This window comes from Atractosteus spatula, chromosome 5 (assembly GCF_055471065.1).
Source record: "Atractosteus spatula isolate fAtrSpa1 chromosome 5, fAtrSpa1.hap1, whole genome shotgun sequence".
NCBI classification, from domain to species: domain Eukaryota; kingdom Metazoa; phylum Chordata; class Actinopteri; order Semionotiformes; family Lepisosteidae; genus Atractosteus; species Atractosteus spatula.
The window spans coordinates 42,987,962-43,097,682 of NC_142710.1; the positions used below are offsets into that span (position 1 = coordinate 42,987,962).

At 45.8% G+C, this 109,721-nt stretch overlaps 1 protein-coding gene across 12 annotated transcripts; it reads right to left on the bottom strand.

Moving 5' to 3' along the window:
* Positions 1 to 384: 384 nt before the first annotated feature.
* On the bottom strand, positions 385 to 108,186 carry LOC148835130 (calcium/calmodulin-dependent protein kinase type II subunit gamma). 12 transcript variants are annotated; one of them, XM_088917046.1, is made up of 23 exons: positions 107,973 to 108,185; positions 106,677 to 106,771; positions 60,134 to 60,193; positions 54,688 to 54,742; positions 52,812 to 52,877; positions 47,437 to 47,509; positions 44,569 to 44,671; positions 40,493 to 40,576; positions 40,308 to 40,402; positions 36,486 to 36,608; positions 36,023 to 36,106; positions 35,077 to 35,119; positions 33,380 to 33,445; positions 26,842 to 26,882; positions 17,970 to 18,044; positions 15,694 to 15,738; positions 14,102 to 14,147; positions 10,771 to 10,875; positions 6,689 to 6,808; positions 4,539 to 4,614; positions 3,655 to 3,749; positions 2,595 to 2,842; positions 386 to 742 (listed from the first exon to the last, which is right to left on the bottom strand). In XM_088917046.1, exons 1-22 carry the CDS (start codon positions 108,035 to 108,037, stop codon positions 2,610 to 2,612), a joined length of 1,848 nt encoding a protein of 615 aa, XP_088773172.1. In that variant the 5' UTR covers positions 108,038 to 108,185; the 3' UTR covers positions 386 to 742; positions 2,595 to 2,609. The 12 variants fall into 12 exon arrangements, with proteins under 12 accessions (XP_088773181.1, XP_088773172.1, XP_088773173.1 ...); XM_088917047.1 differs by lacking the exon at positions 33,380 to 33,445 and having other exon boundaries at positions 107,973 to 108,186; XM_088917048.1 differs by lacking the exon at positions 10,771 to 10,875.
* Positions 108,187 to 109,721: the final 1,535 nt, after the last annotated feature.

Below are 109,721 nucleotides of genomic sequence, written 5' to 3' on the forward strand. Positions count from 1 at the left end.
CAAAAAATACGTCTCAAATACAAGCATCATTCAGAGATAAAAATCAAAGAGTTCCACAAGAACACAACAGAATACTAAACATCTGACCCGCAGCCCCTCTACCCAAAACCCCAACCCCTAAAATAAAACCAACACTAAAACAGCCTCCTTTCAATGCCTCAAGTCTTCACTTTGGTGCTTTTTAATTCTGATATAGTAACTTGTCTAGATTTCCCTCTTGTTGACGTTAACATCAAAAATCAAACACGTATAGGTTTTAGGTTTTGAAAGAAAAACTGTCTGCAGCACCCGGCTCTAGAACTCCGGGTGTGTCCACTTGGCATTCCTGTTTCTAAAACTTCAATCATTTCACTTCTGTTTCTGTTTCTCTTTCCTCATAGAAAGGTTTTTTTTTTTCTCCCGGTACATCTTTTTTTTTTTCCTTTTTGTAATATATATATAATTTTTTAAACACCTTCTGGACAGCATAAACGGGCAAAAAAGATGGATCCATGAAACACAACAAGAAGACAGCGGCCCCCAGTGGGCGTGAGAAGCATGCACCGTCCCGAGAGCAGAGCCACTGTCGCACGGGCTCCCAGCGGCTGGCTAGGGTTGAACTGGGTTGGTGGTGTTTGTTGGCTTGTACTGAATTTTGTTTTAGTTTTGTTTTAAACTTCGAGAGGTCTCGTCTGGCCGGGCTCCCGGCGCTGATCTGACCACGGAGAAGAAACGCTCCAATCAGCTTGAGAATCCAGGCGAGCTGACAGGAGGGGGGGGGGGGAGAGAGAGAGAGATGGTGAGCCACTGGAATTGACAGAGTGCAGGCGCTGACTGGCATAACCAGTATAACCTAAGGACACATGGTTTTCAAAAAGCCAGTAAGTGCTCAGTGTGTAAATATGGGTGTTAAAACATACGACTATAATAAGAAAAATAAGAGAGACTTATAAGAAAAAGCAGCAGCGAAAACTTTAAAGTCCATTCTATTCTATTCTGTCTACATCCATGGGAGTGGCGTGGAGATGGTGGACTCGTACAAGTACCTGGGAGTGCACATTGACGATAGACTGGAATGGTCCGAGAATATCGAGGCCATTTACAAGAAGACTTTACTTCTTGAGGAGGCTCAGGTCCTTCAATGTGTGTGGTAAGATGCTACATTTGTTCTATCAGTCGGTGGTGGCGAGCGCCATTTTCTACGCAGTGGTATGCTGGGGCTCTGGGATTAGAGCAGGGGATTCTAACAGGCTGAACAAGCTCATCAGGAGAGCAAGCTCTGTCATTGGGTCTGGCCTGGACCCCCTGGAGGTAGTGGCTGAGAGGAGAATGGTGTCCAAACTAGAGGCCATCACGGACAACGTCTCCCATCCCCTCTATGACAGGCTTGTAGAAATGAAGAGCACGTTCAGCAATAGACTGATCCATCCACGGTGCGACAGGGAGCGCTACAGGAGGTCATTCTTGCCTTCTGGCATAAGACTGTACAACGCATCCACCTTGCGTCTGGGCAGAGGCAACATTGACAGTGACCTGTTTCTGGACTGAACAGTAAACTGCTACATCTGTTCTTTTTCTTTTCCCATTTACAACCGTTTTTGTGCAATATATGCCAGGGACCTGTGCAATACTTTTATATTTATATTGTGCAATATGACTTTTTTGTGTACTGTTCTGTTCTGGTTTGTTCTTTGTGTGTTCTGGGCTGAATTAACTCTTCTTAGTGCACTTCTCACTGTACTGATTGTATTGTATGTATTGTATTATTATTATTGTATCATTTGTTACACTGTTGCTGTGTTGTCTGTGTTAAGATGCTGTTGCACTGCAATTTCCCTCATGGGATCAATAAAGTATCTATCTATCATTATGATTGTTCTGAATTAACTCTGAAAAAATCTTACCATACTACCCCCCTCCCCCCCATATAGAGATTAGCACTAATTCTAAGTAACAGTCCTGGGTGTGTTTTTTCAGGAGATTTAACTTCCTGAAAAATACTGTCTGCAAAGATGATCAGATTAAATAATGATAGTCAGATAACAATCACATATTCACATGCTTGATTAAATGTCATTACCCAGCCATAAAAAGGAGCTGGGCGAGATCCTGGGATCAATTAACTGCTAACTACTAGATGGGCTGGATGGGCTGAATGGTCTCTATTCATTTGTGAAGGTTCCTAAATTCTTACTGAGTAACCTCCAAACTTTTTCTCACTGCACTCTGTTGTTGATATACTTATCTTTGTTTAAATATACTATTTTTGTTATGCCTACCCAATGTGAAACTGCCAACTAGATCGCAACTCCAAACCCCAGAACCGCACAAGGGGATAGTGAGGAAGTGTGCGCAGACTCCTCCCACTCACCTCTGAGCCAACTGTCTTTTAACACACCACAGGAAGTACCGCCCTATACTGGAGAAGTGTGTCTCTCACCCACAGCCCCAATTGTCTGAACACCTCTCTGTTTGTGCGCCTCCGCTTGGTGAATCTCGGTCATAGTTGGCTAGTCACATGACCCAGGCCCACACCCGTGACCAGAGCTCAACCTCTGCTAAGGCAAGTGCCTCAAGCTAAGCCAGTAAAAGAACCCTTACGCCTGGCGCCTCACCTGTGCCTTTGGGGTTCACTGTAGCGGAGCGGCAGGCGCGCCTGAGCAGTGGAAATGCACGTTGAGCCACTTGGAGTCGCGGCGGTGCCAAACGCGGGTCTCCTCAGACTGGGAGCTGCGTGGCCGGCCCTGGCTGTCGATGTACTGCGTCAGGCGGATGTAGGCGATGCAGGCGGCGTCCTCCCCAATCAGGTGGACATGGGGGTTCAGGATGGTGGTGTGGACAGGTTTGCTGTTCTTACTCAATACTGCAGAGGGACAGTGCAGGTCAATGCCGGGACTGGCAATACCAAGGCACACACACATGCTCATGTCTCAGTGATCTCACATCCCTAGGCTCTCAGGAGCAGTGAAGAATCCCGCAGGAGGAGACAGGCCTCTTCACTTAGGGGATATGATACTCTCTTGAGGCTGTGTGGCTCTGGTACTCAGGGTACCCCACATGCCACTTCAAATCTAGGGTCTGGCAGTATATGTGCAGCTGCTTGGATCTTGTGATGAGGTAGCTGCACAGCTCCCAGAAGAAAGCATAACTGCGGTCAAACTATAACAAGCCTAGTAGGATGATAACACTCTCTCACAACATCGTTTCATCTTATCTTACTAAATTCAGGAAGCACACAGCTCACAAGGCAGAAACACAACTTTGAAGTGGACTCCTGGGATGTTAATCAGTCCAAGTGAACACACCACTCTGCCACGCAAGGGATCAATAGCAAAAGGTGGAGATACCCCCTAGATTCCTAAATCCTTTTCAAGCACTTTGTCTTTGCAGGACCTCCCCACTTTAAACTGCCAGAAAAGCCAAGTGAAGAACAGCAACAATAAACGTACTTGTGGAAATTAATCAATACGTGCAGTCAATGACATGAGTGCAAAAAACAGAGAGTGATTCGTCTGTCTTGGGGTGACCAGGCATCGGGTGCCGTCAGGGGACATCCAGAGGGCCCCTTACCCCTTTCTGATCAGGAATAGAGCGGCAGTTAAGCCCACTGTATGACAACACTGGTGCTATGTTCCTCTTTTTCCCAAATATAAAAAATTCATTTGACCCACTCACAGTTCTCAAAGTAGAATTTGTGGAAATCCATGCCCTCCACCAGGTTCCCCAGTGCCTCAGGTTCAAAGGAGGTCAGCCCAGGGTCACAGATTCTCCTGTTGGAGGAAAAGCCTGATATACTCTGCAGTCACGTTACATGCATGTTAAAGAAAGCACAACCCCTCCTCCCAGCTAATGCTCAGACCCTCTAATTCACTCTAAGATGCGCCACCGGTTTGAATATTAGCACACGACAGAGAGTCTGTGTGCCTTTTGCGATGCTTGGTGTGGTCTGACATATACAGTAGTACCCATGATCTCTGTGTGATACACCGCACATTCTTACAGCTAGAACTGGACACGTCCAAGGGCTTGTGGGCACTGACAGCTCCCCGATCAGCACCACAAAATCTAAGGCACACGTGTGGCAATGTTCCCTCTGATTTTTTATGGCCTGTGTGCACAAAAATTTCAAGTTGTGCAAATTATTTCCCCAGTGACAAAAACTTGTGCGCACTAAATTATGTGTATGTAAAATTGTAAACCTGAACTTAAGTTTTGTTAATATAGTATTCTCATAGAAGCATAGAGATCAGTCACAGAGCCTGAGTGTCGAGCGAGCATGAGCAGTGAGGTACGAGACTACGAGAGCATAGATATCAGTTATCGAGTAGTAATAATAATGCACACAGCCAAGTTGGGCCTCTCGCAGCCAGTCTCATGTGGTCAATTTAGCATTTTTCAATTGACGACCATGTTTGTTTTATTATTATCATACTTTTTTTGGAATTTAGTTTTTTTGTGCGCAGTTCAATTTCCTATGTGCACTGATTTCATAACCTGTGTGTGTGCGCACACGCACACATCTTAGAGGGAACATTGACGTGTGGTTGTGGGGTACTCACGTGTAAGCTTCAAAATCGCCGTTGTTGATGGCTTCAATCAGCTGTTCGGTGATCTTGATGATCTCCTGCTTGCGGGCTGGAGGGGTGAAAGAGGGGAACAGAAGCAGAGAGAGGTTTCGGTTACACATGGGCGCACATACATACACTCCTCAGCCCTTCCATCAACCAGAGGGAGAGGACGCGCGAACGTGGAGGGAAGGCAGGCAGCAGGGCCTGTTCGTCAGCCGTCTGGAAATTGCCATCTGTTTCCTCCTGCTGTGGCGGGGCTGAGGGTAGAGAGACCCAGGCGAATCCCAACAAGTGTGCTGGGATTCAGCGGAAACAGCCAAGCTGCAGCAAGGAGCTGAACAGCATTAGAAACAAGACAGGCCACCTTTAAAGTCTGTTCTACACAGAATTCCTGAACTGGGTCAGTGACTTGCACAGCACTATGCCCACAGCTCCAAGAAACATAAATCAGAAGTCTGGATGGGTATTATACAGTTTTAGTAGTTAACAGTAGGGTCTTGACATGTGTGAATTTAACATTCTTGAATTATAAGCATACATGATCAGTCTGGTTGATGGGGGGGGTATTGTAAGAAGAAGGGCAAAGCACGATGAAACCCAGCAAAAGGTTGATAACCTCAACTATCAAATTAGCAGCACAACATTTTAGGATTGTGAGACGAATCTAGCTAGTGAGTGAGCCTCTCCCTATCTCCTGCCTGTCCAGCACCCTCACCTTAGCGTATTGTAACGAACACTCCTGGTTCTGTGGCGTTGGAGTGGGGACAGGCTCACTGACAGTTTTATTGGCCGTTTCATTACAGCGGGACATGTTGATCACAGACACAGAGAGTGCAGGCTGGCCACATAAAAGGGCAGCCTGTTGTATATATTAACTGATTAATATAAGTTTGCGATTACTGTTGTTTGTTCTTGTTGATCAATGTTATTTTAAATGACATGAACCCAACGCATTAGTACTTTAGTAATCAAATAAGGAAGGGCTACTTATGTCTTTAAACCATACATGCTATATATTATAGTAGATTATGCCAGACCCTACTGTATTGTAAAAATGTACAGTATAATGAGTTACTGCACATTTAGTATACGGTATTTGTTTCAATTTTAAAAGAGCAGGAAAGGGCTCTGAAAACTAAACTATTTTTGTGCTTTTCATCACAGCTTTCTAATTTTGAGTACAACCCTTTCTGAATTTCTGATTGAAATAATTCAGATAGTAGAGCAGGAATTCCTAAAAATTATTCTGACCCCATCAATAAACCAGCGCGTCTTTGTCAAAGAAAGGTCACCCTGCTGTGTGTGCTGTGTTCACTTCCGATCTGCTAACCTGCTTCTGGAGACACTCTGGCCCTCACGATCCTTCCGTTTTGTTTTGGCGACTCCTCCAAGCTAACCTGTTAAAGTTCCTTTAATTTCCCTCGCATCCCAGTGCAGCCAACTATCCTTTGTCAACATTTGCTGTCTTGCACTGCCACAGGCTCATGGACTGTAGTTCACACTCATTCTGTTATTATGAACCCTGTCTTTGCTAGTTAACACTTGGCTTTATTAAATAACTCACAGAAATCCCATCTAACTGAAATCGCATCTTAGCCATAAGCTATTGCAAAGAGAACTTTGTGGCAGCTTCTATTTAAATATTTTACCGGCACTGCGCTCCTTAAATAACTGTTTTAATTTGATTTCATTCTCAATGTTGGCAGGATGCAGAAGAAAACACCACTATTTGAAGGCACCCACAGTGTCAGAAATGTCAATCGTAGAACACACTGAAAGAGAAGCTTTCTCCAATGACCTGCTCACACCGGTCAACACTAGTCAACACCAGCTCAACACTGTGCCACAGATGAAGAGGTCAACGTTCACACAAACCCCAACACATTCTGACACAGCCTGAAGGACATCCGTACTGTCGAGAAGCATCAGGACCTGTCTGACGTGGTAGTAAACCATGACTGAATTTAAATTGGCCTGATCTCACCCGAGCTTATCTGGGAGACTGCTGGGGAAGGAGGCAGTCCAGGCTGTGGAAGGTGAGGGAATACCAGGTGCTGCGGTGCTAAAAGGTGTGCTTGCCTGGCACTGTAAACCAGGCCTGAGCATCAGGAAAACTCCCACACACCTGGGCCAGCACTTACACTGCTGTGTGCTGCTGCTGCCAAGCGCCCCAGCAGAGGCTACGGACTGAGAGTGATCTAAATCAGAAGCCTGTCCTGAACTGTTCCAAGCAATTCGCTTCACGTCATGCAGTGGGCCAGCTGAAAGACACAACATAAAATAAACACAAAGCCAACATGTGCCCAAAATGCACTTGACACACAGCACTCGCGACATGCAACAGCACAGCAAAATAAGATGTTGGGACCAACCATAAAAGAACAGAAAGTTTTTAACATGAAGAGAAAAAGAAAATGTTAATAATCAAAAAAAAAACACACTAGCATAATGCAAGGAGGCAGCATCCCACAGCAAGCAGAGGGAGATCTAGGGCTCTGTAGAGACATTGGGGGCTTCTGGGACAGGGCTCCCTGTCTGCAGATAATGGCAGGGCAGGAAAAGAGCAGGGCGTTCTCTGTAAGGATATATCCCATAGCCCAGGAGAGGCCAGGAGGGTGCAGGCCTGAGGTCAGCACGAAGCAAGAGAAGGGAAGAGGCGGACAGCTGAGTACAATAAATCAACCCAAAAGCTGGTGCGGTTTTAAGAAGAAGCATGTTCTCGCAGACAACAGGACAAAAAGCCAGAAAAGGTCACTATCAAGTGTCCTTCTCTCAGACAGAAGAGCCTGCAAGCTGCCCTTCAGCCTCAGGCTGTGAAACTAAAGGCCAATGGGCAAAAGAGGAAAGGCCAGGGGTAACCAAGGGCAGTTACCCAGAAATAGAAGTAAGGCTACTGCTGTACAGCTGTTTGATGCACTTGACATTTTATGAGCAACAGGCCACATGGTATTAATAAGGCAGAAACATAAGTATATATGTGTAAAAAATCTATCTTAGATTCACAAGTCTATTGCTTACTAAAAAAACCCAAGTATGAACTATCCAGCATCTGGATGCTAACGTGTGCCTACAGATACTGTGGTACAAGGAAGAAATAAGACAGCCTTCTCCTCCACAAGAGGCACAGTTTCTCTACACTACCCCTCAACAGCAAGGACCAGCACTGCCCGAATCCAAGAGGACCTGGGCAAGCATCTGTGTGACACAGGGACTGGACAGGCTTCCACAGAAAGTGATTCTTTTCAGAGCTACCTTTCGCCAACTGTGATCTGATGAAGGACTACGTAGGGCCTTCAAATACTCATTCATTGCCACTGCTAACAAACTAACTTACATATTTTCCATGTTTTGGTTTCTGGAAAAGGGTGAATTGGTATCATTTAATAACCATGAATGCTGCTACACCTGATAAAGCACCGACAAAACACATAATACCACAATATCCAGCAGACATTTGCAGTTGTCAAAGTGTTATTAGCTCTGTAGAAATATGCAGTTAGCATTAAATAGTTCTTAGCTCTGTAGAAGACTGGTTTGCTTCAGGCCTTGTGTTAAACATCTCAATTGCAACAGACAGGGTGCAACAGTCCTAGTTAAGGGAGACCTACCTTTTCTAAATCTAGGCTGACTGTTCCCTAGAATCCTATTTCCATATACAGCACTGTAGGTGATGCTCTGGTTTAATTCTAATTGTTGTTTCTATAACCTTACAGGTAAAAAAAGTAAGTTCGATCTGAAGTACCTCGTCCAGCTTTATCAACCTTTTTATAGGTGGCAACTATGCTTGCCTCGGTAGACTGCTGGAAGAGCTGTGCTAATGGCCTACGACTCCTGACAAACAGCGCTTTTCCACATTAGTGCCAGACAAGATACTGCTCCCCTGAGGCTGCCTCGAGCACTGATCTGAAGTTTGGATTAAACGTGTGCGCACACCAAATCTGACAATTTCATTACACCTTCAAGCCAACTGACACTACACAGTGTAAACAAGTGTAGAATACAATCAAAAGAATGGAAAACAGAGAGTGTAAACCAACGGATGTTAAAATTAGGCAGTGCTGGTATAATCTTATGGTCTTAACACATTATACTAGTCATGCCATTTGGAACATCACATTTACAGAAGTACAGTGCTGCTCTGGAACCACTACAAAGAAAAGCAACAAGGTTAATTCCTCATTTTATACAAATAAAATGTATAGGCAAGATGGAGGAACTGAGCCTCTAGAGTCCTGAAACTACTGTTTGCATTTATACGAAGTTAATCCAAAGGACTACTTCTGTATTAAAAGTGCCACCAGAACCTGGGGCTCAAGGAGACACTTAGAGGATGTGTATTTGGACAAAATTAAAACAGGAAGCACTTCACATAAAGACTTGTAGGGGTCAGGAACAAGCTAACCAGCCATGTTGTTAAAGTTCTCTGGAATTTTCAAAAAATGGGTGAACAGAAGCTGTGTAACAATAGGATGGCCCAAATGGATGCTATTGTTAGTTGCCTTTCTTATACAGTATATTGTGTAATGTGGATTAAATGTGGAAAATTCCTAAGTATACAATTTTGTAAGGAGGTAGCTTCACCTTTGTGAAAAATGATAGAAATTCATTTAAGAAACAGGCCAGGGCCATGGATGTAGAATAAAAGCCGGGATGATGTCAGTCTTCAGAGAGTGACCCCTTTAAATGGTGTCACTGTGACCTACAGCAGCTGGCTTGCTGCCAGAGGTAGGAGCTTGCAAGGAAGATGATGTCATCAGGTCCCACCCTCGCGGCCACTGGCAAGGGTCTCAGGTTCGTAAAAGTACACCAGAAATCATCCCACAACACAGGAGTGGAGAGGATAACTAACAAACCAGGAAACACAATGTCTAGATTTCTGTGAATTAGGGTCCCCAATATTTAATACTTGAGTATTAAATGAATGCAAGGATTCCTGGATCCTTGAAGAGTCAGCTCTTCTGTACCACTGTGTTCACCCTGAGGGAGAGCAGGGCAGGCCTGGCGCACAGTGACATACATTAATTTCACAACACACCAGATACCCTTTAACTTCAAAACTGTGGCAGAGAAATTTGAAGATAATATCTAAGCACATTCTGAAGGCGTCATACAATTTAGACCTTCTTTACAACCAAACATTGTTTATTTTGGCACAAAAAAATAAACGGAGAGAACAGAATATACAAATATTTCACTGTTAAAGCTTTATTCTGAGGATATAATTTTGTCTGGTGGCAGATCACGACAAATGGCATCATTGAGATGTGCTTAAAAGATAAAACATTGGCTCCACACCTTCAGAAATCCAGAGTGACTCAGGGAAACCGCAGAGACGGGCTTCCCCAGTGATCACACTGCATTTAGGAAGGAGGGATATAAAAAAAACAGGGAGCAGGGAAATCAAAAACAGGAGCAACCCTACAAAATAGCCCAGTCCACTGGGCATCCTCCTGGGATTACCAAAGGCTACCTGGAGAATTAAGGGCATAAGGAAGGGTTTGAATTTTCTGTGAGAGGAAGGAGGGGTGCACTTGTGAAGGGCTGACCTGGGCTGGGCTGGACAGCGCCAAAAGGAACCGGGCACAAGGGTGGACAGGGCAGGCGCCGCTCGGGCAATCAAGAGGAAACCTTGAACCCAGCAAATGGTGCACAGATCACATGCAAAGATCATGGAATAAACAGGTAAGGACCTATTGATTTTGTGGGAGGAACAGAACCCACAGAAGGAGAAAGCATGGAGTCTACAGAAAAGATGAGAGAATCCGTACGTGGACAGCACATGGTCAGATAAAGGAAGGGGAGACAGAATACAGCCAGGCATGTGTGCCAGGATGATCAGGCAGTGACACTGGGGGAACAGGGCAGTGGAGGTGAAGACAGCGGGGCCATTCCTGGCAGATGGTCGGGCGGGGAGACGCAGGCGAACAAACGGGAATAGAGAAGTTTCCGAGTGAGGCTGGCTGGTCTAGAGTGGGGGAGGACACACAGATGAGCAGTGGTGCTTGTGAACCTGAAGAGAGTGGGAGGTATGACTCGGTTAGAGGTTCAGGGAACTACAGAACCAGGGGTGAGAGACGCAGGAGAGGGGCAGCATGGGTAAGGGCTGAGGAGCTGGATCCTCAGCGTGAGCTGTTAAGGAGGTGGGGGGTGTGATCAGAGCGGAGGCACGAGGGACGTGTGCCGGGTGGGGGGTTGTGGGTAAGGAGGCAGGCTGCTCACTTACTGGCTGGCGGACACTGAGCGGATCCCACCTGCACTGTCAGCTCCTCGGTCGCGGCGCTGCACTGGCTCACCACCGCGCTGTCGCAGCTAGCGCCACGGCCGGACACTGCCGCCATTGGCCCAGCCAAAAAGAAACACAAGGGGGGGGGGGTTGAAACACAAGACACCATCACACACTGCCACCCTCCTGTTCACACTCCCTGTAACTCACGCCGGGCTGCCTTCCCACACAGACTGAGGGCGTCACCTCCCCTTCTCCTTGCCTGTGTCTCTGCTGGCTGCACAAGGCCCGGGGCAGGCAGGGAGAGAAGACACCGAGCTGCGCAAACTGACTGGTCAATCTGGGGCCCGGCAGGCTGCAGGCTCCTGTATTAATGGTATCTCACTGTGCCTGTCCTTGCAGACTTTCACCAAATAAGGCACCAAAGACAGACCAACAGCACCTGACGCCGACGTCCACACAAGCCTGGAGCTCCTGCAGTGGCTTCAGCTGCCATGCAAAGACTCATTTCCACGCCTAACTTGTCCTCCACCACAACTGAAACGCATTCAAGGCATTTAAATTAAAAGTAAATGAATCTGCCCCTTTGGGTTGCTGGTATCTAATTGTGTGAAGCTGTCCAAAACTACAGAGGCAGTGTTGGCTGGGGAAAGGTCCTGTTCACAGCACACACTGTCCCTCTCTTGACACTGTCACTGTGTATACAGTATACACTGCACAACACAGTTGGCCATAATCACTGACTCTCAAAGACCCCAGATCAGACAGATCAGCAAAACATCTGAAGGAGAAGTGAGTTCTTTCCCACAAACATGAGACCAAACAGCAGTCACAACGCCAAGAACATCACACATCATAACATCTCACGGGCTGAACTAGGTTACGGAAAAAAGCAAAGTGCTTTTGAGGGCTGTCAGCAGATGTATGTTGGGGCTTTGCTATAGTGTCCTGTGCTTCCCTAGCAGACACACAATCTTTCCAACATCCATACTGAAAACAGCACAGTACAGCTCTCCACCTACAGTACTGCCATCACATGAAAGTTGCCACGCTCGACCAGGACAGCAGAGAGCACCACTCTCTCTTTTAAAATGACTGAGCAGCACTGATGTCAAAAGTGTAGTGAAGTGCAGTGTTTGAGTCTAATTTGCTGTACTGTTCTGTCTGAGAGCCAGCAGATTCATATTTCATGGCAAAAACAGAAGTTATGCAACGATGGCTGTGTCCCAGTATGCACATTTGCGTTCCAGTGCCCTTCACATACAGTCTGCAAGGGCTTCGGGTGTCCCTTTTCTGATTTGTGTTTTACAGGGGTGCCCATGAGTGCCCCCAATGCGCCCTCTATTCACCCTTCTCTGGTCTGCATCGGAGCGGACGTCACTGAAGGGAATTACCCTAAATTACTTGCGAAACGGTGACGTTTCATGTGTTAACCTTTCAAATCAGTTGCTGTAGACAAAATATTCAAGTGCTAGCAAAATGCAAAAACACATTTTTTTAGGCTACTTTAGATTTGACATGTATTCTAGGTACGAAGTGTTGACATAAAGCTATTATTTCATCATCCCATTTCGACTGATGAATATTCATTTTCCTGGGGTGAATTTTTTACATGGAAAGATGAAGTGTTTAATAATACAAAGCTTTGAGGTATTGCCATATTTACTTAATTTAGTTTACTGTGCCCACTTTGAATCAGTCCTGTTTAATGTTAATGAACACATTTAAGTTCCTCAGTCATTTTTGTTCTGGGACAGATAAAACACACTTAATAGTGCAAAGCTTTGAATAAATAGCTGTATTGGCAAGTTTTCCTTTTTTTTTTGTTTACTTTGCCCATTTTGAGTCGAGCCTGCTCAACATGAATGAACACATTATGTCACTACTTTTGTGTGGAGACAGAATAGATGACATTCAATTTAATCAAACTGCAAGCAAAGAGTGAAAAACTCTTTAAAAAAGTATCTGTAGGTATACACTTAGCCACTAGAAAAGAGGCAGAGCAAAAGCAGCAACAACAGAAAGCATTTTGACCATGAGCCATAACCAGCGAACGACACCATGCAAGGGTGTCCCATGACCCTTTGGTAACGACTGCTTGCTCTACATCACAGAAGAGCGGACATGGAGGAAGGACTTAGGGCTTAGTGCAGCATTTAGGACATGGCCAATAACTTATTATGTTTTGTTGCAATGTTAAAAAAACACCACCTTTTGATATTCTAATATAATTACACGGTACAGTATTGATGTGGGCTTTCGACAAAATTGAAGGAGAGGAGACACATGAGAAATTTCATGTTATTTTAACTTTACACATCGGCGAAAGATTTAAAAGCAACAGGCTTGAAATAAATAAGCTTGTATAAAAGACACCCACACATGGGTGAGACTTTTAAGCAATGGGAATTTGACCTTCTCCCTGTAACATTAACACTGTGAACTAAGGTTACTCTGACCAGCTTTAACTCAGAGCAAGCACAATGTCACAACATATAAAAATGTGTCATGCCTGCTTATCACAGGTGAGACTACAGCCTTGCCCAACATTTGAGTCTTTGCCAGATCTTCTGTAAAGTGTGGCCTTACGGTATATGCAATGTCAACCCTGGTCTGTTTAGCACGAAACAGACCCTATAGTGCACAGCAAAAGGCTCCAGCAGAGCCCAGTTCCAGCAGGTCATCAATTTCTAAAGGCCTGGAACGTTTCAATTAAGATCAATCACAAAGGTACAAGAGTAAAGGTGTGTTCCACGCTGCAAAGAAAAGAGGCACAACGTTTCAGCTAAGGAGCCTGATGAAGGCTTGTTCCTGTGCAGCCTATGCATGCTGATGCAACTACCTACTTGAGCCAATTAAAAAGGTGCTGTGCTCAAAGTAATAGAGAGAGCACTTGGAACAAAAATCCGAATATTCTACAGTCCTCAAGGACCAGCGTTCCCTTCAATGAAGCACTGCTTGAATAACTGATCGCTTGTTTCAACAAGCGTCCACAATCTTTAAATGCGGGTGATTTAGTGTGACTGATTAGAATAACTGGACGGGGGCTCTCTGGGAGCAGGAATTACCTCTGCAGTAATCTGCTGCACCAGGGAGGGGCTCTCGGGCCAAGACTGCACACTCCATGCTTAGAACCCAGCTGGCCAGCCCGTCCCTTGGCAGAAATGGAGCAGTCGGTCCCCAGTTTATCAGCTGACACAACTCGAGGTTAACCGCAGCAGTCCTGTGACAAAGCTGCACGCCTGTGCCACTCTGTATCTTTGGAGAACGGGCCTGCTCTGTGCTGGCCCAGTCACCTGGAGCAGAAGACCAGCTGAGGTGAAAACCCTACCTTTCAAGTCCTCCTCCTCTGTTGTATTGCAGCTCTCTGTGGATCCCTACAAGCAGATAAGACAGGAAAGCTCATCAGACTGGCCGACTGTGGCACCGACACACACATGAGCTCACAGGTACCAGCAACGACAGCCCTCTGTGGGAGATACATTGGATAAGGCACCCACATCAGGGCAGTGTCATCATATCAGACACAACTATCATGGGAGTGACCCTGTCAGTCACACCCCCCAGCAGAAGTGACACTTTCAGACACACCCACTGTGGGAATGACCCTGTAACTGGCACGCACACCAAGGGAGCAATAATGTAGCAGACATGCACACAAGTGTTTCTTTCCATCTGCAGTGGTCCACTTATTTTCAGGTAACACACCTGAATGAGGGAATTTCCAAAACTCAGAAATTGATACAGGGTTGATACCCATTATAGATCCCATTCGACATTTAAGAGCTAAAAGTAAATTTGCAAATACGCTTCCAAATACAAAACAATAAATGACCCTGTCATTAAGAAAGCAGCTGGAGCTAAAACCAGAAGAGACCATTTTCCACATCTGGATGGGAATATAGAATTGACAGGGTTAACTTAAAATTTCTTTTTAGCAGACAAGCAGCCTATGGAGCTCAGAAACTAGTTCAACTTCCATTGAAGTCAATCGATAATCGGCCAAGATGAATGTTTCAATCCTTCCTAGCTGCCAATCAGTAATCCAGAGTGAAGGGCTGCTGTTAAGATGCCAGTTAAGCAGAAGCCAGTTGTCCTTATAACACTGCAGCAGGCCTCCTGCTTGATCCTGGAGCTGTGTGCAGGTCACCTCACCCAGGGCCTCAAACACCCCCAACCGCACCAAGAATTGCTCCCACTTTCAGTATTTCATGAAGTGCATTTGGTGTCAAAAAGGGCCATTCAATTCACACTGCAATAAGAGCCTGGGAATTTTAGATGGACTTTATTTGGAGCTGAAATGGTGTAGCAATTGTTACTGGGCTGGAAATAAGCTTGAAAAGTGTCTCTAAATGAACCAACTATAGCTTAGGACCATACAGTACATTATATATTCCTGTAAAATTCCTCATATTTTGGTCTTGGAGGTCCAGATATTGGCCACTCTTGTGTCCACACCGCCTGCTCATATCACACGCCAAAGGGAAGCTGCTCTTTATGGCTTTCCCAAAAGACTTCAAACAGTCAGTCAAGTTGACTTTCTGGGAAGAGTAATTAAACCCCACACTGTGTTCAATGAAAGGCAGTTTCTGTTAGTGTGGAGATGGAGAAAGAGTGGCAGGTTCTACACTGGACAAGAAGGCTTTGACTCTAGATTTCTCAGGAACTGTCTCGTGAGAATAATATAATTATCACCATTTTTCCCCACGGTGATTCCTGCATTGCTGGTCTATGTGACAACCTTCAGCATGACCTCCTCCTGTTAATGCTTGGTGTTGTGTCCCCTGGTCCTTCTGTGGAAGGGATCTGAATATTCTCCTTTGGGCTAAAGAAACTACAAATAAACTGACAATGTGGACATAACCAGCTCATGAGGCCTGTGAATGGGCTTGGTGCTTTTCTGCAATGAAAGCAGCATCTCACCTTGATGCCATCAGCCGGGTTGTGCACGACAGTGGTCTGTGGTTCCTAGAGGAAGCAAGACAGAGTTTTAGAAAGCAGAAGAGAAAGGGAGAAGGGGTGCGCCCAGCAGGTACACACTCTGAGAGCAAACCCCTACAGCCTGGCACAGCTCGCTGTTTCAGAGCCCAGGACCACACACAACATGGACAGGAGGAGGGAGGGATGGACAGCAGGGGGCTCTGGATTAGGGGAGAAGAGGGTTCTAGAACTGGGGCTTGCATACACTAGAACAAAGCCGAAAAGCACAATAATTTAAAAGTGGCAGAGAAGGGAAAGATAAAAGTCCATACGGAAGTGAAGAGCTAAAAGGGGAAGGCTACAAAAATACATCTAAAAAACAACCCTTTGAAAATAAAGGGAGCAGGGGCGGGGGGCTTTACTGTGGGAGAGCAGTGGTCTCAGACTTGTCAGTGCCCACTCCCCCCTTCAACCCTGGCACTGCCAAGGCAGGCCCTCAGCAAAGCCAGGGTGCTGTCACCAGGGCAACAGACTCCCTCCTCACAAGCGCCTGCTTTCAGCACTGCGTCATAGCCAGGCACCCACAATGCACTGTCCTGTCACCCCCTCCTCCCTAGACACCCACACACACACTGCGAAGACCCACGCACAGTAAGCTTGTTTTGAGAAGACAAAAAGATGCAGTCCCCAAGAGTTTAATCTTAGAAAGGAGTCCTTTTTGCCAAAGACGCAAGTAATCCAGATTGGGACTTTCAGACACAGGACCCCCTCACTAAAAGGGATCTACGCAAGCCCTAATACTGATGAAAAGGATGTTTTAAGGATGGAAGGAGGGTGTTGTTGCTTTGCCCCCTTCCTTCTTGTGTGTAAGACTGGCACATCGCAACAGGGAGCTGACGTTACCTCAGCACGCAAAGAGAGAGCGCTCCCTCAGGCAAAGGGCCCTGGGTAACCACTTTCATAATGAGGCACATCGAAGAGCAAGTACACAACACTTGGGCCAAGAAAGTCGCTGTTCCATGCAAATTGGTTTCTATTAATTTCTGTACTGATGCTTTTTCGGAAATTTGGGCGCCAAAGCAGGAGAAATTTCTTCCTGGGGTTTTACTTCCCGGCTGTCTGTTCCAGGAAGCATTCTCCTCCTCTCCAGGCCTAAGCCGTCACCCCTCCTCTTCCACCCTGAGGAGTGCTGCCCGTGACCGGGTTCTTATCCGGCAATCAAGCCTAGATCGCTTTCTACAACAAACTCTTTGAGGGCTGTGTGAATTGAAACATTTCCTAGAAACGGCAAGATTTCTAGTTTGAGATCTTTGAGGTATTCCACACAAATCTGTGTACTTGCCCATTAAAAGCGCCAGTTATTTTTCTAGAGGGACACCCCACACCTTTACAGTGCTTCAGATGCCTTGTCCCTGAGGATTTCTAATGACTATTGAGCTGCGACTGTGCCAATCACATCTTAAAAGGAAACCACCGAGTAGTTTGTACATAGATAAAGGAGGGACTGCATCTTCACTGCAACTGCAAAGCTCCGTTTCCTGACAGCCCTGGCTCCCACTTTGCCACACCAATAAAAGAGGCGCTAGACCAGTACTGTGTTTTTGCGTCGCTTTTTTCCCCACTCTTCACTTGACCAACAAGGATTCCAGTGCTGGTAAAGGAAACTACACATTTTTCGACCAAACAGACGTATTCTCTCTTTCCCAGGTCTGGCCTGAAGTGTCCCTGCATTCTGAGCAACAAAGGAGAGAGCTGCGAGAAAGAGACAGACCCTCCCAGGGTAGGTGACATGGACTTGCAGTTCTTCGACTTCATCCTGAAACTGGGTGCTTGATTTAGGGAGGTCATCTGGAACAGACTGGACACAACTGGGCCAGAGCTCGGAAAACGAGAAGGCGTCTGTCCCATCGAAACCCACGGAATGTCAGGCCTTAATTTCTTTACCAACACTGAAGTTTAAGCGCTGCACTTTACTAATTATGCACTTTACCAATTATGACTCCAAATTATTTCAGCAGGTTTTGGAATGGGGACTCGGTAAAAGGGGAACCAGGTGTGGGTCACAGGATGCAAATCAGTTGCGTCTGTTAAAGAACCAGAACATCGTCCATATCACACATTTTCCAGATGGAGGCGAAGGTGGGGAAGAAGGGAGGGGGGGTGGCGAAACAGAACAAGAGGGTAGTAACTGAAAACAAACAAAAAAAGCAAAAACTAAACGAAAAACAGAACAATGCCAAGTAAAAAACAAGGAAATAAACCAAGTTTAGATGAGATACCATTGGTGCGGAGGATGAAATGCTGCTGTCTTTGCTGCCGCCTACTACACTGTTTTTACTGTTGTTTGTCTGCGGCTGGGCAAAAAAAACAAATACAAAATGATTTTTTTTAGAGAAATGCAAACCAAACGATCCGAGCAGAACACTCAGGCCAATCTGGGGGGCCAGGTCATCAGGTTATCCCCTCCTCTTCCTCTGCCAACTTCCCAGAAAATCACCCCCATCCTCTCCCCCCTCCCCCAATTCCAGAGACACTTGTCACAGGGTCCGATGTCACCATGGTAAAGCAGGAGCACCTGGCTCCCAGAAGTCACTGGAGCTCCAGCCGCCCGCCTCAGCTCCTGGCTCAGACCCAGCAGGACCCGCGGACCAAGAGACAGGCCCCTGACCTGGAACCATAACTCTGTGGCCGGCCAGACTCTCACAGAAAACAGGAACACGTGGCGTGAGTGTGTATGTATGTCTGCACGTCCCTCACAGCAGGAGGCCCCTGAAGCACGTGTCGGTCTCCAAGAGCAATAAGCGCAGGACGTGCATCATTGCGGTCATCTGTGTATGTGTGTGAGCTTGTGTGCGCAGCCAGTGTGACTGGAAGATTGCTGCACCACTGAAAATGTCTCGACTGTCTCTGTGAGACTGGGTTTCTCTTTCAGAAAGTCCGGGATTCTGCGCCTGTCTGAAGTGTTAAGACACTGTATAAAAAACAGCACGCCACTTTATTTCACAGTAAACAAAGAATGTGGCGTAAAAACAGTTTAAGACAACCTTTGGTGTTTCAGTTGAAGGATGTTGTCTCAATGAGTTTGCACACCAGCTGAACAATTTTAACCAATCCTGTAACAATACTCTTAAAGCATGTTCCTTGCATTTATGTTTTTTCTACCGGCTTACAATAATAGATTGTCCAACTATGAGTCACATTTTGTTTCTGAAAACTCATTGAGGCTGGTCTCATCAGGGGACAATACCTGTTTCACACAGCTGACAAGAGTATAGCAGGTGAAGACCCTACATAACTATTTCTTAAATTTTTTTCCCTTACATTTAGATTGCACTTTTCTCGAAAACACCCTTACTCTTTTCGAGAAACGCCCTGGGGTTGTTAAGAACCACAGAGAGTAAGGACCTCGGTTTTACATCTTATCCGTAGGACATTTTAAAGTATAGTGTCCCCGTCACTATACTGGGGCATTAAGACCACACAGACTGCAGGATGAGTGCCCCCTACTGGCCCAAGTAACACCACTTCCAGCAGCAACCTTAGTTTTTCCCAGGAGCTCTCCCATCCAGGTACTGGCCAGACCCACACCTGCTGAGCATCAGTGTGCTGTCAGTTGTGAGTTGTAGGGTTGATAATGACTGCCGGCTAAAAGGAGAAATCAAGAACACTGAGATATTCTGCTATCACGCCATCCTTGAACAAGGCTGTTTCGAGCTGTCCACGTGTCTTAGGCTACTGGCTTTGTAAGACAACCCTGCGAAACTAAACACAACAGCTAATCAACTGAATACAGGAGGTCTGTTATACGTCTGGGTTAGTGACTGAAAGGCATAAAGTGAAACACCATATAGGAGGGAATTTTCCCCTCCTTCCACTCCTCCCTTAGAACTCACAATATTAGAATACATATAGAATATACTATATTAGAAAACATGCAAATACAATGGTGGAGTTAGGGATTGTAAGAACTGCTATTTCTCCCATAAGAATATGACCATGATATTTATTATGTCCTTAAAACATATACCTTTATATTTATATATAAATACAATGACATTACACATAAAAGCATTTTTATTGTAAAAAGCATCAAAATGTAAATAGAATTTCAACACTGAAATCTAATTTCTCCAAGTAAAGGACAGGGATAGGGACAATTTCTCAAATCAAGGTTGTATTTAAACTATATTGCTCAAAGCACTGAAATGCAAACATTTAACTTTAAACTTTTTGACAGGTGATTTAAGTTGTTTCTGAAGCTTGATAACCTGCTACGATATACTGTATGAGAAATTCCATTAACACCAAGACTCAATCTGAGCTTCACAACGTGAACATAATTTCTCACGGAAGCTCTTCTTCCTCGCCCTGCTCTTTAAGTCCTTATACAAGCTTAGGACTTTCTTTCTCCTTTTTTCCATGATTGCACTCCTTTGCTTGTTATTTTTACTTCTGAATGATTTCAAGCATGCTTAGCCTTACTTTCCCTTTCAGCTACATTTTACCTGTTTGTTTTAAAACTCTGACTGCAATTAAATAGTAATACCTGCTGTGGGTGAGAAATCTACAGTGTAAGTTGAAAATTAGCTGGGATGACTCATGACTTGAATTGAGCAACTAACTGTAAAAATTTCACCCAATAATCAATCATCAGCGTGTTTGTACAAAACAACGCATGCCAGAGCAACCTATAACAGAGACAGTCAGTAAAGAACTATTAAGCGATAACCCCTGCAACACAGAAAAAAGGCTCATATGTGTTACCAGGTGAAAACTATTCAAAATGCCTTGCAGTCAATGGTGCTCTTCCCAAGACAAATTACATGGCTAAAATTTACATAAAAGATACAGAAAAGGCAAGTTGTTTCTTCTACAAGCTTGTCTTGAAAATGCAGACCCCAATAATAACAGGACAGGAAAACCAGAGCCACCTTCGCAAAGAGCCGCTCTGGTGTTTCACAACATTCAGAAGTGACATATTGTGCAAAGCGAACTACTCACACAGGTATCACAGCCCTGAAGCACCTCTGTAGGTGGCCAGGAGATGACAGAGGGCAATCCCACGCCACCTGACACTAACACTAGATGTTCACTGGCTTCACCTCAGAGCTGATTTCTTACAAACTACAGAAAAACTTTCAGGGTGAGGTACCCACCAGAGGGCACAAGAACCACAGAAACTGCTCGGTAGGCTCACGAGAAAGCAAATGCACAATGAGAAACAAACGCATGTGTGTGTGATGTGTGGATGGTGTTATAACTGTACAATAACAGGCTTCTTGTACAGGCTTGCAGGTTACTAGCCATAAAAACACTGAAGAGTTGTAACCTGGATAACTGTGAAAGGGATAAACCCGTGGAGGAAATAAGAGGTGTGCTGTATGAATGGCTCTTTCAAAGAATCCTGGAAATGTCCACTTGATATTTTCACTGCAAGGGCCTCCACTGGACTCAACTCAGACGGGCCAGCAGCTGGAGCCTCAGGAGGCCTGCCTGACCAGGGTGCAGATGTGCTACCATGGTCGGTGACTGCAGAACACAGCTCTGTGACCGATACTAACCCTGACTCTCTGTGTGGGGTGAGGCAGTGTGTATGCAGGTGGACATGGCCGCTGTGGGGTGTTGTTACCGCAGGAGAGCTGAAGGTGTGGGCATGTGAGAGAACCCCAGTGGGCAGATGGACCTATAGCAGGTGGAGGTATATAAATACTGGGTGGGCTACCAGTATTGGGGGAGTCCTGCTGACTGAGTGCAGAGTATTTTGAGATGCATCTCTTCTGCTAATAAAACTCACACACCCAAGGCTCATATCACTCAGGTATGCACACCATGTGCTGTTTGTCATTAGTCTACTCCCACAGGAACAACACAGAACTATAAAGAGGAAAGGGTTAATCCCGTTAAGGGTTCATGTAATAATCAACTCAAGATCTCAGTGGTCTTTTAAAAAACACTATTTCACCTTTAGTCCTGTTTCAGCAGCAGTGCGGTATTTGAAATTGTCATTAAGCCTCAAAGTCTCAATAGTGCCAAAGCAAATGAGCTGCAGAGAAGAAAAATGTTTCTCAATAGCCTTTTCAAAACCCTTATTTCTAGCAAAACAAAAAAATAACTAATGCAAACCGTTCTTTATTAATACTGTATTAGCACAGGCAGTACTGCAGCGCAGATATAAAGCATTTCAGCCATCCAGCTGCACAGTGCTGTCCACATCTCCACAAGCTCCGCGCACTATAAATCCCATCTACAACAGCAGAGGCTGGCTGCAGGATCCAGGTGCGGAGATCTGAGGAAATGGGCCAGGTGCCTGCTTTCCACAGCAAGCTTTAACCTGAGCCAACACTCTCCCCCAGAGAGCTGGAGTCTCTCCGCAGTGCTGTGGACCCACACGCTGAAAACACTACAGGTTATACTGTATTTTGATAAATACAATAAATGCCGTGTCATTTCTGAATATACTGTACGTGTATGTACTGTAGGGGATCAGAGCACTTTTTGAAATCAGATTAAAATAACCTTAATCTTACTTCATTCCTGGATAGAAATGTAGCGGTGGAGCTCTAGTGGGCAGCAGCCTTCTTTTCTGTAACATCTTTTCAGCCTTCTAAACAAGTATTATTTTTCTACTGACCATCGCCATGTTCTCCAAAAAACAGGAAAAATTCATTTTCCTGACAATTAAAATTATACAAAATTAAACTGTAACCCCATTGCTCTCCTTAACCTTCTTTCTCACCCACTGCTCTCTCAACCACACTGCACCCTCCAGTCTCTCCCTGTCCCCCCTCATTCTCCGTCTTGACCCCTCAGTGGAGAACTGAAAGTCCAGAGACCAGGACCTGCACACGTCGGTCCCTCATCTCTGCCCTTCAGTAACTCTTACACTGTTCTCACCTACTTGAGTTTCATTAACATTCGCTCACTTGTTACAGTTAAAATGCGGACCATGTAATAACAGGGTGTCCCTGTTACTACTGTTTCCACACAATCCCCACACACTGCTGTATTGAGCACATGCTAGTAGTGCACCAGTACACTCACCACACATCAGCTATCAGTGGGGAGGAGAACAGAGTGATGAATCCAGTTCATAGATGGGGATTACTAGGAGGTCATATTAGTAAAGGCCCAATGGGAAATTTGGCCGGGGTAACACCCCTAGTCTTTTCAAGAAGCACTCTGGGATTTTTCATGACCACAGAGAGTCACAGCCCTTGGTTTTATGACTCATCCGAAGGAAGTGTGCAGGAAAAGAGGGACTGGGAGGAACTGTATTGTGGTCAGGTGGCACATGGGCACAAACGCCGTGTATGAATACAGTAAAAGCTGGAGCACGGTTGGGCACAGAGCGAGCACAGCACTGCTTCTTCGAGTGCACATGGTGGGGTGAATGCGCCACACGACAATCGCCTCCTTCTCCACTCGGCCCTCTTTGAGCCCTCCGACAGTGGTCTTGCACCCATGCAAAAATGTACACACATACAGGTATGTAAAAAAAAAATATAGCTTCAAAATCCCATAGTATGAAGCTCATAAAAAAGGCAGAAATACAAGGATTGGAACAAGATTCCTGTTGAACACCAGTTTGATCCATTCCAGGAATTTCCAGTCACAGGGATTGTACTGATTAAGCAGAGTGGCTGTCTGGTTCAGGTATTTTAACCTGTCAAATCTCACACAATTTCTTTAAAACACCCAGCATGGGGTGTGAACTTTGACACAGGAAGCTGCAGCCGGTATAAACCTGGAATGGCTCACACTGGTGGGCAAGGGGGATCCTCTTTCCATCCCTGCAATCCTGAGGGATTTTCGGTGTTTAGTGAAGTCGTTCTCAGATGGGCAGCGCTGCTGCAGCTCTGGAGCTTTCAAAGGGGGTTAGGCAGGTGGGAGCAGCTGTACCAGGGCAGTGAAGGAGGGGCCGCAGGCCAGTCCAGGTGAGGCTTGGAGATGGGCTGTGTGTGGGGAGTGATGGACATGCATGTTGTGTCCTAGCCTGACCTAAGATGGCACTTCAACCAGGTGTAATCAAGACACATCCCAGAAAAGGTCTGGACAGAGAGTCAACAAAGAACTCAAGGAGTCTTTCTGATGTGTGTTCTAAGACACCCTGTAACAGCTGTGCAACACCTTTGCATCTGTCGTCATTTCTGTTTATCTGTTTTTTTCTCTTGTCTGAAGCATCACTGCTCATGAGTCTTGGCAGGAAACCGAGGGGGGGAAAGAACTAAAAGAAATATGAGACAGCTCTTGCAAAATTAGAAAATTAAAATGTAATCAATAAACAAAGTAAAAAAGAAAAACATCGCAATTCCCCTCCCCTGTCGCTAGGCCAAGCCTGCTGTCATGAGCCGCACTGCCATCGCTATGGCAACAGGAATCAGCTGACCTTCTCACAGCCAAAGCCAACAGCCAGCATTTCCTTCTGCTGTCGCCAGGCAGGATCCAGGAATGAAGCTGGGGGCCTTCTGAGGACAATTCACTGATTTAATCCTGTCTTTTGAGTGTCAGGTTTGAAAAGGGCTATGCTAACCTCTTGCGTGCTGTGCATTCATTTGGATTTTCCTCAAGGGGGAGGTTTTGTGCTTCATTTCTACAGAGAAGTTAAAGATGTATTGAAAACATCTTTAGAACTGAAAAAAGGGGTGACAGATTTGAACTGCTTCAATAGAAATGGTTTAGCGTCGGTGGGCTGCCCCTGGGCACATACGACACCAGCTATCTGGTGTGGGGGGGCCGGGCAGGAGCACTTGGCCTAGCAGTAGCACAGAGACTGATGAGTAACAGAGACTGACGAAGCAGTGAACGCTGCAACAATGAGGGCACATGAGGTGGACATGTCTGTGTGGGCCAGGTGGCAGGGAGGGGGGGGTGTGGAGATGTCAGATGAACCAGGAGTCGATGAATTTCCAACAACAAGACAGCCCCACCCCCACCCCCCCACACACACGACCCGACACCCCACAAACCACTTCATCTCACCAAGAGACACCAAACAGAGCTCACCATTAAATACACACTGGAACTGGACTTCCTTTTCTGAACAGATCACAACAGAAGGAAGAAAGAATAGGAAAATAAAAAGAAATAACAAAAGAAAACAGAAAAACACAGCTGCTGGTTAGAAGAGTTCACAGAAAGGAAAAAAAGCAAGGACAAGTACTTTGAGAGAGACGAATGAAGTACGAAGAGAAGGGGAAGGGGGCGCCTTACAAACAAAACCAACAGAATCTTGATTACAACGAGCTCACGACTTATCCTTGAAAATAAGAAACCCAAGAAACAAACCAGAGTGGTTTACACTGGCTAATGCTTTTCAGGAAGACCTAGAACATGCCCATATTGCAGAAACAGACTTAAATGCTATTGGTATATACAATATATGAATAACATTCAAAATAGATTAACAGTGCACTTGGAAAAAAAAAGTGCTGTAGTTTCTTAACAATACATCATCCCAGTAGTGAGACGACAAAGAGCACAGATGTGATTTCAGAATTAACTAATTTTCTCCTCTGCTTCGGAGATAAGTGTGGTAGGAACATGCAGTGCAGACAGTCTGGAGTTAAACTGTAAACTACAACAAAGTTGTAGTTAAACTTTGTTTTTGCTGGCCAGACAGAGGAGTTAAGAACTCTCGCTGTGAGAATCAGGAAGTTAAGAGCCAGCTTTTGTCAGTTCTTAATACTGTCTTCTGGCACAGTTGGCTTTCTCAGGACTTGGAGAGCACGTCCACAGCAACTGAGCAAGTATTAATTCCTACAGATAAAGTACACAGTCCTAAATCCACTTCTGGTGAGAATACAAGTCAGAGTCACGCCAGTGTGTGCGCAGTACAAGGCACCCTGGAGACTGTCCCTAAGCTCAGGGGTACCTCCTGTGGGTCTGCAAGCCCAGGGAAGTGTACTACCTGAAATCCTGACACCCTGTTACAAAGCCCTAGTATGGGATACCAAGGCACGTCGCTGGGGAAAATCAACAGATGAAATGATTTTGCATCATTTCTCTCCTTTCCGTAATTATCCTGCATGCTGAGCTATTCAGTCACACATTTTGGGAAAATGGAGAAAGGTGACAACAGAAGGTGCCAGGAAACTCTGCGCCGGTCTAGATTATTCAGCGCTATCCCACAGAGAGCTGCAAATTGCTCATTTTGGCGACAGCTCGGATTACACAGACACCTGCAGTCATGGTATCCGTGTTTTACAGAATCCCGTGACCAATCAGAAGTCTTGTAGGGGTTACCAAACTTGCCAGCTGATTAACAGGAAGGTCTGCTCTGGGTGCAAAGACTACATCAGACCCCAAACAAAGCAGCAAAAAGAGAAATCATAAAAAAACCTTTACTCATTTTTTGTGTTTATATTTATACCTCCCAGTGTGCAAACTGCACTACAACGTCATGTCATTTGTGTATTTAAAGGCACAAAATGTTCACAGTTTTGCAGTAACTATACATCCCCTTTAAAACATACATTATCTGAAACTCTTGCCATCCTGCTGACACAGCAGTGATGCACTCTGCCCCTGCATTGTTAACTTGAAATATCTGCACAATTACTTGGTCCATAGTTTCAGCCTTCCCTACAAAAGACATGTTACTCCTCTCAATGGCAGTATAGCATGCAAATCAAGGCTGAAAACGCTCCTCTGCACCAGCACATTGTGATCTCCTCCATCTCTGACATCCTGAGCAACCTGATCCTGTGTGCACAGCCTACAACTGGAATGACAAGGCTGGGCTTCATCGTTCTCATGCCCTTTTGCCATGAGGACAAGGCTCTAATCCAGGGCAATTTAAGGCAACAGAGAAGACTTTCGCTGATTACAGTTTGAATTAAATCAACAAAGCTCTGCATTCATTATCAAAAGTGCGTGTAGTGGACTAAACTATTAAGCCAGGTTTACTGATACAATACGCCGAGGGTCACAGGTCAACTTGTTTCATGTGAATCAATCCTTTGTGACAGCAGGCAGAGGGATCTGAAAAGTGCTCATCCAGCCAGCTGGCCAGCACTCCCCATGCCCTTCAGTTAGGGCAGATTCCTCAGAAAGACATTACAGCTAAGAAGATGCAGAGAAACCTGAGGCAGGAAAGACCAAAGAGAAGAGACAGAGTGAGTTACACAAAGCACTTTCCTCAAAATCCCTTACCTTCACTCCATCTGATTTTTTGTTTAGTAAACTTTTGGCTGCTGTAAGATAAAAAGAAAAAGATAAAGAGTTTTAGTGTGGGAGAAATCACATCACACACACACATAGCACATGCGACTCCCCTGCTGTTTCATGTTTTCCCTTTACAGATTTAATTGGGATATTAGTCAGGCACACAGACTCGGCTAAGAATGTACGTCACTCAAAATCAAAACAGGTTATTTTGCCTGCATCCAAACATGGGAATTTGCTGTATTTCTAAGAAAGCTAACTGTTTTAGTCGGGGGGGCGCTTGTCGGAAAAGTGGGACAGCGTGGACTGTTATCGATGATGCAGACTCCGCTGCACCTTCTTGGAGAGATTCGCTCTTGTCCTCCAGGCCGAAGGGTTTCTGTCAAAGAGCAGGGACATCACAGACAACAGTGCCGCATTGTTCTGGCACACTGCCATGAGGCCTGCTCTCACTACAAAAACGCCAGCTCACACAGGTCCATAGAATTACAGCTGTCCAAGGAGACGGACGGAACTCCACATCTGAAGGACAGAGCACGTTGCATTCTTAAGAGTAAAGAGCAGTGAATAACAGGCAATCACGAGCCACCAGGAAGCTTAAAAAGCATTCTAAATCATGTGACATCACTAGATCACAGCATGGGAGATCAGAACGTGTGGGTCAAAATATGGTGAGATATGACATCTATCAACAGATCCTTCATCTAGAGCTCTCTGAACCTTGACTCCAATGTCAGAAGAAGAGACAGCTGTTAGAAAATCATTCTAGCTCGATAAGAAACACTGCTTTGTGTGTAGAGAGCTGTCACACACCACTGAGTGATCAGCCTTGCCTCCGTCAATTGACAAAAAAGAACTGGGTGAATAAACGATGAATGTTTATTAAAAACATTGCCATCACCCAATGCATTTCAACAGAAAATAAATAGGAACATCTTTTTCAACATTTGAGGTTCACAGCAGGATTACAGTATTAACAGACCAATTCTCACCACCCACACTGGTGGTTTCAACAGATTGACTGGTTGGTCCAGCAGAAGCCCAGATGGGATCCTGCCCTGCACTGGGATGTAAAACCTCAGGAAAAAACTACTCTGAGCTGGGTGGATTGGGAGTAAAACTCACTATAGCATGGTAAGGGGAACAGAAAATACCAGCGTGAGATCTGAGAGATCCTTACCTTCCACAGAAAAAAAGGAGAGAAAAGCAGGAAAAATAAAAAGCAAGATTTATAACACTTAGTTAAAAAGAAATCTTTACAAGGATGCAATCAAAACTCTCCCGTGTGGTGCATGCTGCAGTTAGAATGAAGTGGAGGGCAGTATGTTTGGGTTATATATCAAAGGCTTCAACATGCAACTTTCACTACTGAAACTACAGCTCCCAGGGTGCACCATTTATTAGACTCACACAAAAGGGAGACAACCATCTCTTCCAACAGCGCTCCTAAATCAGCTCCGCTAGTGAAAAGCACAGAGGACAGGGGACAGCAGAGGGCATGGGACACTGACCACAACTAGTTCTGCCCTATATGCGCCATACCAGATTGAAAATCCTTTGTTTACTTGTAATTTCTCATAAACTGACCATGATGGGTTGATCACTTTCAGGTATTTCAAAAGATCAAAAGAAGGTGTACAAAAAAGTAAATAAGCACCATATTTTAGCCAACTGTCAGTAAAAGGCACGCAACACAATATCTAGCATTTGGAGAAAATACTACTGCAACCTGTAAAAATCTGAAAAGGCTCAGACATTGAGCAGACTTATCTTATCTTATCAAAAGAATCTTATCACCCTGAACCAGCAGGAACTACAGAACCATACAAAGAGCAACAAAGTGTGCATGCAAACTGGAAGAAAATAATTCTTAAAAAGCGAAAAGATGCAAGGTCTCAAGTGTAAAAGCGCTTGCCTGAAACTCTGCAGCCCTCTGAGCCCTGCAGTCCAAACGTCCACTGACCTTGAGCAGAACTGGGGCTGCTCGAGCAGAACTGCTCAACTACTGCTTCTACTACTAGAAGTGAGAACCTCTGAGCCTGCAGTGTCACTGGTGAGAGCTGTACGCCTCCTCCAACCAATACGAACTAGGACACTGTTGCAGGACCAGCAGTGTGTAAACCTGTGAATGGAGAGCATTTCTCACGTTCCCCATTGTCTGCCAGTACAAGGGGCTGAAAATTGGATCTAAGTGTCCCACAGAAATAAAAATCACCTGTCCCCCAAATAAAAACAGAATTAGCTGGTTTTCCAACATTTCTGCACATGTGTTGGAAATAACAGTCTTGTGCATGAGCATCAACATCTGGCCATGCGAGATCCACAAGGCAGAGCTTTCAGACGCCGCTGCTGTGCCGGTGCTCAAAGTCTTTCTTCACCAGGCTGCTCATTACAGAACAGGGCTGGGCTCTGTGACTGCTGTGACGTGAACAGCTCACTTTCACTCTTCTGCCTATGAAGGTTTCACTGCAGAATGAACAGAGCATAGCCAATACTTGAAGACGCATAATGGAACAAATTGCATTATCCAGGACTGCAATTGTTCTGCTTCTGTTGTATACACATAGTAGTGCAAGTGATTTGTGCCTTGGACAAAGGAATCTGACAAATGAAAAGACCAATTGTAATTTGAGCCTATTGACCAGGTATGAAGACAAAGTGGGCTGATGATGAGTATTGATAGTCCTTTAAATGCTCAAGGTCAGGGCCTAATTCTGAAAGAGTCCTTCTCCACAGAGACCAACTCTACTGTAGAGTGCCGGGGATCTGTACACTCTGATGTAGTGAATGGGTGGACCTAAAGGAAATGGACACAGCATTTGGAAGTCAGCAATAAAGGTATCAACAAGGGGCTCTTTTTATCATAGATGTTAAGAGTCAGGGCTAGCCAGGACTAAGGATTAAACTACCCAGTAATAAAATAATCAAATGTAGGAAAGTATTCTAACCTTCTTGGGTTGCCTTTAAACAGCCATCACAGACATGATGTGGCCAACTCAGTGAAGCTACATTTTACTTTTTAATATTGCAACTCTTTAATCTTGCAAAACTACAGTAGCAAAGATGCACACATTGCTTCTTTAAAGCTCAGGGAAGCATCTACTGCTACAAACTGACCTAGGAGAGCCTGTCTTTTGGAAAGAAGATCTCATTGTGCTAGGCAACAGCATGATTATTTGTAAAAAAAAAAATTCTCACAGCTAGACAAGTCATGTTATCATGGCCTGAGATTCTGAAAGCCTGGAGAGACTACAGGCATCCACCAGAGCAGAAGAAGAGAGCAACATTTGTAACACCTTAAAACAGCTTGCCTGAGCTGCCTGAAAACACCAAAAAACAAGACCATGTATGTGATGATTATATACAAACCCACTTAAATAAAAAGCTGTTATATTTGCAGTGGGAGGATATGCAAAATACTGACTGGAGGCATTCAGCAACCTTACTTTCTTCATTTTCATAGCTGCCTGTGAGGGAGTCTAGTTCTCATTTCTCCGACCAGCTTCCAGTGTTACCTGCCTCATTTTAAACTGCAGCTGGAAGACTGGTCATATTCCACAACCCCTTCTTCCTTTTAGAGAGGTGTCATCTCACCAATGAGTTCATACAGTCAATACCATATGTAAGTATTGATAAAAATAAACTCATCTTCGATTCTACTTTCATTTCAACAACTCTTTTATCATCTACTGTGGGAACCCCAGGGGAACAAGCTTGGCTCTTCTTAAACCTACTAACTTCTTGACATTATTCCCTTGTAGAGCCCAGAGGTCAGTCTGAGTCAGACTGGGAACTCTGAAGGCAAGGACAGATCCCTTGAGGAACGTTTCATACGGGCAACCTGCATGGCCAGTTACTACCATAACATCATCAGTATTTTTGTTTACTGAGTTAATACACTAGATTACTCTTAGACCATGATCTTCCATCTTGAGTTTTTGTAAGGCCCTGCAATTCTACCCTTACTTTATTATTGCAAGTCATGGTGGTTTGTTACAGTACCACAGTGCCCTCATAATAAAAGCCACAGAAAACCACTGTGAAAGCAAAATACATTAGTAAGCACAATTTTCCAAAGCAAATGCATGTAAGTACATGGTCACACCAGCAGCCTGGACCTCCAGTGGTCAAGAACGCAGTGGTTAAGAGGGTCCTGTTGTGGGTGTTGGACCTGCAAGGCCTGTGCAGATGGCCTCTACCCTCAGCTACTACAAGAGCTGCTCCCCAGTTTCTACCAGCCAGCAGAGGGACCTGAGGGACTGCATGCGCCTCTCTCCAGCCATCACAGGACACAAGCTGTCAATGACGTTCGTTCTAGATGAAACTAGCAAGCAGGACAGATCAGCAACCACAGAAAAATGGTGGAACCCAAAATGCATCTGATTTCCATGCAATCTGACAGCGCATGCTTGCTTGCTTGCTGTTTTTGTGGTTTTCCAATTGAATGCAGTGTGGGATGGTATTAAATCAGCTTCTTCACCTGGTGGAGGGATGGTTGAGTTTGAATGTAAATCTGTACATCCCTCTCCATTAAATAGGTGTTGTGGTGGTGGTGTTCATGAATGAATGCGTCGTTAATACCAGTGAGTACAAGTGATACTGAATTTACACGACTTTTTAACTTTAAATTTTAGAGCTAAGGAAACAGAACCATGGTGCTTGTACCAGAGTCCAGGCTGAACTCTTTGCACACATGTCCCCAAATCAAGCCTAGGCTTATGCCATCAGTCAGCTGGGGCTGGCTCTGCCCATCTTTAACCCAGGGCTGGCTAGGGTTTGTTGGTTGGCCTTTGCATTTATTGCTGACCGCACCACAACGCACCTTAAGACTCGCCCGGTACCTGTGAAGACTGTAGTGTAGTCGGCAAGAGATGTACCCTGTCTCCAATCACTACTACCTCTGCAGAGGCACTGGGGGAAATACCAGGGGGCGAGAAGAGGACAGCCCGAACAGTGGTGTGGCCCAGAGAACAGAGCATAGCCCTTTGCCTGTGGGAGAGCTAAGACTGATTACAGGCTCCAGACTCAGAAGGAGATAGCTAATGGCTTTCTTTACAGCAGTGTACCAAGGCACAAAATCTGTAAGAGAAGCTGTAGGACTTTACTAGCATACTTTTGGTAGCTATTACTAAAATGTGTGCTTCACAGTTTTCAAAGATGCATTCTACTTAAAAGGGCAGATAGGATCATATTCAAAGATATTCCTGCCCCTCTGTCATAATGTACTTGGGTGACTACACTCAGAAATAAGAGATCTCTGTCAATATAAGGTCATCAAGGTCTAGGTTATGCAAATGTAGGGTTAACAAAAGCTTTCTTTTGGCCAAATAGAAAAGATAACTAAGCACAAATTCAGAACCAAAGAACAGCAATAATATAAAAGAAACCAGCACCTTGAACTGATTAACACTCCTTATTACAGAACTAAAAAACTACTGTTTAGAGCATTTGAAGATAAAACAATTGATCATTAACTTATTATCAAAGTCACAGTGAGCGAGAAGAGAGTGCTGGGACTACTCACCTGAGCAGTGTTTTAGTGTTTCTCAATACTCTACTGTCTACAATGATGCCCTGAAGATCCCTCTCTTTAATATGCATTTACATGTATAATATACTACTACAAATTAAGCACAGATGCTGTTCAAGAAGATAAATGATAGGTTTAAGCATTAATCTGATCTGACTGATGTTTAATGTGTTTTGTTAAATTGTTAAACCCCAGGCTATAAAGCAGAACAATTTACTGGATGGAGCATTTTCTTATAACTGGAAGGCATTAGTTATCTCAAGAGATTTAAATGCTTTTGTATGTTATTCTCTGGTCTTGCTTTTCTGTGACACAGGTGAGTTTACCACAGACCCTGCCGTATTTACTAGCAGGCCAGATGAGATGGTCACATGAACTGTAAAAGGTTTGAATGAACGACGTATTATGTTGACAGAGGACACCCGAGTCTAGCTCACTGATGAAATCCACCAGCTGAAGAGGAACACACAGAGCTAATTTGCGATCTTGCACTCTAGTCTTTCACTATAACAGTGGCCTTTGGGTGTCTTACAAGCTGACAGTCTGGCACTGCGCAAAGATCATTGTGCCCTGCTAGCCTGGCGTCTGCATGGGACACCAGAGGCTGGGGGGGCACAGGGGGGCGATGGAAGGTGCCAAGGCAATCAGACTCCCGCTGCACGGCAGTTCGTACTATTTCACAACAAATTGCAGGTTCTTGTACACAGGTCACCAGGCGGCAATGGGTACTGCACAACTATAATTGACAGTTTTTAGCCTCACCAGTGCAGCTTATAGATGAGCCTGCAGCGGATCAGACTCTGGAAGTCTGACTGCCGCCTGCAAGCGGGTGAACGAATGGAGAATCATGGGGGCAAGCAGCCGTGTGTGTGTGAGCAATTGTGTCAGAGCGTGCATGCGTGCCAGTGTGACTGCAGGGCAGGCTCCCAGGCGACATGCTGGCTGGGACGAGTGGGGGGCTGGGGTCCCCCCCCCCCCCCCGCTGTGGGGACGTACCTTGCTCCGCCAGCGCGGCAGTGCTGGTGGTGGCGGCAGCAGCAGGGCCGGTGCTCTGCCGGCCCACTAGTGGACAGAAAGGCGCAGAGTTGGGAGGAGCCATTGGACACGGACAGTGTATGGCTGCAGCAGCCTCCCTTACAAACTGGGAGCTTGCTGTCTGATCAGCCTTCTCCCGAGCTCCTATGGGAAGCTCAGAGGCTTAACACACCTGGACTCTGGCTTCCTGAGAGCAGTTTCACACTGCAAGCAAGAAATACTGACCAGAGGCCATGGCATGCTTTCTTTCACAGAGCCAGAAACATGGCACAAGAAGGACATCAATTACTGTAACAGAAAAACAGCTGAGTGTAATGGGGGGGCCCTACAGACATGGAGATGGGGGAGCACTACAGACAGAGCAAAGGGACACGATGGGCAGAACAGCTTGTTTGGTTTGTAACGGTTCTTGATGAAGAGGCCTGACAAAGTCCAGATGGTCACCCCCCCACAATCTTTTACCATGGTAAACTGATGCAGTAATTCAAGTATTACCACGCCCCTGCAATTTCCTGTGATTTGCATTAGATATTTCTATAACTATATAGAAATATAGAAATAAGGTAGGCCTTCTAAAACTATATTTCTATAAGTTTTACAATAGTTTGATCAATTTGTAATAGAACAGAACCTGCAATAGAAACCCAGTACAGTGGACTACAGAGGAAGGTAAAAGGGGTAAGGCTGTCCAGTCTGGACTACACAGATGGGGTTCAGTGTATTTTCTTTTTTGGTCTGTGTCTCCATTCCCTGAAGCCCAATTCTAGATACTGGTCTCAGTGCCCTGTGCAACCATTTGGAAACTGTTGCAGTATCATAGGGATCCTAGTGTAATCATCACCTGAGGGAAAGCTCATTCAGTGCAGGATACACCCCTAAAGCACTACAGCAAGAGGTCAAACTACAAAACCACACACATAGCTACAATGCTGAAACCAAGACTAGGGAAATCTCGTTCCTTTACATGAGAACTTACAAGATCCCTTCATACACAATCCAGAAGAAGTACCATTTTTACCAATAGTAAAAACAAAACAACAATCAGAGATCCTCAGTGCAGAGGCAGCGTCCAGGCCAAATGTGTTGTGGAGTGTCTTCTTACAAGGGTGGTATTGCAGTACCCAGTTCCCACAGCAGAGGTCACTATCCTACCATGAGTCTGAGAGTGCCTCAGTGGAGAAGGGGTGAGGACAGCTCTGCTCAGGCTAGGCTGAGCGGACGCAATCTTTCATTCCAACAAACCATTAAATAACTCTCAGCTGCAAGACCTTTTAATCAGTGGATTTCTTGGATCGATAAGCTACTTGCAACCAAACGAGCAAGATGGTCAGAATGGCCATCTCTTGTTTGCAACCTTTATTTGATTCCTGTGCCATTAAGCAGAATATATAGTTCCGTCTCCCACACTCCGATTCAGGCTGCCCTCTGAGGAGCTATAATTCCCTCAAGATGGGGAGAATAAAGGGTGGTTATGTCCATGCTCAGTACTTTCTGTTCAACAAACCTTCTACCCCTCAAACAAAACCACAGAAAGAGTCCATCCTTTTCGCTTGAATTGTGGAGAAGTGGAGAAGAATCCTTCATCCCACCAGGAGGTGGGAATGAACAGCAGACGTTCATCTCTTACGTAAGCAACACAGATCCTCCCAAGAACTCACCTGAGAAATTTCGGGAGACCAGCATGGTGGTGAGGATTGCTCCCTGAAATAGAGAGACTGGTGTTATTCTGTCTGAGCCGCTGTTGCACAGTTACAGCATAATAGCCCTGCCCACGGACACTTCTAACTCGATGTGAGCTGGCACACACAGTGGCAACAAAGGCTCAGCCTCCCCAGCATGTCAAGCAAGGGGAACACAGCTGTAAGCGTGGGGTACGTGCTCCTGAAAAGTGCACCATATAGTAAATCAATGGATGACCAATCAATTTTCCGCATGAGAATTAATATAAAAAAGGGTGGGTGTGATTTGACAGTCCCAGAACACTGTCTACACAGTCATATAAGAAGTATTTGGTACATTTAATCTTTTCTTTAATTCTGTAACAGTGCATACGATGAAAGATGCTCTTTAGTGAAAGGTTCTGCTGTTGCTTCAAGTGTAATATTTAGTGCGGAATTAAAGGTATTTTACAATAAATGGTTACACTTCTGCCTATGCACTGTACAGGTGCAGATTTCTGAAGACCTCATGGCAATATAAACAGTGCATTAGACTGTGAACAGTATCGACAACACACGACAGGTTCATGAGTGCTTGTTGTCTGCTCTACTTTATGACTTCATCATTGGATCTACATTGATGCAAAGCACTGGGAAAAAGAAACTGAATCTTGGCGTCCACAGAACTGCAATGTATTTGCAAATCAGTGGATTAACTTGTAGCAGGCATTACTGTACAGCAAATGTCACTACAGCAGACCCTGCACATTTGTGGTATAAACACCTTGCTGCACGAGCATCTGCTTCAGGGCCTGCATGAATTATCAGAAAACGCAGTGTTTGTGTTGCCCTCCAAAAGAACAGGAGAATCTGTAGGAACCCAGGCGTGGATGGGGAGGAAGAGGGAAAGACGAACTCTGTAGAAATAGATGACAGGCCAGGCTACCTTGAGTTTTCTTCTGGCATTGAACTTGCGCAGACACTCCACTGTCTCCTGGCGGTGCATCATGGATGCCACGGTAGAACGTTGCTGAAGGAGAGAGAAAGAAGACAAGTAATGCATGAGGCAGAGTGGGAGGACTCATGCTAACTGGGGAGGACTGCAGGGGCTGGACTCCTCCATGCTAATGTCACCATACATTCCTGAAAACAGCTAATAGCCTCATTCGACATAAATTCAGACAAAAACATTTCCAATGTCAAGAGGGATCCATAACCTAGTTATTTCCAAGGACTGTGCTGTGCTTGCTTTCTTGTTATGACTAGTTTCTGCACAGCCCATGGGGGGATGTCCACTGATAGGGCTCCGGTTCTGCAGTCAGAAGTCTCACAGTAGAGGGCGGCATTGTCCATACAAACAGAGAAGCAACTGAGAGCGGGTGAAAGTCTGAAAGGGAGAGAGTACATACGCAGACCCAGGGGTGCTTGAGAGCCTGGTCAGCAGTGATCCTCTTGGCTGGGTTGATGGTCAGCATCTGATTGATGAGGTTCTTGGCCTCAGGGGTGACAGTGTCCCACTCTGGAGAGGGAAACTGGGATCGAGAGAGAGACAGAATAAGGAACACACAGCTCAGGCTTTCAAAAATAACATAAAATAGGTTACAAAGGGCAGGAGGCTGTTCAGCTTGAGAGTCTTGTTTCTTTGCTTATGAATCTCATTCGGCCATTTGTCAAAGAACCAAGGGTGTTTTTCAACTTTGCGTATAGCTTGTACCAGATACCTACCACATTTTCAATAGGACTACCACCGTCCCCCAGTCAGCTGTATAAGTCAGGTACAGAAAGAGGCCTTTGTGTTCAGCAACACTGATCTGTCGAGATGTAAGGATTCCATGGAAGAACCACAATCCCATTTAACCAAGTCCCCACCACTGAAATGGAACCCTGCCAAACCAGTTTCTACAGGAAGCTGCAGGAATTCTTGCAGGTTTTTAAACAATACTGTATGATTTACATACATTTAGAAAAGGGGTACAAAGAAAAGATTGTGCTTTCTAGAAAGGAAAGTTCTGTCTCTTCATAGAAACAACAAATAGGATCTGTCTGAAACAAGGCAGAAAGGAGTTTTTTTCGGCTTTAAAATCTCCTTCCTGGAATTGTTGGTCCAGAGGCACAATGTGGGGCATCACGCCAAGTCATGAGAAGATCCTGACAGAGAGAGAACTCCAGCGCTCCTGCTCTGACCTCCCTGGAGGGGTGTGCGCCCAGCATGGGGGCTTTGAGATACGCCTTCAAATCCACACTAAGAGCACTCTGCCCCTTCCTCCCACAGAGAGACAGCAGCAGGCCTGCTGCGAGAGGCCCAGATCAATGCACCCTCCTGCAGAGAGCAATTTAATCAGGGTTGTCAGAGGACAGGGAAGAAAACAGCTCTTTGTTCTTCCATGCAGAACCTGTCCCTTGAAAACGATTAGTTAGGTTTTCTAGTGACATTTATTCCAGTGAATAAATGGAACAGTTACACACACAACAGATACAATGGCTAACAGCAACACGCACACGCAGACACATCACCGACACACGCTCACACAGGCATGCAAGATCCCTGTTTCACACAAATGTTCTTGCTGTCCTGTTAAGCTTTTTACCAAAAATTGCCAACAGGACAAAGGCAATAAGCGTAAACACTGGGCAGGCTTTCATTATGCAACATGGAAGTGAATTCCCGTTTCTGACTGGCCAGATACCAACGTACAGGTCTCCTGAGCACACACAGGGTCTTTCTTCAGCTGGCAAATTTAAACTTGAGCCTTGGTCCATCTTACAAGGCAGTTCAGCAGCATAACAACTGCAAAATCCCAATCTCACACCGTCAGGGAAAATGCTGAAAGCCAGGGACCTTAAGTGAAGTGCAAAAAGAATTCAAATCTAACTACTTAAGTTACAAGCAACAGCCTAGGTGTCCCAGTCTATAAAATTCAGGGAGGAACACAGCCCAACATCCCCCCACCACAAACACACACCACTCCCCCTCGTCCGCAATGCGTCTCCAGCCCTGACAGGATCAATAGCAACAGCACAGCTCTCAATTGTGGCCAATTAAAAATTAACGAGGGCGTCAATCTTGCCCCTTTAGCAGCCCAGACGCTTCCCTGTAATGAGATCAATACCAACACCCAGTTTCCTATTGGGGGGAGGACTGTGTGCGAGGACGCTACCCAAATGAGGCTGTGCGTTCTCATTTGGCAGGCGAAAGGGGACTGATCCCAGTATCCCGAAGGCTGGGAAGAACACACACACACGAGCCCCTGCTATATTACAATGAGCACAATAGAACCGGCTCATGCAACTGATTTAAGTATTGGCCTGTCCTGCCCTGAGTGAGCGACCGATCAGCAGCCCAGAAGGTTGCTCAGGTTCTTTTTGGCCGCAATCAGTGGGTTTTGAGGTATCAGTTTAACCTAGCGTAGGACAGGAAGTGCCAGTGAATGGCGGTACAAGGACAGCCATGCGTCTTGACATGAGTGTATGGTTTTAAATTTTAATTTAAATTTTTCCAGTAAACATGAATCTGTCTAAGCAGAGGATGTGACAACTGACATACTGTTCACTCTGATGTTGCGGATAAACTGCCATTGTGTCAAGAAACATCCCAAAAAACTACCAGGAGACACCTTTCCCCTTTCCTGAGAAAACAAAGTGAATGGTGTTTTACTGGAGACTGATGGTGTCTTGTGAGCTGTTATGCACATTTGGATGAGAAGGCGACTATGAAGGAGAGGACAGATAGAGAAATCTAATGGTACAAAATGGGAAATACTGGGACTGTAGATGCTACTTATGAAAAAGACTAGGGTATTTATATTGACACAATATAATCACTGTGGGGACACAATAAAAGGTCATAATGTTAGTATACTGTATATAGATAAACATGTAGATTGAAATCAGGAGATGGTAAGTGAATGTAATTTATAATGCACAAGTAAGGCCTCATTGAAAATACTGTGTATAGTTTTGGTCAACACATTATAGAAATTGTACTTATTCTATATTTATTTTATTTATTTAACATTATACTGCTGCTCGGGAATCAGTCCAGAGAAGAGCAAACAGATACATTCTGAGGCTGACAGGCTGAAGAAACTGAACCCGTTCTTAGATTACAAGGGGACCTGATACAAGTTTTCAAATCTTCAAAGGCACTGACAAAGTCAACCCAACGGACTGCATCAGAATGAACTGCGAAACACAAGCAGAGAACACAAGTGTAAACTACGTGGAAGTCCATTTTATACAGACAACAGGAGGCACCTCTTCACACAAAGGGCTGTGGGAGTCTGGAACAAGCTACCCAGTCATGTTGTTGAAGCAATACTCTGCCCAGCTGGATGAGATCCTCAGATCAATTAGCTTCTAACCTCCAAACGAGCTAGATGGGTCAAACATTTCTGTTGTTCCAACGAAAAATAAAATCTGATTAAAGACAAACTTCTGAAATAAAGCCATTGTGTGGCATGTACCATTTCAGAAAGGGCTCTTTTCATCACAACTCAGACAAATTGCTTCTAACTGTATCTGAGACCTCATTCATATGAGATGGTTACCAAAATGGATTTTACCACCATGTTCTCTCCTGGGTAAGGTTTGTGAAATGTTTAAATTCTTTGCTAAATTTAGTCTTGCTGGACTGGCGTACTGTAATGTTTTGGAGCTGTCTACTGAACTTTTCTGACACACAAAATGACTTCCACAGCAAAGTCTACAATGGCAAAAAAGGGTGCTAAGAGCAGGAAACAGAAGAAACAGAAAAAAGAAAGAGAGGTCGTGAGAGGGAAAGTCATATCCAAAATGACATGGATATGCACTTCACAGATTACACCGATAAGGTGCTAAAAAAAGCAGTATTGTTTTCGAAACTCAAAACACATTGAAAGCACTTTGTCTAATTTTACCGTATGTTCAGGAATGCTGAAAACAAGGGACTCAATGTGAAGTCTAAACAAAGTCTAGACCTAATAATAATAATTTCACAAGAAAAATGTCACCTAATATTTCCATCCAGCTCTCAAAGTCCTAAAGTCCTGACACTTCCAGCTCCGTTCTCAAGCTCACTTTCTCTGGCCTGCCTAGACTGTTCCTGGAAATACCCTGACCTTCTCAGATTACGGCTGGACATTTAGTGAAGAGATTTGTTTGGGAGGTGGGCTGCAGGATGACTGACCCTGGTTTTTAAAGAGCAGTCTTGTGCTGGTTGTGCAAGTGTGTGCGTGTGGGAAGCCCATACTCACGTCATATGCGCCCGCCTTGATCTGCTGGTAGAGCTTGTGCTGGTCCTCATCCCAGAAGGGAGGGTAACCCACGAGGAGGATGTAGAGGATCACACCTGCCCAGAAGATGGACAAGCAGCGTCAGACAGCACCAAGCCGTGCCCTAAAGCATGCTGGGACATGTGGAGCAGTGCTGGAGGACTTACCACAGGCCCAGATGTCCACCGGCTTGCCGTAGGGGTCCTTCCGCAGGACCTCGGGGGAGAGGTAGCCAGGGGTGCCTGCAAAACCTGAGCAGAGAACAGCAGGTCAGTTAGTGCTTCGGTCTGTGCCAATCCATGTAACTGGAATGCCCCACAACCCATTCTGTGCCAACCTACATGGCACCAGTCCTATAGGTTGGTTTGGGATGACACTTGACATCTGAGCACAATTCTCACCTATTACCCTCAACAATCTGTAAATGGCACAAGGTTTCTTATCTAAGGCCTTGTAAACCTCCTTGGATAAAGGCATTTGGCACATTAGTCGATGAAACAAATCAATCAAGTGAAATAATAATGTCTCAGAAATGAGGCTGTGATTTAGCGCACTGTCACTGGGACACACATGGCAGTATCCAGTGATCTCCCTGGCAGATCAGAGCTCTACAGCTCTGTACTGAATCCCGGATCAAGACTCAGAGACAGGATGTGCCGAGCTGCAATTGATGTATTTTTTCATCGGCTTTTCACAAGGCTAAAGCCCTGACCTCCTCAGGAAACAAAACTGAACTGAAGCTTTGACCACACAGCCTGCAGCAGTCAGGAAACAAACTCACAAACACTGATAGGATTTAACATTGCTGCTTTTGGGCATTTTTGCAATAAAAGCTGGATGTGTTCCAAGTGACTCTGCACCAGCCCTGTATGATTTAGTGTGTGACGGGAGATGAGAACACTGGCAATCGGCCCGGGCAGCCGAACAGGAGAGGAGACCGAAACGCTCCGTGGGCGTCCCAAGAAGATGCGCGCACACACACACTGCACCAATGTCTCATCTCTTCTTTCTTGGCACTGAACCTGCTGGCATCGCTGAGGGCAGCACGCGATTGCCGCGGGGTGAAAGTGGGCAGGGCATTGACGCTGCCGGAACATGTCCGCGGGACCTGGTGAGGGTCCGCCGTGTGTCCCAGGAGGGTCACGCAGTCCAGTGGTCAAGACCGAAGGCCACTGAGCAGCTGCACTGAAATTCTGTTCAGGGTCCGAAGCACCCCATCGCGGGCAAAATGAACGTGATCAGTACTGCCTGTCGGTGTTGTCAAAACAAACAGATGTGGAATACTCCTGTCCCACTGGGCACAAACGTGAGGTCAACAGCAGGTTTTGCCAGTGACAGCAACTCGCCATAACAGTGGTTGGGTTTACTAGAGCCTGTTGCTCTGCGCAAAAACAAAATTTAATGACTCATCAAATCACCTACACAGTAACGACTCTACAGGTGAGAAAGATCACTATGTAATGTACATTTCATTGGCTCTACCAGCAACAGTCAAGTACCGGTGAACTGCCAACTATTCTAGCAGACAGTGTTAATCTGCATTCTCAATTACTCCGTGGTGAAATTCTTAAATGCCTTGAAGTGGATTTGATAAACATGACTGGATTTGTCTCAGACAGTGCCAATTACATGATCAAGGCATACAATGACATTATGTGAGGCTTTTTTTTTGCTAAATTCTGTACATTTCACAATTAATGCCCATAACAGACACTCTGGGCAATATAGAGGCAATAATATCCCCAAAACAGATAAGCTTACAGCAATTGTGAATGAGGTTATTAATCACTGTCCAAGCAGCAAAATACTTTATATACAACATGTGTTTTACTCTTGAATAAACTACACAAAAACCGGTGTTCTGAATCCACTACATCCTAGTATTGGTAGAAAATAAATAGACCATAATGCGGTATTTAAAGAGCTGAAAACACTCAGTGGCAGAGCCTGGTTGATCTAACATGTGGAGCATACAATAAAACTGAAGCACTTATTGAATACAGGGCACTGGGACAGCAGGTACAGACTTGCTGTTAAAACTTTCACTGTTTTTTCTGAAAAACTGACAGCACACTTAAACGCAGAAAAATTAAAACAAAAACATGTTTTATTCAACCTGTTCACTGATCTCTGAAGGCTGCCAGGATATTCTACTCCAAGCAAGTATGCATCGATAGTGTTCCAGACTTTGGTGATGAATGTAGATCTGAAGTGGACAGATACGCGCAAGAAAACTGCAGTAAAAAGTGTTTGGATGAATTTTGGAATGGAGCAAGATAATTATTCCCCCTCAACACCTCAAGGCTAAAAGATTTGTTGCAATTTGACAAATGCGTGGGTACAGAAGGAAGTGTTTCTTCATGTGGGCTGTTTTTCACACCGCAACGTCACTCCATGAAAAAGAACAGGTAAACCATGGAGACAGACAACACACTGGACGCTTTCTTTCACTGATCTGGAAGTGATATTTACGTGCTCATTGCAAACTACTTTTATCTTATTTATTCCCTTTATCCCATTTTTATGTCAGCTGTTCATTTCCTGATGACAGTATTTTTCACCCCTTCAAACAAAGCAAAACTATTCTGTCGACCCATGAGTTCTAATAATCATTTTAATTATTGGCACATCATCTGTGATACTGTTGAATACAATAGATGTGTCGTTAAGTGTCAGTACATGCCTTTATGCATAAGCTGTATTAACTAATTCAGATGAAGATACAAAAAAAGGATGATTGTTTAATAATTAGCATTAAAATTAGCATTGACTTCTTGGAGCTGAAATACAAGCTAGAACATTAGATAAGAAATACTCTAGGTGCTACTTCTCAAACTTTACCGTGGTACAAGTTAAACTGGCGTATGGCAGACTGACAATCATGACAACGGAGTGAAAAGCCGACTTCCGATTAAGAAGTTTAGTAAGGAGCAGGTTTATTGAGGCCAAGTGGAGAGATGAGCCACAGATTCTCCTACCACCGTTCTGCTGTCACTTCTAAGAAATGTGACAAAGCTCTCTATAGTAAAAAGCGGGCAGATCCATTTCAGATCTGAGCATTTAATCCTGCTACCAGATTTTCGAAGCCTGCAATCTTCTATTAAGCACATTCTCACAGAAATATGTGAGAAGTTAAATGATGGATTGATATTTATGAGCACAAATAGTCAGTCACCCTATAGCTTGTAAAATTGCGCAAGGCAGGATACACCCTGGATGAGATTCCAGACCATCGCAGGGCACAGACACACACACTCACATCAGGGCCAGTTTCCCCAGAAGCCAATTAAATTGCCTGTCTGTCTTTGGACAGTGGGAGGAAATCAAAGCACTTGGGAGGAAGCCCACATGAATATGGGGGGAACATACAAACTCCACACAGACTGTACCCCAGGAACAGAACCCAGGGCACCGGAGTCGCAAGGCAGCAATCGTAACCACTGCGCCACTATACTGCCTGTATCTCTATATACACTTACATAATACAAGAGCAAGTATGCCATTCCAGTATTTTAAAGAATCTTAATTTCAACATGGTGGTAGTTCCCAGCCCTGGTTCCGGAGGAGTGCAGTCTACTGGTTTTCACTCCAGCCGCGCTCTGCATCTCCAGTGCTTCACTTGCTCACTTGTTTAAACTATTATTTAACTGGTTTCTTCCTTCAGTCCTGACTGTCAAAAATCCCCAATTTCAAGAGTAGTGTTTCCATCAGCTTTAGCACACAGAATTTCACTCAGTCTCTCCCCAACTTGCTAGTCGTCATTTTGGACTGAACAGCTATTGCTAATTGATCAACGGATAGCAAACAGGCACAAGCAGGAAGGACACTGTAGCAGAAACTCCCACAGCGAGTGGTTATACCTTATACCTAAAACTCAGACGTTGCTACAGGGTTGATACCCATTACAGATGCCATTTGTCCTTCAGAGGCTGAAAGCAGTTTGCAAATACGCCTCAAACAGAAAACTGAAATCAATGAGCCTGTGATTAAGAGCTCAGCTGAAGCAACAGCCAGAAAGCACAGTGTTCCTCCAGTACCAGGGCTGGGCACCACTGCACCATGATGAACCAACTCTGTCCTTGACTCCCCAGGTGTAGCACTAAGCATTTCCTGATCCCACTGAGGCCTGCTAGAAAGGCACCATAGTAGTAGCACCAGCTGGAGACAGAGCACTGCTACACTGAAGTAGGGGCTGAAGGTTTACACAGAGTGCCCCTGGTGCTGAAGGTGGATGTGCGCTTACCGAACCATGCCTGCTGGTCGCCCTGCACCTCGATGGCCAGCCCAAAATCAGCCAGCTTCACCGCAGCCCCCTTCAGCTTGCTGGCCAGGAGGAGGTTCTCAGGCTGGAAGAGAAGAAGACAAGTTTATGCACAATCACCCACACAGCTGCCTGTCACTCTTGGATCCTCACAGTGGTGAATTTATCAGGATTCCTCCTCGACAGGCCTAAGGACCTGGACCATCTTAGCCTTGAACACAGAATCTTATTCAGGTATTCAGAATTCTCAAAAGCACTGACAAAATCACCCCAGCAGGCTTTTTCAGAATCAGCATTTGAAATACAAACCAGTTAACAAGAGCAACAGTATGTGGAAATGCATTTAAAAATGAGAACAGGAGGGACGTCTTTACACAAAGGGTGGTGGGAGTGTGGAACAAGCTACCCAGCCCTATTTTTAAAGCTGCTGCCCTTGGCTTTTTTCAAGAAACAGCTGGCATTTTATCAAATACAAAAGCCAGGGATTTATTATAGAAGCACCAGAATGTTTGGAGCAAGTGTCCGGGCTGAGGTTTCAAGTCTGAACAGAGGAAGCGCAGAGAGGAGGCGCGTTCTGCGAGTGCGGGAGAGAGAAGCAAAAGCGAAAGTGCGCACAGACGCCACACGGCGCGAGATCACACATCCTCCACAGTGCAGATGGCTGGGGAGACTGGCCGCGAGGGGCTGGAGGAGGAAGTGGGTTCAAGAATTGTTCTCGCTCACACCTGCCCTTCACGGCTGCAGTGCGACTCGAAACGGACACGCTGCGCAGCGAAGCTGGCCTCCTCACAGGGCCTTGTGTGCCAGCACATCATGGCCCACGGCGAGGATACCAACACATCCCATCTCAAGAGCAGCCTGCGGGGCAGCTGTGCAGTACACCAAGGTTTAATTCGGTCTGGTGGCACCGCCTGTGCACTGTGCAGAGGACAGCCTGACTAGAGAAAGGACACAGGCCACCGGGCCACACTTGCAGTCCAGCCTGGTTTTTAGACTAGTGATGTTTCACTCAGAAACACAAGAGGGCGCCGATCAAGTGCTGAAATCTGAAACTCCCATGCACCCGGTTTCTCTACATTGAGCACTTTTCCAACCGTCCTGTGGTATAAGTGATCCTCCTCTTTCCCCCACCGGAGGTCAGTTTCATCCTAGAATAGGAGGAAGTTTCTGTTGTACATAGGCTCTGCTCTATTGCATTGTTCAGTATTCTTTCACTTTCTTCTTTCTCAAACTATAAGACTCAGACATGTTAAGAGACTATCTAGCACTGGAGCACGTATACACTTGAGGGGCTAAGACATGATAATGTTAGCCACAGAGTGGTGGTTAGTGCTCAGGACTTTGAGCCAGAGAGCTGTGAGTTCAAATCTCAGGTTAGACACAGCTGTTTGTTGTCTTGAGCAAGGGGCTTTAATTTAAGAGTGCTCCAGTAAAAGCCCTACTCTATGCATGGAATGAATTCTCATTTATGATGTTAGCTGGAGACTCAAATGCCTTACCAGGTAAGATAAAGCCCTCAAACATTGTACTTGAAAAACATTCAGCTAACCAGTTCAGACATTAAAAAGGCCTATTTTCCTAAACTTTTCAACTACATTTTCAGAATGCACTAACTCAAGCAATTGATCAAGCAGAGGTCTTAACCCCGACTTCAACAGAGACAACGATAATTCTCCCACTGCAGGAAGCCAAGATCACGATCTGGGTTCCTGAAGCCATCCAGCTCACCGGGAGAGTAGAGGTCACTTTCATTTTTCACACGTTTGCTTCTGCAACTCCCAATCTAAAATTTACCCCGGGCTCTGCAGCTCACAAACACCTGAAAGGAAACAAAGAGCAGCACAACGGTGAACCTGGATTTCATTTCCAGAGAGACAGGGCCCCTTTCACCCTGAGGAAAGGCAAGAGACAGGGAATGAGAGAAATGGAAGACAAAGGAAGAAAGTAAGAAATACGACAGTGGGAGAGAGTGGTATCTAATGTTTCTTCTATGTACCCACTGCACTGGTGTGACCTTGGGGGTGTGCTGCACAGCGGACACGTGACGATTTTGTTAAGCCCTCTCTGGGAGTGAGGAGCCACGTCGCCGTCATGATGAATTGGAGGTGACATAATGAGTCCCCCCGAGGTCTGGGGCTGGCGCAGCTGTGATGTCACGCATCGCCATGGCAACCTCCTGCTACATCTCTCCCTGTTTACCTTCAGCTCACGTCCCGCGCTGATGCAGGCAGCATGTCGGATCGGGCAGGGCCACCACGCTCCGCGCCATGCAGTGTCTGAGCCATGTAATGTCACTCCGCAGTGATGCCGAAGGAGCAGAAACAGCAGATCCCTCAACTTGCTCAATTGAGGTACAAACCTCAATTCCTTCCATGTCAATTTAAGCAGAATACGTGCAAAGGTATGAAATGTCCTGCAGCAAGGCTTAGCTATACTGAGTTGTAGTTTGTAAAACCCGAAAGGCCTGAATCCTGCTGTGCCATGCGGGTCTACTCCTGTTACTTGCACCGGCGACTGGTCGGGGGAGGGAGGCAGTGAGGGCAGGGGTTTATTCAGTATGACCTCCAGATTACAAGAGAAACCCAGGAAGGGAAAAGAAAATATCCCAAGTACAAATGGATGAGATCGAGACTGAAGACTGACTAGCCAAACAGCAAATACCAATGCGCAGGCACGATTACTCTGGGGAAAGAGCCTTTAGCACCCAAAGCAACAGACACACTTTATTGCCTTCTATCAGAAAGCAATCAGTCCCCTGTGAAGGCTGCTGGAAATGTGACGCAACGCGTTGCCATGGCGATGGGTGATGCAGCCTTAATCGGTGAGGTTGCCGTGGCGATGGGTACTCACCTTGAGGTCCCTGTGCACGATGTCATGCTGGTGGATGTGATTGACACTCTCCAGGATCTGATGGATACACTGGCTGTGGAAACAGGAGCACCTGCATCAGCACTTGTAAATGACAGGCAAGAGGCGCAGGAGGGCGCCCAGCAGCTGAATGGAGTTAGGCCCTGCAAAGCCCCTCTGTCAGGAATAAGCTACTAGACGCCAGGAGGTGCAGGAAAAGAGGAAGGAATACACCAGGCACTGCGGGTCAAAATGAGCACTTCCATCTGTGGAATTTTCAAATTCACCAATTTATTTCTGCACCCGTATATACAGTATCTGCATGTTGCCTGAACTGTTGTGTGGAGCTCTTGCAGGTATTAATCAGTCACATAACACTGTGGCAGTTCTGCAGGGCTCTTGGTTGGAGTTCTGCTGTGCACCTATCAGTTGCTGCTGCAGCAGCTGTTGGTGTTTAACACACTTCTATAAGCCACTCCACAATCACTTGACATTCGAGGTTTTCACCAAATGCCACCATAGAACTGCCCCTCTCTGTGGGATCATGCAGTGACCACACACTTGCTCTGTTTCTCCCTCACTCGTTGCCTTAGTCTAGGTCTCAGGGGTTGTGCCTGCCCTCAGCTGGATGTGGACAAGATGCATTAAAGAGCAGCATTGGTACAGTGCCTAAATTATCATCTAGCATCACAAATGGTTACCCTGGTACCAGTACACAATCACTTCACAACTGAAAATCAGCATTCCCCTACAGAGCTACAAGACAGTGCTTTACCGCACTATAAAACAGCAGGACTAGAAACTACAATTAAGTGTGCGACAGTTCTGACATGCAAGCATTTTCAGACAGCACATCAGAAAAGAACGGGCCTGGAGAAGGCAAGGTTAATTAGCGCACACAGTTGGGAGAGAACAGGGCGAGAGTGAGGTTAAGAAAGAGAGAGACTAAAATATTTGCAAATGTTTTCTTTTGGAGTTATCGGGAGAAAAGCATTATTTTTTTCCCAAATTTGGCAAAATCCTCATCCTGCATTCCATCCCGTCAGACAGTCACTAGAGCCGTGCCCAGCAAATAGGAATGACTCTCTCTCTCTCCCTTCACAGTTCTGAGAAAGCAGTCTCCCAGAAACGTTTACACCTCATCAGATTCCTGTTTTCAGAAGACAGGGCCGAATAAGGGAATTCAACCACTCCATCCCCTTTCCCAATTCCTACAGGGCCACAACAACAGGAGGACAGCAGGGCTGTGGAGGCCCGTCCAATGCTGTATTTTGGTTTTTGATATTTTTAATGACACTTTTCCTGAGGTGCGTTAGGCAGGGTATAACCAGTGGGTTTTCTGTTTTAGCTGTGCTCCTAGTCCCTCCTGAGGGCCTGTGTGGAGCTGCAGGGGTGTCTCCTCACAAGGCTGCTGGCCATGACCACTGACCGCTAATGTAATGAAGGGACTCTTTGTGTCCTGAGCCCTGTGGACATCCAGCCCTGGCCTGGGTCCTGCCTGACCAACAGCGTAACACTGGGCTCTCTGAACTGGGCCCGAGTGGGACTGTGCCCTCCAGGAGTCCTCAAACCAAGTCAAACTAATCGCTGCACTCCGGATCAGCTCCTGAACCAGTACCCAATAAGGAGACATGGGTGCATAACTGGACAGGAGGACTGAGGCCAGCAAGTGAGGTTTTTTTCCAACAGTCACTTTTTATCACTTTATCGCTCTTTGAACATAATCAACAGTGTTATATGGAGAGTCACAGTAAAGAACGAAGGTTTACTCCAGATTTCAATGAGGGAGAGGACAAGTGAGTTTTCACTATAAACCACAGATAAGGCAAGGAACTTACATATGCATAGTGCACTTTAACAGAAGAATGGAATAATCTCTTCACACTGCTGTGCCTTACTGTGACATCCTGGTTCGTGGCAAGACTCACAGGAGGAAGTCAGTGGCTGCTATACCCCAGCACTAGGCAAGGGGCAGGTGAGGCTGTTTTCTTCAAGTACTGGTCTTGGCACTCGTGTGCATCCTGAACAGTCCCACAACACCAGCTCAGTGGTGTCAGTGACCCAGGAGTGGGACTCACTGGGCCAGAGCTGGGCTCTGTGAATACACACGGACTACAGAACAAATGGAACAATCGCAGGCATCTACAGCAGAGCCTCGTGACCTGACGAGACCTTGCTATAGACCTGATGGCAGGCCAAGTGCAATTTGCAAAATACAGAAAAGGTTTAGGCTTGGAGGGGACTGTGTACATACCTTACCAATGAGTGGCTTAACTGTCTCTAATTGGGGGGGAAAAAAAGGGCTTTGTGTAAAGAGACCATGAATTATTTCAGCTCTGATTAGAGATTTTATGTAAGCATGAGAGTCTTTAATGAAATTTAAAGGCTGTGATGTCTTCTGTTGGTCCCTGCTGTCGTATGGGTATAATTATCATTGTGCGATTTTTCAAGCACACATATTGCAAGTACAATTTCAATCCTAAAACACAGCTACTGTAAGCCAATGTGAAAAAAAAACTGTTTAAAATCCTGGCCTGTGGTAATTTTCATTATTCCAATAAACACCATTTTTGCTGACAAGCAAGCAGTACTGCTTCATTTCCACAAATCTCTTAATGTCAGTTACCATCTTCAGGGACTGGCAGGCATGGGGGTGGTTTGTAGCAGTTTTATTAAATATATATTATAAAAAATGTGAAGAATGGTCTGGCTGCTATTCCGAGGTGGAAAGGCAGGGTGTCGTGTACCCCATCACCTTGCAGTAGGGCTTGGTCACTTTACTGCACTGGTGCAACAGCTAGCCCGATACCAGCACCTATCCTCTCTCCATCTGGAGAGAGAACACCGTTCAGCTCAGGATTGAAAAAACTTTGTAAGTCCCATGGTCAGGTCAGGCCCTTCTCCCTGTAGAGCTTGCTGTATAAAAACCAGCAGCATCGACGCAACACCAAGCTCTTAAAGCACGTTTTATTGAAAAGTATTAAAAAGCAGCTGAATGGAGTGACCTGAACGGAGACAGGCCCGACGCAGCCCCCCTGTCTGGAACAAGCTCCCAGACAGAGGAAGATGCAGCAAGAGAGGAGGGAATTCACCAGGCACCGCGGGCTAAAGCAATGATTTCCATCTGTGGAATTTTCACATTTTCCAATTTACTTCTGCACCTGTATATATCAGCATATTGCACACTGTATTATAAGACAGACTTTTACTAGTTTTCTAAATTTCTATACGAATAGTCCAGATAAAATGCGCTGAATATACGTCTTTCACTGTTGTGCTGTCCTCGGTTGTCCCTACCATGCCTCCTGCTGGCCTCAGTGCTCTTCTTCAAACCTGCGGTCCTCCGCTGCCCTGAACTCCACTGCAGGGGTGTGGCCATAAGAAGGCTGCACCTCACATTCCATTTCCATCCTCATGTACACCCGTGCCGTCGCCACGCCAGGCTAACACAAACTACCCCTTCCTGCGAATGCTGCCTGAAACACATCGGCTGATTTTTAAGAGCCTAGCAATTTGGATTTTTAAAAGACGCTCAAATTGTTGGTAAAAAATTAAAAGTAAGCCACACCTCATTTTTACCTCTTTCTGTGTAGAGCAGTGACGCAGTGTTTTCACATGTTCAGAACTGTCTAATGTATGCAATGTAATGCAAAGGTTTTATTCAATGGAGATGAGACCGCACTCTTGTCCAATTGAGATTACAAGACCCAGGGTGCTGCACCACGTCTTAGACACAACCACTGATCACCAGCGGCGCACAGCCCCAGCAACCTCAACAGACAGGAGCAACAGTGCTCCAACAGGTGGGGTACACCAGTGGGGAGCAATCCCTGCAACTACTACCTTGAAATCCCTCTGCTCTGCAGCTAGAGAGACCAATCAGGTGGAATGGGGAGTTGCCTATAACAGTACTTGACTGTTCTAAAACTTAAGAGTGATGAAGAAATGTAATACATAATACATAATAGTATTACATTTAGAATAATAGAATAATAGTATAAAAGTTTAATTTAAATTTTTTTAATTAATTTTTTTTTAATTTAAAACATTTGGAATGTCAATTATTTTGTATTGTGTACCCATGCAATCTGGAATCGGCTGTTGTTTTACAGCTACAAGCTCACAAGTGTGTAGGGAGCATAAGGGTCTGAAAACATGCTCCTGTCACGAATCCTCACGTCAGGATCATCCGCTGAAGGTTTCATATCAACCAGAGAAAAGGTCCGTCATCGCTGATGTTACAGGGGCATTTACAAGTAGCCAGTATGGAGTCACCTTGGGGCGGGATTTGGGTTGAGACACCTCCACTATGGCTGGCTGATGTCACAGCACGGGCTCCAACCACAGATGTCAGGGCCAGAGAACTGTAAGCCTCTACAGGTGGAGCCACTGAAAAACCCAACTGTCAATTCATTGCGTGTATACAGTGTATGTGGACTGTTTGTCGAAAGCCAGCCCCCTCCTGGATCAATTCCACCCCAGATGCTCCCAATTCTGGAATATCAAGAACAGTATGCCAGTTGCTTGGAGCCCGTCAGTAAGATGATAATGAAGTAAACTTGAGCACTCAAGCAGGGTCAGAAAGAGGGAAAAAAGGAGTTCAACAGAAGAGCATATATATATTTAATTCAAACCGATTTAATGAATTTTAGCATAATCCTAAGAATTAAAACCAATGTTCTTTACGTAAGCCAGATAGTACAAGCATAGAGTGGAATTTAACCAGAATCAACTTTTATGAACAGTGTCATTGCACCTTAATTGACCAGTACCAGGTCCTGGGCTTAACATCTTATCTCGAACAGCACTGTCAACCCAGGACAATGATTTTCCAAGTGTCAAATCTGAACCAACAAGGAGATACAGCAGTTTAAGAGGTGGGAGCAAAGGGCATACCGAAGATCTCCATTGGCAATATTCATCACAAAATAACGTGCAAAAAATGGAAAAGCACATGGCTAAATGAACAAAAATGTTTTGTAATAAAACCACAACTTCAAACACCAAGTGGCCCTTCTGTACCAAAATTAAAATGGCAGTTCACTTTGACGTCTGAGGAAAGCCATCTGAAGAGACTCATCTGTGCCTTTTTCAAGTGTCTATCTTTCCGCTTCAACTCTACAAAAACGACACTGTTTGGATGCCTTTAACGACTGACACCAGAGTTTTATTTTGTTGCTTTTAGCGAACAAGGTAAAGCTGTATATAACTGACTGGAATATTGTCCTGGTTTGTGAATACTGTTTTTTCATGCTGTTGTGTGTTTGTGTGCGTGTGTATAAGAGAGGGATAAGCAGGCCCGAATCTCCCACAGCTCTGACCTGCAGTCTGCAGTCAGTAGTGAGGTAACCATAGCAACAGTAAATTCCAGTGCCCACCTTGCATCAGCTTCACTGTAATACTCTCTGGCAACGATGTCTTCAAACAGCTCGCCTCCCGTCACACTGTGGAGACACACACACTGTTACCATACATTGAGCACACAGCAGGGGCAACAGGTGAGAGACAGCCTGAAGGAGCCAAGGGAAGTGTGGCTGTGGCCCCACAATGTCACAGGAAAAGAAGTTAGATTCCAGTTTCATCCATTTTGGGTCTTATCTGCAGCAGACTCTTGTTTGGAAGGCAATATCAGGAGCAGAAAATGTCAAGTTTGTCATCTTATCGACTGGCTCATGCACAGCAAGGCTGGTGCAGAACCTTCTCAGAGACATCTTAATAAGGAACAATCCCTCCCACAAACTACAAGCTGGTACAATACCAGTACCATTCTTTCAGAGACAAAGGTGGAAAAAAAACAACTTTGAATCCTGCTGCCGGTCAACAGGCTGTTCTCATGGCAACAGAAATTGCTTCCACCAAATCACAAGCCAAGAACAGACACCTTTTCTTCCCTGCAGACGAGTGTTTGGATGAATTTGTTCTTTAAGTGTAACAGATTATAAGTGAGGCCTGAGCTGCAGCACAGACGTGCTGCCTGGAAGGGCTCTACTGTGCAGAGGCTAGTTATTTCAGTGGAAGCTCAGCACTTGGTTTAGGATGTGTAATGTAGCTTAACGCAGCTTCACCCGATTGCCAGGTGAAGGCCACACTTCCCCGCTCTCCTGGTTTATAAGCTCAGTTTATAAAGGCTCAGTTCTTTGTTCATTTTCTGCTCATTTTTTAGGAGCACAGACATCACCATAATTTACTTACCTCTCAAAAGGTCCACTGGATCAAGATCATTGATATGGGTTAGCCACATTCACAGCCAGAGATTAAACAGACAGTTTTCTACAGGCTAGGTTTCAATTCTGAATCTACTGCAGGCTCACATGGGTTATTCAGTGGAATTGAGGCTGGGAGTCTTATATTCGTTCTAATCCCTAGATAACTGTAAAAACTAACAAGATGTCCTGATATTTTTTAGAAGATGTCGTAGTGCATTACAACGGTGCTATTCACATTCAGCTGGTGGAACACAGATCTTAAATGATACAGCTAAAAAGAAATCAACATCAGAGGAATAGTTCAGGAAAAAAATCGGCTGTCATTTTAGAATTGCAATTTCTGTCCATCTAACGTGTAAAAGGGGGCCACGCCTACTGCAGCAGTAAGATGCTACTACTGGACCCTCCCTTGCAGTGCCCCTGCTCTTCTTCAATACGTCATACTGGCTCAGACAGTGGCCTTTTCACAGCAGCTTGAACAGGATGAAGTTCAGCCACGCTGTAATAAACCTCTCTGCTCTGGGACAGACCTTTCAACACCCTCGACGTTTCTTCACTCGGTTCTTTGTGAGGGAATTCATGAGTGTATCTGTTTAGACAGAGTGGGGTTGGCCTTGGCACCTGAATACCATGTCATTCCAGGACACCCAATCAAGTTAAGTTGGTTAATTTACCCAGGTGCTCTAGATCACTCAGCTAATTAAGAATTAAACTCTACTGGCCTGGAATTCAGGTGCCCGTCTTGACCACCACTGGTGTAGACAGACACGTGGTTTTAAAGCAATATGAAAGGTCAAAGTTATGGAGGTGAGGCATGTGGAAGGAAGGCATCTACTGGAGTGATCTAGTGGGGGATTCTGAATGAAGGCAGTGAGAACGTGCGAGAGGGTCAAATAGCCTAATGAGTATACAAGGGAAGGAAATGGAGGCTTTGTGGCCTAGCGATCAGAGCTGAGGAATGGGGTGCCGAGGATTCGGCTCAGTGTTTTAGCTTGTGAGCAGCAGTGTGGCCTCGTGTTTGAGAGGCAGAGACTCAAGGGATACTCACAGGTCAAAGACGAGGTAATGAAAGCCTTCCTCGGATATACTGTCATGAAGTCGCACTGCAAGAGAGAACAGGTCTATCAGCGTCCTATCCCAGCCAGGTCAAGTCAGTGCATTGTAACGAATACACCACGTGCTGAATGACGTACATTTGATTTTGCATACCCTGTATAACCACAGAACAATAAACACTGATAATTCCCAGTCAAGTACTTTATTGCCATTCCCCATTAATCAACCTTATCTGCCAAGAGTGGTTTGAATAAAATGAAAATCCACGACAATCTCCTGGAATAATTATTAGCTTGTAAAGCCACATTTTTCTCTGGGGTTCCTCTTGCACTCTTCCAGATAGCTTCAGGCCCTATTTCACCTGAATGTTACGACCGCACAATGTTCCTTGATGGACAGCCTGCAGCATGGTCGGATTTAGCTAAAGCCAGTGTTTCTTCAAATAACTTCTCTAGAAGGACGTCAGCTTATCTGTGCAGATTAAATGACAGTCCCTTAATTTAAAGTCAAACCATGAAACAAGTTCCATCCTACAGCAGCAGCAGTGACGCACAACACTGACGCCACATAGGTACAGACAGAAACAAGAGCACCAGGCCAAAACCAGCTGAATGAACCCAAATCCAGCAGTCAACACGCTGCACCCCTGTCTGTGGAACAGAATTGAGATGAATCAGTAAGTCACGCCTGAGCTGGATGTGGCATAATTGGGACGAAAAGGGACACCTTGTCCACAGGGCCTCAGTACAGCTCGAGGCCTGCAGAAGGGGGGGCCTGTGGTCTTGCACTGTTCACCTCTTCCCCACACAGTGTGGTCTGGCCCCACATCCCTCAGTACCTGTCCAGAGGGGTGCATATCCCAAAGCCAGCTTCTGAAGTCAGCACACACGTGGCTTAAAAAAGCATGGACAGCCTGCCAGCCTTCTGTAGGATAGCAGGTCTCTGAGCTTTGATCAAGGAGGTAGGAAGATCTATCAACAGTAAATTAAAGCCCACTCAGTTCATGTTCCAACATGATGAGTGTTGCTCACGTACATACAGAGAAAACTGTTATCTACTTTGTTTGCCACCACAGTTTCTGAACAAATGCACTCGGGGACAGAACAGAATAATTAGGGCTCTGAAGCCACGACCTGAGGGGTAGAAACCCCAAGTGCTCCAATCCTTCAGCTGTATGAAGGGGTGTCCCACCCAGGGAGAATCCTGCACTACCCAAAGCCCTCCTGCAGCTGCAGCTTGATCTTCAGCCTGACTGTCAAGCCCTGTTCCCTGCTATCACACACTGGGCCAAGCAATCAGATACAGCTCTGCCTAAAACTGGTTGTTCTGTTTTGTTATGTCACAGTAAACAGAACCCAGCTGTAAAAGAAAATTAAAAATTCGGAGGAGCTGCATGGAGAGAAGGGTGCCCATCGGGGAGATGGGCAGGCAGGCTGGGGGGGGGGGGGGGGTCATCAGCACCAGGCATGCCAAGAAACCCGCAGCCATGCACGCTCAGCGCTCCCGACCGCTGCCTTTGTTCAGAGTTTATCTGCAGTCCAAGCGGAAAACACGACAAGCAGGCACTCGGAGAGGCGAGGTAAGAGAGTGCGCCTCGAGGGGGCAGAGAACAAACCGGCACGTGGAAAACGAGCAAGAGACAAACGTCTGGAGCCAAGGAGAGACACAGATACAGGATACAGCAGCAGTTGGGCACCTGGACTGCCCAACGGGCCACAAAGACAGAATTGAGGGTTAGAAGAGAATAGAACAGGTTTATCACACAGTGCCAAGACAGCAGACCTCTGCCATTCCCTACCAGCTCCATCATCACAAAGAGACTTCTGCAGCACGGCCTACCTGTGGAGGACAAGAACGGAACGTACCCCCCTCCATGGAGAAGAGGATCTTAGTCCTGTCAGCTGTCTCTTCAGCACTGCGGCAGGCAGGCTTTTAATTCCATGTTTTCTGATGCCACCCACACTTCGGCCCCTGCCACCAGCCTACCTCCATCACCCCCGCAGCTCGTGCTCTCAGCGCCTATTTTTAGACAAGCTCTCACTCTCAAAAATGAGATAAAAACCACCTGTCCCTGCTGCCATCCTGGCCTGCAGAAAACCACCCATCCTTGCTGCCCCCAGGCTGCAGAAAACTGCAGAAAACCACCCGTCCCTACTGTCTCAGGCTGTGGAAGTAAAATCCACAATATTCTGCTGCACTTTACACAGACAGATAATAATAATAATAAGAGCTTACACTTATATAGCGCTTTTCTGGACACTCCACTCAAAGCCCTTTACAGGTAATGGGGATCCCCTCCACCACCACCAGTGTGCAGCCCCACCTGGATGATGCGACGGCAGCCATAGTGCGCCAGAACGCTCTTCACACATCAGCTACAGTATTAGTGAGGATGAGAACAGAGTGATGAAGCCAATTCACAGATAGGGATTATTAAAGCCCAGTGGGAAATTTGCCCAGCATGCCAGAGTAACACCCCTACTCTTTTCAAGAAACACCCTATTTGTGAAATTTTTAATGAACACAGAGAGTCAGGACCTTGGTTTTATGACTCATCTGAAGGTCAGTGCCTTTTAACAGTATAGCGTCCCCGTCACTATACTGGGGCATTAGGACCCACAAAGACTGCAGGAACAAAACCCCACTAACAACCTCTTCCAGCAGCACCTTAGTTTTTCCCAGGAGGTCTCCTATCCAGGTACTGGCCAGGCTCACACCTGCTGAGCTTCATTGGGCTGCCAGTAGTGAGTTGCAGGGTGATAAAGCTCCTGACAAATAAGTGATTAAGGACTCACTAGGGCAAAAGACATGAGTGACCCAGATCCTGGCTTTAGAACCACTGTACTGGGTTTTTTTTTAAACCAAGGACTGAGTGCAAAAAATGCTAAACAAGCAAGCAGATCAGCAAGTGATAACAACACTGGTGATTAAGAGCCCAGTTAAAAGAAAGACATTAGTGTACTCCTGGACCAGGACTGAGAACACTCTTCACAGCATCAGTTGTGTTGCACTATTTTTTAAGACCAATAGGAACAATGGTATACTGATTAGCGGGTTTAAATTTCTGCCTTTGTAACTAGAGTTCTGGCACATGACAAGGTAAAGTATAGCAGGCTGAAAAGTCAAAGGATGCGATTGTCTTTTCTAGGCCTGGTTATTGTAGTGCCCTGCTTGCTACTCATCTTGGTCAACTAACACTCAAATACACGAGCACAGAACACCTGTTTCAGTTTCCTGGCTCTGGCTTCCTGTGGAATAGGATCCAAACTACTGCTGCTCACCTTCAAGAACTTGTTCTTGTTCCAAGAGTTTTGCTCCTGACTACACCAGTGAACTGTTAATTCCCTGCACATCTATAAGGTGTTTGTGCTTTTTCGACTGTGGATATCTTGCATTTAAAAAAAATGCAGAGGAACTTAAAGCGCAAACACTAAGTGGGGCTGCAAAGGCTCATCAAAGGCCAGTTTGCAGACATGTCCTACAGTAGTGTGTGGGAGGCCATCTTGACAAAAGAGCCTTACTGTACAGATTTCAGGAATGTTTTGCATGTAGTTCAGATCATGCTTGTGCTACCCATATCAGCTGCACAAAACAGAATAAAATCAAAAGTATGCAATTCACTTAATATCTCAACGTTGGAGGATTTAATCAGGATCAGCTCAGAAGGCCCTTCATTTTAGCAGTGTGAACCCGAGCCCTGTGTGAGGCGCTGGCTCAGCTCAAACAAGAGGAAGAGGAGGCCTCAGTATACAGGATGGCCAAGTGACACTGATATTTTGATGGTCAGTGACCAGGACAGACCTACAGGCACAGAACAGAGGACACAGTAAGTCTTTTTTTATGTTAATATGAACTATTTTGATTCTGTAGTTTGGCAACTAAAAAAAGTCATTTGGCCAGTGGCTCCCTACTAATTTTTTTTAGTCTGGGAAAACTGGCTCTGGTGTGAATGTGTGTGTGTGCCCTGCGATGGACTGGCGTCCTGCCCAGAGTGTATTCCGCTTTGTGCCCATTGCTTGCTGGGATCAGCTCCAGCTCCCCCACAGTCATGAACCGCAAGAAGGAATGGATGGACCTCACCCTCAGTTCAATATCCACTGTGAGTAACTTTCTTTCAGATGCTTCATTCAAAGGAGATGAGAGAACCATTTCACTCCGTCTTTCGATATCAATCTTATTATTTCAGGAACTACCAACACAGTAGCCACATTCCTGGATCCGCATGGGAATGCAGGAGTGGTTCCAGGAGGAATTCCCACTGATGGAAAGGGAGTGCCTGGAACCAAGGACAACGGTGAGCAGCAGATTTGGTGGCTAAACTGATGTCAGATCCATCGCAAAACATTTGCTCAGTGCATGAGGTTGAAACAATTAGAGCTTTTTAAACTTTGAAAACCCACTGTTCTGATGTTGAATGCCAAGCAAAACTGAACAAGATGCAAGTGGAATCAGTAGCAGTAGCAACTGTGCCTGCTTTACTCTAAGGTCCGCTGAAACGGAAACTGATCCCATTTTTCTTGTTTTAATTTAGGGGCACTTTCAAGCCCCTAAATTAAATGTGTATTCATGAAAAACAGAATAAAGCTCTGTCTTACAAAATGAAAGGAAAACAACAATTATGAGCAGGTTTAAAAAGAGAACACTTTTAATAATGTCCATGTCACTCCTACTCATTGCAAATGTCAAATAAGTCAAGTCAATGTTGATCGTTCTTTAGCATTCATTGACCTCGCTGCATGCAAACCTGCTTATACTGCAGAAAATGGAAAATGCATTGCAGGTGGCCTTACCCCTAACACAGACTTACCTTTAGCTGTCTTAAATCATCATGCCGGCTTGCTCCATTTACACTCATCCACTGCCAGAAACCTTGGGATATGGCCTCTTTGTCCATCTTTATATCTCTTTTCCCCAGCCACAGACACTGGACTAAGTCACACACAAATGCCTGTAAGCATTCTCCATCCCTACATGAATATCCACAGCTTTCGCCACCTCCTGCGTGAGGAATTAATTCAGGGCTCTGTGCGCAAAACAATACTTTCCAAGCTGAAGTCCTTTCGAGTGAAAGCAAGAACTCTACCCACTACAAACCCAAACACTTCCTAGTCACTCTCCACATTAGATATTATTACTAACGCCTGAGTTTCCCAAATGGCAATCTGAACTACCCTGCGTGAAAAATCTGCACTTATCGGTGGTGGTAACTTTAGCCAGTAACCACAAGACCAGACCTATTCTAAACACTCTCCGAGCATGACCTCTGCTTGTGAAGCTAGTTCTCGAGCCTCAGAGCCAAGCTGGTCTTTCTCGGAAGTGACGGCAACTTGCAAACCCTGGACGACAGCTGGGCAGAGCTGAGAGCTGGCTGTGGGCCCCTCTCAGAGCAGGGCTGAGCTAGCAGCAGGCAGGGCGGGCGGACAGACGGACACACTCACCGATGTTGGGGTGCTTGAGCAGGCGGCAGATTCGTGCCTCTCGTTCCAGTTTCTGATGATCTGGGGAAAGAAGAGAAAGGGCACGTGAAAAAATAACAGATACCCCGAAAAAGAACTCCAGATTCTCCATCATGACGAATGGCGACGCAGAGAAAGTAGTCTCACTGTACAGCTGGAAAATGAAGCTCTTTGGTCGTAGTGCAGATACTTGCATGAATGACTGGAGGAAGTGGGTGCGGATGTACCTCTCTTCAGCTTATTCACCAGCACGTGTCTGAGGGTGCTAGGGTCAGCTCAGGCCGTAAATACTGCAGCAGAGCGAGCACCAGGAGCTCAAGCCTTTTGGCAGTTTTTGCAATGCACACTGGATCTGAGGGAAGAGTTCCTGGATCTCGGGGCACTGTGCTCTTGCCCTGAATGCAAAATCCCAGACCTCCTGGAGGGAAAGGCCTGCTGCCTGTGCTGCAAATACAACTGTGTCACACAGCATCCACTCCAGCAGGAGGCTGTATCTAACAAACTACACATGCCCAGAGCTTCAATTTCAGCAAAGAACTTGGGAATTGCCTATTTCACAGAGTTGCTACATGCGTATCTGCCCCATTTTCAAAAAGGAAAAGAAAACCTCACAGAAACACTCATGGCTCCTAGACTGTGAGAGAACTATTGTCTTTGATCAGGGCTACCCACAATACATTCCTGTTACTTCTACCACTAGCCCTATGGGGGTCAATAAGCAACATCCCCAAGCCTCAGAAATCTCAACAGTATTCAACTGCTTGGATATGACAATTTAGGGCTGAATTAGTATTTTAAAAAGATGTCAGGTGGAAATAAAACAAATACATTCTTGCCATTTACCATTGTGATTAGAATAGTTCTAAATTCAGGGCAAGTTTGACTGCAGCAAATTAAATACAATCAACAAAACACCATTTTAAGGAGATTACAGATATGCTCAAACTCAGGAGTATTACTGCCTTTTCTCCCAAGGAAAATGGTGGGGTACTGTTCTCATCTTATTACAGCACACTTTCAGGTTTCTGCATGGCCCCCGTGAAATGTGCCCATTTCACACCCTTTCTCTTTCTGTACAAGCTCAGAGAAAAGTGCCACTCACAGTGTCTAACAAATTCCATCTGAATTCAGTCGTTCCCTAGCCTCACTGCTGACAGTCACTTTAAAAAAAGGCTACATCCACTCCTCCTAACTGCATCAGACTCCATTGGCTCTGATCACTGCCTCATCCTAGAGAAACAACACTCAGCCTGTAACGTCAACCTTGATAATCTACTGACTACTTCTGAAAAGCTCTGTTGACACATACTTATACATTTCAACTAGAAATACCAGTAAAGCTTTTTTTCCACCCTTATAATACAACAAAGGGCTTTTCACACCTGGTACAGTCCAGCTCAGGTGAACTGAAAGCAGAAAGCTGGGAAGCAGGAGGAAGCAGACTGTCCTGAACTGAACTGTACTGCAGCTCTGAAGCAACCGGGACTCTGTGTCCTGAAAGAGGCTAGGCAGGTTTACGCGCCAAGAGACAAAATCATCTCCGAGCCACAGGCAGCAACATGTAGCTACTTACTAGACACTGGCACACAGTGCCTGCACGTACTGGACACTAGCACACCGTGCACATGAAAAACAAGCCAATATTCTGTCCCACAAAGAACTTTACAACGTTTTCCCAGTAACAAGGACATATGGCAATCATCTAGTAAAGGTGTGCACCTATTCCAGACCATGTTTTTGATCCAAATATCCAACTCCTCCTTGGTTTTAAACTTCAGATTCTTTTAATTGTACAAAACATCTAACATTTTCCAAGACTTAAACTGAAGGTGGAAATAATTGTGCTCTAATCCTGCTTTACTGAAATCACAGAAAACTCTGGAGCCGGGAAAAGACCTGTTTACATCAAGGTCGTGTCCGCGGGTGGACACAGGTTCAACTCTTGTCTTCCAGTTCAGAGAAATTCTCAGTTTCTCTGAACATGTTTGTGCAGAAGTACCACCATTGCACAGACAAAGAGAGCCCAGTGAGACAGGTTAATTAAAAAGGCAGTCACTTGGAGAAAAGGGGAACTGCTCTGTATGCTTCTACAATCACTCATTCACTCGTCAAAGCAAGCATGAATCTGGCTACTGTTCAGCGCTCTGGAAACAATACCAGCTGGCAGGGAAAACAAGGAGAACTACAGACCAGGACAGGAGGTCTGCTACTCTCCAAGTAAACTCCAGTTCATCATTAGATGATTAATAGGACCTAGCAGTGCGAGAAAGATTTCTGTTGGAATAGATCAGAACTTATATGAGTGAGAACCATGACCACAGTGTTCTTCAACAATATTTAAACTTGCTCAGAACCTCTTTTTCAGGTCATCACAGACTGATCCAGCTCGGAGCCGGTCTCCACAACCACTTTAACTTATTTTACACCATAATTACACTATGAAGTGTTAGAGCTGAAATGTTACATGAGGCAGGTTTCAAGTTGAATTTTCTAAATAATACGGCAGTAGAGCCATCTCATGGCAACTCATTAATAAACGTGAGCAACTGGGCTGTAGTCAACGAAAAGCTGAACTGGAAAACTGACCTCTCTTGGCTAGGGGCTCCTTTAAGTACAGGATGTACTGTAGTCACACGGCCTTTTAAAACACCTGCACCATGAAAGCCGAATTGCACAGTCATGACATGCTGTACACATCCACCTGGGACCATGGGGAACTGGTTGCCATGGAGAACAACAGTACACCAGAGGGCACCATAATCCCTAGTGTCCACCAGAGAGTACACAGGCCATCCCTGGGGTAGAAAACTGGCAAATACAGGAGACTCTGGGGCCTTCTGGTTTGCATATCTGTCTTTTCAGCTTGAGACTCTAAGAATAGGATAGGTTTACATAGCACCCCAAGTCATTTTTCAAGATTATGTTGGCATAATATTCTACAATATTATACTTCAATAGTGATTTTCCAGTGATATTTTACATCAGTAACAGCCTGCATGCCCACAGGAGTGGTGAACTGCTAAACGATTAAAACCCAGAACGCATATGGATTACTACAGAAATGAAATAAGACTTCTATAGCAGAGCAGCAGGATTCATGTCAGGATTAATGAGCTGCAGACTCCTGTCCAATCAGTACTTTGTAGACGAACCAGGCAATCTTAAGAATGAATTATTTTACTCCTTTAGCTTCTCATGACTGTGACAAGGTCCTTTTTGAAGTTTTGAAAGGTTATACGAGAACCTTATTTCCAAACACTATTTTATTGTTTTAATTAAATGGTAATTACATGGTGGCTACTCAAGACTTCAACAGAAACAGATGAGTGTGCAGTAGGATTAATTAAATATATTTAAAAATGGGGGACTGGGTCAATTCTTGCACGTCAAGTGCATCCCAGCCTGCAGCCACTGTGAAAGTGGCCCTTGGCCTGCCTCAGGCCACATCTCAAGGACATCCCCACTCCTGCACTCTCCTCCAGGCCTGAGCACCCCACACTTCATCAGTCTGTTTCAATTGTCCCTCATCCAAGATCTGTAGGACAGTGCCTGACGCAGCTGTACGTACTGCCTACAAAACTCTTCTACTTTGCATACTGTGAAAATGATGATATTAGTCACAGTGTCTTGTGCTCGTTTCCTACAGTCCAGGGAAAGTGAAACGATGACAGTGTGGCGGGATGTTTGGGTGCTTGGGGCTGAGGTGTCCCGCCACGGCCCTGACAGACCGGCAGAAATTAACTGGGTCAGGGCTGGATTGAGTTTTGTGGCATTTGTGTGATATTGTGACATACTGTAGCAGCCGTTAGCTACTGTTTGTGCAGGTTGCTCTAATCCAGTCATTGGCTCAGTGATTCTGACCCAGTTCTGCAGCTGAAAGCCACCCCTCCACTCCCTGGCACCTCCTGAGCCGAGTGCACACAGCGCAGCTTCAGAAGCCTCCGGTCATTGGCTGGCCTCCCTCTTGCTCTCTACCAATCACATCTTACCTCACTGATCAGGGACCCATCAGGGACTGGGCACAGATACCACGGGGAACTAGTGCATCTGTGGTCAGCAGTGCCCAAAATCCAGCTGTTATCAATCAAAACAGACACGTTGACTTTAGTAAATAAACTAACACCTGCTGCAAAGGAATGATCACAGAAAGAACCATTGAAAAACAGCAGACATCCTCTCTTTTCCAAGATTCCAAATGCACTTGCTGGGATGAATGTTTGTTCAATAATCGCAAGAGATTATAGCTGAACAATAACTGCATTGTAAGAAAATTATACTTCATCAATTAGCAGATAACACCCTCAGAGCTGGAAGATACCACTCAGAGTTGTTGCGACCACTGACTTCCGAGCCTTTCTCCAGGTGGCAGGTTTAAGATTCCAATAATGACTAAAATCCCTCTGGACCCATGCATTGACATCGACTCAAATAACTGAGGTGTAATGGAGTATCGACACTCCCACAGGGAACTGATTTACATTTGTAATTGCCTGACGTTTTTTTCCTTGTCAGACATACAATTTCCTGGACGTAATTAGCCCATCTATCCAATGTCCACAACACAACAGTGACAGTGAAGCTGGTTTAGCTCCTAAACCACTCCAGACAGCCAGTTTTGTCCTTTTAAAGTTGATTAGAAACCAACTAAAAGACATCCCGTATGCTTCAAGTGCAATTCAGCAGACAACAAATATGAATGGAGCAGCCACTTCTTTACACTTGAGACACACTTCTGTAAAAAAAATCATCTTATAGCCCTCTTTTAGTCTTTAATTCCTTACCCTTGCTCTAAATCACAGTACCTATCAGAACTGATGACAGTTTATGGGTAGCCTGGCCAGTCCTCTTCTCTATGCTGGCGCCTTACCTACTGTGGGGAAGGGAAGCTGTGCTGCCAATGACATTGAACAGCAATAATAAGAGAAGTGTGACATTTTACCCAGAAGCGTACATCAACTCTAAGACCCATGTCATTTTGTATTCCTTCAAACGAATGCAACATGATTCTGGTCCCCCTTCCTCAGAGACAAGATCACCTGCTTCAGACCAAGTTACTGAACAATGGATGCATGAAGGAACTGAGAACAGGAAGCGCTTCTTTACAAAAAGAGTTATAATCAGCCGAGTGGTTGGGTTCCAAACTCTGGGATCTTTTAAGAAACAGGTGGATGAAATTTTAGATTCTAAACTACCAAAAAGACAACATTGGCCAAATGTCCTGCTCTTGATTGTAGTTTAAATCACTGGAGAGAAGAATACATTGCGAGAAAGCATTACAAATTCATGGCAAAGACCTTTATTAGATACTTTAAGTTAACCCCCACTGCCCAGTCATCTGCTGCCAAAAGCTCTTCACAGCCATGACATACAGGCACTCCTCTAAAACAAGTACACCCCCCAAGCTGACAAGAACCCCAGTCAACTCCAACAGTACCCTGAACCAGCCAGACAAAAATCAGAATTAGACATCAGTCCAACATCTACATGTAGTTGCACTGAGAGATTAATTCAATTCCTTTAAATTAAAATCAGGCTCCCTGCTTACACTTAAATCCTGTCCTCCATCCAGCCAATGACCCAGGCCGGGTGGAACTGCTGCAGCAGGCAGGTCGCAGAGTGGAGATCGGCCACAGCCAGCCACACCAGATGTTCTGCTCCTGTAACCCAGATGTGCAGTACAGCAGCTGCAGCTAGGAGCCAAGGGCAGAGACAACTGAAGTCTACATAATCCCTCAGCCACTCTCTGCACCCTCTGGGACTGGATAACAACCCAGCCCAAAGTCAATATTATCGCACACAAACCACACAACAATGGGTGTGCAGGCCTCCAGCAAACTCTAAATGCAAACGAAACTCAACACTAAAATGTGCCAGAAAAGTTGGGGGTTCGTTTTTTGCTCTGGTTTTAGCATTGTCACCCTTTACTTAATTCAATAAATCAGACTGCAAAAAAGTGGGAGGAACTGCAGTTGGCACTGCTGCCTCACAGCTCGTGGGTCCTGGGTTTGAGTCGAGTCTGGCGATCCTTATGCATGGGGTTTGCATGATCTTCCGGTGCCTAAACACAGCAGTGTAAGACATGAGGTCAGGACAGGAAAGCAGGAAGGAGCTATGCCACTGTGCTTAGCAGGATCAGGACCCATGGATGTAACGCCAACAAAGAAGAACAAGTAAAGGCTTGATGGGTAAATATCATCAGGCCCTGAGGCTCAGGAATCCGCCCGCTGGCTGAAATTTAGACCCGGTGGTGTCTGGGGTCATGGGCACAGCGTCCGCACAGCGGTCACAGTTATCCCCCTGCACTGCAGCAAGCAAAGGAATCAACACTCCCAATGCACATGGGTACGAGCCAGGACCATACTAAGAAAATATAGCAGAAATACTGATGTGCTCTGAAGTATTCAATTTGAACTCCAGACCTCTGCCCATACGCGACGACAAGAATGAAACACCCAGCACAAGGCACCATACCAGAGCCCACAGCCTGTAAAACCCGACACGGCTCAGGCAGCTGCACAATGGCAGCGTCAGGCATGGATTCAACCGAGACCCAAACCCACCTGCACACTGCCAGTCACAAACCACAGCGGCAGTGTGCAGATTACACAACTGCAATCCTAACCCTTATCCCCAATAGTGCCATTACGCTTGTGAGAGGTTTCAGGGCTCTGACCTGCAACTCCCCATCGCACACAGTAATGTGCAATTTGCAATGGTGTGGAAGTTTTGATAGCATTAACAAAGTGCACCCAAGTCTAGAAGACAAGTGGAAAACTAAACGGGAGAGCAATTCAAGCCAAGAAACAAGAGGAGCTTCCTTACACAAAGGTTGGTAGGAGTCTGGAGCAAGCAACCTAGGTGTGTTGTTGAAGCCGACTCCAGCAGAATGACCTCCACTGTTCTTAAATCCTCGCCTTGTTTTGAAACTCACCCTCAGGTGCTGGAAATGCACCTCAGGGAATAAAAGAAGCAGCAGGATGTCAGGACCGGTTTTTTTGTGGACTTTGTTACACAAACAAAGAAAGATGACCTGCATGCCTGAGGGAGCCCGGGGCTCAGCACACTTCTTGCAGATGGCAGGTCCTTTGAGCTTCTGGTTAGGAGCACTCTTTTTACTGAGCCAGCTTCGCGAGAGCAGCTCAGACTTTCCCCAGGAAAAGAGAGAAGAGCATAGAGCTACAGCTCCTCACTCCTTCACAGGGGTGTCAGACTTACAGAATACAGACAATTAAAAACAGGGGGGAACAGTATAACTGGGTCACTTCTTGCTGGTTTATGCAAGTTCTCAGTGAATTTCTCCATACAGCCATTGAGAAAAACAGCCCTGCACGGTCCCTCTGTTTGACATTAATTTAAGCAGCTTGGACTGGCTTTTGTTCAAATCTAACCTCTCAATTAATTGAAGTGATCCAAATATCAGCTTGAGTGAGCATATTTCAATATTTCTGTCAAGGTCTTTTAAAGCTGATGATTTAAAAGACAATTTAAGGAACAGCAGCGATAGACCTTTTTCCAGGCTTGGACAGGCGCGTTCATTTGTTTTATGCTTAGTCCCTCTGATGGATTGAGGGCTTGGGCGCAACATAAATCACGAAAAATAAAGAAATATGGCGCGTCTTGCAGACCGTGCAATTTCCAAAATGGAGATTAAAAAAACACCACCACAAAAACAAAAGTGTGCTGGAAACGGCAGGCGGGAAGAGAGATTTCAGCGCGCTCACGTGACGCCTGCATGAACACCGAAGTGAGCAGCGTAGACAGTGGCTGCGCCACCCCCGGCACAAATCGGAGCAGACACAAACACACCTGTCTGCTCACCACACACTCAAGCACAGCAAGGGCTAGCTTTCGTGTGCCTCAATGCACAGCTGGCACAAACATCTCTAATGCTTGGCCCAAAGAGTGCGTGTGTATATGTGGACATGCCCTCTTAGGATGCCATCCATCACCTCCCATGATGCTCAACACAACAGCTGCTTCTTTCCATATTCAGTCTGTCTAGCCGCCATTGTGAAGAGGAGAGCAGCTCCAATTAGACCCGGGAGGCGACAGCAACTGAAACCCTCCTCAAGGCTGACCTCCTCCGGCTGTGCAGGAGACTCACAGCTCCGCCATGTTCAGGACTGTGGTCAACATCACCGGCGTTCCTGTTTTTACACGCACTGGACATCGCTGGGTGAGGCAGGGGCTGAGCAGAAATACCCCCCACGGCGGCCAAGGGATCACAGCGGACGGCCTGCTCGCACACGATCATCACGGTCGCTGGCCAGGGACAGGGCCTCCTGAATCCTGCAGCTCTAGTTGGGCTCTAGTATTACACAGCAGAGGACGGGTGGAGCGTGGACCTTCTCTGCAGGTCTGGACTCTCGAGTCAGGCCCGGACATCATGGGTTTGAGTCAGGGCTTGTCTGCTCGCTGACCCTGACCACCCAGGCACAAGGACACAAGGCATTGATCCAGCACCAGTGGTTTTTATGCCAACAGCGCCCCCTGTGGCTAGGCTTGGTGACTGCAAGCTTAGTGTCATCAGTGCAAGGAACATCCATCGTCCTGTCAGCTCCATCTCTGAACATTAAAGATTAGGATCATCATCGAGTGATAGCTGACCGCAATAACTAGTCCTTGATACCCGATCTATCATTTTACACCCCTTATTATTAACTATCTATCCAAGACCAGAAAGCCAGAAATTCGTCAACCCCAAGTTCATCCTGGAACCACGGGGCGTAAAGCAGGACCACACCCACACAGGGCACTGTCCACCACAGGGCACTCATGCTTAATTCAGACACTGATGAACCTAGACAGCATGTCTTTGGGAGGCGAGAGGAAACCAGAGCACCTGCAGAAGACCCACGGGGTGCAGGGAAGAAACATGCAAACTGCAAACAGAAGGTGTCCCAGGTTAGAACTTGACCCAGGATCCAAGGGTTATAAAGCAGCAGAGTTAAAACTGAGCCGCAATGCATGAAGCTCCTACAAAACTATATGGTATGTTTTTTTGCTTGTGGAAACAAGCGATGCGATGAATAATTTCTACAGTTAGAGAAGGTCCCAGAATATGTGGGTGTTTTAAATGCAGTGTAAAGCAGTTTGTATTTTACATGGATGATGAGGTGTTAGCTGGATGAAAATTGTGGACTGTCACTAGCTCCCTGGGGAGTGGAGCTGTTACTCACGGGCTCAGATCGGGGGTCTAAACCATACCTTAACTGCAGCCTTAAATGGTATCTCAAGTAGGAATGTCTGTCTAACCTGAAGACAATGACAATCATATTACTGAGGGGGTGGAAGATGATCTAAAAAATCCACTTTTGGTAAGACTCCTTCCTGCCTGTTTTCTTCTGCTACTCATTCTGTGCTGCAGTTATAAAAAAACAACCTGCATCTACCCGCCAGTCGATATTTTGTATCTGACTGAAGTTGTTCAATGTGTCATCCTGTTACTGGATTTTTCTATCTTAAGACTTGCTTGTTTTTAATTGCTGTACTATTTATGCAACATCTGCACAGATGAACTGAGCCCTGTTGGACTAAAATGAACAGCCCACACAGAGCATGCAACAAAACACGAAGCACAAAACAGAGCAGACACTAACACAGTATTCATAGAAGTAGGAGCTTAGTCTTGTGTGCATCATGCAGAGTCTCACAGTCATGCACAAGGCTAGGATTTACTTCATGGCTGGAGAATTACTGCAGCACAACTGGACCGCTGGTGTAGGAGAGGGTGGGGGAGGGGCACTTATTTCTTATATGGCAGGCCACTATTATTCTGAATTGGTAAAGGCTAGCTTGTCATTTATAAGAGCTGCTCAGACGTCTTCTTCACAAAGGTTTTTGTGTAACAAGAACTGACAGCTTTCATTGTCTTCCTCAATGTGGTAGGGTCCTGCCTGTAATTATACTTCTTCAAGTAGGCAATTACTGCTTCTGAAAAAGACATTCATTTGGGTGTTTTTTAAGAGCTGTTACGATTTACTTCAATCTTGTTTCTTTGTAAATAAATGCATTTATACCAATCCTGCATTTGTTATATTTTTAGGAAATAACTTTTTGTCATTTGTTCTTTGTATCTGGGGAGGATCACACAGAAGCAGTTAGCCACTTAATTTTCTGCTCGAGCATTAAAAAAACTTTTTCTGATTCTTTCGATTCCTCATCTGTATTACCAGTTCCTGCTTTTTTTTTTTTACTTTTTAAGTCTGCATTTTCACACCAACACCCAAGCATAACCTGCAGGTCTATGAGTTAATGGAAGTGGGCTTTTACTGGGCCTTAAATCAATTGTTTCAGGTCCACAATTGCAAAAAAAAAACAATTGTCAGTCAAACAGCTTCTACTTTTATCTGTTCAGGTCTGGAGGGAGATGTCGTCTCCTTGGCACAACCTCTCTTTGCTGGCTCTTCCCCTGCAGGGCTCTCCACCCGCTGGATGATGAGCTGGCTGTTGAGATGCCTTATTAAGGTCAGCAGCAAAAAAAAAATCTGATTCCCCCTTAAACTAACATTTACCACAGAAATGAGAAGATCCTTTCTGGCACGATGCTGCTGTTTGGGAGTGCTGCCCTTTAACTCTCTAGCTCATCTTAATTAATGCTACATGCAGGCGACTGTCCGAGAGCCAGCATCCAGAGCCATCTGGAAAGCCAGGCAGGGTGAGTGGCTGTTCACAGGATTCCTACATCCACAGCCTTTGAAGCGAATCCAGGATGGGCCTGGCTGCTGCTGGGACTTGTGGGAAAACTGCAGCGCCAGGGCTGACAGGGGGCAGGTGACATTTTTGAGGCGGAGGAGATGCAAAGGCCAGCGAAAAAAAGCGGGGAGGGGCAATTCCGTCATGTCAGAGGTGTCCCCTCCCCGGACAGATGTTAAAGCAGACATTCTGTCTCCACACCGGATGCTGAGATCCCTGGACGCGTTTGAACAGAGCCAGATTTTCAACCCACATCCACAGTCAACAGAAGGTTAGAAACCAGAGTAGCACACACCCTCCCCACCCTCTTCCCTCTCCTGGAGCCTGGGACTGGTTCCTACACGGCCCCGCCTGAAAGCAGACTGCACCTCGCTGCTCATCCCTGTGGCGTCCGCAGGTGTAGGCACTCCCAAATCTTTTCCCGGAAAGAAAGATGCTGCAAACAAGATGCAGCTCATTAACCAGACAGCCTGCAGAACTGCTGTAAGTCATTCACAACACCTTCTCTTAGCACATGAGACAGGAGAATCTGGACAGGAACCTGACAGCAGGCCAGTAGAGAGACCTAATCATTGTGAAACTGCAATGCATTAACAAAATACTTTCAAAAACTTTTTACATATACAGTAAGAATTCATCTGCCACTAAGGTGCAGCCCCACCGTTCAGAGGGAGAAGTGAGAAATGGGCTTCATCAGATGAATTCAGGAGGAAGGCTGGATTAAGCAGGGCTTTAAGCCAAGACACAGCAGTAACACCTCTACTGCTGTGAACGGAGCCATGGGATCTTTAAATATCCACTAACACCGCTGACAGCTTCCTCAGAGATCTCCCGCCCCAGTGCTGATCGAGTCTGGCTCCGGCCTCGCTTAGTGGTCTAGAGAAAATCCGAAAAAGAAACTGCAGATGCAGAAACTGCAATTCACCACTGAGACGTTATTAGTGAAAGTCTGAGAGACAGCAAATACAATTCAATAAAACAACGCCATAGCAAGAGCCTGACGGGGAGTGGAATTTAATTCTGCAGTCAGGAGAGCTCTTTAAATAAGCGTGTTCACAGTCAGATGGCAAGATATACAAATCCTGCAGAATACAGAGTATAATCAACAAACACTTTTCTTTAAAGGGTTTCTAAAACATTGTTTATAGTTTCTTTTCAAGGTTTCCTCCTCTATATACTGTATGGCTGCAGTCTGTTAGTATGCAAATACAGCCCTGTGATCCTCCACACACACCCCTTCAGGCCATACTTAGATATCTTTCACATAACATGGAGATACAAAATGAAGCTTTTCATTGTTATCTTTGCCTCTGGGTGATGCAGCATACAGTACATGGTGTCCAATTTTCAGAGAAAGAAAGGCCCTGATGTAATTCCTTAACGTCAGGCCACGTGACTCAAGACATTTTGACATAAAACACACATCTCTGCCCAATTTTCCCAAAAATCTAATCAATTATGCAACAGCTGATCAGAAAATGCAGTATTCTTGGTGGCACTGTCAAAGGCTAGCCCTGAACATGTGAAGAAAATGAAGAGTCTCTCAAAGGGAAGGCTTAACCAATGTCTTGCCTCATACTCTGCCTCAGTCATACTGTACTGAAGTGACGTGTTTTACAGCTAAGAAAAACAAACCACAAACGTTTTGACATTCCTCAAAGAACAAAGCAGAGCTGTTTCTCTAAAAGCTCAGAAGAGAGTACTCAGGTTAAATGTCCTTTGACTTCAGCACGCAAGAACAAACAGGATTTGTCCCATCGTAAAACTCCAGTGACAAAATCCGACTGAGTGAAATGAGCCGATACTTTGAATCCAAGTTCCAGGATGTTTGCTAACACCCTCTGCAATCCGGTATCCTCTTTATCCCAGCAGAGATCGAAAAGGCTGAATAGACTGGAAAAACATTTATTTCCACTTGCCTTGGAAATCGTTCTAGATCCTGAGAAGACCAGGAGTGAGACAGGGTGCATTCTCTCCAAAATTTTACCAGGCTAACCCATTCCTCTCCACAGGTACCATTCTGCCCACACAATAAATGAGGTTTAACTGTGACTCAGTGCCAGAATGCATACAAGGTTTGCCCAAACTGTGGGGAGTGTGAGTAGGGAGGCAAATTAACTGAAAAACACAACAAAAAATACACTGCTTCTAACACTTCAGTTTTTGTGCAAAACAGAAAACGGGAATCTTCTAAAAATGTCAGGTCAAGTCTGCAGCTCACATCAGTTACCAAGGAAACATACGCCAGCATTTTTAACTGCATAAACCACTTCTCCGTAAAACCTCATGCCTAACAGAACACAGCCCACATCTCTATTAAGGAGTGCGCCAAGGGAAACACTGAATTAAGGCACAGTGGAGACTCTTCTGTGTTATGTGGCACATTGTAACACTCTGCATGTCACTAGGCCAAAGAGTGAGATTCTCAAACCAAAGTATAAGCTAGTAAGAACTATGACAAACTTCTGATACAGTGTCTTTTAAGGGCTTATGTTTGCAAACCTCAGTGAGCTGCAGTTTCAATTCAAGAGAAAAGAAACATTCCAAAATTAGGCAGTAAATGCGATTTGAAAGAACAAAAATAAAGGACAGATGAGGGTGTTCAACTTTGAACTGCAGCTCCTCTATAGTTGACGTGGATAGCCAAGAGCAGCTTAAGTTACGAAAGCAGCTGCAGGCCGAGAGGACTGACCACAGGGCTGTGTACACTGGGAGGAAGGTCATCTCCATGACACAAGCTTGCTCGGGCTGTGCTGCATTTCCAGCTGTTCAGAACAGGCCAAACCACCGCGCTGGAACCCACCCCACTCAATCCAACTGTCGGACCGTAGCGATGGGGAGACTCTGAGCAGGTCTCCCTCACACACCCCTCCATGATACACTGCACACTGTCCGGAGAGATGGCCACATGGATCAGCGGTTAAGGTGATGAGGTCTGTGTTATCAGCACTTCCTCTGTGTGCACGTTCCTAAACCTGCTTGGGCCTGCTTGGCTGCCGTCATTAGGAGCAGAAATAAACACAGTCCTCATCTGCAATAGGTGCTGCCGGTACACAGGCACACCCTTCTGACTCGGCATTAGGTACATGACATCGATTTTGGCAGCTGTAGGTCATGAAACCGCACGGCAGCTGTCACTAGTCTACCCATGGTCCTCTTTAAAAGACTGCTGCTTCCGGGGATCAGACAGCATGGCCTGGCTTCAGCAGGCCTCTGCCGCAGCCCGGCTCCTCCACAAAGCCCAGCGGCTGGAGACTGGAGCTCCCAAAGACAGGAAAACAACAGATAACCGGAAAAGAGGATCACGCCGACTCTTTCAGACGTCTTCAAGGAATAACGCAAGAGCCGAGAGTGACGTCTCTGGAACAGGCCTGATGGGGGGGGGAGGGGGAGGGGCTCCCTGTCGCCCACAACAGAGGGGGCAGGAGGTGAGGCGAGGAGGGGTCTGTGAGACATAAACAATGGGTGCAGAGCGACAGATGAGCAGGAAATCGCCTGGAGATTACCCTGTTTATCTGAGCTTTAAGAGACTTACCCACGGCTGAGGGAGAGGTCAGCGCAGCCCGGATTACTAAAAATACACCAATCCCCAGGCTTAGTGGTGACTCAGCCAGCGTTCGACAACTGGGAAACACGAACACACAGACGCACATTGCGCCGGGTTGGCATACAGGCCTGGGCAACCAGAGAGGCTCTCTCTGCGGAGAGCAGGGGCACAGCGAGCAAGAGAGAGGCAGGGAACAAGCCCGGCCTGACAGGGCAGAGACGAGGGAGAGGGAAGAAGGGCGACGTCGCTGATGAAAGCGAAAGGAAACGAGAAGGCTTTGAGGCCTGCTAGGCAGAACCAGGAGGCCGCAAAACATTGTGGCCTACTTGCTCAAGCAGAGAGGAGGTAGAGTTGGCTGCTAAATAAAGCTGCCTACTCCACCTTGCCTGCTTCACAAACATCTTCAGCTTGAAACTAAATAGAAATACAGCAAGGGAACTTCAGAGAATGACCCTACAAGAGATGTCAGTTAAGAAAGACTTCCTGCCACAGCAGGAAGTGATGCCTAAAGACAGTCAGGTGGGATTTTGCTCAAAATCAAGATCCCAAGGCATTTTCTTCATAACTGCATGGCAGGAGACATTTCAGGAAAAATAAAGAGTTGCTGAAGTCTTTAAAGACCTCGGGGAGCAGACAGTACTCAAAACAGACCAGCTGATAAGCCAAGGTTCCCTCTGATCTCTGCCAGATTTTACTGCAGCCCTGGGACTAGTTAGATTAGTTTCTAGACACCTGCTGTCCCGGAGCTGAAACCATGCACCTGGTACGACCGGCGTTTGCTCTATTGTAGTCCCGCTTTCAGGAGGGCCTAGTGAGATCAGGAATCGTTCATCCTTCCCCCCCAGACCCGGAAAGCAGGCTGCCATACCGACATCACACACATCTGAAAACCACTGCCCAGCCACTGAAACACTACACAACTAAGGGAACAGAGATTTGAAAAGAAAAAACAACTACCAGACAGCTTTCAAAAGTCACCCAACCAAGTGGCTTCCAGCTGTACATACTGTATGTACTGTAGCTCATGTCCCAGGTTCACTGGGTACGTCTTTGGGATGCGCTGTCCCACTATGGTGGCTGTCCATCAAAGCCAATGGCTCTTCCCAGAGGATGAGGTCCTCCTGTTTCCAACTGGTCTGTCATGCTTGTTGTGGACATGCCCACACGTCCTCATGACAACAGCCACATTTCCCACAGACTCGCTTCTCCCCCAAAAGGGCATCCTCTCAGACCCCCACTGCTTGTTGTTTCTCACCGCCAGGCTGGGCAAAACCCTGCGCCCGCCCCTCTGCCTTCTCCCTCGCCGTTCAACCCCCATACCCCAACCCCGCAGTCTGCCTCTCGTGGGTCTCAGCTCAGGCCGCAAGCCCACAACGGACTGAACCAGCATCAAGTCACTTTAAAATCTTCACTCCCTCACACTGTGTGTATTAAAAACACTTCCACGTTCTGGGACACAAAACAAACCCTCCAACCCAAAGTCTAAGCCGTTTCCCACTCAACAGCTGTAAAAATGGGGGTCGGGAGGGGTCCTCAAGAATGCCTGGCAGTAGATCACCCGTGAGTCAGGCAGGCAAAACAAAATCGCTGCGCTCACATTGTAGGCTATTTCTTATCAGAAATACTTTGATTGGACTACAGATCTCTACTACCCTGCCCTAATGTTCCTCCTACCTGATCAATATTAGCACCGGAGTCCATTCAATTTCTACTTAACTTTATGGAGGGGTCCTTTGAGTGAAATCGCGCTCCCGAGCGAGGGGAAGTGGGGTGACCTGACGCTATACAGACCTCTCTGCGGTACCCCAGCTCTCAGCAGCCCCCGTCACAGTGCAGCACCCCGTCTGGCTCCCGGGCTCATAGCTTGCTCTGCCAATCCATGCTGCCCTAATTCTCAGCCTCACGGCCGTCACATACAGCTCATTACTTTAAACACAATTCTCCTTCTAATTAAATGATCTGGCTACCTAAGTCATTGCTCAGAGACTTAAAAATTAATCAAGTCTTGCAGAGGGAAATTCCTTCATTTGCCAACAAGTTCATGGTCCCACGTGCGATCTGACAACTGTGACTAACACAATTCAAGCAGGCACAGAGATAGCATATGAAAAGCACAACACCAAGCACAAAAAGGAGGAAATGCCACACAGCAGTGGCTGGTTCCAGGGGCAGATCCAGATGCTCTTGCAGATGTACCTGACACCAGAGTACCCATTTTTCAAGCTGTTTTTTGTAACCCAGTCAGGTTGGACAGTAGAAGAGAATGTCTGGGAATCTCTAGGAACTCTAGAAATCCCAGGAAAAGATAAGGGAAAATATTTTTTACAGTCACACTAGTACATTGAGGTTTGAGAGTGTAACTTTAAAGACACACTGTAACCAAAATCTAAGAACAACAGTACTTGCATATGTAAAACCTTTTAAAATCTCCAAAGCCTGGTATTTTTTACCTGCCCGCTGTTTGATAATTCTGAGCTTGATTACCTCCCCCTAGTTTTGTCTCCTGTGGCTGAACTGCATTACATCATCACAAAGACCTGCGGATATACCGTCTTCATCTGATCAAATGGCTTTTGTGTTCTAGGCACCAACAGCAGAGACGCCACAGAGATTACAAAAAAGGTGAGGGAAACGGAATTTCATTTGCAAGTATCAGACACCAGTGTTTCTATTCTGAAGCAAAACCCTGAAGGCAGTTTAAATGCCACACTGCACATCAAAACTTAAAACAAACCTTTTGGAGCAGTGAAGCACTCTCTAGTCACACTGGTCAGTCTAGAAACTGTCCACTCAAATTCCTTGCCATGGGAGGATGAACAAGGATACATGAAATGTCTTTTTTTAAATCATCTGCTCCCTGCATCTCGGCATGACCACAAGATTATTGGGGATTCCAGAAACAACACGCAAGATAACAGAAGGCTTAACGGATCTCAAAATTAATTAAAAAGTGAGCTTGCAGTTTCAAGGATGTTACGTCATTAAAACAGTCATCTTCTGACAAGAGTTACCTTCTCCCGGTTCAATCCTCTTATCCTCTGATAGGGCATCCAGCTGACTTTTATAATTATTTAATAATTCCTTGGATTTGAATAGAGCTCAGAGTTCAAAGTATTTAGCCAGGACACTGGGGTTAACACCCATATGCGTACACACAGAGCCAGGAGACTGTTAATGATCAAGCAGTCAGGACCTCAGGTAAACGTCTCAGCCGAAAGATGACTTCCTACAGCACAGGGTCCCATGTCACCTGACTGGCTCATGGGTCTGGAAACGCTGACCTCCATCTACATCACACCCAGCAGCAATCTTACCAGACCCGGCCTTGCTTAGCTTCCAACACCTGATGATCCTGATCAGGCTCCAAGTGGTATTGCTGGTGTCTTACCACAGCACCAGCCAGGCCTTAAACGAGCATCCTTTAACCGCACTGCAACGCAATAATGTCATTTGTAACCAGATAGCACTTCATCTTCCATCCAGCCAGAGTGACAGCTGTGCATTTGGCTTGGAACAGACCATACTATTTGTTTATTAAGAGAATACCATTGTCCTGCCCCATTATTATAGAACGTTTTAAGCGGATTTTCAATGCAGAGAATTTAAAGGGGTAAAAAAAAAACTCAGGAAGATTTTTAGTTTTAAGTACAAAATGAATTCTGATCCCTGTGTGATGGTAAAAGAGCATACTGGAGATGAAAGCAGGTAACCTTTTAACAGCAATCCCTTATGAAAGAGAAATGCAGAGTTAGGATTACCAGCACTGCCCAAAGGATAGTTCCCCCTAAAGAACTAACCTGAACAGTAAGCCAAAGTACAAAGTACAAATACTGCAACCTGTAAAGGCTGCAGGAGCATGCTAGGATGCCTTTCATAGGAACAAAACAAAGATCAAATGAGAGGCCATTTGCACCATCTAGCCCAGGATTTCATATGCATGAAAGAAACCAGGGTATGTGCTTCAACCACATGGCTGGGTAACTTCAATACACTTCTACGTAGTTTCCTCTTGTGTCTGTGGCATGAACAGTCCTAAAGGTATAGAAAAACTCAGCCCAGCAAAGACCAACTCAATGAGTGGGGTCCACAGGTTTACTGAGATGTGCGCTGAGGAACAGGAAACACTTGACACAGATGTTCTGGGGGAAGGCCAGGAGAACAAGAGGAACATTACAATTGAAGGAATGTCTGACCTGCTTTCCTACAATTGTATCTCCTGAAGGAAATTCCCCAGCTGACATCCATCCATTTTTTAGCTGCATTATCCAGTACAGGGGAGTCCAAGCCTATCCCAGCAAAAAACAAGATCACACCAAACCATCACAGACCACGCACACACACCTCACTTTCATAGAAACCAAGTGTGTATTTGACTGTGGGAGGAAACCTGGAGTGAACCCATGTGAACACAGGGAGAACATGCCAACTCCACACAGATAACACCCCAAGGTCCAATGTACTGTGAGGCGCAATGCTAACCACTGTACCACCCACCCAATTCACATTCCAGGTACAAACACCAAGTTTTCAGGGCAGCTTGTACAAAATTAACAAAACAAAAGCAGGCAGCTGTGGCTCTTCTTCCAGTGCTTATCAGTGACAAAAACAATCCTGCAGTGAGCTGGAACTTTATAAAGCTTTGCACTGAGAGTAGGACTGACAGTATTAATCTTGCTTCTTGATTAGTACAAAACAGAAAGCACCAGATATCAGACGAAGCTCGAAATGAATTATTTCACCTCCAAATATACACGATTAGGACTTATTTGGACAAATACTGCACAACGAAGTAGACAATTTGGCTTAGGAAAACATTATAAGACATACTGTACAGTGCCCTCCAGAATTATTGGAACCCTTGGTAAAGATGAGCAAAAAAGGCTATGAAAAAATGTCTTTGTTGTTCATCAGCTTGATCTTCCACTGAAAATATGAGAAACCTAACCTTTCAGTGAGGTAAAATAATTCAAAGAAAAATAATCCTTATAAAAAAACATTCTCTTAAAAAAAACCGTTTCACAATTGACCATCAAATGATCTTCCCCATGTTGATGGATGACTAAGGGTGTTTGTCACCTCATATTTATACCCCAGTGAAACAGGAAGTCATGGATGACCTCTTAAGAGTTCCTAAAGACTAAGGCGTGCTTAAAAAAGGTCAAATATGAATGGGAATATATGTCAATTAGATTTTGTTCACAGGAATTTCTAGGGGTGTCAATAATTGTGACGCATGTGTTTTTGAGAAAAAAGTTTATTTTTTTAATAAGGATTTTTTTTATTTTAATAAGTTTACCTTACTGAAAGGTTAGATTTCTCTCATTATTTCAGTGTAAGATCAAGCTGATGAACAACAAAGACATTTTTTCATAGCCTTTTTTGCTCATCTTTACCGAGGGTGCCAATAATTCTGGAGGGTACTGTAAGAAGCAGATCAGTCCGAAGTTCCCTGTACCAGTTTCCTTATTAAAAATAACAAATAACATCTAACTAGTCAACACTAGGACCATTATTACTCTACTACTGTAATTACTGACAAGTGCTGCTTCATAACACACCACCGATTGTGTGACGCCAGAGGTGCAACCTTGAGGTGAAATGGAGAATAGTTCCTGAAACAACTCTCCAGTTCTCTTCAAGTCAGATAAACAGCTGCCTGTAGGTGTGATACCACATTGAGAACAGCAAATTAGGACACAGCGTTGCACCATGAATCACTCGCCTCTGGTGTTGCATTACAAAAACAAAGTTTTGTTTTGTTGGAGCTCAAAAACACTTGCGAACCTGGTCACGCTCAAAGTGAGTCGTACCTCAGAGCTGTTTTGGAAATGATCACGACAGCAGCCCCAGCATCTGCGCAGTTTACAACGCAGCTGTCCTCAGAAGTACTGCCATCGAGCATCACACAAGTGTGAACGCACTTCAGCATCTTCACTGCTGCCTGCTAATACAGTCACATTTTCAAGAAGCTTACTAGACCTATCATTAACAAACCCGGAAAGCTTAGCAAACTTTTTAGTCCACTTGGTGCATCAGAGAATGAGCTTTTTTCCCCCCACATGCAGGGTACCAACAGAGTCTGAAATCATGTACTGGGAGAAACAGGAACAAGCAGGATGCACCAAGATTCACACTCGACTCGCAGGCTGCATTTGTTAGCATTATCTGCACCAAAAAAAGGTCTAGTTGATTTCTTTCCCTTCATCTGCAGCTGCTGTGCCTCTGAGCTCCAGCCCTCTGAAGACCTGCAGCAGGCCAGCGCAGTCGGACCAAGCCGGTCTCCCTCTGACAGTGCGCTATCTCCACGATGCAGCCCACCTTCTGACAGACTGCATCCCATTACATCACTGCAAAGGCGCGAGTGGGCTGGAGCTATAAATATCACAGCACTGCCAGCTGGATGCAGTGAGTGGGCAGCAGTCACAGCACTCACACGCTCCACCTGTTGAAACCAGAACTACGCTGAGCATCAGAAAAAACCCAGCACCCTATCGACATATGTAGGATTTAAAAACGACACAGTACACAGAATTTGGATATCCATTACATGGTTTCTGGTTTCCTTTTGATAAATTGACCATTCGCGACTGACCACAAAACACGAGTGACTGACTTCTTCATAGGTATTAAACCTCCACAGTAGTGAGAGAGATGAATATGCAGAGGTCATGAGGTGCATTAACATGTTCAATGTCAATTCTGGTGAAAATCACAAAGGGAAATACAGGAAAAGGAACTAATATCCCCCATCTGAAGAGAAGGAGACCTTTGTGCCTTCTGTGTGCTAGACAATACTTTCAGTGGACTAGCCAACAGTAGAGACAAGCCCTGCTTAGCAATTAATTAAGGGTTGGTGTCCACCTGGAAGGATGGCACAGGAGTACACACTAATGGTATACAACACACCAGCTAAGGTTTGAGTGTGAAGATCTGGACTGGAGTGTTTAGTTGTTAAAGACACTGCACTTGTAGTAACTGATCCACGCCCACTAGGGGATCCCCACGCCTGCTGCAGTGCACCGTCAGGGATCCCCTCACCCGCTGACACCAGATACACAACGGCAGAGTGTTGCCTGCCATGTTGCCCTTTGCTTTTTTTTTTTCCCCCAACAGAGCTGGACATGCCAGGAGGTCCGTACCAGGCCAGTCAAACCTAGACCACCAGCAGACCTGGTATAAGGGGAGCATGCTGCTATGAACGTCGTCTCTCCAGCACAGGAGGCTTCACTGCTACACCACTGAACAACGTCAGTATGGGAAATTTGCATGGAATTTTCATTCTTTATTCTCCAGATTCTGCCACATATCCAAACACACTATAGTAGTTTCCCACGAATTACATTATGCATTATCATGCACAGCAATCTAGCATGCTCTCAGCATGACATCACTGTGGTTTACTGCTCTCCACTAGCAGTATAGCACAGCTTGAAGACGAGCCTCCAGGTGTCAACACAAAGGACTCCAGTTGGCTTCATTAGGAAAACAGCCTAGATCAGTGCTGATCTTTTTCGTTTCTCAGTATTGATGAAGGATTCATGGACACAAACCACTACCCACTGTCAGCGCACCCCACAGACACTCAGGGTGACCAGACTCAATTAGGTCAGGGTGAAAGGAGCGAATGAATAGTAATATTGTGTGACCTGCTAGAGGCACTGCAGCAAAATCAACCCCCCTTCCAGCTGGCTGTCAGGGTAGCGCAGCTTCAGGGTGCTGGGGCTTCAAGAAGGACACCACCACGTGACACCCAGCATCATGGAACTAGGCAGCTCACCGCTCAATAGGACGATCAGGAGGTGCTTGTGCTCGTAACCTGCTTCTCTCCATGCCATCCCAGGCCCTGAGGCAGAGAGAGGGCTGGTGCAGCCCTCAGTGACCCAAAGGGGTCGCTGAGTGATATCAGCCCTCCACCCCAGCCAAGGGGCATGTTCAACCCCTCTTGCACCCTGTTGCTTGGTGAAGCCTTCTCCCAGCTGGCTCATGACACAGGTCAGACCTGAACCAGCAGACTACTGGACAAAACGCACTCTATTAGCACAGAACTGGAGAGGATGCAAAACCATCTGCAGAAAGTATAAACCCCATATGTCTACAATCGCCACAAATTAACACATAAGTTTAACAGACATGACAGATCCAGTGCCTAATTTTACAGAAAAGTCCTATGAAAATGCTGTATAAAGAGAAATCTTCTCTTTCTTTCTCTCTGTGCAGAGGGCAAGATCTGTCCTCCCATACAAAAGAAATTGTGAAATGGGGTCCAAAGCATTGGAATTGTGGTTGAGGTACCCCTGGACTGCAGACAATAAGAGAACGTGACAGTACTAAGCTTATTCAAAGAGAGACCGCAATTATGAACAGAAAAGGGCCTTTAAAATTGCAGACTGATGCTGCATTGAGAGAGGGAGATTGAGAGGCAGACAGTGTCTCTGCATCCTAATGCTTCTCTCAGACGTGCTTGTTGCTTGCTCCCTCTCTCTGCGGAAGGACAATAGCTAAGCAGGCAGCTGAGCGGGCGGCTGGGATAGGAGCCTGGGGAGGCCTGTGTGACATTTGGAGTCCTGTGAACAGATACAGTATCCAAGGAGAGCAGCTCTAAAAATAGAACGAGAGGGTGTGTGAGGCCGAGTCCTCACAGTAACGGGGTGGCACATTCGGAGAGAGAAGGCGATGACGAAGCCAGACGATGCCGCACGCCCTCCTGAAGAGCTCCATCACATGACCCCTCGGCCTTGGGTACACTCGCTCTCATCGTGGTGCTGTTTCTGGGGGGGGCTAAGACAAACTGGGCACCGGCAGTCTCACCACACCCACCAAGGTCCCTACCAGTATGCCAACCATCTCTGTGCCATCTGTCGTGCTACCAGGTGGAACCATGAGCAGTTCCCACCGCCTCAACTTCACTGCTCACCCTCAACCACACCGCCAACGCCACACGGCCCTGGGAATTCTGCAATTACACCTCCCCTCCTGCATCCACCTGCAGGATGTCCAGGGTTTCGTCCCAACCAGCACCAATCCGACCTCTTCCTTCCTGATATTCACTGTCCTTCTTTTACACGGCATTTAAAACATCCCTGCAGTGAACCAGGAACACAACCTTAGATACTTCTATAATCTTACCCTCCTCCTCTTCCATGATCAGTCACCTCTGTCACAACACAGACTACACTCAGAAGATCTTCCTTTAGGTCGGAGGATTGAAACCCTGCTTTGGGGCTTCTGGTCTGCTCTGTTGCCTGCCGGCTGAAGGAAATGAACCTCTGTGATGTTGAAAGGGGATGATTACAGGAGGATGGTACCTTATCCAGATATTCTAGATCCTCCAGGGACACGTGACCCCTGAACTTCCTCAGAATGATCAGTGCAACACAAACCACTGGCCATAAGTGGAAACTACATGGAAGTTCATTTAAATCTACACGAGTAACAGAGGCACTTCTTCAACCAGAGAATCGTGGGTGAGTGAAAATCTACCCAGCCATGTTGTTGAAGCCGATAACGTTTTCAACTGTTGTTGTCTTCAAAGCCAGCTGCCAATTACTTTATTTTTCGATTGACAACCTTAAGATTAACATTGTTGTTAACCCTGATTCAAGACACCTCAAGAACTTGACAGACTGGGTCTCTGTGGGACGGGGTGAGGATTGCAGCTCCAGGTGGTGCCAGACACCTGCTAGAGGGTGTGAAGAAGCAGCCCAAAGGAATGGGAGGCCGAAGAGCCAGTCAGGGAAGTGCAGAGGGGCTCTCTCCACAAGGCAGGGCCAATCTAGATCATCACATTACTCTTCTCTCGCTATGTAAAGATCCACAGGAATGTCACTCTGTGGATCCCCTCAACTTCTGAACACTAACTGATCTCGCTGTGCTTGCCTGTGAGTCTGCCACGATCTGCCATGCTTATAAGGGCTGACCAATAGGTTTCCTGGGGTAAACCAGTGTGTCATCACAGTCAGGTGCGGCACGGCAGGTGAAATGCTGCACAAAGCAATGATAATCCATATGCAAAAGGCAGGCGTCCACAGCATTGTGAAGGCCCTGCATCTCTCCACACTGAACCCCAGCATAGAGGGAGCTGGAGAGGGAATACCAGGACATTAAGATAGTACCCCAACAGTCAAAGGGGAAACCAAAAACCCATCAGAGACAGGACAGAAGGAGAGAGGTAGAGAGTGTGAGAGACAAGAAGCCCTTAAACCGGCTCAGCACAGCAGGGGGGTTCAGAGCTCACCCCATTCTCTGGCTAGGAAGCATGTCTCTCTCCCAGTAGCTGAGTGCGGGCGTTGTTACACTCCTCCAGGCTCTCCTTCAGTGCACAGCGAGAGGAAAAAGCTCACAAACTCAAAGGAACAGCAAAAGGGGGATGTGGGTGGGAGGTAGGAAAAAAACAGAACAAAGAAGGAGAGACATGAACAGGAGGTCTGCAATAGACTGGTATTATCGCCAGAAACAGACTTCCACTGCAATTAAGAACCTGAGCCATTTCAAAGCTCGTGGAACGGCTTCTTTACTTAAAACAGCACCTGTTAGGCACCCTTCTGCCTTTGAATAGGCAGACCAAAGCAAATGTGCTGTGCTGATGCCCCGTCGGGCAGTACGCAGTCTGAAGCTGCGTGTCCACAGTGTCCAGGACACAGTCCACAGTCCCTTCAGTGGTCAGTGGTCATCCAGCCCCACCAGCAGCCCTGTGAGGAGACACCCCTGCAGCTCCGCACAGGCCCTGAGCTCCCAGCAGTCCTCAGGACTGTACTGATCAGTACTGAACACTACCCAGGAACAACACTGCCTCGCAGTCCTTAACATTTTCAGAAGCTACCTTCTTCATGGTTGCAGCTCTAAAGGTTTGAAAGCAAATCACACTTGCAGTCATTTTAGGAGTTATTTTTACTTGTCTGAAACCAAGGTCCACCAGCCACCACCTGCTGCTCCAAATCCGGAGCTGGAACTCGGTGGACATCCTGCTAGAATACAAGAAGTCAGACACCCAGCAGGACAGCTTCCTGAGCCTAGGGACCAGTAATGGCCACAGGCTCTATGCAGAATGACTGAACTTCATCTTCACAAATCCTACATCCCTCATATTTCACCCCCAAACCCTCCACACGACCCCCTAGAGAATCAGGGGGTGCCGACTGCCTAGCTGCCTCCGCTCCCACAGATCTGGTTTATAGGTCTGTCATCTTCTGTTCTGCTGGAACACACTGTACTACCTGACCCTAAAGGTACTGAGCTTATAAAGGCAGCACAGAATGGGTGTTCCGCAATTGCCTGCCAGAACACACAAGGAAGCCCACGCTCGTCCCTGCCCTGGGGGTAGCTCTGCCCCTGCTGCTTTCTAACCCTGCAGCCCCCAAGTCTGGTTTGTATTTCACACACTCGCACATTGAGAAGCCTGGACTTCCTCTGTACAGTAACCCATCCCATCTCCCGGATTTAAACTTTAATAGAGGTGTGCTGTCCAAGTCTGGTTCTACAGATTCACGTCAACAGCTGAATTTCGCCCCACACACCTCACTCTCTCTGGACATGCACACACTGCAGCGGTTCAGAGTAGCTCATCCTTCTGTTCTCTCTTGCAGTCATTGTTCTCTACATCATCTTTCATTCCACTGCTTCCTGAAGACATGCTTCTGTACAAGCAGCACCTTCTCACTGATCAGCTTCCTCCTTGTGCATCACCAGTCTACAAATAAGATTTGAACACTTGGGAACAAAGTTCACTTCTACCCTCTCCCCTACATGGGGCTCATCCGTCTTGGAAGCAAGACTTTCTCCTTTACTGGGCTTGTCCCACCATATCCTGCACCTCCTGCCATGCTGCAGGATGGCAGCTGTGATAGCACTCGTTATTCCCCAGTGATCTATGCAGGAGGCCAATGCCACCCCGGATGACCCCGCCCCACCCACAAGACCCCACCCTCAATCCATCAAGCTCCACCCATCCCCAATTAAAACCACCCCATAACCCAGACACCACACCCTCGGATCCTCCCACAACTCATGTGCCTTGCCAGGCCATGCCCCTCTGCAGCAGCACAAGCCCACCAGCAAACCTGAAGACCAAAACAACTTACCCTTTAAAGAAGCATCTCAGCATGAAGAACAAGGCTGCTGCAGGCACAAACACTACTTGTTTTTTAAGTAAGGAGATTCGTTAATTTATCACACCAACACGTTGATTCGTTAACCTGCTCTTGCTTGACTATAGCTGGGTTTACACACAAGTTTGTGTGCAAGCGAAGTCTAGTAACAGGGTTCCATCCACATTCACAGGGAAAAAACGTACACATGTGAAACACGATAAAGCTAGAGGTTGTGTGGGCAGTGATGGACTTGTGGACCCTGAAGACATTCCCAGTAGTTTCATTCTCTGCTGCTGAAGGAATCCAGAGAAGCACAATACTGCCTCACCTCTCAGCAGGAGATGCAGGTAGATGAGTTTTTGGTTGCTCAGGTCCATTATACCCGAAGCTCCAAAGTAGCGCTAGTGATCACACGGCTTTCAGCCCCTTTGTTAAATGGTGAAGAGCAGTAGGAGCAATGTCTCTCCCAGCAGGAATTCAGATCACCTTTCCCAGGTCGGTGCACATAGGACCAGAGCGCCCACAGATTCCAAGCCTCCCAACACGAAGGCTGAAAGCGGGGTGACCCTGTAGCTACGTCCACTGAGAGACTTGCACCTGCCCGAGACGCCCACGAATCAGTCTGCGTCCATGTCTACCCTGATCAAGAGGTTTGTGCAGAAAAGACTGAAGAAAACATGAGGAATGATCACTGTGCCCTCTTGGAAGGCATCATCATGCTCTTAGTTGAACTTATTTGTATAAATTTGAAATTATTTGTAACTTATCTTATTTGATGACACATATCGTTTGTATTCAGACTCTCAGACTGAATTCTTTTGTATTTGCTAAGAGCATCACTTAATGATCTTGGTACCATCCGACCTCCTCTCCCACATGCATGCACTCATAGCAGAAACAGACTTTCAGTTCTCTGCCCGATCAGTGAAGGAGATTCGGCAATGAATGCAGCAGATTCGGTCTCTACTCCTCTGACTCCGTAATTATTAATTGTAGAACGCTGGGCTTGAGGGGACATTTCAGGCCGAATGTGGAGTGACAAAAACAGCCTGATCCTTATTTATATTCACTCCTAAACCCCACCACTCGTTATTCATCTGAACTTTTTAAACACTTGCTCATCCTAGCAAGTGGTCGCTAAGACACTGTCGTTTAAGAATAGTTAAAAGAACTAATTTAAGACACAGGGGTGCCAGATCTCATTTCCAGCTTAATATATATATAGCATGGAGAGAATGATAAATAGCCCTGCTACCTTCTCCCCGTGTAAAAATAAGGTATCCTCAATGTGGGGCTTGACGGCACATGTTCCATGGCCACAGATGTGCGCTCGATGGCGGCAGTGTGGCTCCTAAGGCACAGAGGGGTTGACATTTCAAGCAAAATACCCCGCAGTGCAAGAACCATGCACGATGAACATTTTTTCTCCTTTTTAGACAAATGCATGGGGGCACACTGGGGTCTATCTCCTTATTTTTCTTTTTCTTCTCTCCATGTTCTCCTAACGTAATTAGACAGACGAAACCAGGACTTGGCTCATAATCACAGTCTGAACTGCAATGCCACAATTACAAGGCCCTTTCACTACTGGAGGTACACAGGTGTCTGCGGAACAGGGCTCAGTGCACTGATCCTGTTACAGAAGAGGTGTCACCCTCTTGAAACCTAGATGGTTCCGAATCTTGCCGGTCTTTTGGCACAGCAGAGTCCACCACTGTGTAAGGCGTGACACAGTGCATGCTGGGAGTCTGGGCTGGGCTTGTACACGAGCTCCTTATTTTCACAATAACGCAGCACCTCTCCTGCACTCCTACAGAACTGCTGGGTTTCCAAGTTATTGCCTTTGGAATGCTCGGACCGTCTCCCCTCCCCTGTGCGTGAGAAAAAGGGGTCCGACCTCAGCCCCTGCAACTACACGCCTACTTATCAGCCGTGCTGCATTCTTTCCGTGATGTGATCAATACCACACACAGACGCGCACACACGCCTCGTCTGACAGCTCGAGATCTCCAGAGTTCAACTGGAAAAATACACACTTGTGGCTGCTGAACAGAAGCAGTCCATTACAAGAAACTACAGGACCGCTCCTGTATCAGAGACATCCATCTTGCTATTTTATTTATATATTAAGGACAGAAATAAATGGACACCTCACATGGTTTTATCTGATGTACTGGAGCATCACTGACACCCTGATTCACACTGTATTCTATAGTTGGAAAGCTGCTTGCTTACACAGGCCTGACAACAGGATCTAGAAACACTGGAAAGACATGACAGAAAAAAGCTGATCTGGTGGCACCTTTTACAACCTTCTTTGCTCCTCTTGCTTCTTTATAAGATGGTTGATCTGTGTCTGTTTTTACAGCATAAGTCCCCCTACCACGTAAGACTCCTCAGGTACATGGCAGAACTAAAGCAGCAACACAAGAAAAGAAGCTGAAATTAAAATCTCACTGCATAGCAGGCTGAGCCTTTCCAGGTTTGACCAGCTGCAGGCTGCTCAGTATTATCCAGCACACAGCAGCTACTTCTCTCCTGGTACCATATTCTGACTACGCTGGCACAGGCACAGCAGTGTAAGTGTTGTACAGAAGAACCGAAGTCTTGTGTCAATCCCTGTAATGTGGTCTAGCAAGTCTTGCACAGAGAAATGGCAGGAGCCAGGCTTGCTCTGCACACAATACAGACTGCCCCGTCCTTGGCTCCTATACCCTGTATTCACTACTCCTGTCCAGGGGAAATCGCCTTGCTAATTCACTTTATTGTCTTTACACTGCATTTAAATAACTCAAATGTCTGCTAGCAGCTATTCATTAGGCACGTTTCTACCAAATTAACAATGGCAACACTTTATGACGATATTCTGTAATAAACTCTTTATTAAATAACTTAAGAATTTCTAAATAGACTTATAATTGTAAAAACAGTTATGAACATCTTTTCATACCATGTGTTGGAATAAATAAACACTGTTTATGCACTGTGATGTGTTTCAACACCAAGTGTTGTTCTGTGATCACTGTGACAATAGTGATAATTAATTAGTGATAACATTCCTTATTGAACCTTATTACAAAGAGCTCCTCTGAGTTGTTTTTTAGCGTTTGTGGAACCGGGCCCTCCAGCAGTCAGGACGCTGAAACCGCTTGCGCCCCGGCCTTCTGAAAAGACATGACGCCAGGGTCCTATCAGCTGCAGCCCTGCGATAGCGTATTATTATTGTTGTTGTTAACAAGCTCAAGCCTGGCCCGGTCTTCCTAGATAAAGACTGGGAAACATGTTAAATGAAGTCTGAAGAAGGCTGGGACTTTCGTAAGTTAGGGCACCGCAGAGCTCCACAAGGGGCGCAACTCCTCAGGCCCGCCGCCTCTGTCCCGATACCCAGCATTATTACCCGTAAAGGTCAGGGAACGAGCCTGCTTTCGTATCTTCCATGACAACCTGGCACAGCAGGGCTCCTTCATTGTTCTGTCAAAGCCTACAGTAATTCAAACCTTTCCAGGCAGACAGCAACACAAAGCTGAAGGGATAAAAAAAAGAACAGAAACGTATAAGAAGTTATAAGTTAGAGGAACCGAGGATTAAGGAAGCAGTGAGCTGGTTTCTCTGTGCTTTGAGAGCGCTGAATATTTATTCTAGTGCTTCAGTGTTTACAATTCACTACACTGTCCTCAGAAGTTCAGGGTTAGTGGGGTCTGACTCAGAAGCCCCTTAGAGCAGCAGTTCTTTGAACACGCAACCCTTAAACCACCACTCTGTGCATTTGAATCCCCCTATTAAGCATAAGTATGGTGAAAGCTCATCAGGGATTTGTTTTATTTTTAGAAGCATTCATACATTTGAGAAGTCATGTTTTTTTAATTTGTATTAGCTCTGATTTCAAGTCAAATAATTGACAAGCTCAGCAAACATTGAGTAATTTAGAGATCATTTGAAACAAAAGCATAGAAAGCCCTCCTTCCTTGTAGCTTAAAAACCTACTTGCCAGTCAGGGAGTATTTTAAAGCATTAAGCAGAACATGGGAAAGGAGCTATTTCGCACTGGTCGACTTGGTAACCAAACTGCGTGTATCACAGCTGGCTTAGCATAATTTAGAATGAGACAAGTTTGTACACAAAGAGTGGTGGGTGTCTGAAACAAACTGCACAGTCATGTTAGTCAACTGGCTGAGATAGAAACTCTGATACAATTACAAAGGGAACAAGCTAGGTGGGCCGACCCCCTGCTGATCAGCAACTTCTCCCATGTTCTCGTCATTTAGCTTCCCAAAGCAGAGCGTAAAGAGTTTTCTCAGCCCCACAATGATACGCCTTCTCGGTATCTGGTAGTAAACAATATTACTATTGTTTATAACAATACCATATTTGAAAGGGGCCTCTCCACCAGAATAAACCCAGGAGGTCAGAAAGCAGATACCAACAAACCATGTAAAGACAAAGGAGTCGAGTCAGGTCTGGAACTGAACCCAGGGCCCCAGCCCTACGAAGCAGCAATGATAACCATTGTTTGTCTCGGCAATTTCGCATCAAAATACTGTGTGGTCAAAAACATGTTGGTTTGATTATAAAAGCAAAGCCAGCTGGACTGTACAGGACAGCTCCTCATGCAGACGCAGATGGGCTTCCTGCATTGTGGAGGGACCTGCAGGCTGACACTGAGTGGGGTCTGTTTTAAACAGCCAGGTGTCCGTGACGTGCGGCCTGCCTGTGCCGAGCGCTCTCGGCTGGGTTTGACGAAGATACCTGCTGCCTTGCTGCTTTCTCGCATTATCAGGCATCAGCTGCTTCAAGCACTTCAATACCACACTCCCTGCTTCCTATAGGGAAACCTGTTTTTGTACAGAGGGCACAAGTAGTGCTTCGTTTCCACCTAAAAGCTGGTGGTTATTTCTAAAGTGCCATAAAAATAACAGGACTTTAAAACCGCAAATAAGCCAACAGGTGTCATAAAGGACTATCAACTGCCACATGTCAGTGACGGATGGAAACCGGAGATATGTAGATGTTACCTAACCTTCATGGTTTGCTAGAAATATTTGGAAGTTAATTGAGTACATTGAACGCATTTTAAATATATCACTGTTGACCACCATACACTATTATTTGAAATAATGTAATGTCAGCTTTAAGGAAGATGGGTTAGCAATAAGAAACTGGGAAAACAACATGAAGTGTTCTGCACAGGTGCGAGTCAAAGCCTAAGGAAGGCTAAGAGTCTGCTAAAAACAAAACAAACTTAATCCAAACCACAATTTGGTGAGTTTATACCGGGTTATACTATCAGTGATGGACGTATTCAAGACATCTAGCAACAGCATACACTCATATCTTGAAAGATCAGCTGGATGGCCTCCTCTCATATGTAACTTTTCTTAAATATTTAAAAGGGAGTTATGTGACCTGCATTCCCAAAACCAGACTCCTAGGGATCAGTTCTCACTGCACAGCTCTTTTTTTGTTATACTGAAAAGCTCTGGAAAACGACACTAAAAGAACTCACAGGCAACACTGTCTGTGACTGCAGATTCGGATTTATGAAGTCAAGATACTTATATCAACAACATAAGATGATATTGGAGTGAAAATCAATTGTTTTTTGGCAATGTGTTGAGCATTGCTGCCCCATAGCTCCTGGGTGCTAGGTTTGATTGCAGACTGAAGATATTCTGTGTGGAGTTTGCATGTTCCTCGCAGGAGTTTCAGTTTTCTCCAGGTGCTCCAGTTTCCTTCTGCTTTTCAAAGACCTTGGTTGGATTAATTAAGTGTGTCTAAGTAGTTTTTATTGCTATACCAGAACCCATGATAGGTCCAACCTCTTCAAGTGCTCGGTAGTTTTGATCCTACTTCAACAGAATTCACAAGTGCACAATCATCTGCATTACAGAGTGGGTCCTGTACTACATGCCACTCTCTACACAGTAACCTGATTGGTGTTTTAAATCGGCACTTTCATAGTTTTACAACTAGGATGAAGATTAATGGGGATCTGGCCATCTTTCAACAGACAATCCCAGACCTCTACTGCATCCCACACTGGAAACACTGCTCGCCAGAAACAGCTTGGGTTGGACAGCAAAGCAAGAGCGACATCAATCATGTTTTTACAGCCCAAGGAACGAAGCGGGAGAATAAAAAACAAAGAAAGAGAGACGATGGCACACAAAGTCTTGGCGCTCGACTTTTCTGCGATGGTTTAGTGCCTGAGCATGCCTTTTGCTTAAAGAGCACCACGTCAGTCCGATGAGAGATCTTGATCAAAACGCATCCAGCACTTCTCCACGTTCTGTGCAGTCATGCACCGCTCCATTGCAGAACTAGTACCAGAGCTGGGGAGGCACAGGAAGTTATCATTATTGTGCAGACCTGCACACACCTCCTCCTGGATTTTAACCCCTAACAACTCCTCAAGCCTTAACATCCAGGAGTTAGTGTCCTCCCAGATACACCACCCCTTTCCATTCCATCAGAAAACAGAAGCTGCCAAAAATAATAAACCTTGAAAATTAAAAAATCAGGTCAAGGATTTTAATGTAGTTCCTTCAAGTGAATCAGTCATTAGGAGTTGAAACCGTGAGAAGGTTCAGACCTAAGAAACAAGGACCCTTTCACCTAATAGGATCAGCACCTGGCCTGATAATAGGTGTGGGGGGCAAGGGGGGGCAGCTGTATCTACTGCAGGCTCTCTCTGAACAGATCCAGCGCTGTCAGAAATGTGAACAGCCCCCACATTCAAAAATGAACATCAATGGAGCTGCACAGATGTGCCATCGATAGCAGTTTAAATCCCAGAGATCCATCAGAATGCATCAAGCCAGGCTTGACGAAAGAGGCTAAAATACTGCTGTGTTTGTGTCTGCTCCATTTTGTGCTAGGTGTTATCAGCTCTTCACCTGTATCAAGGCTGCGGATATTACATCTTTTATTACCCTCAGTATGGGGTTTGCAGCTTGCCCGTAATTTTACTATGATTACATCTATATGCTTTGTCAGAGTTTGTACCATACGCTTCCACATCTCAATGCCCTGCAATCCATCCCCAATGATTCTGTGGTTTTACAATTCAGCTCTTAATACAGAGGATCACATTAAAGTTGTAAAAGTGGCAATTTAAATTTAAAAGACTGGTATTCCACATCCTCAGGAATCAAAAACACAATGAATTTTAAATCCAGCTCCTGCTTCGTAATGGCTATTTTCAATTCAGAGTGGAAGAAGAGAACTGTTGCTCTTTGTTTAAGGAACAGGTGAGTGGCAGGATGTCACAGATCACATTGAATTTCAAAGTTACTTAACAGAGCATAACTGCGTCCCTCTCAGGTTTCTCCACATTTGGCTCCCTCCACCGATTTCAATCTATACAATAAACAGGCCTAACATATGGGTCACCAACAAACCAATAATTAAGAGCAGAGGGCCAGAGACCTGTCGTACTGAAAACCTAGGTATAAGGTCATCCTTTACAAGACTGAGTGGCTCATTTATCTTAAGGATGTTTCTCAAGTGTTCTGCTAGCAAACCAACAGCTCCAGATTCCTTCTGGCTGGGACATATGGCCAACACAGTTAGCATCACCTGGCCCTGCATGATGCACGAGATGCAGCTGTTTGTCTGCTGCCCTTTTGTGCTTTGCATTTTGTTTCATTCACATTATGTCAGTGCTGCTCATTTTAAAATGGCAGGGCTCTGTTCCCCTGTGTCTACAGCAGGTCAAGAACTTAACCTTTCACAAGCGACGGAGATCAGAGATCGGCAGACAGCTGGAATGTGCGGCGCTACACCTGCTGGCTTTCGCCATTGACCTTCAGGGATTTAAGAGGTTTTGGCGTGTTTGGAAGATCTTCTGGAAGAGTGTTAGTGAAGTGTTTCAATTATTTTTTCTGGGATGGATGAAGCCAGGAAGGAGGGGCAACAACTCAAGAGAAGAGAGTTGAGAATGAGAGAAGACGTGACCAGGCAAGCTAACTCTAGAGAGATTAATTTCTCGTTAAACACCTACCCGGAGTGCGACTGCCTCTGTCTGTGCACGTGTACAGTCCTGTGCTGTGCTTGGAGGTGCTTTTCATCAGTAGCCGAGAACAAACTCCCTCTCTGGCCGCAAAGTGTCTGTGCAAATTGCTACTTGACCCAACTTGAAAAAGTCCCAATGAGGACAAGAACAGAAGCACGCACCTTCTGTTATAAACACCTTTCTTTTTTTTTAAGTCTGAAGGCAAGAGCATGGATTTCTCCAGGGAGACAATCTGGGTGATGGAAGCCCAGTAACTGGAACCGAACGATGGCAAACAGTAAGATGACAGTGGTCACTGAACAAAAATGAAAGGGCTTATGTTTCTGGAGCTGCAGAATTAGGCAAAGGGTCCTCTCCAAAAGCATTCCTATTGTGGCATCTGAATAAAATCGGTCTATACCCATAGATGTGTTATTTTCACACTAAAGTCAGCAAGTAAGTGGACTTTGTCATCTTTGCCATGACACAATTTTCAGTCTTATCTGAATGGGTTTGGACACAACAGATAAGGGAATGCAGATGGTAGGTCACACCAGTAATCTTGCTGTTGAAGTGGACATCTGCCAGCTGAGGATCATCAGTGACATCAGGACATTTCTGGCCACACACCCTGGCCAAGATATTAGGGATGCCCAGTCAAAAGCAATGTGTGGTCCTAGGTTTGGGGGTGGAAGACAGACTTTTGTCAGCTTGCCTAGGCAGAACATTCCCAAATCTCGATCCAAAAACTGCCTGACCTGTTGGGATATGAAATTCCAGTCTCTCAAAAGCTCATTACAACCTCAACAGAATGGGGACCAGCAGGAAGAAGGAAGCAGGATTGAGCTGAATTCTCCAAACGCTGCTGGAACACATTTTGTCTGGTGAGCACCACTTACCAGACCACTGGCCACAACTTTGTCTAGTGAGCCCCATCAGGGTATTCTGTGGGGATTCCAGTGAGAGCACCTCACAAAGAAGCAGACATCCCAGCGGTGTCTTTTCCAAAGTCCAAGATCCTGATGACCAACACAGACGAGGGGCCAACTGTGCTCTCCCGCACAGTGCCACTGATGATATACGAAAAGCACCAACAACTTTTCCCAGTACAGCCACACCTGGAGGCTCTAAACCTGCAGAGGGTCTCAGGAAGAGGGTATCCCCAACCATCAGCACACAAAAAAACACCTGGCCTTGGATGGGCATGCTTGTCAGACTGCCCACGGAAGAAGACATCATCTACACCTGAGAAAAGCCTTAAATGTATCCAATCCTTTTTATGATTACAATGCGCGTGTAGGGAGTAGTAGATCTTCAAAGGACAAGACCTGAGCATCAGGGAGAAATGTGCATGCATATCTGCAAAATGATGTAAACACCTCTACAGGCCACCCTATCACTCTCCTCACACTGGATTGGCTCAGAATAATTTAGGCCTCAGGATGTGAATATTGAAAATTGGCCCTACAGGTACTCTAACCTAACCTTATGACTTACAGAAGTGTTACACTCCTGACAACCCCAAGGAAGTCGAAATGCACTCTTGTACAGCACATTCACTTAGAGCTCACCATGATCATTACAGGTCTGTAATAATTCTAAATCACAATATTACAATATTCACACAGTGTACATTGTACAGTACTTTCATAAGTTCAGGTGGGTAGCTGCGTCAGCATGCGTAGGCTACAAAGGAACAAGTAACAGGTTTATTCCATGCTGAAAAGAGAAGAAAGAAAACAACGTTTCAGCCGTGGAGCTACCTAAAGAAGGCTCTACGGCCGAAAAGTTGTGTTTTCTTTCTTCTCTTTTCAGCATGGAATAAACCTATTACTTGTTCCTTTGTAGTACTTTAATGATACAACTGTACTTTCACATAACTAGAATGCTTTTCAGTCGAGACAAAAGGGGCAACACTGCAAACACACATCGGCATCATGGAACAGAAGATACACACAGGAACCGCAGGCCGCGTGCACCTTTTTAGGTAAAGTGCGATTTGTTTAAGTGGGAGAGGACCTGCAAGTGCTCCCGACGAGGACAGTCAATGAAGAAGAAAGGATGTTTGCTTCTGATCAGAGCCCCTGGCTTCAAGCTGCTGTCAAACTGACAGCCAGTCCCAACGATTCTACTGTCACCCCAGCAAACACTGAAGAAAAGATCCGTAAGCCCATCCACTAGAATCTCGTCCCATTCCCACCACAGCCAAGTGGTAATAAACATTCTTCCAACTTTTAACATGCGCTGACAGACATTTCGGAAGATTATTCTTCTTGGTATTTGTTTTGACTGGTAGTAAAAACACCTCTGCGATGCCAGTCGCTGGTCTTTCAGTGGATTAACCGAGCAAATCTGCAGCTTTTTTTTTTTGCAAAATCACAATTTTCCAATGAAAACGTTCATTATATATGTGGAAGCGCTCCTGACTGCGTGTTCTCTTACATGGGTAAAAAATAATTTTTGGGTCATTTGACATATTAAGGCTTTTTTATGTGCAAGCTGGTATCGAAAGATCAATATTTATATGTGCACACTAACAGCAGTATCAAACGCATGGACTCAGTTATCAATCAATTATTTGTCTAATGTAGACAAATTCAATCAAATCACAAAGAAAATTCTGAATTGCTCATTGTTTTTTTTTACTATACCCACCTGATTTTTGGAAATGCCAACTTCGTGTTTTGTGTCTCATCTCACAGCTACAAGCCTCACAACCACACACAGGGGAAAAAAGAGAAAGTGTCAACTCCACCCCCTCACCCACCTTTGAGCCAATCGCCTTTTAACACACCACAGGCAGCACAGGCCCTGCAGGAAGATCAGTGGTGATTGGAGGACAGGCGTGTCCCTCACCTACAGGTGCCCAGGAGGTCACAGGGGTTGCTGCATTTGAGAGGGCTCTGCTCATCTAATCCCACCCTACCTTCAGTTTGGTTGTTATCCCTCTACAGAAAACAGCATTACAGACCATCTTCCAAACCAATTTATAGATGGCTATTCATCTGTAGTCCAAGAAGGACAAATTCGGGACACTTTCTATAATACCCTGTTTCATCAACAAGGCCCCACAGACCTCAAAAAGCAGGAAATCATGCTGGAAATGAGTATTTCCTGTCAGGCTGACATTTCTGATAATCTGATCACGGGTTTGAGCTTAGGCCAACTGTGACAGATTCACAAAGCACTCACCGTCAGCTAGGGGCATGGCAGGCTCGAACCCTGGACAGCTGGATTGGACAGCGAGCACCTTTACAACTTGAGGCCCTACAGAGAAGATCTGCTGTGATGGCCTGTGGCAGGAACCTGTGTCCTCCAACCCAAAAGGGCCAGACATCCCTCTCCTCAGACAAGCGACCACTGCTTAGTCTGATTTGGATTTACTGACTTCTTAGAAGGCAGAAGCATTAAGATTGATTTTAGGTTATTACATTGTTAAAGAGAACAAGACGCACATGCCAGACCTGTGATTGGATTGAGAACTGGCACGAGGAGCTGTAAGTCAGGGTCTTTGCACAGCAAGCAGCTAGGCAGGAAGTGAACGAGTCCATTTCCTCTGGAAGGAGACCAGAGTTCTGCGGAGGCCACAACCAAATTCTCCTCGGGAACGTTGATCCCAGCACAGGGCTATGCTGCGAGTGCCTTCATATGGGCTATTACAGCACCTAGAGCACCACCTGCCACAATAAAATGAGCACCTGTGCTGTTTGGAGAACACAGTTCTTGCATTCAGGATGCTGGTGCAAGTGTACTGCAGCTCATACTTGCCTGAGCCTGAAAGAGGAGGTGACAGAGTTTCAGAAGGGATGCAGATATTAAGGGAGAATGCTGTAGCAGGTGAGGCAAAATGGGCATTAACACACAACCTTTATTCTTTCTCCAATGTTCACAAGAATTATAGCACATAATAGTATAGTGCCTTTAATACCTGAGACAAGCCCTCACTGTACCTTCACTATACACCTGCCCCTGCATATAGTGAAGATAGAAGCAAGGGGAACTGTCCAGTCATACCAAAATCAGTCTATTACAGCAACATGGCTCACGTGGGAGAAAACTAGTACTGAAAGATCACTTCAGCCACATTATTCTCGTGAGCCCTTCGGATACTAACCAACGGTTTTCTCCCTGTGTCAGCACATAACCCTGTTGAGATCTTCTGAGTTTCTATTCCTATACCTTGAGAGTTTCAAGCTGGTGGGTGGATGTTAGTGCCCCCACACTTTCAGCTCTCAGACTGTGAAATGGGCTTTGTTGTTTTACTAAGATCTAATATTCAAAGCTAACAAGGCCATCGCGACATGACTCAATAGCTCAAAACAAAAAAACACTTCCTGAAAGTGAAGCTAGGGAAATCTGCTGCTCAACCTCAATGGCAGGAGGTGTGTGTGTGAGGGGGGGCAGATACAGTAAAGGTTATTTAGTTAAGTCATAGTCACTCTAGGCACTAAAAAGCCTGACTTCAGATGGAAGACAGTTACCACATAATCCAGACCAATTTCAGTATAACACCTGAATCAATCCTTGGAGCTCTAAAGCCAGCAGTTCGCTTTACTAAAAATGTTAGAAAAGACTGAGGTAAGAGAAACAAAGAACCTGTTTGCTGCGTTTTGTAACCAGGAAATGAATGAGGACTAATTTACACCCTGTGATCGCTGACACACAATCGGGAATCCAAATTACATGCTCTGTTATTGCTGTAATAAAAAGCAAATGTCTTCGAACTCCATTTGATTATTTTTTTTTTTTACAGCTGAGATAACACTCAGGTCACCAATATCCCATTAACCCCTTACGAACAGAACAGCGGTGTTCTGCTTGTAATGCATCTGCAGGATAAGGAGGCCTTTAATGAGGGATGGGGGTGGTTAGGGACTGGGATGATTGTCTGTGAACTGCACAGCTTTTAGCCAGATCACTGACCAGATGGATGCTTCTCACAATGCTTCAAGGGTTAAATTTAAAACCCTAATTGCTGATACTCTGACCTGCTTTCTAATGAAATTTAGAAACTACTTCCAGCAAGTATCCTATGACGCCTTTAGGCACAAAAATGTGGAACGTCTATTAACTGGGTTTATAAGTCTCTTACTTTCAGGATATCTCTGCTTACTCACTTTGTGCCTTTTCCCTTGCAAAAACATATCAGATGTATCTCACTCTGTTTAGAGCTACGATATTGCCTTATTTAATTTAAGAAATGACAATAACTTTGCTTATTCAACGTGATTTTGAACCAGCAATTGTGTTGACTCACAGCTACAAACCCTGTAACCACACACAGTGGAATGAAGGTGGACTCCTCCTACTGCCCTCCTTCCAGCCAGTCAACTTCTAACATCTCAAGAGCTCTACTCTTCCCTTAGCCAACTGTGCGCCACCACCAGGGGAATCCTGGTCACAGTCTGCTAGTAACACGAAACAGGCTCGGACCCGTGATCATGGATCTCACCCTGACCTCAGATGAGCCACCCAGGAAGCCCAGTATATCAGAAACACCAATCACACATTAAAAAAGAAGAAAAAAAGGAAATTACCAATAGCGTTTGCCAAAGTGTCAAAGATCAAGATCATCTTGTAACCCCGACATCAGCGGCATGAGCTTGAGGTGAAACAGGATTTTAGAAAAAGTCTGGGATGCTTCCAATGGTTCTAGATTACAAACAATTCTAAGAAGGTTTGAAAAAGGACCCGTAAAGCTGTTTACTATAAAGGAAGAGCAACCAGCTTTTCTTGGGGGCATAATTACTTGCAAAAGAAATGGAGGACAGCCCCACCCCAGCTGCCCCCCAGCCTTTCGGCTTTATTTCATTAAAAATTCACACTACGCATTTGTCTCATTAAAGATTCACAACACCGACCGGTGCGGTCTCCACCAATGAGCACCAGGAGCGCAGTCCAGGGCTTTGATAAAGGGATGCACCACGATGCACAAGCTGATTACAGAACTGACTGACAGGGGAGTCTTCACTTTCCATTTAATGCAGCGCCACAGCCTGGGAGCTTGAATTATTTAGGAGCCTGGTTCTATCTACCACCCGACAATCTGGGAACCTGTGCGCAGCATCCACCTCTACAGCAGAGCCACTGTCAACATGCCACAGCAGAGCGTGAGGCAGCCTCCCCTTCCTGACCCTGGCCCCCACCACCCTTCTTCTTCTGCCCTGCAGACGTGCAGCAGACAATGGGACGGGCCTGCAGCGCGCTGTGCTGTCAAACACAAGGCAATTACACGGGCACGGGCCAGAACAAACTGCCTCTCTTATGCAATCCACTGAAAGGCTCAGGCACAGCCTAGAGCACCGGCTGGATGACTGTCAGGGGCAGGTCTCTCATCAGATTGTCCCAACAAAGGAAGCAGGTGCCTTGTGCGTTTCTGCTTGGCATCTGTTCCCCTCTCACTAGCTGTCCCGCTCTGTACACCCTCCGGAACCCCACACTTGCATATCACCCGATTTCAAACACCTCTCCTTACTGCCAGTGACTCAGTGGTGTGTCTAAGGCCCTTATTTCCCTTATAACAGCTAAACACGACCAATGTAGCACAGGACTGTCACCTTTTCATCACTGTCTGACTGCGGCTTGTCTCCAAGGATTCTCTCCACTATGGTTTACCACACCTGACCATGGGAATACCATAGCAAATGTACCCTGGACCTTTCGCAATGTATTTCCACGAGGCTTTTGCAATACACCACAGGACACTTTGTCTTTGTCTTCATAGAGGCTAGGTGCTTGGTGAGGCAGAAGGGACAGCCTGCGCTCATCTAGGAGAGATGACGCTTGGTCCCAGAACCCCAGGCGCAGTCAAGTCCTTGTCCGGCCACAGAGCAGGACTATAAACCCCCAGCAGTTGTTCCTCTGCTTTGTCTCCCAAGAAATTGATAAAGATTAAACTGCACTGCACAGCGTGCTCTCCCTCGTATTTCGGCCAGAAATGTGCAAAGTGGTCCACACACCCCTGAAATGATTCTCCGAAAATAGAAAAGATCTGATCCCAACCTCCCGACATGCACAGAACCCTGAAAAAACAAAACATTTGTGGAGATTTCCCAGGAGTACCCAACAGCGCCCACATTTTTCAACCTCATCCTACTCTGCCTTCGCCCACCATGCTGGGCAGAGTCGCTACGTTAAAGAAAACCAAACTACAAGACACTCCAAGACATGTTTGTGACCACTCCTTTCCGAGTTAGGTAATTTGTTGCTGAGGTATGACTCCTCAACAAAGACTGCTTGTTTTAATAAGACAATTAAATTTCGCATTCTGCCTTCATTTTATATTCACACCAATACCTCCCTGAGGACATTACAAGGAAAACGCAAATCTGAACAAAAAACATCAAGAACCCCTGTTTATTTGCGGTCACCTTTTCAGATATTGGTATTCTGCTACAGCCCACAGAAGCATACAGGGTGGTTGAGGGGGCTGAGCTGCTTCTTGCTTTGTCCCCGTTGTTTCATTCAGTCACAGCCACTGTCAAACAGTCTGAAGAAAACAGTTGCCTGGTTACTCCAAGGAACTCTGCCAAAGCTCCCAAATGGGGCAGATCTAATTACCTGCTAGTTTTAGGATCTTTTAAATAAATTCTTTCTTTATTAGGCCCTCCATGGGGACCCTCACAAAAAACCCAATATTACAATTCAGCAGGCGTCCCAAGGAAAGGGAAAAAATTCAAATAAATATGGTCTCTCTGCTCTGCTCAGACTTAACGCTTTGTTCAAGGTGAGCCCCAGCGGCATGCTGGGATATCTGTGTACAGCCCTAGGGTAGCTGCTTGCAAATTTTTCCTTTCTGTAATTAAACACAGGGAGACAAAAGTGCTCAAACCAACACAATTGTATCTGAAAGGTGGAGAGACCGGAAATGTAAGCCATTCAAACAACACTGAAAACAACATTGTAAAAATTGTAGTTTGGATTGCACAAACTATTGTATGGATACCAGATCTCACACAAGAGGACCACACACACACACACCCAGCCCCTTAAAGATCTGTTTCCACTACATGATGAAACGAAACAAGTATTTTAAGGCCAGCAACAAGCTGCTGAAGTCAACCCCATAAACTTCTTCAAGCAAAACGATAAAAAATGGACATCATTTTATCAGGAGATGCTAAATCCCCCTCTCCTATCCCAGCATACAATGGGCGCTGGGCACTCACACCAGGGCCAGATTTGCCCAGAAGCCAATTAAAGTACCAGTATGTCTTTGGACTGTGGGAGGAAACCCACACGAACACGGGGAGAACATACAAACTCCACACAGACAGCACCCCAGAATCACAGCGCTGTGCAGCCCAGAAGAGGTCAATTTAAAACACAGGGACTGCAAAGCCAGGTTTCTCACTTCTTGCTGGGCTTTTCCAACAAAATCATAAGATCTGCACGAAACCAGGTACAAGATCTCGATGGGCTCCTCTTGTTCATAACAACCCTGCCGCCCACCCCGCACTTCGCTCTGAATTCACACAGTACTGCCCTCTTTCAGAAGAGAACGGGGCTCTAGCTCGAGTCCCGGCTCACAGCTCCACTACAGCGGTTTGGAACACCACTAGGACGAGCTCGGCCTCCGAGAGGCCCCGGCTTCCTCGTTCTGAACCTTATCTACAGAAAACTTCCTTCACACGCCCCATCTCGCGCTGCGGCACAGCCAATGATAAGCACAAAGCGGAAAGATGAAAAGGCAGAGCTGGGCAGCCCAAACACTCCGCCTGCAGTCTCCTCTCCCTCCGCCAGATCTCAGAGCAAAAGTGAAAGGCAAGCTCCCTTTAGAGCCAGGGCACCCAGCACCCAGTCCGCCAGGGCCACAGCCCTTCTTTTTGGCACTGCTCCGAGACCCACACCTTCCCAGTTTCTGTGCTAGTGGACGGATAAGAGGAAACTCCCAACGCTGCAGGATCCTGCTGCTTTCAAGGTCTTGCAGTCTTCAGGGCAGAGTTTCAGTTCGCTCCATTCAAAGCGGCACCTGTTACATGTGTCCACCAGGAGGTGCTAGAGGTTTGCTCTTCGGGTGCGCTTTGAATTCCGCTTCCACCCCGGAATCTGAGGATCAGGTGTGAACTTGAGACACAAATGAGAGGAGGCCATTCAGCCCCCCTGACCCATCTGGTAGTTACTATTGCTAATTGATCCCAGGATCTCCCCCAGCTGTTTGTTGAATGAAGCAGGGTATTTGCTTCAACATCATGGTTGAGCAGCTTGTTCCACACTCCCACAACCCTTTGTGTAAAGACGTGTGAAGACCCAGGGAAGGCTCAACACTCAAAACCTTTCTACTTTTCAGCGTGGAATCAACCTTTACTTGCTACTCTACAGCCAACACACCAGCGCATCCCCACTCAAAGCCTTTCAATGACTAACATCTCGTGTCCACTACCTAGAACCCACAACAGATGAGCTTGATCCATGTTGATTCTTTAAGCATGAGGCTCTCATTTAAACCCACTTTTGGTGCTGGATAACTGAATCGCATTATCCTGCTTTCAGAAAGCCCTTGCGGACAGATGTACTGTATAAGATATATATCCCATCATGGCTGTGCCCACAAAGAAACCTGTGCATCACAAAACCTGAACTCAAACATACTGGAAGCCCTCAGGAATCCGATTCCCTGGACAAACAGGTTTCCCGTTTTAAGCCCAGATTTTGCTGAATAATCCTTTCAGATCCTTACTGAACACAGCAGGACACCTTCAGGGTTTCTGCCTGTCGTGAAAATGTTAGTAAAAAAAAAAACACGTGACAGAACAATAAAAATGTAAAACCCACTCAAAGACTGACATCGGGAGCAAGCACTCAGTGGCACACAGACTCCACTGCACACAGAAGTCAAATTCACCTCCTTCTCAGCAGTGGGTACACTGCCCAGGCAGGAAAAAAATGAACCCGGTGGAAAGACATGGGACACTGTTAACATACTGCCACCCCCAGTCCAAGTACTAACCTACTGCATAAGACCGCACCATGCAACAGGCCGCTGCCACCAAATATTGCAGTTTGGCTCACACAGATTTAAGGAATGCTGTGGAAAATGCAGAATGTCATGTTATAAAGCTCTGTAACTGCATGGTAGCCGGAGCTCATCGGATCTCAGATACTCAGCCTGGTGAGGGCATGGGAGACCTCCAGGAGAAATCAGATTGCTGCAGCAAGAGGTGTGATCCTTCAAACGAGACAGGAAGATGATGTCCTGATGACCTGAGCAGTAAAGATTGCAGGGCACTCTTAACCCTGGTGTCCAGGCTCAGTTCCACCCTTGGCTTGTACAATCTGACCTCCCTAAAGATCCCCTAAAGCTCCCCTTGCATTCAGCTGATGAAGAAATGATCTACAGGTACACAAGCACTGCTGCTCATCAGCCAGGTGGGGCCTCACCTCACTAGTGGATTAAGTGGCACACACCCATTTGTAAAGCACCCTGGGATCATTTGGAATGAAAAGCTCCACACCCATGCAAGCACTACCCCTGCAAACCCACCCAGGACTTCCATCAGAAGTCTGCCTTGGTCCCCACGTCACAAGAAGGGGCATCACTGCTCTGGAACCAGTTCCAGTACAGAAAATGAAACCTGGCCTTTAAAAGAACGTCGCACACAGACAGGAGAAAGGAACTGCAGTGCTTTAGTCTTAACAGAAGACCAAGAGGGGAACGAACACCATCCTTCAAATTCCTGAAACAGGACAGAGTGAACCCAGAGAGGCGCAACACAGAAATAAGGACTGCGGTGAGAACTGAAATCAAGCAGCACTTCTCTATATAAAGGTGTGGGCACGGTGTGGAAGCCATCTTCTGCACCAGGTCCAGAGAGACAGCCAAATCCTTGGCCAGCTCCAGCTGCCTGGTCTCACGTGGCCGCTTTTGTGGCGTTTAATTAGAGCAGATGATCAAGGCTCCGCGAACACACCTTCCAAACAGGTTCGCTTTGGACTCTCACACACATGCACTGGGTTATTCTGACAAAACATGTCAACAGCCCCTGTCCTTGTCAAACACTAGACCTAAAGATCTACTGCTAAACTCAAAGCCTCAATGCTGATTTTTTACCACTTCACTAATCAATTCAGATGGTTCCCAACTGCAGTTTTTAGCACGCTGAAATCAACAGCAGGTCAACAGAGCCACATAAAACTGCAACCGCTCAGTCTCTGTACTCTGCACTCTTTTCAATAGCCATAGAGGTGAGCAGGAGACGGTACATGGCAGAATTAGACACTTGGATCACCTCACTTTGAGAGCACAGCGCTCCAGTACAATCCTGACCAGAGAACCTCTTCACACGATCGCTGCAGCGACTGATCTGTCGCAAGTCTTCGCTAGGTTTCCTTCTCAGGAGGCTGTGCACTTTCTTCTGAGCCACACGGGCAGTACACTTCACGTAAACCTGAGAGGCAGACTTGGAAGGATTATATCCAAGAAAACAAGCGAGATCACCACCCAAGTGAGCAAGGTGTCTGAAAGTTCAAGACCGAGGAAAGAGCACTCCTTCCCCGCTCATGTGTGAGACAAACAGAAACGTAGAATTGCAGAGCAAGAAACGTAAGGGAAAGGCTGGCTGTATTCAACAGGCTTCAGGGATACAGGCCAGTACTGGAAGCGCACCGCTAACATTCATGGGCCCTCGAAAGACTGCGGGGTCATCTCCATTTCAGACCCCGAAATGAAATATGGCAGGCGTTCTGGCAGTCAAGGGGATATTTAGATTTTCGATTTCTGCGACCTGACGGCACACTTAGGGTGGGACGTCGAAACGGGCCTTCTACAGTTTAACCCTTGCTCATTTCACGTTCGCCTGGTAAGGTAAGAAGTAGCGGACGGTCCCTTAAGCAGGAGTTAACTGCTAACTGCAGCTGTTTAGAAATGCCTGTGGCTTGGAATACGCGCAAGCATATCCTCTTAGCATTTTTAGGACAAGCTAGCGTAACACTAACCTACAATGATCCCCAAGACCGTTAATTCAATCATTTACACTACACAAACAAAAACAAACAGGAAAAGGCTCATGCCTCAATATTGGAGCTTTAAAAATATTTATTACAGATCACGCACACACAACAGCAGCACGAAATCTCCGTAAGGAAACAAGACCTTCCAGCAAACATTCATTGCAATACAGCTGGTTTATGTATTCGATTGTACACAACACATGACCCACGTTTAAAGAAAATAAGGATTTCTAGTGATTTTTTTTATAATTTCCTTACCTCTCGCCGAAAGTTTTTTTGTATTAATAATTTTAGCAGCATATTCTTGACCGGTAGATTTTTTAACGCATCTCCGAACCACCGAGAAGGCACCCCTATAGTGGAAGAGAGAGAGAAATCATATCAATTTGAATAGAAAGCAATCAGGCTTGATTATCCGAGACAGCACTGTTCCACGTTCTTGGCTATACACAAATATAATGATGATGATGACGATGATGTTAAAGCAACGCGCGCGCCGAGGACGCTTCCAATTCTATCCGAAAAGCCTACGGCGCGTGGCTCTGTAATGAACATCTTCCTGGCTTCACTGAGTGAATGTACAGCAATGAGAAAGCGAATATCCTCGGCTGTTCGCATTTTATTTTTTAAAACGTATGCAATCGGCGTTAAAGTTCACAGTAGAGGTGGGGTGTTTAATACGATAACTCCACTACTGGTTTACCAGCATGACTGTGCGACCACTGTAGAGAACTGTAGCGGATCTGGTAGAGTCAAGGGCCAGAGCAGAGAGGCAGAATGAAACAACAGGAGCCGAGTAACTGGTGCACTAGCGACGGAAAGACAACAAGACGAGCCCCACAGGAAGCTCCTTGCACGTACGTGCCACAATCTCGCACAAGAAGCTGTGGTGTATTATTTTTGTATAAGTACATCGAGTGATATCAGTCACCACTGACCTTGTCTTGTAATCCTGATCTCTGTCATAAACTGTGTAATCGTTTAAGACAAACGAAGAAGCGGTGTGGAAATTCTGACTGTCTCACACAATGCACATATTAGAAAAAAAAACTGCCGTTGTGCGTACTGCACCTGGAGACAGCCAGCAGGCGCGTTACACAAGTCAGCAGCATGCAATTCCTACATGCGTGGCGCTTCACCAGTCAACACAAAAGGACTAATCTTAAACCGCAAGTATCGGCCAAAGAGAGAGAAGTAGCCAGATAATGTTAAAATGGGGTCCGTGAGCCAACGCTTCCTTTAATGTGCGCTTATACACACCGCATACACAAGTACCAGCCCAGCTAGAAAACACCTAGACGTGTACCGGTAAAACGAGCATGCCCCTAATTAGAAATCGCCTCAGAACAAAAAAAGCCATCAACTGTAATTTGTCCATCTTGGCTAAGTTACTCCGAGATGCATTCAGTCCAGCGCTCGCTTACTGTCAGCCTTATACATTTTTGACATGCGAAAGAAAACCTTTCTATCCTCTCAACATCCCACTAGGCAGCGCGCCGCACATACAGCAAAAAGTACACATATCGAGACAACGGCGTTGGTTTCCTTGCTTACTTTCCGAGCTCTTCGTAGAGCTGATATTCGTCTGTAAACCTGGTCGAGGTTACGATTGTAGCCATGTTGTGCGGGGGTATAGCCTCTCGTTTCGGTGACTGGTGCGCTCAGGTTTCGGGAGGAGATAGCCTCCGAGTCTCACACACTCGGAGAAGGAGCGATAGAGACAGTAGGGGAGGAGGCGGAGGGGGGGGCTTGATGGAGGTGGAGAGAAAAACAGCCAGCAACGCGAGATTTTCTCCCTTGTGCCGAGAAAGGAGAGAGGACCGGCTCGGGGAAGTCGAGACGCGCTGTGTGGTTAGGTGCTGCATTGGCACAGCGGCGGCCGAGTGAGAGGCGAGCTGCCCGAGAGAGGAGGGGGCTGGGCTGGGCAGGGCTGGGTGGCGCAGTGCCTCTCTGCCACAGAGCACAAGCGTTTCGGTTTTTTTTAAGTTAGAAAGACTTTTTTTCTTAGAAGGAGAGGCTGACTGTTCTCTTGTATTATATCCTTTTTAATAAGTTGTTAAGTACAGAATCATTTTACAGCCTCTATTATAAAGCCAGACAAAATCCGTGCTGTTTTATTCCTTCTGTGTATGGTGATTTAGGCCTAAATATAACGAGACACTGAATTGATTTTTTCTAGAAAATGAATATATCACAACCTGACCATAACTACGGTACTGAAACATCGATTTTGCTTGAAAGTATATAAGGCTGGCGCATTGTCGTGTGCCGTTTAATTCGTGAAAATGGCTTCGCACATCGGTTCGGCAGTTTTTGATTGGCACCACGTTAGCAGCTGTTACCTCCAGCAATTTGGAGAAGACTGACTTCTCGGCGTCTCTCTTTACTCTGCTCTCTTATCACTTCTGTCAGGTTTTATAGTCTCTGAATATTGGTCATTCTGATTGGTGAATGTTAACTTTGTTAGGAACAAAAAACACCTGCTGTTTCTGTCGCGATAGGTTAGGAATCGTAGTTGGATTGTGATGCTTTGTGACAGTCTTCTCCTAGCCCTGGTCTCGCACACAATTTTCTGAAACCCTGCCTGCTCAGGAAAAGGATGGGGCACAGCGTTCATCTAGAAATCCTTATCAGAAACACACCTGAAGTGCCCATAGCCGCCCTGTAGCTTGTATTACTTGTGCTTTTGTCAAAGATAATGAGAAATTCCTTTACCTCAGGAAAAATCGTGTTCTACAGACCCGCAAAGCACAGCTGTCCACTAGCGCCTCACTCACTGAACCAGCCCATCCATAGAAGTAACATCTCTGTGTCCCGGTGCTCTGAAACAGTCCATACTTCATCAGATGCTGACCTATTCAACAATGCATAGGGGTCTTTACTCTTGTGTTTTTCATGACCTATCCCAGAAACAATTGCTTTAACGTGGAACTGACCCAAAAACTGCAAATGATCTTCAAGGCTGAGCCCAAAAAAAGATTGATAATATGATTTTACTTATACTGTAGCTTCCATGCACTCTGAACTGTCTGCATGGATTCTTCAGACCTTGTGATTTTCATTTATTTAAATGGCTGCTTCTGTTACTCTCTATGTTGTATTCCGAGCAGATTCTCTATTTAAGATTTAAGAAGAATAGTAATTTATTACACTAATATAGCACTTTTCTGGGCACTCCACTCAAAGCCTTTTATAGGTAATGGGGACTCCCCTCCAGTGTGCAGCCCCACCTGGATAATGCGACAGCAGCCATAGTGCACCAGTACACCCACCACACACCAGCTATCAGTGGGGAGGAGAACA

Coding starts and splice junctions, on each gene's coding strand:
- LOC148835130 (XM_088917046.1), bottom strand. CDS start 108,037: ATGGCTACAATCGTAACCTCGACCAGGTTTACAGACGAATATCAGCTC. Junction 26,883..33,379: donor TGCCGCGCTGGCGGAGCAAG/GTACGTCCCCAC, acceptor TTTATCTTACAG/CAGCCAAAAGTTTACTAAAC. Junction 4,615..6,688: donor CAGCAGCAGCACACAGCAGT/GTAAGTGCTGGC, acceptor TCACCCCTCCAG/CCCGCAAGCAGGAGATCATC.